The 118,080-nt window shown below is 42.7% G+C and overlaps 3 protein-coding genes and 2 pseudogenes across 6 annotated transcripts; 3 read left to right on the forward strand and 2 right to left on the reverse strand.

The window, feature by feature from the left end:
- The first annotated feature begins 13,363 nt into the window (after positions 1-13,363).
- On the forward strand, positions 13,364-29,099 carry LOC148119266 (E3 ubiquitin-protein ligase TRIM31-like). Of its 2 annotated transcripts, XM_087898665.1 has the most exons (9): positions 13,364-13,451; positions 13,612-14,083; positions 14,507-14,602; positions 19,903-20,133; positions 22,232-22,254; positions 23,134-23,249; positions 24,432-24,506; positions 24,969-25,010; positions 27,746-29,099. In XM_087898665.1, the coding sequence occupies exons 2-9, from the start codon at positions 13,673-13,675 to the stop codon at positions 28,264-28,266; spliced, it is 1,515 nt and encodes a 504-aa protein (XP_087754791.1). In that variant the 5' UTR covers positions 13,364-13,451; positions 13,612-13,672; the 3' UTR covers positions 28,267-29,099. The 2 variants fall into 2 exon arrangements, with proteins under 2 accessions (XP_087754791.1, XP_087754790.1); XM_087898664.1 differs by lacking the exon at positions 13,364-13,451 and having other exon boundaries at positions 13,458-14,083.
- Positions 13,383-100,305, forward strand: LOC125403115 (E3 ubiquitin-protein ligase TRIM31-like). 2 transcript variants are annotated; one of them, XM_087898663.1, is made up of 9 exons: positions 13,383-13,451; positions 84,768-85,242; positions 85,668-85,763; positions 87,482-87,712; positions 90,326-90,348; positions 93,310-93,425; positions 95,017-95,091; positions 95,548-95,589; positions 98,360-100,305. In XM_087898663.1, exons 2-9 carry the CDS (start codon positions 84,829-84,831, stop codon positions 98,878-98,880), a joined length of 1,518 nt encoding a protein of 505 aa, XP_087754789.1. In that variant the 5' UTR covers positions 13,383-13,451; positions 84,768-84,828; the 3' UTR covers positions 98,881-100,305. The 2 variants fall into 2 exon arrangements, with proteins under 2 accessions (XP_087754789.1, XP_087754788.1); XM_087898662.1 differs by lacking the exon at positions 13,383-13,451 and adding an exon at positions 84,553-84,621.
- On the reverse strand, positions 33,459-33,803 carry LOC148119267 (E3 ubiquitin ligase TRIM40 pseudogene; annotated as a pseudogene).
- Positions 49,216-59,680, forward strand: LOC125403122 (E3 ubiquitin-protein ligase TRIM31). Of its 2 annotated transcripts, none has more exons than XM_087898668.1 (9): positions 49,216-49,238; positions 49,340-49,867; positions 50,286-50,381; positions 51,586-51,816; positions 52,608-52,630; positions 53,533-53,645; positions 54,821-54,895; positions 55,363-55,404; positions 58,180-59,680. In XM_087898668.1, the coding sequence occupies exons 2-9, from the start codon at positions 49,457-49,459 to the stop codon at positions 58,698-58,700; spliced, it is 1,512 nt and encodes a 503-aa protein (XP_087754794.1). In that variant the 5' UTR covers positions 49,216-49,238; positions 49,340-49,456; the 3' UTR covers positions 58,701-59,680. The 2 variants fall into 2 exon arrangements, with proteins under 2 accessions (XP_087754794.1, XP_087754793.1); XM_087898667.1 differs by having other exon boundaries at positions 49,217-49,238; positions 53,530-53,645.
- A 9,243-nt stretch (positions 100,306-109,548) lies between the features above and the next one.
- On the reverse strand, positions 109,549-111,016 carry LOC148119268 (E3 ubiquitin ligase TRIM40 pseudogene; annotated as a pseudogene).
- Between the last annotated feature and the right edge of the window lie 7,064 nt (positions 111,017-118,080).

Below are 118,080 nucleotides of genomic sequence, written 5' to 3' on the forward strand. Positions count from 1 at the left end.
CATATTCTCTCTCTCTCTCCCTCTCTCATTTTATATACTTTCAATAAAAATATATTTATGTTCACTTTGTGCTCCCTGCCACAGAGGTCAGAGAGGGTATAAGATTCTCTGTAACTTGGGCCCCAGGAATTTTTGGGGCATGTGTATGCTAGGAACAAAACCTGGGTGATGCCATAAAACAATCCCACAGCAGTTCACAATTACGGTAATAAAAGGGTTATTTATTTAAGGGGAAAACTTACAGATCAGCATCCTAAACAACAGTCCTCTGAGCACAAACATGAGCAGAGTATAGCAGCCAAAATGGGAGCCAGAAGCATGAAAGCAGGCACATGGTTTTGGCTGCATTTCAAAGTATAAAGAGACCACACCCAAGTAGGCTGGTATCTTAAAGGCTATTGGCTGAAGGAGCAGAATGTGCTCCCACAGCACCTCCCCTTTTACTTTAAATAAGAGAGTTCCTAATCCAATACAAATCTATATACACTAGGAACAGATATCAAGTGTAATTAGAATTACATCCAGAATAAACAATATTAAGCAAGGAACATATGCTAAATGTTTTAATAAACAGTCTATCCTATGGAGTCTAAGTCTTGTATAGAAAATGACTTGGCTAGATCGTAAGAGTACAGTAACTATGACTATCTAATCTTCAACCACATCAAAGGCCTGAGAAAGGAGATAATATTACTTTAGCAAGTAGGAAGTACAATCAAGTAGCTTCCAAAGCAAGCAATATATGATGGAGACAATTAGCTACCTGAGCAATCACCCAAAGTATCATTTTGCAACATTGAAACCAACTTTGGCCAAGGCCTAGTATAACTGTCAGATCATTTTCAGATGCAGAAAATTTTTCAGAACCGTTTTTACCCTGTCTTCAAAATTTGACAGTCCTTCTTATCCATTTCTGGATATCACGTAACTTGTCAGTGGTTGAGGCATTGTCAGTTCCTTGCCCCAAGGCCAGTTTTGCCAAGAAGAAAACAAACTCCAAGTGGAATGTCCTTGGTGCTCAACATTCTCTTGGGAATAGATTGGTGCTGTCAGAAGCAGTCGTGTCTCATATCAACAGAACCCTAAATTATTTAAATGCCATGTTCCACAGATCCTTGAAGTGGTTGAAGAATACCTATCTAGACAGAATGCAATCTCTGACTGTATGTACAACAAACATGAACAACTATTGATCTATAATAAGAATATTAAATAATCTGTAAACAAATGTGCAACAAATGAGGACAATGACCTCAAAATGTAAACAATCTATAAGTATCTTGATCAGAGTTAGGAGTAATATATAATGCAATATGAAAATATACCCTAAAATTTGTATTAATATGCAAAATGTCCTAAACCAAGGTAGAATCATGCATATATACAATCTGACAAAATAACTTTGTATATATGTACAAATATATATTTGTACATATGTACAAATTACATTACATTGTACATATATACATATATGTATATATGTACAATGTAAACAAAAGTAGCAAATATAATTTGAACTTGTATCAATATATAAAAACTCTAACACTGTAAATTATCCATAAATAGTAGCTCACAAGTATTCACTCTATTACCCACTATAACTACCTCCCCCCCCCTTGTTTTTGAACAAACATGGTCTTCACCCCAATCCTCTATCTAGTACAAGTTATAATCAACAACTCCTAAACAAGGTTCCCTACCCTATAGACAAACTTTTTTGGAATGGGGGCATCATCTTCAAGAGTTACTACTGTTTGTCCTGGGGGTGATGTTGATGTTCTCTTAAAAAGATCCTGAAAAATTAAGTGGTGGTTAAGTTCCAAAATTATTGTCTAGTATAGTTGCAAGAAATATCCAAGCAGTCAACAGGTTTGTTTTTGTTTCTTTTTCAAAGTTCTCATTTGGAGTTCTGGCCAGAATATGAGAAGGTGCATCATTTCAGCAGCTGGTATGCAAAATGGTTTATAGTAGCACTGTCTACATCACGATGTCATCTCAACTAGGTAGAGGGGTTCTGTGGGGCCCCGTCTTCTTCCTGGAAATTTCAAAGATTACTGCAAGAAAAGGATCTGTATAAAAATCTATTGTTCATCATGGAAAGCTGAAGCATCATTCACACAAACATGCATACAATGAAGAATATGATATAGGCAAAACAGCCATGGAGAAAGTAAAAATTTTTTCCTAAAGTCTTCCTTCTGTCCCATACCAGATAGTTCCCAATATGAGATAGAAACTCTGAATGTTTTTTTTAACAGCAAGGTTGGATTTAGAGAAGTACAGAGCCATTGTCCAACTCCAAAACCAGGTAAATATATTAATACATGTATGAGTGTATATGTGTGTGTGTTCGTATAAATGTAGGTGTAAACATTACCTGGATTCATAAACCATATTCTGTTTTCTAGATGCTCCTAAGTGGACAGATATTTTCTCTTCTGTCAGCATTCAAACATCCAGGGGTTCTTGAATTTTTGATGATGTGTAATTTTCCTGCAAAGATATGAACAGAATCCTGCCCCAACCCTGCATGGCTTTCCTTATCACCTGTATTGTTGTCACCATTGTGGATGAGCTATCATTTCTCTGATTCGATAGGTTTCTCCTTTTCAAAACGAATCTTTATTAATTTTGATGGTATCCATAATTTTTCTTCTCCTGTGCAAACAAAAGCAAAAACCCTTTCCCCAATGTAGCACATCTCCTGGTTTCCATTGTGAAGTCAACACATCTTTGAAATATACTGGTTGTTTCAATTCAGAAGTTCTTTCCATTATCCAATGCCTCTCTGCTGCTGCTGTTCTTTTCTTATTAGCCTTAAGAAAATTCAAGGTTAATAAAGCATTATGCAATCTATTTCTGTTTTTTCTGCATATCCTTTATAGTACAATTTGACCTTTCTATACTGTCTGACCTGTAGGATTATTTGCTATACCTGTAATGTGCTTTATATTATAAGAAGGAAAAACAGTTTCCTTTTCTTAGATACATATGATGAACTCTTGTCTGCCTTTATTTGTGTAGATATGCCCATGATGGCCATAACTTCTAATAAATGTGTTATTACTGAATCAGCCTTTTCTGAGCTTAAGGCCCATTGAAAACCTGAATATGTGTCTATGGTATGTTATACATATTTCAATTTACCAAATTCCATAAAGTGGAATACAACCATCTGCCAGGTTTCTTTCCTTTGAGTATGCTTAGTGTTACTCCCTGCAGGCAACCGTGTTTGGTTATTAGAAGAAAGTAGGACACCTCTTTATAATTTCCTTAGCTTGTTGCCATGTAATATAAAACTCTTTCTTTACACCTTTGCTAATGACATGATTTATTTTAGGAAATTCAGAGGCCTGCAACACACTTCCAATCAATAATTGATCAATTTCTTTGTCACCTGGTTCTAGAGGACCTGGTAGACTCATATGGGATCAGATATGTGTTATGTATGTAGAACAAGGCCTATTCCTGATCAGGCCTTGCACCTGGATGAATAATGAAGTGAATTCTGTATCATCTGGTATAAATTCAGCAGTTTCAATATGTAAAACAACTCTTTCTGCTTCTCTTACCCATGCTTCAGTACCATAGTCTAGTGTCTTGACATTTATTGTATACAAGACCCATTCATCCATGGGTGCTGATCTGATTTTCAAAGGCCCAAGGATCTGTTTGTACCCAATGTTGGCATTCTCATAAGCCAAAGAGGCAAACAGTAAGATGCTGGGGACTTGAAGCCAACTGGAGGTATGTAAAGAGAAAATATAAAGAACTGTAGCTGATTTGTAGCAAGAAAGGCAGCTGTGCAAGATTCTATATTGAACTTCTGGGTCCACACAAAGGCTGCAGTCTGGCTGGTGGTGGGCAGCAGAGATGGGGAATTCTAAAACCAAAAGCTGGGTGCCAATTGATGCCGTAAAACAATCCCACACCAGTTCAGAATTAGGATAATAAAAGGAAAACTTATAGATCACCATCCTAAACAACAGTCAACTGAGCACAAAAAGAAACAGTCTAGCAGCTGGAATGAGAGCCAGAAGCAAGAGCAGGCACACAGTTCCCACTGCTTTTTAAAGTATGAGACTACACCCCAGTGGGCTGGTATCTTAAAGGCTATTGGCTGAAGGAGCAGAATGTGCTCCCACAGCACCAGGGCCCTCTGCAAGAACAGCAAGTGCTCTTATGCTGAGCCATTTCTCCAGGCTCCCAGGTCATTTCTTTTAGGAATTATGGCTGAGACAAGAGAGATGGCTCAACGAATAAAAATGCTTGTCACACAAGTTTGATGACCTCAGTTCCATCCCATTTAAAGTTCTGGCTATGATGAGGCATAATTACAAGGCCAGCAGTCCCAGGCAGAGCAGGAGGCAGGCAGGATAATGTGTCAGAAACCTTCAGGGTAGCTAGCCTGGACTACTCTGTAGCAGAAACACGACAGGCCCTGCCCCAACAAGGAAGAAAGTGGAAAGAGACTCCTGAAGTTTTGTCCTTAGATCCTCTATGCTTTATATGCTATGGCATAGTCAGCACACACACACACACACACACACACACACACACACACACACACACAGAGAGAGAGAGAGAGAGAGAGAGAGAGAGAGAGAGAGAGAGAGATCAGAAGAAACGGAGCTCTGAAATATATAGATGGGGAGAGAAAAAGTGGCTGTAGGATAAAACTATGATGGTTTTTGTTTAAGTGCATTGAACAAGTGCATAAAACAAGTGCAAAGGAGGCAGAGGCAGGGAGACCAAGGAGGAACGTGTGTGCCTGTGAGAAATCCTCCATGCTCTATAGTTGTGTCCTTTGATGATCCCATCCTCTACCCAGGATGCAAATAACATCTAGAGAGAACTGCCAATCAACATGTTGAATAGAACCACATGGCACAGAAGACACTAAAGTACACTACAGAAAATGTTCTAGGCTCTAGGTTTGAGCATAAGAAATCCAGAAAAACAAGACAGCTCTTGGGACTCAGAAGACGTGGGGAGCTCTTGGCAGGTACCCCTGAATTCTATCCAATAGCCTGGAGGAAACAGCCTCAAACTCTCAGCAGTGATCTCAAGTAGAGTGGACTATAAGAAACTGAACTCAAGCTGGGGTGGCTCATGCCTGTGACCTCAGCACTAAAAAAAACAGGTAAAGACAGGAGGAGCAGAAGTTAAAGGTCATTTTTGGTTATATAGTGTGTTGGAGGTCAGTCTGGCTACACAGGACAATCTCCAAAAACAAAACAATAGCAAAAAAAAAAAAAGCCAAAGTGAATCAGGGCAAGGTGCCTCCTACCAGTTGTCTCATCATTTGTGAGACAATCAGGAAGCTAGCTGAGAGCATCACCATGGTGCTCTCAAATGGGCTGAGCATAGATTTTAGGTATTATCAACATAACAAAAACAAGGGAGTTGGAGAGATGATTAGCGGTTAAAAGCACTGACTGCTCTTCCAGAGGTCCTGAGTTCAATTCCCAGCAACCACGTGGTGACTCACAACCATCTGTATTGAGATCTTGTGCCCTCTTCTGGCCTGCAGGCATATATGCAGGCAGAACACTATATACACAATAAATAAATAAATATTTAAAAAGCAAAAATCAAAACCCAATTAGCCCAAAATGTATCAAGGCAATTAGACATTCACCAAGTAAACCATCTTTATTTGCAATTTCAGGGGACTTCTGGAAAGCATACCAGTAGGAGTGTAAACATCTGGGCTGTAGTTCCTGGAGTGTGGATAGGTGTGACACACCTGTGTCAACAAGAGCATAAGGCTATGGTAGTATATACTTCCTTGAAACAGAGCACTATATGAGGTAGAAGAAACAAAAGGAGTTGGCAAGTGCCCTGAAATCTCATGTACAATAACTCTAAACAGGGGCTGGAGAGATAGAGTCCTCAGAGAGGACAGTATGTACTCATGAGCACTGAACCATTTCCCGGCTCAGTTTCTATTTTATGAGACAGGGACATGTGCAGTTCAGGACAACCTCCTCATCTTCCCGCCTCTGCTTCCCAAGGGCTGAGATGACAGGTGTGTCTACCTTGGTGTCTTGGTGAATCTTTCATACTCTAGGTGATTCTGAAACATGGTCAGTTTCCTGGACAACAGGATTTTTGGTTTAGAGGAGAGACTTAAGTGAAACAGGACATGCAGAAGAAATCTGTAAATCAGAACATGCATTCCAGGCCTGGGGAGCCAGAATAAAATAGGCAGTGGTGGGGGATAGTTACCCTCATTAGGGCATTCCAATTCTCTCTCTCTCTCTCTTTCTTTCTTTCTTTCTTTCTTTCTTTCTTTCTTTCTTTCTTTCTTTCTTTCTTTTTCTTCCTTTCTTCCTTTCTTCCTTTCTCCCTTTCTCCCTTTCTCCTTCCTTCCTTTCTTCCTTCCTTCCTTCCTTCCTTCCTTCCTTCCTTCCTTCTTTCTTTCTTTCTTCCTTTCTTCCTTTCTCCCTTTCTCCTTCCTTCCTTTCTTCCTTCCTTCCTTCCTTCCTTCCTTCTTTCTTTCTTTCTTTCTTTCTTTCTTTCTTTCTAATATTCCTTAAAAAATGCTGGCGTGCCCCTGGAAGGCTCACAGAGCAGCCATTAGCCCGACAAGGACAGCTGTGGATCCCTGCAAGATCCCCAGGGGCCATGTGAACAGGCGGCAAGATCAGAGAGCAGCAGGAGCATGTCCCAGGCAGGCTGGTCCTGCCATGCAGCTGGGAGAGCAGGCGGCAGATAAAAGGCTTACAAGATATAGTAAATAGACATAAAGCTAAACATTTATTACTTAAAGGAGAGAGAGACAGAAAGACAGAGACAGAAAAAAAGAGAGAGACAGAAAGACAGAGACATGTGTGCACATGCCAAGAGAAAAAGCAGAAAGAGGCCAAGATGGCAAGGAGAGGTCAGAAGTCGCTGGGGTGGGCGTGGCTTGCCCCTTAAAGGGATCAGAGACCAAAAGGAATAACATTCCCGGATCCTTTTTATAATAAAAAGCAGGAGATTAGACACCACAGTTTGAAGGAATTGGGGCAGTGAATTCTCAAGACTGCTTCTGGCTGACTTGTGGGCGTTGTCTTTGGGGGGGAACCCGAGAGAAGGCTGGGTGCTGGTCACATCCTGGCATAGTTGGTCTCTGCTCCCGACAAGTGTCTGTGGCATGGAAATGTCGGTGTCCCTTGTACCTGGTTAGGGTATTGGCAGAACAGAGGACAAAGTTAAATTAAGGGCAAAAAAATTTTTAGGACCAGGGAATTGTGGGGGATGTATCTGACCTGTTTAAGGTGGGTTCTTTAATTCGGCTCCCTGGAACCCATAAGAACTCCTTGGGTTTGTAAAAACAGAAGTTTTAGACATATGCATTGTATAATGACTGTGACATATTTTTGTACAATGAAAGGTATTTTTTACCTCTCAGCTATCAAACTGTCAGAGATCTTTGAGAAGGACAAGATTTTATTTGAGTTATTGATTAAAAAATAACAGAGAACTTACTTGGTTGGCACCCAGAGCTACTTTTTTGGGTCCTCCATGGTTGCTGAAGGTTACACTTGACCTTTGCTGTTTAGCGCAGGGTGTGTCAGACTCCAGAAGACCCTGTGGGCTAAGAAATCTGTAGGAAGACAGGCCTACCTTGACCTGGGCAGCTAGGCTGTCGATTCCAGTGATTCTGTCCATGTCTGGAGGTCTTCAGTTTAAGGGAAAGGCAGTTTTTCCCAATGGTCAGCGCTTGGCAGTCGAAGTGAACTGCAGATGGACATTTCTCTGCAACTACAGATGAATGTTGTTCTGTGTCCGTTTGTCTTCTGTCTTCTTGGAGGAAACAGAGTGCTGCTGCTAGGAGTCAACCTGTCTCTTTTTGTTATGAAAAGTTTTTTAAATAATTAAATACTTAAATATCATATTCCCCAGATCTCTGAGCAGTTGAGGCTGTTTATTAGGTATAGCTGCAGAATAGAATCTGTCTGGAAGGTTGGGTCTGAGCTTGACTGTACTGGCTCTTAACAGGTAAGATCCACACTCGTGAAAAGACAGAAAGAAAGAAAAAAAATTGTTTGTAATATAAGATTAGTGGCAGAACTGACAATGGCAGAGAACAGCTTAATTTTAAATATAACAGAGTTAAAAGTACATACCAGTTTAAAATATGAGACTTATGATTTTGTAGTCTGAAATGAGATGTAATGAACAATTATTATGTATAGAAAGAATGAACAGAAATTGGGCAATGTGCATGCTTTTGATGGGCCCTATCAAAAGCACGTCACTGTGCAAAACACCTGTAACAGAGTTAAGGAGAGAATTTCAGTGAACACTTGGGAGGGGGGGAGGCAGGGCATACATAAGAATGGGAGAGCTTGGTCACGTGTCCTGGCTTTCAGGATAAAGTCACCTGACCCCAGTGAACATGGCAGAAGCCACATATTGTGGGAAAAAAGTTAGTTTTTGAGCTGTAAATATTTTAAGTTTAATGAGAGGGACCTAAAGGTGTGATCTGCCCTGTTGCTGAGCCTCCATGCCATAACACCAGCTGCGGGGGTGGGGGGTGGTGGCAAAAGGCTGGAACCGAAAAACTGCACCATGCCATGGCTGGAATGGAAAAGCCAGCTGGAATTTTAAAAGCCGGGGGCCGCTTGCCATGGGCAGTTGCTATCCAGAGCCTGAATGGTGAAAACCGGCACAAACAGACAATTTACCCCTAAGTTATATTGAGGACATTTTTTGAAGAAAGACGGATAAGTGTGGAGGATTTTAAGTAAGGCATCAAAGCATGAGGCTGTGTTTAGGCTGGGACGGCTTGCTTCCCATGGTCAAGGTTGTGAAAAACCCACAAAAACTGTGGCACCTCAAACCTACAGCGAGAACGGCTCCCCGTTTAGACGAGATTCAGATGGAGCAAACACCCAGGACAATGTGGCCGGGCGTCCGCGGTCCACACGTGGGGTGCTATGGGCCTAGCTGGTTCTGGGCAGATTGCTCAGAAAGCAGCGGCTGGGCTGCACCATAGCAGCCAACCATGAGAACGAAAAGAAGGAAGGAAAGGAATGAAAAAAGAGAAAGAGTAAGAACTGGGGACTCCGGGCCCCCAGGTGTGGGTATGCTGGGGGCTGGCCACGGCCAAGTCATCCCAGGCACAGGCTTAATAGAGGATGCAAGCCATAACTGAATGCCAGTGAAGGGACCCCAGGCCCTGAAGGACTTCGGTTGGGGGAAGTCCCCCTGACCCTAGAAGCACTGGGAGCTTCCAGGAGCTCACTGGTCAATTCTCGGGTTAAAAGAGTCGGTTAAACTGACCGAAATGGGGACATTCACGAATAGAGGCCGGTGTTGTTTGGCAGATGGAACCCATGGGTTGTTGTCGAGAAGGTCCTAGGTCCTGATCGTGCCCCGGGAGGGAGATTGGAGCCCCGGGCGGCGCCTGAAGCTGGAGCTCCGGCCCCGGGTGGAAATCTGGGGTTGGTGAATATCCAAGACACGGCATCAAAAAATATTCCTTAAAAAATGCTGGCGTGCCCCCAGCAGGCTCACAGAGCAGCCACTAGTCCAGAAGAGACAGCTGTGGGTCCCTGCAAGATCCCCAGGGGCCAAGTGAACAGGTGGTGAGCTCACAGAGCAGCGGGAGCACGTCCTGGGCAGGCTGGTCCTGCCATGCGGCCGGGAGAGCAGGCGGCAGATAAAAGGCTTATAAGACATAGTAAATAAATATAAAGCTAAACATTTATTACTTAAAGGAGAGAGAGAGACAGAAAGACAGAGACAGAAAAAAGAGAGAGAGAGAAAGACAGAGACATGTGTGCACATGTCAAGGGAAAAAATAGAAAGAGGCCAAGATGGCGAAGAGAGGTCAGAAGTCACTGGGAGTGGGCGTGGCTTGCCCCTAAAAGAGACCAGAGACTAAGAGGAATAACATTTTCTTCCTTCCTTCCTTCCTTTTCTTTTTTCTTTTTTCTTTATTTCTTCTTCTGTTTTTTAAACTTTATTAATTTTTCGTGGTTTTCACATCATGCATCTCAATCCCATCCATCTCCCCATCCTTACGTATCCTTATGTATCTACCCTTTGTAACCTCCCCCACTAAAATGAAATGAAATATAATTTAATAAGAAAGTAAAAGAAAGAAAAGGGAAAATCTCATTGTGGGAACTGTAGTGTGGCTCAGAGAGTCCTACAGTTTAACCTTTAGCCCATACATCTTTACTTGCAAGTGTTCATTGCAAAGAGTCCCTGGTCTGGTTCGAGGCCTCTGGTTTCTGCTACACTGTCAATGCTGGGACTCTTCTTGAATATCCTGCTGTTGCCCTGTGTTGTGAAGATCCTGCAGCTTTATACAAGCTAGCAGATTATAGATGGGATAGATGCTAGGGTGGGCCAGTTCAGAGCCCTGATTCTGGGCCTGGTGATTGTAGTGTGGGTCAGCCTGCTAGCTCTCCCTGACCCTTACCATAGGGGTGAACCTTCCAGCATTGCGCTGGGTAGTTCATAATGCAGCAGGGAAACGGGTGGTGCTGGTTCTCCTGCTTTCACACCCTCAGGGCTGACTCAGCCATACCTCAGCCACCAGGGCCAGCTCTATTGTGTTGCCCAGGCAAGGTCACTCTCCTGAGTGCTGCAGCTGGTGAGAGATGGGGCCAGCTCTCCCACCTGCCACTGAGCAGGTACAGGGCCTGCTCTCCTGAGTATTACAGCTGGCGAAGTGGCAGGGCCAGCTTGCCCATGCCCCCGAGAACAGGGTGAGCTCTATTGTTCTGCCCAGGTAAAGAGTAGGATCCACTCTCCTCAGTGCTGCTGCTCATGAGGAATAAGACCAGTTCTCCTTAGTGTTGCGGCCAGAGCGGGATGAGGGTAATAATTTTGTTCATCCCAATCCACTTGGCCTTCAGTGGTAATCGGAGCCATGGACATCAATGCAGACTGCAGCTGCAGCAGACATGGGTCTTGGCAGCAGCCCTGACCCAGAAATCACCAAGGCTCAAGGTGGCAAGTAAGCCACCTACTTAGGCCGCTCCTCATTGCCTTCACCTCGTCAGATCCGCCTCTCTCCACAGGATGTGACCATTCTGTCTCTGCCACTCTCACAGCTCACCATGTATTTGCTCACTATAATTGTGCTGAGCAGGCCCATGGTTTCTCCTTGCCCCAGGCAGGCATGTAGGTCTCCTTCTCCTGCAGTCATTATTTCTTAACAAAATTTGCCTGAAAATTAAATACTGGGAACTAGAGAGACGAATCAGTGGTTTAGAGCATTTCCTGTTCTTCCAGAGGAACCAGGTTAGATTCCCAGTACCCAATGTTCAGTTCACAACCATCTGGACCTCCAATCCCAGCAGATCAGAAGCCCTCTTCTGGCTTTCAGGAGTATTGCATGTGGGTCAAAGACAGAATTGCAAGCAAAAGATCTATCTATACTCTAAAAGAATTATAAATATATAAAGATAAAATAATTATATTAAAGAAATAATTTAATTTAAAATTAAATATTACCTCTAGATCTGACAGCTGAGTATGAATGCAATCTATAAATCCTTACACAGATATTTACTTTAATTCAAACTTAAATTGAAGCAGACAGTCCTGAAAAGGGTGTTATTTCTGAAAGTGTATGGCTTTCAGCAGTTGCTATAATCAAGGTGACCACTGTCTTACGAATGGATAATTTTGAGAATGAACAGAAATGCTGTTGATATTTATATCAGGACAGAAATAAACCTAAGACCGTCCCCAGGAAATCGGAATGGGGCTATAACCACAAGATCAGCCACACCCTTGTGTGACCTGACAACGACCTCACACTCATGAACCCATGAGCTGTGGTTGCCTGTGCAGATCAGGTCAGTCAAGATTCCAGCTGGAGAGGAGAGGGTTCCTAACTCCCCACCTCACTCTGAGGAGACATTGGCAGCTGGTGGCTGCTGGGGAAGGACAGTCCTTGTCTTTGGGGTTGTCTAACTGTAGTTGCCTGTGCTACAGAGGATGGTCCCACATCATTTGCAGATGGTTGGTACTAACTGAACTCAGTGGTTTTTCCCCATCACCTGGACTGTGTGTTATAAAACATAAATAAAGGGCAGAAAAGACGGCTCAAGGGTGAAGAACACTTGTTGCCAAGACCCAGGTTTGGCTCCCAGTACCTACATGGTGATTCACAACCATTTGTAATTGCAGTTCCAGGCTATCCTACCCCGATTCTGACCTCCACAGGAACCAGGCACACATATGATGCACATACATACTTGCGGGCAAAATACTCTTATAAATAAAAATACATAACTATTAAAAATATAAATAGCTGGGTGGTTATGGTGGTATATTATTTGTATTTTAATAAATAAATCTTGCCTGAAGACCAGAGGCAAAGCTAAAGTCACTAAAGGTCAGGTAATGGTGACACAAACCTTTAACCCCAGGATTTGGGAGACAGAGGCAGATGGATTTCTGTGAGTTCAAGGCCACCCTGGGATACACAAGATAATTCAGGAACAAATCCAGGTGTAGGTGCCTCGCACCTTTAATCCCAGTACTAGAGGAAATATAAAGTGAGAAGAGAGAAAGACTTGAGTCTGTTTAGTTTGCAGTCGCCCAGCCTTGTGAGAGGTAAGATTTCTCTAGTGGCTTCGAAGCTTTACTTTTCTACTTTTCAGGTTAAATCCCAGTTTCTGTCTCTGGGCTTTTGTTATTTGTGCTATAGGTGGTAGTGGCTCATGCCTTTAATCCCAGCACTTAGGAGTCAGAGGCAGGTGAGTTTGCGTTCACGGTCAGCCTAAACAGCTAGGATCCCCAGCACATACATAGTCTCTTCACTACTGGCTCTAACTCCAGTTTCCATGGGAGAGACAATATTTTCCTTTACCTCTGCAGGTACTAGGTATGCACACTGTGTATACACATACATGGAAGCAAAACACAATGTACATAAAATTAAGATAAACAAACCTAAGACATTGCAGTTAATTGAAAAATAAGCAGTTTAGTTTTTAATGACAGAAGAGAGGAGAGGTGTGGGGGATGGGGCTGGGAGAAAAGGGAGCCAGGGAAGTGGGGGAGAGAAGGGAAGAAGCAGTGTGATCCTGAGGACAAAAGAAGGGTTAAGAAGTGAAGTATTGAGCTACTGAAGGGTACATAGATGAGACTAGTGGAGACTTTCCTAGTGAAGATAAAGGAAACAGGTCAGGTAAGCTGGGGATCTAAGAAGTACAGAGACAGAGGAAGAAACTGGTAGCCCAAACAAATCAAAGGATGGCTCAGAAGACAGGTGGGGGAAAGTAAGAGATCTAGGGGGTTAGAACACCTCCCTGAAATGACACTTAGCCTCTCCACTCCCTACCTGTAGTAGAGTGAACTCTGACACTTGAATCTTCCGTTTTCAGACAACTGCTTTGTAAAGATAATTAAGTTCAAGGTCCAGGAAACCTTGCTATACATTATAGGAAGCAGGAACTCACAGTCTCTGTTTGCTCATGAGAGACAGTGAGGTAGGACTGACTGTTTTCTTCTCTTTACAATATTCCCCATTTAAAATTTCCACTTTTCTGTTGTTCATTTAATCTACCCCTTCTTCATTTTTTCTTCTCTAGTTTTCCAATTGAGAGGCTCTAAAGCCTCTCTGCTTCCTGTTTCAGTTTCTCTTCCCAGTACTGGCACCTGCCTCGGACTTCTGGGCTTTCACATTTCAGATTAACCTTGCTGCTCCATCATGGCAAGCCTAAAGGGAGCCAGCAAACTACTGGAGGATGTGATCTGCCCCATCTGCATGGATATTCTACAGAATCCTGTCACCATTGACTGTGGGCACAACTTCTGCCTGCAGTGCATCAGTCAGGTTGGGAAAACTACAGAAAACCTCCAATGTCCGCTCTGCAAACTCCCTGTGAATAAGAATGCGTTCAGGCCCAATAAGCTGTTGGCTAGTATTGCAGAGAAAATCCAGGCTATGGATCCTGCTGAAGAACAAACAGAAGAAGAAACAAGATGTCCGAAGCACAAGGAAAAGATACATTACTTCTGTGAGAAGGATAAAGAATTCCTCTGCTTGGTGTGTCGTGACTCCAGGGACCACAAAACACACGAAGTTACTGTGTTAGATGAGGCTGCCCAGAACTACAAGGTAGGAACCTGCTTCCTTCTCTGACCCCAGCTCAGCAGAGTAGAACTCTCTGGGGACCAGGGAGCTCCTGCCTGTTCCATCTGGTTGGCACCGACTGCTGCACTCTCAACACTTGAGTTAGCAGTTTGCAGCTGGGCCCAGTGAGCTCAAAGGGCCAGGTTCTGGGAAATACCAATCTGTCAACAAGGCAAGAAGAATAATCAGAATAGTACTTTGGGGGCAGGGGAGATAATTCAGAGAATGAAGGCACTTGCCACCAAGTCTGAGGACTTGACTTTGACCCTCAGGATCACATAATGCAAAGAGAAAATTGGTTTGATCCCTGAGAAGGAAAGGGGGCTCTTAATAATGACATCTGAACCCTGGGATATCTTCCCTGCCTCCCTAGAATCAGAACCTGACTGAAGCATCCTCTCCCCACAGGTGCAGATTGAGACAGAGGTCCAGGTCTTGGGACAAAAGGACAAGGAAATAATTAAAGAGAAGAAGAAAGGTGAAGGAGCAATCCAGGTGTTCAGGGTAAGAAATATTCACTCCAAATATTTCTGGGGAAGATGAGCATCTCTGTTGAGGAAATGTTGAGCACTCTTTATACACCAGGCTGGGACAAAGTCCTGCTGACAAGTGGCGAGGGGCAGAGCAGAGGGTGTGGTGCCTGAGCCATGCTTCTGAGCTGTACTGACCTGAGCTGTACCTGCCTGGGTGCTGTTCCAGTGAACCAGGAGGGCTTCTGCTCCTCCACCCACAGCAGGCTTTGTAAGGACCACACACACACACACACACACACACACACACACACACACACACACCCTGACTCATACAAGCCCCTTTTGTTACCAGAGATTGATTACACAGTAAGGAAAGACAAGAGAATATGACACCACCAAATGTCTCCACCTGATTTTGTTTTTGTTTACTTTTTTAAAGGTTGTTTGCATTACCTTTATCTATGTGTATGTGTCTGTGTGAGTGAAAGTCATGTGTGTGCAAATCTTAGCAGAAACCAGAAGAACTGGAAATACAGATATTCGTGAGCTGCTCTTCAAAGGTGCTAGGAACTGAATTTAGGTTCTCTGGAAGAGCAGTAAGCATTCTTACCTCCTGCTTCATCTCTCCAGGTCCATCCATGGGAAATTCAGTGTGAAGGCAGTTAAACTGAGAAGAGTTCTCTCTCTCTGTCTCTCTCTCTGTCTCTCTCTCTTTCTCTCTCTTTCATTCATTTATGTTCTTTCCCACTGACTGTTAAGAATCTTTTATTGACTTGTTTTTAGATTTAATTTTATGTGAGTGAATGCCTTGCCTCCGTGTATGTATGTTCGCATACCAGGTCCATGTCTGGTACTCATGGAGATCAGAAGAGGGCATTGGATCCCTGGAACTGGAGTTAGGATGGTTGTGAGTGACCATGTGTGTTCTGGAAATTGAATCTGAGTCTTTTGCAAGAGTAACAAAGTCCCTTGCTGAGTCATATCTCCAGCTCCTAGACACAGTATCTTATGTAGCACAAGCTAGAAATTGTTATACAGTAAAATGGAGAATCACCTGAGATCTGCATCTCCACCCTCCTGGTATGGACCACGGCTCCATACCATCATGAGCTTGGGCAAGGGCCTAGGGGTTAAACACAAGACACACACACAGAGAGTCCGGGTCATTCGCCAAGATGTGAATGCCAATTTATTTAGCTTTATCCAGAGTTAATATACTTTCCCCCCAGTAATGGAAACCCCTCCCAGCCAGAGGGGGTTGGGGGAACTGGCGTCATGTGAAAACTTTTCTGCAGTCAGGTGGGCGAGAGGTGTGGGGCAGTGGCAGACAGGTGAGAGGGACCTTGGCATCGTGGGCTCTCCCAGGCAGGTTGGGAAATTACCATTCCAAAGTAATACAAGACCCTAAGGCTAATTCACCAGGCTAGCAGAGCAGAGCACAGAATTTAGCAGGAAGCTTAGCTGGTTAGACAAAACAGCCCTTGATTTGCATCCCAGGGAGCAAGGGAAAACAGGGGCCTACATGTCCCCCTTTTATATAAATTATATGACTAGGCCTATCTTGGGCGGCAATGAACGTCAGGCGAAAACTCCTTACCCGTCATGGGAAAGTATCCAGGTAAAAACACATTTCCTGTCTTAGGTTGAGGCCACCCCCCAAAACCTTACCCTTCATTGGCTTACTAGTCATTTATCACCAAGTTTAGCCAGATTTATGTTGAAAAATATTTTGGGGCAAATGTTAAAAGGATTTGTCATGTGACAACATTGACCTGAGTTAGCCTTTGGCTCTGGCATCATGCGATCATCAAGATGACGTTTCAGCACATATAAGCATTCCTAGAGGAGACTGTGCCTGTATAATCCTTAAAAAGTCTGCTCAAAAAGGAGCCTTTTAAGTAAGGACTTTAGCATTGGTGAAAAGATCCCCTGGAATAGCTAACTAGAATAATAATTAACAGCCAATTAGTAAATCTCGTATTTCAGGGTTCAAGAAGAACAGCAAAAGTTATCCTGACCAAGCAGAGGTAAAAAACCATAACCAATTGTAAAACTAACTGTAGTATTCAATTGTACATTTAGCTCAATTTGAATGATCATGGCATTTGCAACCTGCCCTGAGAAGGTACCCACAGTGTCTAGCAGAAGCAGCTGACAGGATAAGGGAAAAAACTGGGAGCAAGCCACTTCTGGCGGCTGTAGCAATGACTGACAGATCCTGGGGAGGGAGCCGGAAAAGGGAAGGGTCCGTGGCTATGGGCCACCGCTGTTAGCTTTAGGAATCCAGTAGCTCTTTAGTCTGGCAGGTCGACTATGCCTGAATCTCTTGGTTTTGTCCCGTCTTTAGGCCTCTGGACAGGAGAATACATAGCATCCTGCGGGAAGACATAGACAAAACTTCCCTGCCCCAAAATTAGTACATGGTCTGGGAACCTGGTATCGAGTATCAACAGTCGAAAGGTTTAGAATGTATAAAATAAAAGACAAATGGTCCCTGGGAATGAAAGCATAATCCCCCTTTTTTGTTTTATGTAAATATGTTTTGAGTGTATGATGTATTTGTTTATACCTGATATAAGAGTAATAGAAAACTCAGAGCAAAATTTAGTAAATTCAGCGTTGGTGTAGGCTGGTCTTGAACTCGTAGAGATCTGTAGGTCTCTGTCTTTAAAGAGTAAATCCTACTGGCGTGCGCCATTGTAGCCAGCCTTTTATTTTGGTTGAATAACCATCCCGTAAACGGCAGGACAGTTTTTTTGAAGTGTCCTGACCTTTTGTAATGAAAACAATATTTAGATTTAGCTCTGTTTGGAACTTCCCTAGGGGCAGAAGCAGTTATCTGACTTAGTATGTGAATGTCTTTATATAATCGGATAAAATTATTAAAATTGTCATTTTTATGGGGGCATATAGCCTCCTGACAAAAATCTGTTAGCGTTTTTTATAGGCTAACCGCTCTATGGCTGGTACAGCCGAGCTTATATCTCTAAAAATATAACTTTACCTGTAGCAGGCGGTCAATAAACTCAGAGCAAAGTTTTGAAAATCCCTGGAGGGTCCTCTTGCTCCTTTGTCTGCAAACAACCCTTTTTGAAAAGAAAAAGTACCAGATCTAAAGACAGATGGTTGTGAGCCGCCATGTGGCTGCTGGGAACTGAACTCAGGACTTCTGGAAGAGCAGGCAGTATTTTAAACCTCTGAACCATCTTTCCAGCCTCCCATTATTAGGTAAAAATTTTCTTAAGCTTTGGTAGCCGTGGCGCTGTTGGCCCTGCCCGCTGCCACCGTCGCCTGGCTCATTAGCGTTTGCTATCACGGCCGCACTTTTCACTGTGGGCCCTCGCCGCTTGTCGTAGGCCGATGTGGTCAGCCTCTCTCAGCTGCTTTGTATCTCTCTCTCTCTCTTTGGCTTTAGGCGTATTGGCCGTTGGCACTTTTGTCCAGCCCGATGCGGCTCCCTAGCTATGGCGAAAACTCCTGGCCCTGTCCCAGGGGTATCGTGCACCTTGGCCATGGTGCATGCCCGTGGGCGGTCTCTGTGGCCCGCCACAGCTGTGGCCACCGTCTCCGAGACCCCTCGAGTTGCCAGTCGTGGTCACACAGCCCGCCGGAGTCCCACGTATGGGACGCGCGAGCATGGCCAGACAAAGGTGCAGCCCTGGCCCGGCCGAGTTCGCCCTGTCGGCCTCCATGCGTCTCAGTAACGGACTTCCGCTGGGCGCTAGCCATGCCAGCCTGTTCTCTTTAGTAAAAATTAAAGCCCCCTGCAAGTAAAAGTCATGGACTAAATTCTCTCAAAAAAATCAGGCAATTAACTATCCTACATAAAAGGAAACTGTTTTAAGGAACTCTCATGTTGTCTCAAACTTAATATTGGTGCCCATTCTCTCCCAAAGACCTACCAACACCTGTTTACCAGGACTTTACCCTGGAGCAGAAGTTCCCACACCCAAATGAGCCAATCCTGGCCAATCCACCCTCCGCAATTCACTTACCGCTGGCCAGCCTCCCGAGGGTGACTACCACGGAGATCCTTACCCCTCAAAACTCGCAGATGGGTTTTGTAGACGAGTGTTCTTTGGTTGCAGTCGCTTTCAATTGCCCACCCAGGGACGCCATTTGTAGAATCACCTGAGATCTGCATCACCACCCTCCTGGTATGGACCGTGGCTCCATACCACCATGAGCTTGGGCAAGGGCCTAGGGGTTAAACACAACACACACACACACACACACAGAGTCCGGGTCATTCGCCAAGAGGTGAATGCCAATTTATTTAGCTTTATCCAGAGTTAATATACTTTCCCCCCAGTAATGGAAACCCCTCCCAGCCAGAGGGGGTTGGGGGAACTGGCGTCATGTGAAAACTTTTCTGCAGTCATGTGGGTGAGAGGTGCGGGGCAGTGGCAGACAGATGAGAGGGACCTTGGCGCCGTGGGCTCTCCAGGGCAGGTGGGGAAATTACCATTCCAAAGTAATATAAGGCCCTATGGCTAATTCACCAGGCTAGCAGAGCAGAGCACAGAATTAAGCAGGAAGCTTAGCTGGTTAGCCAAAACAGTCCTTGATTTGCATCCCAGGGAGCAAGGGAAGACAGGGGCCTACATAAAAATGATATTCTTGATCTTCTGACCCTTTTGTCTTTCCCCCAGTACTGGAACTGCAGGGCTATAACAGCATTCCCTGACTATGCAGTGCTGAGAATGGAATCCAGGACTACACACATGCTAAGCAAGCACCCTGTCAACTGAACTACAACCTCATCCCAAGTTTTCTATGGTGGTTTCGTTTGCTTGTTGAGAGTGGGTCGAGTAGTCCAGGCTGGCCTGGAATGGAGGCTGGCCTTGGCTTCCTAAATCTCCTATCTGCACTTTCCAAGTGCTAAGATTTCTTAGTTGTGCATCTAACTGATGTCCTTGAAGGTAAAAAAAAAGTCATTTAGCCTAAATTATTGAACACAGGAAGTGCTTTTATCTCCTTGCCCCAACCTTCCCCCTTCCCACAGGTAAGCTCCAGCAAGCTGTTCTGAACCTGTCTCAGAATAATCCTTACATACTCCTAAAGAGTGAATGGTGTCAGATGGTGCATGCCCTTGATTCCAGCACTTAGGAGGCAGAGACAGATGGATCTCTATGAATACAAGACTAACCTGTTCCTCTAAATGAGTTCCTGGCTATCCAGAACTATATAAGGAGACTTAGCCTGCAATTAGTTAATTGGCTGATTGGTTGATGGTTGATTGATTTAAAAAGTGAATGATACACTTAAAGGAAGCTTAGAGGATCCTCTCTCATTCCTTCTTCATCTCTGCATCCCTTCCCTTATCCCCAGGCCCAGGTACATCTAGAGAAACTAAAGGTCCTTGAGGAATTTAAGAATGTGCGCCAGAGACTGGAAGAGGAAGAGAGATTCCTCCTGTCCAGGCTGAGCTGGCTGGAGCAGGAGGGAGTCAAGCAGATAGAAGAGTATGTCACTGACACAGAGGGACAGCTGACCACCCTCAGAGAGCTCACAGGGTCCCTGAAAAATAGGCTACAAGCGCCATCCATGGAGCTACTGGAGGTCAGTGCATTGGGAATAGACCCCCCCCTCTCTGAAAGATACTTAAGAATCTGTATTATACTGTGTCCTAACAGCTCCTAATATCTGACTCCTCCATGTCCTTTGTCCCCTAAAATGAAATTTTGAGAAACTCCTATCACTCCCTGAAAGGACATTAAAGTCAGTTACTTTCCTTTCTTTGGGGATTTGCCTGAGGATCCTGTCAGGTTTTAAAGCGATGCCTGTTGCTCCCCAAAAGGCTCCATTTGTATTGGCTCTGACATAATGTACCAATCCTCTCTAAAGCTCTTCCACCCCAAAGCCCAGTGCTCACCACGCCCTCTTTCCTAATAACCCTCATATATGAGGTGTGGTTTCTTTATTACTTTTTATTGCCTTCCAGAACTAATCCACCAACTGCTGCCCTGCTTCACCTAACACAGGAGCTCTCAACCTATGAGTGTTGATCCCTCTGGGGTATCTGCCGACCCTTTCACAGGGGCCACCAAAGACCACCGGAAAATATCAGATAATTAATTCCAATTCATAAGAGTAGCAAGTTTACAGTTTTGATGTAACAACGGAAACAATTTTATGGTTGGAGGTCACCACAACATGAGGAGCTGTGTTAAAGCTCAGCAGCATTAGGAAGGTTGAGAACCACTGACCTAACCAAAGCTCCTCTCATAACTCAGGACACTGAGGCAGGAGGATTGTTGCTAGTCCAAGGCTAATAGGAGCAAAGATCAAGACACTATCTCAAATAGCTGGGCGTGGTGTCTCACCTCTGTAATTCTTGTACTCCCGAGATAGGAGGCTTCCCTGGATCACTAGAGCTCAAGGCCAGCCTGGACACACACACACACACACACACACACACACACATACACTCACACACACACACACACACACAGAGAAAGAGAGAGAGAGAGAGAGAAAGAGACAGACAGACAGACAGACAGACAGACAGACAGACATACGAAAGAGAAAAAGGGAGGGAAAAAAAAGAAAGAGAGCCACAAAACATCTAGAGCTTTTTGATCTCGTTCTTTGAGGCAGGATCTCAAGCAGCCCAGGCAGCCTGGCAGTGTTAGGACAAAGGTCATGTGACCAAGGGTATAACGCTGGATTACTGATCTCCCCATTCTCTACACCCAACTCACAGTTTAGAATTGTAATGTAGGACACATATGTTTCTTTAAAGCGTCTCTCAGACTCATTGTGCAAAGGCGCCTGCCACCAATACCAAGACCCATACAGTGGAAGAACGGGGCCAATTCCCACAAGTTTTCCTCTGACCTCCTTCTGTAACTCCAGATCCAGCAGGTCTGATCACTCTGGCCTTGTAGTATACCTGAATTCTCATTTACATGCCCACACACAGACACACATACATGCACAATTTAAAAACAATAAAAATAGGACTGGAGCGATGGCTCATAGGTTAAGAGCACTGTCTTAGATTTAAAATAGTAAACATTAATTTGTGGGGAGGACTGATGTGTTAGTGCATTTTCCTGTCATCTCAGTGCTCAGGAGTCAAGAGTCAGCCACAGAAGATTCGGTCGTTCAGGACTGTTCTTGGCTACACAGAGAATTCGAGCCAGCCTGATATACATTAAAGTGTCTCGAATAAAAACAAACAAACAAAACCAAGTGGGAGGAATAATAGCACACCCAAGTGCCTGGACTAACACACCTGGTTTCTGTTTTGTTTTTGTTTTTGTTTTATTCTTTAAAGAACCATGAACAGCCACTTCACCTTTGTCGTAACACTGCCAAGTTGAGCCCCCTGGTTCTATATCAGAGGCAACACCCACTCCTAAATGTCACTCTTTCTTCTCTCTCCACTCTGTTCCTCCTGAGGTTTAAACACTATTCCAACTGTATCAGGAGTTTTGGGGGTAACCGTTCAGAATGGAATGGGGGGAGAGAAAAGAGCAGGCAGAGACAGACAGACAGACAGACAGACAGACAGAGATAGCAGAGACAGAAAGACAGAGAGAGGAAAGAGAGGGTGGAAACTGGGGTGTTCTCACTCTGCCTCTAGCTGAGTTGAACCCCTTCTTGGTGCCTATGACTAGGCACACTCTGACATTGTTCTCTCTTTCTCTTCCAGGCCATCAATGACGTCTTGGGCAGGTATGATGGGCATCCCAAGTGCACTGTGCTTTCTGGTTCACTCACACATACATCATTCAACGTATATCTCAATATGTTCACATCCTCCAATAACTCGGCTATAAACCCTTTAGGCTGCAGGTGGGGAAGACCAAGCTGTCCACAGTAGCATGTGGTCTGCTGGGCACAGCTCTTTTCACCAACACACAGCTTTAGAGCAGCTGCACTCCCCTCCCATATTCCTCTTAGTCAAGTGGGTGAACTCTGGGTTTCCTACTCTACCTCCCTACTCCCTGTCCCTTCTCTCTTCTCTGGTCCATCTCTCATCTTCATTTCCATATTGTCATGAGTCTGATCTCATTCAGTCCTGCATTCCTGTCCTGGCCCCCATTGCTGTGAGACAATGGTCTTATATTCTGCAAAGATTGATAGTACAAAGATTGTACTATTTTAATAATATGTGAATTGGCCAGTAGCCAGGCAGGAAGTATAGGTGGGGCAACCAGAGCAGGAGAATTCTGGGAAGAGGAATGGTGCACTCTGTAGTCGTCACCCAAACGCAGAGGAAGAAGATGAGAATGCCTCGCTGATAAAAGATACCAAGCCATGTGGCTAACACAGACAAGAATTTTGGGTTAATGTAAGTTTTAAGAGTTAATAAGAAGCCTGAGCTAATAGGCTAACCAGTTTATGATTAATGTAGACCTCTGTGTGTTTCTTTGAGACTGAAAGGCTACGGGATGCAGTGGGACAGAAACCTCTGTCCACACCCCCTGACACTCAGCTCCCTGGCTCTAGACTGTATTTATCACTCTGTCTCCTCAGCAGGAACCATTTCCCAGGTCCTTCCGGCCCATTCTATCCCTGAACTTACCACTCAAGATCATCATATCTTCACAGGAGTAAAGAATTTCAGTTTCACAACCCAATTCCAGTTCCTATGAACCTGGAGAAAAAAATCAGTGAAGCCAAGGCAAGACATGAGTCCATCATAGAAAGCCTGAAGAAATTAACAGGTAAGATGTGCCTGCCACTTCCTGTGCTTACCTGCATCAGGATTCTTTCCCTCACCCCAGATACTCCCTGATGTTTCTGGTACAGTCCCTGAGCCTTTCAGAACCCAGGCTGAATGCTGAGTACCTTCAGAGAACCATTGTGCAGAAATCCCTCATGCTGTGCTGTATCAGGTTTAGTGCTGAGGACTTCGTGCTTGCTTGACAAGCACTCTGCAATCTGAGCTACATCCCCAGAGTCAAAGCACCGCTTAGACAAGAAATTTTCCTTGCTTACTTGGTCGTGAACATGGGACTAGAAGTATGTTCCCAATTTGGTTGTTGCTTATCACATGTACCCCTGGGCACCAAAACACAGCATTCACACAGAGTGTTGGTAAAGAATACACATTGACTGTGAAAGACCTAATATTGAAATAGAGCATAAAATATAGCAATGAAAACAAAAACAAACAGAAATATTGTCCAGGGGAGTCTCTTATGGAAGACCACAGTGATCTTCTGAGTAACTGAGTCTCCAGCAATGAGCTCTGTGCCCAGGTAGTACCCAGCCTTTAATGGGCATGCTGAAATGGCAGTGTGTTTTAACACTCTGAGCTAAACAAAACATATTATTTAAATTTATTGTATTCATTTCTTTTTAAAAAAGTTTTATTTTTTATGTGTATGGGTGTTGTGTGCTTGTATTGTGTATATGCCTGGTGTTCATTGACGTCAGAAGAGGGTGCCAGATACCCAGGGACTGGAGCTTCATTGGATGCTGAGAACAGAACTGGGTCCCTGGTGCTGTTAACCACTGAGGCCTCTTTCCAGCTCCCTTTTCCTTTCCTTCTGAGACACTGGAACTCACTATGTACTGTGGACTAAAAGTTGTCATCCTCCTGTGTCAGCTTCCTGAGTGTCAGCATGCCCTGGTCTTTTAGGGTTCCAAAATAGCATCTAGAAAATTCCAAATTCAGTGGCTTATGCTTGAGACTCCAATACTTCTGTTCTGGACTGAGCTGTACTGGAGAGCAACTTCAGGGAGACCCTAGGGCAGCTCTCCCTGTTTGCTGTTTTTCTGGTCCACTGAGAGAAATCCCAGTACCACATCTTCCTACATCAGCAATCAGTGCCTCGCTGTGTGTTCCTTGTTGCTTGCTTAACCTCTGTGGACTCCCCATCTCCTTCTCTCTCCCCTCACAGACAACCTGCAGACTGAAGGGAAGGAAGATAAAAGCGCATTCCTGAACAGCCTGAATAAAAAGGACAAGGAGAACTGTAAGTGTGTGCATACATGCTGTTTGGGGAAAGTAAAAAATTACAAAATATCTCTTCAATGGGATATTGAGGGTAGAAGGTCCAGTGTGTGTGTGAACACCAATGAAGAACAAGCTTATAGAATTGTTCTATTATTTTATATTTAGATAATCATAGTGACACCCCCACTAAGTAAGAAATGTTCATAATGAATGGAAATTTATAGATTTATTTCTTCATTGCACAAGGCTCAGGTGGAGGCAGCTCAGTCTGTAGCTGGAGCTGGCGTAACAGGCCTGGTTAGCCCAGCAAAGCTGAGGAGTTGAGACCCACAGGGACAATGCCTGTAATGATGTCATCTGATTGGTTCAGCTTTGAGGGTAGTTAGGATAAAAGCCAGGATCAGCTGCTCATCCCCAATATGACTTTCAATTTATAACCACTTGTTATTAACACAAATTTGTTTTTTCTCTCAAATCTTAGGGCACCTGTTACAGAGGAATAACTCAGATTTGCCCACCTCAGGTAGGATTCCTGCTTGGCACACGGGTCTTTCTGTAGGGAAGCAAGGGTCCTCTAGGTGTGCAGGTCAAAGTGTTCTGTTCATTCCCAGCTCTGATACAGCAGAGGAAAGTTAGAGATCAGACCCTGGGAAGAGCTACGTAACATGTAGAACACCCTGATTGCTCCCAACTCCCCTGAGAATACAGGAACAAAAAAGATTGGAAAGACGAGTTAGGCTTCCCACAGGAGGGATGGAGAAGAGCTATGTAATTGTACAGACTTCAGGGGCCAGAGATGGGTAGACTTAGAGTGAGGGTCAGGCATTTCCCTCTTCAGTTTCCTGAGCTATACCTTCCATGGGAAAGGCCTAGACCCCAACAGGGGACCCCTAATGTGCAGGTGTACCCTGCTGCTTGGTCTTTGTCTCTCCTACTGCCTCTGGAGTTCAGCAGGACCTAATGCTCAGCCCTATTCCATCCCCTTTCACTTTGAGGCCTCCTTTATGGGACAGCACCCTCTTCAGCACTGCTTTGGAGCAAAACTGGGCCCCTTTCCCTATGTTCCTGGAGGAAGAGCTGGCTGTGAGCTGGGCTCTGTGCACACCGACAACCTCAGAGTTTTGGGCTGTGCACCCCTGCAAGTTACCCTTTCCTTCTCACTCTCCCACCTCCTTTGGGTTTTCCCTTCAAAAATTTTACTTTCTTGGTTATTATTATGTGTGCATACTTATGCACAACAGGGGTGAGAAGCTATTTTGTGAAGACCATTCTCTTCTTTACGTGAGCTTTTTATGTGAGTTTTGGGCTTAGGCAGTAAGTAAGCATCTGTATCTGTACCTGCCAAGTCTTCTCACCTGGCTTTTATTAGTTCTCTCTTGCCCTCTGGATAGTGTGTGAGTGTGTGTGCACACATGTGTATGATGTGTGTGTCGGGGGGGTACGTGCTTGCATGTGTGTGTGTGGGGTGTTTGCTTCTGTGCGTGTGTGTGGTGTGTGCACTTGTGTGTGTGTGCTTGCATGTGATTTGTGTTTGTGGTGTGCATGCATGCATGTGAGTTTGTGGTGTGTGTGTGTGCGTGCATGTGTGTGTATTCATAGAGGCTAGACTTAGGCATCTTCTTTCACACCCTTTCTTATTTCATGGAGAAGATCTCTCGCTGAACCTCAAGCTCACTAGATAGTGTAGGCTGTCTTACTACTGAGGCCCATGCCCATGCAGCCATCCCTGCTACTCAGCACCAGGGTAACAGATGTGCCAGGGCCACACCCAGTTTTTATCCTTAGATGTTGGGGTTCATGACTCATGTCCTCATGCCTACACAGCCAAAGCACCTCCCCCAGTTCTTTGTTGTTTTTTTTCTGTATTTGTTTTTGTTTTTTGTTTGCTTGCTTTTGAGACAGAATCTCATGTAGCCCGGACTGTCTTTGAACTCATGGTAGTTCTCCTGTCTCAGCTTCCCAAGTGCTGGAATTAGAGGTGTATGCACCACCGTGCCTGGCAATCAGCACCTCCAACAAAACAGAAGACAAGCCCCATGGTGGTTATTCTCACCCAGTCCTGCTCTTCTCCAATTGCTTTGACTCTGATGCCCCCAGTAGACCGTAGAAGTTCCTACCCCTGTCTTCCTCTATGGTCGTTGTCCCCATCGCCCTGTCCCCAGTAATACAACTTAGCCAGCTCTGGGGAGCAGAAATGGGTAAGATCTGCTTGGGTCATGCCCCTAACCTACCCTAGTGACCCTGACCACTTGCTTTAATGCACACTTCCACATCTGCCATCTCCCCAACCCCACACACAGCAGAGGAGAACTGTCATTGCAGCAAAGGCTGAGACGCAATACCAAATGAGGGGCTAAAATGTTCCCACTTTCTAAACCTTAGCAGAGCCGGGACCACTGATGCTCTAGCCTTTGAATAGGACAAAGACTGTGTAGCTTTGATAAACTGCCCTTCAATGTCTGAGCCGTAATACGAGGGTAGGGGTAGATCAAGGGATCCCATTCTATCATGTGTACTCGTGTGTATGTGTGGGAGTCAAAGCATGAGTGGGGAAGTCAGTCTCCCACCATGTGGGTTTTTGAACTGAAATCAGGTGTCAGGCTTGGGGACTCAGGCCTTGTCAACTGAGTCACCTCCTGGCCCCAGGAACTCAGTTTTAGAAATTCAGGCTAGTGGTGACCCCAGCTTTAGAAAATCAGGCTGAAAACCTTGACCTCTCATAGTAGCCCCAATTGTCTGCCATATGTGAACCAGGAAATGTGCAAATGGGAAGGCGTATCTTCATTGTTAGAAGATCCAAATTGTCCAGGGTGTTATGACCTTGGTTCAAGACCTCTTTCTGAAATAATTCTACTACCATGTGGACTGGGGGAGCTTCCCTCTGCACCCACAGAACAGAACCTCATAAAATCAGAGGCTAAGTTTGAGGCCTGAGGATGGAGAGTGGAGAGAGGTACTGGAGAGTGGTATAGGGAACATGAGTATGGTATCTCACATCTATAATTCCAGCACAAGGGAGGTGCAGTTTGAAAGATGAGAAGTTCAAAATCGTTCTTAGCTACACAGAAAATTTCAGCCCTGCTTGAGACTCCCTTCCCAGAAGACCAAAAGAAAGAGGCAGGAGTCTTCTCTGAGGACAGGGACTGGAATTTGAAGGAGAAATTCTCCCTCTAGCAACATCATGAGAAGCTCAAAAGCAGGGTGCTGGAGGACTTGGCCAGAAATTATACCTCTTCACTCTTCTTTATCTTCCCACAGTACCTATGACCCTGGACTCCACTTCAGCTGACCCAAACCTCACCTTTTCTCAGGATCTAAAGAAAGCAAGCTTGTATTTCGTCGACAGCACATTGAATAAGCAGGCAAAACCTCGACAATTCTATCCTTTCCACTGTGTGAGGGGCTCCCCAGGCCTCTCCTCAGGCCATGGGGTGTGGGAGGTGGAAATTCAGGGACCCCCAGGCAGGGTTGGCATAGTGGGCGTTGTTGCCCAGTTGCCGCAGGGGTCCCAGATTCAGAACTCTGAGCCATGCTGTTTGTGGGCATTGCGGATCTCATCCTCTGGATGTCAGCCAATCACCAATTGCAGTATCCAGGAGAATCTCCTAATCAGCCTTAGGAAAGTGGGCGTCTATGTGGATTATGACCGTGGAGATGTCGTCTTCTATGATGCCATCACTAACAAACACATCTACACCTTCCAAACTTCCTTTGACAAACAGGTCTTCCCTCTTTTTGGGCTCCTAAATCCCCGCAGCTCTATCACCCTGAGCCTCTAGGGCTGCACCCATGTGGGTCCCTCAGTCTCTTTTCCACCCATCTGTCATGATCGAATAAAATGCAAGTGGCAGAAATGAAGCTTGACCCTGCTCGGGCACGCTACACACCCCACACCCCCTACACCCCCTACACATACTACACACATTACACCCCCCCACACACTACACACTCCACAACCCTACACAAACTACACACCCTACACATAATACACCCTACACACAAAACACACCCCACACTTGCCACACACCCTACATATACTACACACATTACACACCCCCACACTACACACCCTACAGCCCTACACACATTACACACCCTGCACACAATACACCCTACATACAAAACACACCCCACACATGCCACACACCCTACACACAATACACATACTACATACCCCACACACCCTACACATACTTCTTTCTGTGAGTAAAGAAGGCAGTGGAATCTCCAAATAGTAACCCCAAGGCTTTTCATTGCTGAACTTCATAAAAGGACACAATTAGAAGTGGCCAAACTTCAGCAACAGCCCATTGGGAAATATCTGGCCACTCCCTGCTTGAGATCCAAGTCCAAGATGCTGCCCAGCACCCTGCCTGCCCCTTTCTCTACTTCACTACCTGCAGTTCCTATGACTCTGAACTTCAGCACCAGGCTCTTGCCCTTTCCTGAAGTCTGAGAACCAGAGGCTTCATGAAGAATCAGCCAGGCCTGTGCCAGTTTGTAGACAGGGCAGTCTTCCATCAGGGCTGTAACCTTTTGACAATTCAAAGCGATGTTGTCACCTTCACAACTTTGCTTTCAACTTAAAAATAAAATTGTAAGCCACCCTTCATGTTGATTTAAATTTCTAATTTTGTCTTAGGCCACATCCATAGCTATCTTTAGTCTCCACTGATACTCCAGACTCAGGCAGGTTACTACTTGAATAGAGTGATAGTCTGAGGTAGGGAAGGAACCACGCATAGAGCATACTGTATTTCACAATTAAAATTTTAATCTATTTTACATTTCTGTATTGTGTGTGTGTGTGTGCACCCACGTGTCATGGTCTCCCTGGAAGGTCAAAAGATGACTTTTGAGTATCAACTCCCCTTTCTTCCTTATGGGATCCAGGATAGATCTTAGCTCATAGACTTGGTGCAAGTGTCTAACAGATAAATCATCTCACTGTCTCTATTTCCCATTCCAGAAGGAAGACTGTATATAGACATGTTTGCTAGCTTATTCTCCCTAGAGTTCATGTAGCCTATCCTGTCCTTAAACCCTGTATGTTGTGGGAACTGGGCAGGACAGAAAACTCAGTCAACAAATGGTGTCCACATGGACAACTGCATCCACATAAAGCCTGAGAGAGCTAGGGAAGTAATTCTAGACAAAAAAAAGAAAATAATGGAGTTAAGCACAGCTTATTGTTAGTAGCATTTTCTCAGAAGGCTCTGTTTGCTAGAGGCAAATGCATCTCATTTAAGAGAGGCTTCCTGGGGTTGGTGAGATGGCTCAGCAGTTAAGAGCATTGCCTGCTCTTCCAAAGGTCCTGAGTTCAATTCCCAGCAACCACGTGGTGGCTCACAACCATCTGTAATGAGGTCTGGTGGCCTTTTCTGGCCTTTAGGCATACACACAGAAAGAATATTGTATACATAATAAATAAAATAAATAAATAAATAAATATTTTTTTTAAAAAGAGAGGCTTCCTGACTCAGCTTTAGTTGTAAAACCATGCAGCTCTTTTAAGAGGCCCTGCCACAAAACACTTAAATGGCATTGATGAAAAGCTGACTGCATGCTTTTTGGTTTTCAGCCTTAGCAGGAAAAAAGCTGTGCCATTTTAAAATGCCAGTTTTCTGGGCTGTCCTGTTGCACAAACTCTGACTTTTTCAGGCAGGAGGTCTGGCTATAGATCATTTGACTGTGGCTTGTGAGTAGACTACTGAAGCTTGCTTGCTCTCAGGGACCTTGGAATGCCATAGAGTTGTGGCCATAAACATGGTTACAGCCAGTACCTCTGCCATGAGGTTGGAATCTCAGAAAGCTAAGAAATGGGCTAGATCCAGCTGCCAAAGTCATGGCTTTAACCTTAACCATATCACTTAGCAAATTAAAGACTCATGGGGTCAGAAAAAGAGAGATATACAGTAAAGAGAGAGTCAAAGATGAAGGAAACCTCTAAATGGTTTCTAGTGTGTTAAAAATATATGCAGGCCAAAAGTTAAAGTCCTTAAAATAAAAAAAAAAAGAGATTAGCTGAGTGTGGTGGCACACAGCTTTATTCCCAACACTTGAAAGACAGAGGCAAGGCAAACCTCTGTGAGTTCAAGGTGAGGTGGCACACACCTTTAATCCCAGCACTTCAGAGGCAGAGGCGGGTATATCTCTGTGGGTTCAAGGACAACCTGGTCTACAGAATGAATTTCAGGATAGCCAAACATATACAGAGTAACCCTGTCTCAAAAGGCCAAAAATTAAAAATTAAAGAGGTAGAGGTTAAAATAAAGCCACATAAAGATGAAAAATACACAGAGAGTCTGGATATTGTATGTTATTATGTTCTCTTTGAATTGTTTGAATGCTGAGAAAGGAGCAACAGCTGCTAAAAGATATTGGTTATAAATGTTGCTGAATTAATCCAAGATAGTTATTTTGAAATTACATTGACTTTAAAATTGTAGTCAAAAGATTTGTTACTTTGGAGAAGAGGTTTTGCTTTTGTTTCCACAGAAAATGAGAGGCTTTGGATTTATTCTGAGCTAAGAAAAATCAGGTTTGATCATGAAAGACCACATGAGAAATCTCCAGTAGGAAGAGATGGCCCAGATGTCTGATTTCTACATAAAGAACAGATTCAAGATGCTGCCTGAGATGATCAAGCCTCACAGAATACTTAGTTAGGACTTGATCATAATTCTAAATTTAGTTTAGGTCCCCATAAAATTATCAGTGCCTCCAACCAACATGAAGTCGCCTGGAAAACTATGCCCACATTCCCAAAAAATGGACTATGGATAATTTCGTTTGTTACAAGTTTTTATGGCTAATGGTCACGAGAAAAGCTAAACAAAGGATATTGGATTAAGAGTTCTTATTTTTTTTTAAAGAGGGTGAAGTGGTGTGGGACAATTGCACAGAAAGTTGAGGCAGGTGAATGAGAACAGGAGCATTCTGGAAACAAGGAAGTCTGAGTTTGCAGTCATGACCCATCCACAGAAGAAGCAAGATGTGACTGCCTCGCTAAATAAGGTACTGAGCCACGTGGCTAACATAGACAAGAATACTGGTCTAATATAAGTTATAAGAGTTAATAAGAAGCCTGAGCTAATGGACCATTAGTTACATTATAACCAATGTAGACCTCTTTGTGATTTCTTTGGGACTTAATGATTGTGCGAACCAGGCAGGACAAAACCCTGACAGCAATCTGTCAGTTGTGTTTTACAAATATTTCATCTGTCTGTGGCTTACAATCTCATTTTAATAGTAATCTTCAGCAAAGCAAATTTTAAAATGTTCAACAAATTCCATGGTACAACTTTTAAATACATATTTGCTAATTCTTCTGGAAGAATTTTTAATCATATTGGCCTATGATTTTTTTTTTCATACAGCATCTATTTTGTGGTTTGTGGGAAGACAATGTTGACTGCACAGGACATGCTTGGAACACTTTGATTTTCTGAAAAGGTCTGGGGAGTTCTTAATGCGTTTAGTGACAGTCATAAATGAAATCTATTGTTTTGTGCAGCTAATATACCCACATAGAAAGAATAAGAATCATTTTAAAACAAAATCATTAATGAAACCACCAGTGTATTGTGAATAATGTAATTTTTTAGAGGATTATTATCAGTTCAATCTCTTTAATAGGCATACCAATTTGGATTTTCTGGTCTCCTTGAAGAATCTTTTTTTCTTTTTCTTTCTTTTTTATATTGTATTCTGATGACACTATTTATTTATTTATTTATTTATTTATTTTATTGCTCTCCTCCCTTTCTTCTTCCCTTCAACCCTCTCCTATGTTTGTTATGATCCCAATTTACTCAGGAGATCTTGCCTTTTTCTACTTCTCATGTAGATTAGGTCTATGTACGTCTCTCTTTGAGTACTCATTGTTGTCTAGATTCTCTGGGAGTGTGATTTTTAGACTAGTTTTCCTTTGCTTTATGTCTAAAAGCCATTTATGAGTGAGTACATGTGATATTTGTCTTTCTGGTACTGGGTTACCTCACTCAATATGATGTTTACTAGCTCTATCCATTTGTCTGCAAATTTCAAGATGCCAATATTTTTCCCACTGTGTACTACTCCATTGTGTAAATGTACCACATTTTCCTTATCCATTTTTTGATTGAGGAGCATTTATGTTGTTTTCAGGTTCTGGCTATGACAAATAATGCTCCTATGAACATAGTTGAGCACATGTCCTTGTGGTATGATTGAGCATTCTTATATATATATTCAAGAGTTTTATCACTCGGTCTTGAGGTACGTTGTTTCCTAATTTTCTGAGAACTCATCATACTAACTTCCAAAGCAGCTGTATAATTTTGCACTCCTACAAGTAATGGAGGAGTGTTCCCTTTACCCCACATACTTTCCAGTATAAGCTGTCATCAGTGTGTTTGATTTTGGCCCTTCTGACAGGTGTAAGATTTTTTAGTTTTCCTATTAATCTTTAGGTGTTCCCTAAAATTACTGTCAAAAGTGTGGATCAATTTTGAAAAAAAAATAAAGAAAGCAAGAAACAACAATAATAACCAGCAAAGGAAGGGGAAGGGGACAAGGACATCATGTTTTTAGATTTCAAATCTTAGAAAGGTAGCTGTTAGTACAGATAAGTCTTGATTGTTTGTCCAGACTGCATTCTAGAACCATCCACCCAGGGAACCGTATCATCTTGGTCCAGAAGAGGTTCTTACTATCTAGTACAGAATCTATCTACACAGCTGCAGCAAACACAGTGCCCATGCTTCCAGAACTTTGCCATCACAAGGCAGGATCACCTAGATGGATACACAGAGTCCTGGAAACCCTGATATTAGCGATGAGGCACACAGAAACAAAGACCAGGGCTTCAAGTTGATTGATGAAGAAGACTCAAAGGAAGTTGTCAGTCACAGCATCTGTGAGGAGCCAGGCTTAGAAGCAGTAACACATGGAGCCAGTGGCAGGGTCAGGTGGGGGTGGCACAACCTTACCTTGTAGTGGCTGATGGCATTTTCAATGGAGAGTCAGCTTGGGCCTGGTGTTCGGGGGACTTGAGGCATTCCACACACAGGAGATGTCTGCTTGCCTCACAGAACATGCACACCCTCTTCTGGTGGCTGAAGCAGATATAACCATCCCCAAGGACCCCCTCAGAATAGGGCTTCCTGCACACTGGGCAGCGGAGGACCCCAGAGACTGAGGCCTTATCCATGTGCTGGGTCAGGCACATTCGGCAGAAGAGGTGGCCGCACTCTGTCCTCACAGCCTCCTTCACGGGATCCAGGCAGATGGGACAGATGTCCTCCTTGTTGTCCTTATACAGAGGAACCATGGCCCCCACCTCACCAGCCCCTCCACTGGGTGATTTGCAGGCCAGAGAGTCCCAGGTGAGAGGGCTCAGTGGAGCTGATCTGGAGCAGGCGAGAGTGGACTCAGACCTGGACTTCAGGTCCACCCTGGATCAGAGAGGCCAGAGCCTGGGCTGTAAGAATCACAATGTCATAGGGATTTCAGAAACAGTTCAGTGTTTTCTAAACTGAAAGTTATTCTTTATTTCTCATACACCTCGAGGAAGCAGGCGACCAAAACCCCAATTCTGTTTTGCAAGTTTTCTGTGGAATCTTTTTACAGTTCAAAGCTAAATTTTAGGCCATGGTGTCATGGCCAGAAATAAACTGTCAAGGACAAGCAGACAGTCTTCTCTGCTGTGTGGCTGATGAGAGGAACTCAGCAAGGGATTTACGTGTCCCTCCTGTATGTTACTCTGTAGGACTCACTGCTATTGCTGGTGTCACCAACCACTTAGGGTGGAATCTTGTCAGCAAGTCTTTATGAACCACCAATTTTCCAAGACTGTGGTGCTGCCTAGATGAACGAGAAAGAGAGCAGGAGAGAGACAGACAGACAGACAGAACATATAATAGCATTTTAGGCTACATTGTCCCGTTCTTTCAAACAACGTCCAAGGATAACCCAAAGAAGGAAGTGCCTCCTCTTCCCACTTCTTGTCTGAGCCCTCCCAAAAAATAGCTCTCTTACTATCCTACCTCAAATTTCTTCTTTTCAACTTCAGGTCATTTTCTTGGTCTCTAGACCAAGAGAGAAGGCCAGCAGATGAGTGAGTCTTCTTCTGTTATGCTAAGTATACATATATATACACACACACACACACGTCAGTAGAACTGGGGAGAAGGTGAAAAGACTCATCCTGATTTAGCCCAGAATTATCAGGAAAAGTAAAATACACCCATGAGCAGGGCTCCCCGAGCAGCGACATGGACTTTGCTGCAGGGTGTGGCATATTTGCTTACGGGAGGAGGAAAGTCTGGATGCCTTTAATGCAAATCTCACAGGACTTGAGAAATGCCTTATAAAATGAGTCCCAAGAACCCCACACATGAGGGATCAGGAGTTCTGGTTGTGCCACAGGACCGTGACTCTGGGTGATGCTGGGGACAGTGATACCATTGTTCTTAATGGTCTCAGCTTCAACAGTGCAGGTGCCCAGGGTACCACTAGGTATTTGTTTCTCTTCTTGTTGTTGTGACCTGAGGGAGGAGGGGCTTATTTGGGTTTACAGTTTGACATTACTATCCATGGTGGAGAAAGCAAGGGGGCAGCAGTGGCTAGAAGCTGTGGCGGCAGCAGCCTGAGGCTGCAGCTCACCTGGGTGGGTCATGAAACTGAGATACCAGTGGTGCCCAACCAGCTTTCTCCCCCTTTCCCTTTTAGTCTGAGTTCCCTGCTCAGGTAATAATGACACCCACTTGAATGTAAGTCTTCTCTCCACATTTGAGTCTCTCTGGAAACATCTGTTTCTGCACACAAAGGTGTTGATCACTGATGCTCTAGGCAGTTCTACACCCCCACATTCTGAAGGCTGTTGTCCACTGTGCATCAGGGGGGCAGGGTTATATCTTTTCATCCTTTCATACCCTTTAAAGCTAACCTATTGTTGAGAGCCTTAAGCCTTCCATCAGAAACCTGCAGTCCTGTGAGAGAAACGTGAAAGCTGTCAGGATACAAATGAAATGGATTTATGTCACCCTGACAACAATTAGCATCTCTTTCTCTTTTGGAGAGTGGGGGGAGTCACAGTTGAGGTGGAGTCTTCTCTAGCCCAGGCTAGCCTTCAACTCTCCATGAATCCGAGGATGACTTTTTACTTCTGATCCTCCTGCATTGTCCTCCCATGTTTCGAGATTACAGGCATGAGCCACCTGTGCTGGGGGTGGAACCCAGGGCTTCATGTGTGCCGGACAAGTACTCCACAGCTGACCACATCTCCCGCACCATCATTCAGATTTAAAAAAAAATTGTATTGACAATTACAAACATATTCTTGTGATATTTTATCAGTTTACATGAATAATAAACTGATACTTTGGATCTTTGGTGGTCCCCCTTGGATTCTCTATGTTGACTGATGGTTCTTTCTCACCCTCAACCATCCTGGGACTTTGACACTGGTGGGAGACCAGCTACTTTAAAGAGAGTCAGGGTACGCTTTCCATTGGCTACCTGACTAATAAACCCCCCCAAAATTAAATTTTCTAGGAGCCTACACCGGGGGAGGGAAAGGATGAAGCTTCTTGCCAATCAGAAAAATATTCACGCAACTCTGCCAGCCTCACTTCCTGTTGCATTGACATATGCACATTCCCTGACTGTTTGCCTTGGCTACAGAAATATAAAACTGCTTCTGAAAAAGTGGGAGCTAGGAGTCTGATTTGGCCAAGCTAAACGAAGACACTATCTTTTAAGAATTTTGTTTCCCAATCACCAAAAGTCTCCCAATCCCCCCAAAAAAGCCCAGGACCAGATAGTTTCAGCTCAGAATTCAACAAGATTTTCAAAGAAAAACTAATACCAATACTCCTCAAATTATTCCACACAATGGAAACAGAAGGGACATTGCCAAACTCTTTTTATGAGACTAGAATTACCCTGATACCTAATTCACATAAAGACATTACTAAGAGGGTGCTGGAGAGATTGCTCAGAGGTTAAGAGCACTGCCTACTCTTCCAGAGGTCCTGAGTTCAATTCCTAGCAACCACATGGTGGCTCACAAACATCTATAATGAGATCTGGTACCCTCTTCTGGTCTGGTGGCATACATGCAGACAGAACACTGTATACATAATAAATAAATAAATAAATAAATCTTTTTTTAAAAAAAACATTAATAAGAAAGAGAATTACAGACCAATCTCACTCATGAGCATTGATACAAAAATACTAAATAAAATACTGACAAATAGAATAATCCAAAATCACATCAGAACCACCATCCACAACGATCAAGTCAGCTTCATCCCAGGGATGCAGGAATGGTTCAACATACAAAGATATGTCAACGTAATCCACCATATAAACAAACTGGAAAATAAAAACAACATGATCATTTTACTAAAGCTTTCGACAAAATACATCATCCCTTCATGATAAAGATCTCGGAGAGAGCAGGGATATAAGGAACATACCTAAACATAAGAAAGGCATTATACAGCAAGTCAACAGTCAACTTCAAACTAAATGGAGAGAAACTTCCAGCAGTTCCACTGAAATCAGTAACAAGACAAGGTTGCCCACTCTCTCTGTACGTATTCAATATAGATCTTGATGTCCTAGCTACAGCAATAAGACACCAAAAGGAGATCAAGGGTGGTGTAGGAGTTCCTTCTGTTTGTGTGTTGCTTTTATTGATTAATAAATAAAGAAACTGCCTTGGCCTAGTTGATAGGGCAGAACTTAGGTAGGTGGAGAAAACAGAACTGAATGCTGAGAAGAAGAAGGGCAGAGGCAGAGAAGCCATGGATCCTCCACCTGAGATGAACGCTGGTTAGAATCTCTGGTAAGTCACTGCCACGTGGTGATGCACATATTAATGAAGATTAGCTAAACTAATATATAAGAGTTAGCCAAAAAGAAGTTAGAGCTAATGGCCAAGCAGTGTTTTAATTAATACAGTTTCTCTGTGGTTATTTTAGGTGTAAGTTAGCCAGGTGGCAGGGACAAACAAGTAGCTGCTTCCTGTAACACAAAGGGATACAAATCGAAAAAGAAAAAGTCAAACTTTCACTATTTTCTGATGATATGATAATTTACATAAGCGATCCCCAAAATTCTACCAAAGAACTTCTACAACTCATAAACACTTTCAGTAATGTATCAGGATACAAGATAAACTCAAAAAAATCAGTAGCCCTCCTGTACATAGATGATAAATGGGCTGAGAAAGAAATAGAGAAACATCACCCTTCACAATAGCCACAAATAGCATAAAATATCTCAGAGTAACACTAACCAAACAAGTAGAAGATGTGTATGACAAGAACTGTAAATCTTTGAAGAAAGAAATTGAAGAAGACACCAGAAACTGGAAAAATCTCCCATACTCCTGGGTAGGTAGAATTAACATAGTAAAAATGGCAATCTTACCAAAAGCAATCTACAGATTCAGTGCAATGCCCATCAAAATCCCAACAAAATTATTCACAGACCTTGAAAGCACAGTTCTCAATTTCATGTGTGTAGGGCCCGGTCTACCCTTGCTGCTTGGGGAGCATCTTGAGGACAGTTTCTGGTCAGCCAGCTAAAGCATCCTGTTTGTTCCTGTGCTCTGGAACTATCCTGGTGATTAGCTGTAGGGCATTGTTTTATCTTTTGTATGGTAATTTCCCACCTGCCCGGAGGAAATCCTTATGCAGCAGCCAGGTCCCCCCTGCCTGGGAGGTAATCCTTTTGCAGCAGCCAGGTATAATAGTTTTTCCCCAAAGCTGAATAAATGGCATTCAGCTGATCTCCTTTTGAATGACCCAGGTCTCTTGTGTGTTTCTTTCAATCTCCAGGCCTTTGCCTGGACTTGCAATTGGTACAGAGGCATGCGAACTGTACCAAGGGGGTAACGCAGACTCAGGTGTTACACATATGAAAAAGAGAAAAACTCAGGATAGCCAAAACAATCCTGTACAATAAAAGAACTTCTGGAGGCATCACAATCCCTGACTTCAAACCCTACTACAGAGCTACAGTACTGACAACAGCCTGGTATTGGCATAAAAACAGACAGGAGGATCAATGGAACTGATTCAAAGGCCTGGATATTAATCCACAACCTTCGAACACCTGATTATTGACAAAGAAGCAAGAAGTATCAAATTGAAAAAAAGAAAGCATATTTAACAAATGGTGCAGGCATAATTGGATATCAAATTGTAAAAGAATGAAAGTAGATCTATATCTATCACGATGCACAAAACTCAAGTCCAAATGATCAAAGACCTCAACGTAAAGCCAGCCACACTGAACCTCATAGAAGAGAAAGTGGGAAGTACGCTTGAATGCATGGGCACAGGAGATCACCTCATAAATATAACCCCAGTAGCACAGACACTGAGAGAAACAATTAATAAATGGGACCTCCTGAAACTGAAAATGTTCTGTAAAGCAAAGGACATGGTCAACAGGACAAAATGATAGTCTACAGAATGGGAAAAAATTTTCACTAATTACACGTCAGACAGAGGTCTGATCTCCAAAATATACAAAGAACTCAAGAAATTGGACACCAAAAGAACCCATAATCCAATAAAAAAAATAGAGTACAGACCTAAACAGAGAACTCTCAAAAGAGGAATCTAAAATGGCTGAAAGACACTTAAGGAAATGTTCAACATCCTTAGTCATCAGAGAAACGCAAATCAAAAGAACTCTGAGATTCCATCTTACACCTGTAAGAATGACCAAGATCAAAAACTCTGATGACCAACTTATGCTGGAGAGGTTGTGGGGAAAAAGGAACACTCCTTCATTGCTGGTGGGAATGCAAGCTGGTACAGTCCATTGGGATGTCAGTGTGGTGATTTTTCAAAATGTTAGGAAACAATCTTCTTCAAGACCCATTAATACCACTTTTGAGTATATATCCAAAGGATGATCAATTGTGCCACAAGAACATGTGCTCAACTATGCTTTTAGGATCATTGTTTATGATACCCAGAACCTGGAAACAACCTAAATGTCCCTCAACTGAAAAATGAATAAGGAAAATATGGTATATTTACTCAATGGAGTACTACACAGTTGAAAAAGTAACAACATCTTAAATTTTGCAGGCAACTGGATGAAGCTAGAAAACATCATTTTGAGTAAGGTAATCCAGACACATAAAGACAATTATAACATGTACTCATAAGTGTTTTTTAAACATAAAGCAAAACAGCCCACAAATCACAATTCCAGAGAACTTAGACAACCTCATTGCACATTAGACAATGAGGACCCTAAGCCAGATATACATAGATCTAATCTACATGGGAAGTAGAAAAAGACAAGATCTCCTGAGAAAACTGGGAGCATGGGGACCTTGGGAGAGGGTTGAAGAGAAGGAGAAAGGCAGGAAGAGGAGCAGAGAAAAATGTAGAGCTCAATAAAAATCAATTAAAAAGAATTTCTGTATTTTCTGAGTGGTCGAGATGGGGGAAGGGACAGAGAGGGAGAACAAAGAAAGAAATATCTTCATTGAAGGAGCCATTATGGGGATAGTAAGAAACCTAGCACTAGAGAAATTCCCAGGATCTCCATTAAGCAATAGTGGAGAAGGTGCCTTACCTGGCCTAGCCCTGTAGTCAGCTTGATGACTGTCTTACATGTCACAATAGAACATTCATTCATCAAGAGATGGAAGCAGATGCAGTGAACCACAGTGGAGCACTGGGCTGAGCTCTCAAGTCCAGTCAAGAGAGAGAGAAAAGTGAGAATATGAGCAAAGAGGTCAAGACCATGATGGAGATACCCCCGAAACAGCTTACCTGAGCTAATGGAAGCCTTCCATCTCTGGACTGACAGCAAAGGAGCCAGCATAGAGTCAAACTAGGCCCTCTGAATGTGGGTGACAGTTGTATAACTGGGGCAGACTGTGGGGTCACTGGCAGTGGCACCAGAATTTTTCTGTACTGCTTGTTTTGGCTTTTTGGAACTCATTCTCTCTGAAGGAATTCCTTGCTCAGCCTAAATATTATGGGCAGGGCCATGGTCCTGACACAAAGCAGTGTGCTAGACTTTGTTGACACCCTGGTGGGCAGACTTAACCACTCTGAGAAGTGGAAGGGGGATGTGTGTGGGGAAGGTGGAGGGAGCAGAAAAAGGAGGGAGTGGGAAATGGATTTGGCATGTAAAATGAGAAAAGACTGTTTTTAAAAAATAAGTTAAAATGAAAACAACAACAAAAAGAATTTCTGTTTCCTGATTCCTTTTCTGGTACAGGGAAACTGTGTGGCTAGGGGATTTGCTTCTCCTAAGGACCACATCACACTCCTTCCTGCTGCAGTGAAGTAAAATTCCAAGGCAGAATTCACTTTCGTTCTTGTAGTTGACCCTACATAAAGTCGTGAAGCCCTCTGAGTTCTAGCCCCATTTGATTCCTGTTCTGATCTCTTTAACAACTTCATATATGTGCAGTCTTAATGTCATCTCATCAATTCAGTTCAGTGTACCTTCTAAATTATTCCAGCCTGAATTACTGAAACTGCCTAAGATGAAGCAATGGAGTGGCTCCTTCAGTTGTTTTAGCAGACTGTAGGTTTCTATGTGGACAGTAGGTGGTGCTGCTTCCCAGGATAGGACATGATTAAGTATTGGAAGCTGCTACCACTGTCCTGTTCTCATTCATATTCTCTCTCTCTCTCTCTCTCTCTCTCTCTCTCTCTCTCTCTCTCCTCTCTTACTTTATTTATTTTCTATATGAATATATATATATATATATATATATATATATATATATATATATATATTCACTTTGTGCTTACTGCCCACAGAGGTCAGAGAGGGTATGAGATTCTCTGTAACCAGGCAATTTTGTGTCATGTATATGCTAGGAACAAAACCTGGTTGATGCCTTAAAACAACCCCACAGCAGTTCAGAATTAGAATAATAAAAGGGTTATTTATTTAAGGGGGAAACTAACAGGTCACCATCCTAAACAGCAGTCCTCTGAGCGCAAACAGGAACAGAGTCTAGCATCCAGAATGGGAGCTGGAAGCAAGAGAGCCGGTGCACGGTTCTGGCTCATTTTTAAAGTATTAGATACCATGCCCCAGTGGGATGGTATCTTAAAGCCTATTGACTGAAGGAACAGAATGTGCTCCCACATCACCTCACCTTTTAGTTTAAATAAGAGAGCTCCAAACCCAATACAAATCTATATACACAGGGAACAGATATCAAGTATAATTAGAATTACATCCAGAATAAACAATATTAAGCAAGTAATATATGCTGAATGTTTTAATAAACATTTTGTCCTATGGAGTCTAAGTCTTGTATAGGAAATGGCTTGGCTAGATCATAAGAGTACAGCAACTATGACTATCTAATCTTCAACCACATCGAAGGCCTGAGAAGGGAGCTAATATTCTTGAGCAGTCAGGAAGTACAATCAAGTAGCTTCCAAAGTGAGTAATATATGACAGAGACAATAAGCTACCTGAGCAATCACCCAAAGTCTCGTTTTGCAATGTTGAAACAACCAACCTTGGCTAAGGCCTAGTGTAACTGACAGACCATTTTCAGAGGCAGAAGATTTTTCAAACCTGTTTTACCATCTTCAAGATTTGACAGTCCTGCTTATCCATTTCCAGATACTTTGTAACTTGTCAGTGGTTGAGGCATTGTCAGTTCCTTGCCCATAGACCAGTTTTGCCAAAAAGAAAACAAGCTTCAAGTGGGGTGCCTTCGGTGCTCAACATTCTTTCGGGAATAGATTGGTGCTCTCAGAAGCAATCATGTCTCATGTCAACAGAACCCTAAATTATTTAAACACCATGTTCAACAGATCTTTGAAGTGGTTGAAGAATACCTATCTAGACAGAATACAATCTCTATGTATCTAAAGAACCTAATTGATCTGACTGTATGTATAACAAACATGAACAACTATTGACATACAAGAGAATATTAAATAATCTGTAAATAAATGTGTAACAAATGAGGGCAATGACCTCAAAATATAAACAATCGGTAAGTATCTTGATCAGAGGTAGGAGTAATATATAATGCAATATGAAAATTTACCCTAAAAGTTGTATCAATATACAAAACGTCCTAAACTGAGGTAGAAACAGGCATGCATACAATCTGACAAAATAACTTTGTATTTATGTACAAATAATGTAAACAAAACTAACAAATATAATTTGAATTTGCATCAATATACAAAACTATACCAATGTAAATTATCCATAAATAATAGCTCATAAGTATTCCCTCTATTACCCACTATTACTATCCCCCCAATTTTTTTTGAACAAACATAGTTTTCACCCCAAGCCTTCATCTAGTACAAGTAATAATCAACAAATCCTAAACAGTGTTCCCAACCCTATGGACAAACTTTTTTGGGATAGGGGGCATCAACTTCTAGAATTGCTTCTCGCTGTCTTGAGGGCGATGTTCTCCTAATAGAATCTGGCAAAAATGAAGTTGTGGTTAAGTTCCAAAATTACTGTCTAGTATAGTTGCAAGCAATTTCCGAGCAGTAAACAGTTTGTTTTTTCAAAGTTCTCATTTGGAGTTCTGGCCAGAATATGAGAAAGTGCACCATTTAAGCAGCTGGTACCCAAAATGATCTTATAATAGCATTGTCTACATCATGATGTCATTTCAGCTAGGTAGATTGCTTGCTGTGGGACTCCATCTTCTTCCTGGAAATTTCAAAGATTACTGCAGGAAAAGGATCTGTAGGAAAATCTATTCTTCATCATGGTAAACTTAAACATCATTTATATAAACATATATATAATGAAGAATAAGATATAGACAAAATAAGCATGGAGAAAATAAAATTTTTTTCCTATAGTCTTCCTTCTGTCCCATACCAGATGACTCCCGATATGAGACAGAAACTCTGAATATTCCTTTTAACAACAAACTTGGATTTAGAAAAGTACAGAGCCATATATGAGTGTATGTGCATGTGTGTATGTGTATGTGTGTTGTGTATAAATGTAAGTGTAAACAGTACCTGGATTCATAAACCATATTCTGTTTTCTAGATGCTCCTTAGTGGATAGTTATTTTTTCTTCTGTTCAGCATTCAAACATCCAGGGTCTCTTGAAATTTTGATGATGTGTAATTTTCCTGCAAAGATAAGAGCAGAACCCTGCCCCAACCCTATATGGCTTTCCTTACCTCCTGTATGGTTGTCACCATTGCAGATGAGCTGCCATTACTCTGTTTTAATAGGTTTCTTCTTTTCAAAACAAATGTTTATTAATTTTGATGGTATTCATAATTTTTCTTCTCCTGTGGAAACAAGAGCAAAACCCCTTCCCCATTGTAGCACATCTCCTGGATTCCATTGTGAGGTCAACACATCATTGAAATAAACCGGTTGATTCAATTCAGAAGTTCTTTCCATTATTCACTGCCTCTCTGCTGCTGTTGTTCCTTTCTCATTAGTGTTAAAAAATTCAAGGCTAATAAAGCATTATGCAATTTATTTCTGGGGGTATTTTCTATCCCTTTCTGTTTGTTCATCATATCCTTTAGAGTTTATTTTGACCTTTCTATAACTGCCTGACCTGTAGGATTATTTCTTATACCTGTAATGTGCTTTATATTATAATAAGCAAAAACTGTTTCATCTTCTTAGATACATGTGCTGGACCATTGTCTGTCTTTATTTGTGCAGGAATGCCCATGATGGCCATAACTTCTAATAAATGTGTCATTACAGAGCTCAAAGCAGTTGCCATTGAAAACCTGAGTACATACCTATGGTGTGGTGTACATATTTCAATTTACCAAATTCTATAAAGTGGAACACATTCATCTGCCAGATTTCATTCCTTTGAGTACTCTTAGGATTACTTCCTGTAGGCAACAGTGTTTGATTATAGAAAGAGCAAGTATGGTGTCTCTTTATATTCTCCTTAGCTTGTTGTCATGTAATAGAAAACTCTTTCTTTAAACCTTTGCTATTGATATGATGTTTTTGTGAAATTCAGAGGTCTGCAACATACTTCCAATCAATAATCGATCAATTTCTGCATTACCTTGTGGGAGAGGACCTGGCAGACCCGTATGGGATTAGATGTGTGTTATGTATATAGAACAAAGCTTATTCCTGATTATGTCTTGCATTTGGATGAACAACGAAGTCAATTCTGTATCATCTGGTATAAATTCAGCAATTTCAATATGTAAGACAACTCTTGATGCATATTGTGAATCAGTAACTATATTGAGAGTTTCTTTAAAATCCCTTAGTACCATAAGAATAGCATATAATTCTGCCTTTTGGACAGAATTGTAAGGACTCTGTTCTACCTTAATTAATTCTTCTGATTTGTACCCTGCCTTTCCTGTTTTATTTGCTTCAGTATAAAATGTCTGGGCTTGAGATCCTGAGTTCAATTCCCAGCAACTACATGTGACTCACAACCATTTGTATTGAGATCTGGTGCCCTCTTCTGTCCTGCAGGCATATATGCAGGCAGAACACTGTATACACAATAAATAAATAAATAAATAAATAAATAAATAAATAAATAAATAAAAATAAATTAAAAAAACAAATAAAAACACAATTAGCCCAAAATGTATTGGGGCAATTAGACATTCACCAAGTAAACCATCTTTATTTGCAATCTTAGGGGACTTCTGGAAAGCACACCAGAAGGAGTGTGAACATCTGGGCTGTAGTTCCTGGAGTGTGGGTGGGTGTGACAGTCTCGCTTATTGGACACACCTATGTCAACAAGAGCATAAGGCTATGGTAGTATATACTTCCTTGAAACAGAGCACTATATGAGGTAGAAGAAACAAAAGGAGTTGGCAAGTGCCCTGAAATCTCATGTACAATAACTCTAAACAGGGGCTGGAGAGATAGAGTCCTCAGAGAGGACAGTATGTACTCATGAGCACTGAACCATTTCCTGGCCCACTTTCTATTTTATGAGACAGGGACATGTGCAGTTCAGGACAACCTCCTCATCTTCCCGCCTCTGCTTCCCAAGGGCTGGGATGACAGGCATGTCTACCTAGGTGTCTTGGAGAATCTTTCATACTCTAGGTGATTCTGAAACATGATCAGTTTCCTGGACAACAGGATTTCTGGTTTAGAGGAGAGACTTAAGTGAAACATGACATACAGAAGAAATCTGTAAATCAGAACATGCATTCCAGGCCTAGGGAGCCAGGATAAAACAGGCAGTGGTGGGAGATAGTTACCCTCATTAGAGCATTTCAATTCTCTCTCTCTCTCTCTCTCTCTCTCTCTCTCTCTCTCTTTCATTCTTTCTTTTGTTCTTTCTTCTTCCTTCCTTCCTTCCTTCCTTCCTTCGTTTCGTTCTTTCTTTTTTTCACTATTTCTTCTTCTGTTTTTAAACTTATTTGTTTTTATGGTTTTCACATCATGCATCTCAATCCCATCCATCTCCCCATTCTTACATATCCTTATATATCCACCTTTGAAACCTCCACCACTAAAATAAAATGAAATATAATTTAATAAGAATGTAAAAGAAAAAAAGGGAAAATCTCATTGTGGGAACTGTAGTGTGGCTCAGAGAGTCCCACAGTTTAACCATTAGCCCATACATCTTTACTTGCAAGTGTTCATTGCAAAAAGTCATTGTTCTGGTTCGAGGCCTCTGGTTTCTGCTACACTGTCAATGCTGGGACTCTTCTTGAATATCCTGCTGTTGCCCTGTGTTGTGAAGATCCTGCAGCTTTATACAAGCTAGCAGATTATAGATGGGATAGATGCTAGGTGGGCCAGTTCAGAGCCCTGATTCTGAGCCTGGTGGTTGCAGGGTGGGTCAGCCTGCCAACTCTCCCTGACCCTTACCATAGGGGTGAACCTTCCAGCATTGCTCTGGGTAGTTCATAATGCAGCAGGGAAACGGGTGGTGCTGGTTCTCCTGCTTTCACACCCTCAAGGATGACTCACCTGTACCTCAGCCACCAGGGCCAGCTCTGTTGTGTTGCCCAGGTGAAGAGTAGGATCCACTCTCCTGAGTGCTGCTGCTCGTGAGGAATAAGACCAGTTCTTCCTAGTGTTGTGGCCAGAGCGGGATGAGGGTAATAATTTTGTGCATCCCAATCCACTTGGCCTTCAGTGGTAATCGGAGCCATGGACATCAATGCAGACCACAGCTGCAGCAGGCATGGGTCTTGGCAGCAGCCCTGACCCAGAAATCACCAAGGCTCAAGGTGGCAAGTAAGCCACCTACTTAGGCCGCTCCTCATTGCCTTCACCTCGTCAGATCCGCCTCTCTCCACAGGATGTGACCATTCTGTCTCTGCCACTCTCATAGCCCACCATGTATTTGCTCACTATAATAGTGCTGGGCAGGCCCATGGTTTCTCCTTGCCCCAGGCAGGCATGTAGGTCTCCTTCTCCTGCAGTCATTATTTCTTAACAAAACTTGCCTGAAAATTAAATACTGGGAACTAGAGAGACGGATCAGTGGTTTAGGGCATTTACTGCTCTTCCAGAGGAACCAGGTTAGATTCCCAGTACCCAATGTTCAGTTCACAACCATATGTAACTCCAATCCCAATCCCAGCAGATCAGAAGCCCTCTTCTGGCTTTCAGGAGTATTATATGTGGTTCAAAGACAAACTTGCAAACAAAAGACCTATCTATACTCTAAAAGAATTATAAATATATAAAGATAAAATAATTATATTAAAGAAATAATTTAATTTAAAACTAAATATTACCTCTAGATCTGACAGCTGAGTGTGAATGCAATCTATAAATCCTTACACAGATATTTACTTTAATTCAACCTTAAATTGAAACACACAGACAGTCCTGAAAAGGGTGTTATTTCTGAAAGTGTATGGCTTTCAGCAGTTGCTATAATCAAGGTGACCGCTATCTTACGAGTGGGTAATTTTTAGAATGAACGGAAATGCTGTTGATATTTATATCAGGACAGAAGTAAACCTAGGACCGTCCCCAGGAAATCAGAATGAATGGTTGTTGGGTCTATAACCACAAGATCAGCCACAGCCTTGTGTGACCTGGCAATGACCTCACACACATGAACCCATCAGCTGTGGTTGCCTATACAAGATCAGGTCAGTCAAGATTCCAGCTGGAGGGGAGAGGGTTCCTAACTCCCCACCTCACTCTGAGGAGCCATTGGCAGCTGGTGGATACTGGGGAAGGACAGTCCTTGTCTTTGTAGTTGTCCATGGTACAGACAATGGTCCCACATCATTTGCAGATGGTTGGTACTAACTGAACTCAGTGTTTTTTCCCCATTACCTGGACTGTGTGTTATAAAACATAAATAAAGGGCTGAAAAGACGGCTCAAGGGTGAAGAACACTTGTTGCCAAGACCCAGGTTTGGCTCCCAGTACCTACATGGTGATTCACAACCATTTGTAATTGCAGTTCCAGGCTATCCTACCCCGATTCTGACCTCCACAGGAACCAGGCACACATATGATGCACATACATACTTGCGGGCAAAATACCCTTATAAATAAAAATACATAGCTATTAAAAATATAAATAGCTGGGTGGTTATGGTGGTATATTATTTGTATTTTAATAAATAAATCTTGCCTGAAGACCAGAGGCAAAGCTAAAGTCAGTAAAGGTCAGGTAATGGTGACACATACCTTTAATCCCAGCATTTGGGAGACAGAGGCAGATGGATTTCTGTGAGTTCAAGGCCACCCTGGGCTACACAAGATAATGCAGGAACAAATCCAGGTGTAGGTGCCTCGCACCTTTAATCCCAGTACTAGAGGGAATATAAAGTGAGAAGAGAGAAAGGCTTAGTCTGTTTAGTTTGCAGTCGCCCAGCCTTGTGAGAGGTAAGATTTCTCTAGTGGCTTGGAAGCTTTGCTTTTCTACTTTTCAGGTTAAACCCCAGTTTCTGTCTCTGGGCTTTTGTTATTTGTGCTATAGGTGGTAGTGGCTCATGCCTTTAATCCCAGCACTCAGGAGGTTTGGGCAGTTCAATTTGAGTTCAAGGCCAGCCTGGTTTACAGAGCAAGCTCTAAGATAGCTAGGGTTCCCCCCACACATAGTCTCTTCACTACTGGCTCTAACTCCAATTTCCATGGGAGAGACAATATTCTCTTTTACCTCTGTAGGTACTAGGGATGCACATTGTGTAAATACACACATGCAGGCAAAACACTTATGCACATAAAATTAAGATAAATAAACTTATGACTTTTTAGTTAATTGAAAAATGAACAGTTTGGTTTTTAATGACACAAGATAGGAGAGGTGTGGGGGATGGGGTGAGAGAAAAGGGAGACAGGGAAGTGGGGGACCGGAAGGAAGAAGCAGAGTGCCCTGGGGACCAAAGAGAAAGAGGAAGGGTTAAGAAGTGAAGTATTGAGGACTGAAGGGTACATGGATGACACTAGGTAATACTTTCCTAGTCGAGATAAAGGAAACAGGTCAGGCAAGCTGGGGATCTAAGAAGTACAGAGACAGAGGAAGAAACTGGTAGACCAAACAGAACAAAGGATGGCTCAGAGACAGGGAGAAAAAACCACCAGAAGACAGGTGGGGGAATTAAGAGATCTAGGGGGCTAGCACACCTCCCTGAAATGCCACTTTGCCTCTCCACTCCCTAACTGTAGTAGAGTAAACTTTGACACTTGGGTCTTATGTTATCAGACAACTGCCTATAAAGATAATTAAGTTCAAGGTCCAGGGAAATTGATCTACTTATAGGAAGCATGAACTCACAGTATCAGTTTGCTCTTGAGAGAAAGTGAGGTAGGACTGGCTGTTTTTTCTCTTTACAATATTCCCCATTTAATTTTCCTCTTTTCTGTTGTTCATTTATTTAACCCCCCTCTTCATTTGTTTTTCTCTAGTCTTCCAATTGAGAGGCTCAATAGCCTCTGCTTCCTGTTTCATTTTCTCTTCCCAGTACTGGCACCTGCCTCGGACTTCTGGGCTTTCATATATCAAATTAACCTTGCTGCTCCATCATGGCAAGCCGAAAACGGGCCAGCAAACTACTGGAGGATGTGTTCTGCCCCATTTGCATAGAAATTCTGCGGGATCCTGTCACCATTGACTGTGGGCACAACTTCTGCCTGCACTGCATCAATCAGGTTGGGAAAACTACAGAAAACCTCCAATGTCCGCTCTGCAAACTCCCGGTGAATAAGAATATGTTGAGGCCCAATAAACTGTTGGCTAGTCTTGCAGAGAAAATCCAGGCTATGGATCCTGCTGAAGAACAAACAGAAGAAGAGACAAGATGTCGGAAGCACAAGGAAAAAATACATTACTTCTGTGAGAAGGATAAAGAATTCCTCTGCTTGGTGTGTCGTGACTCCAGGGACCACAAAACACACGAAGTTACTGTGATAGATGAGGCTGCCCAGAAGTACAAGGTAGGCACCTGCCTCCTTCTCTGTCCCCAGCTCAGCAGAGTAGAACTCTCTGGGGATTTGGAAGCTGCTGCCTGTTCCATCTGGTTGGCACCGACTGCTGCACTCTTAACACTTGAGTTAGCAGTTTGCAGCTGGGCCCAGTGAGCTCAAGGATCCAGGTTCTGGGAAATACCAATCTGTAAACAAGGCAAGAATAATCAGAATAGTACTTTGTGGGCAGGGGAGATAATTCAGAGACTGAAGGCACTTGCCACCAAGTCTGAGGATTTGACTTTGACACTCCATCACATAATACAAGGAGAAAATTGATTTGATCCTTGAGAAAGAAAGGGTGCTGCTAATAATGACATCTGAACCCTGGGATATCTTCCCTGCCTCCCTAGAATCAGAACCTGACTGAAGCATCCTCTCCCCACAGGTGCAGATTGAGACAGAGGTCCAGGTCTTGGGACAAAAGGACAAGGAAATAATTAAAGAGAAGAAGGAAGGTGAAGGAGAAATCCAGGTGTTCAGGGTAAGAAATATTTACTCCAAACACTTCTGAAAAGTTGAGCATCTCTGTTGAGGAAATGTCTGAGCACTCCTTATACATCAGGCTGGGACAAAGTCCTGCTGACAAGATGGCGAGGGGCAGAGCAGAGGGTATGGTGTCTGAGCCATGCTCCTGAGCTGTACTGACCTACCTGCCTGGGTGCTGCACCAGTGAACCAGGAGGGCTTCTGCTCCTCCACACACAGCAGGTTTTGTAAGGAGCACACACACACACACACACACACACACACACACTGGCTCACAAAGCCCCTTTTTCCTAGAGACTGATTACACAGTAAGAAAAGACAAGAGACTATGATACCACCAAATTTGATTTTTTTTTACTTTTTTTAAAAAGGTTTTTGCATTACTTTTATCTATGTGTATGTGTCTGTGTGAGTGAAAGTCATGTGTGTGCAAATCTTAGCAGAAACCAGAAGAACTGGAAATATAGATTTTGTGAGCTGCTCTTCATCGGTGCTGGGAACTGAATTCAGGTCCTCTGGAAGAGCAGTAAGCATTCTTACCCCCTGCATCATCTCTCCAGGTCCATCCATGGGAAATTCAATGTGAAGGCAGTTAAGCTGAGAAGAGTGCTCTCTCTCTCTCTCTCTCTCTCTCTCTTTCTCTCTCTCCTTTCTCTCTTGCCTTCTCTCTATCTCTCAAGTGGTCCAGGCTGGCCTGGAATGGAGCCTGGTCTTGGCTTCCTAAATCTCCTGTCTGCACTTCCCAAGTCCTAAGAATTCTTAGTTGTGCATGTGACTGATGTCCTTGAAGGTTAAAAAAAAGTCATTGAGCCTAAATTCTTGAACATAGCAAGTGCTATTATCTCCTTGCCCCAACCTTCCCCCTTCCCACAGGTAAGCTTCAGCAAGCTATTCTAAACCTGTCTCAGAATAATCCTTACATACTCCTAAAGAGTGAATGGTGTCAGATGGTGCATGTCCTTGATTCCAGCACTTAGGAGGCAGAGACAGATGGATCTCTATGAATACAAGATTAACCTTGTTCCTCTAAATGAATTTCTGGCTATCCAGAACTATATAAGGAGACATAGCCTGCAATTAGTTAATTGATTGATTGGTTGATTGTTGATTGATTTAAAAAGTGAATTATGTACTTAAAGGAAGCTTGGAGGATCCTCTCTCATTCCTTCTTCATCTCTGCATCCCTTCCCTAATCCCCAGGCCCAGGTACAGCTCGAGAAACTAAAGGTCCTTGAGGAATTTAAGAATGTGCGCCAGAGACTGGAAGAGGAAGAGAGATTCCTCCTGTCCAGGCTGAGCTGGCTGGAGCAGGAGGGAGTCAAGCAGATAGAAGAGTATGTCACTGACACAGAGGGACAGCTGACCACCCTCAGAAAGCTAACAAGGTCCCTGAAAAATAGGCTACAAGCGCCATCCATGGAGCTACTGGAGGTCAGTGCTTTGGGAACTCTCTCTCTCTCTCTCTCTCTCTCTCTCTCTCTCTCTCTCTCTGTGTCTTTCTCTCTCACTCTCTGAAAGATACTTAAGAATCTGTATTATACTGTGTCCTAACAGCTCCTAATATCTGACTCCTCCATGTTGTCTCCCAAAATGAAATTTTGAGAAACTCCTATCATTCCCGGAAAGGACATAAAAGTCAGTTACTTTCCTTTCTTTGGGGATCTGCCTGAGGATCCTGTCAGGTTTTAAAGTTAAGCCTGTTGCTCCCCACAAGGCTGCACTTGTATTGTCTCCAACTTAAAGCACTGTTCCTCTCTATGCTCTTCCACCCCAAGTCCCAGCGCTAACCACGCACTTTCTCCTAATAACCCTCATATATGAGGTGTGGTTTCTTTATTACTTTTTATTGCCTTCCTGAACTAATCTACCAACTGCTGCCCTGCTTCCCCTAACACAGTAGCTCTCCACCTGTGAGTCTCGATCCCTCTGGGGGATCAGCTGACCCTTTCACAGGGGCGACAGAAGACCACCGGAAAATACCAGATACTTACATTCCAATTCATAAGAGTAGCAAATTTACAGTTATGATGTAGCAACGTAAATAATTTTATGGTTGGAGATAGGGACAGACAGACAGACAGAGACATCAGAGACAGAAAGACAGAGAGAGGAAAGAGAGGGTGAAAACTGGGGTGTTCTCACTCTGCCTCCAGCTGAGTTGAACCCCTTCTTGGTGCCTATGACTAGGCACGCTCTGACATTGTTCTCTCTTTCTCTTCCAGGGCATCAATGACATTTTGGGCAGGTATGATGGGCATCCCAAGTGCACTGTGCTTTCTGGTTTACTCACACATACAACATTCAACATAAATCCCAATATGTTCACATCCTCCAATAACTTTTCTATGATCTCTTAAGGTTGCGGGTGGGGAAGACCAAGCTGTCCACAGTAGCATGTGGTCTGCTGGGCACAGCTCTTTTCACCAACACCCAGCTTTAGAGCAGCGACACTCCCCTCCCATATTCCTCTTTGTCAAGTGGGTGAACCCTGAGTTTCCTATTCTCCCTCCCTACTCCCTGTCCCTTCTCTCTTCTCTGGTCCATCTCTCATCTTCATTTCCATATTTTCTTGGGTCTGATCTCATTCAGCCCTGCATTCCTGTCCTGGCTCCCATTGCTGTGAGACAATGGTCTTATATCCTGCAAAGTTTTATCAGTTGTACTAGTTTAATAAAATGCTGATTGGCCAGTAGCCAGGCAGGATGTATAGGTGGGGCAACCAGGCAGAAAGTAGAGGCAGGGCAACCAGAGCAGGAGAATTCTGGGAAGAAGAAAGGTGCACTTTGTAGTCATAACCCAGAAACAGAGGAAGAAGATGAGAATGCCTCACTGATAAAAGATACCAAGCCATGTGGCTAACACAGACAAGTATTTTGGGTTAATGTATGTTATAAGAGTTGATAAGAAGCCTGAGCTAATAAGCTAACCAGTTTATGATTAATGTAGACCTCTGTGTGTTTCTTTGGGACTGAAAGGCTACGGGACGCAGTGGGACAGAAACCTCTGTCCACACCCCCTGACACTCATCTCCCTGGCTCTAGACTGTATTTATCACTCTGCCTCCTCACCAGGAACCATTTCCCAGGTCCTTCCTGCCCACATTCTATCCCTGAACTTACCACTCAGATCAACATATCTTCACAGCAGTAAAGAATTTCAGTTTCACAACCCAACCCCAGTTCCTATGAACCTGGAGAAAAAAATCATTGAAGCCAAAGCAAGACATGAGTCCATCATAGAAAGCTTGAAGAAATTAACAGGTAAGATGTGCCTGCCACTTCCTGTGCTTACCTGCATCAGGATTCTTTCCCTCACCCCAGATACTGCCTGGCATCTCTGGTACAGCCCCAGAGCCTTTCAGAACCCAGACTGAATGCTGAGTACCTTCAGAGAACCATTATGCAGAAATCCCTCATGCTGTGCTGTATCAGGTTTAGTGCTGAGGATGGAACTTAAGGCTTTCTTGACAAGCACTCTGCAATCTGAGCTACATCCCCAGAGTCAAAGCACCTCTTACCTCAGAAATTTTCCTTGTTTACTTGGTGGTGAACATGGGACTAGAAGTATGTTCCCAATTTGGTTGTTGCTTATCACATGTACCTCTGGGCACCAAAATACAGCATTCACACATAGTGTAAGTAAAGAATACACATTGACTGTGAAAGACCTAATATTGAAATAGAGCATGAAATGTAGCAATGAAAACAAAAGCAAACAGAAATATTGTCCAGGGAAGTCTCTTATGGAAGACCGCAGTGATCTTCTGAGCAGCTGGGTCTCTAGCATGCTGCTCTGTGCCCAGGTAGCACTCAACCTTTATTGGACGTGCTGAAATGATGCTAAACAAAATATATTATTTAATTCATTTTACTCATTTCTTTTTAAAAACTTTATTTATATTATGTGTATGAGTGTTGTGTGCATGTATTATGTATATGCCTAGTGTCCATTGAGGTCAGAAGGCGGTGCCAGATGCCCTGGGACTGGAGTTTCAGTGGATGCTGAGAACTGAACTGGGGTCCCTGGTGCTGTTAACCACTGAGGCCTCTTTCCAGCTCCCTTTTCCTTTCCTTTTGAGACACTGGAACTCACTATGTACTGTAGACTAAAAGTTGTCATCATCCTGTGTCAGCTTCCTGAGTGTCAGCATGCCCTGGTCTTTTAGGGTTTCAAAATAACATCTAGAAAATTCCAAATTCAGAGGCTTATGCTTGTGGCTCCAATACTTCTGTTCTGGACTTGGCTGTACTGGAGAGCAACTTCAGGGAGATGCAAGGGCAGCTTACCCTATTTGCTGCCTTCTTGGTTCACTGAGGCTATGAGAGAAATCCCAGTACCACCTCTTCCCACATCAGCAATCAGTGCCTCACTGTGTGGTCCCCATTGCTTGCTTAACCTCTGTGGATTCCCCATCTCCTTCACTCTCTCCTCACAGACAACCTGAAGACTGAAGGGGAGGAAGATAAAAGTACATTCCTGAACAGCCTGGATAAAAAGGACAAGGAGAACTGTAAGTGTGTGCATACCCTGTTGTTTGGGGAAAATAAAGAATACAAAATCAATGGGAGATTAAGAATAGAAGGTACAGTGTGTGTGAACACCAATGAAGAACAAGCTTATAGAATTTTATTATTTTCCATTTACTATTATTTTACATGTATGTAATCATAGTGACACCCCCACTAATTAAGAAATGTTCATAATGAATGGAAATTTATAGATGTATGTCTTCATTGCACAAGGCTCAGGTGGAGACAGCTCAGTCTGTAGCTGGAGCTGACCTAACAGGCCTGGGTAGCCCAGCAGAGTTGAGGAGTTGAGATCCACAGGGACAATGCCTGTAATGATGGCATCTGATTGGTTCAGCTTTGAGGGTTGTCAGGATAAAAGCCAGGATCAGCTGCTCATCCCCAATATGACTTTTAATTTATAACCACTTGTTATTAACCTAAATTTCTTTTTTCTCTCAAATCTTAGGGCACCTGTTACAGAGGAATAACTCAGATTTGCCCACCTCAGGTAGGATTCCTGCTTGGCACAAGGGTCTTCCTGTAGGGAAGCAAGGGTCCTCTAGGTGTGCAGGTCAAAGTGTTCTGTTCATTCCCAGCTCTGATACAGCAGAGGAAAGTTAGAAACCAGACCCTCGGATAGCTACCTAACATGCAGAACACCCTGATTGCTCCCAGCTCCCCTGAGAATACAGGAACAAAAAAAATTGGAAAGACAACTTAGGCTTCCCACAGGAGGGACGGAGAAGAGCTATGTAATTGTACAGACTTCAGGGGCCAGAGATGGGGAGACTTAGAGTGAGGGTCAGGCATTTCCCTCTTCTGCTTCCCAAGCTATACCTTCCATGGGAAAGACCTAGACCCCAACAGGAGACCCCTAATGTGCAGGTGTACCCTGCTGCTTGGTCTTTGTCTCTCCTACTGCCTCTGGAGTTCAGCAGGACCTAATGCTCAGCCCTATTTCATCCCCTTCCACTTTGAGGCCTCCTTTTTGGGACAGCACCCTCTTCAACACTGCTTTGGAGCAAAACTGGGCCCCTTTCCCTATGTTCCTGGAGGAGGAGCTGGCTGTGAGCTGGGCTCTGTGCACACCGACAACCTCAGAGTTGTGGGCTGCACATCCCTGGATGTTGCCCTTTCCTTCTCGCTCCCCCACCTCCTTTGGGTTTTCCCTTCAAAAATTTTATTTTCTTGGTTGTTATGTTGTGCATACTTTTGCACAACAGGGGTGAGAGGTTATTTTGTGAAGACCATTCTCTCTTTTACATGAGCTTTTTATGTGAGTTTTGGGCTTAGGCAGCAAGTATCTGTATCTGTACCTGCCAAGTCTTCTCACCTGGCTTTTATTAGTTTTTTTTCTTTTTTCTCACTGGCTAGTATGTGAGAGTATGTGCACACATGTGTATGATGTGTGTGTCGGGGGGGTACGTGCTTGCATGTGTGTGGGTGGGGTGTATGCTTGCGTGCGTGTGTGTGGCGTGTGCACTTGTGTGTGTGTGCGTGCATGTGATTTGTGTTTGTAGTGTGCGTGCATGCATGTGAGTTTGTGGTGTGTGTGTGTGTGTGTGTGTGTGTGTGTACACTCATGGAGGCTAGATTTAGGCATCTTCTTTCACACTCTTTCTTATTTCATGGAGAAGATCTCTCATGAACCTCAAGCTCACTAGATAGTGTGGGCTGTCTTACTACTGAGGCCCATGCCCATCCAGTCATCCCTGCTAATCAGGACCAGGGTTACAGGTGTGCCAGGGCCACACCCAGTTTTTATTCTTAGATGTTGGGGTTCATGACTCATGTCCTCATGCCTACACAGCCAAAGCACCTCCCCCAGTTCTTTGTTGTTTTTTTTGTTTGTTTGTTTTGTTTTTGTTTTTTGCTTGCTTGCTTTTGAGACAGAATCTCATATATCCCAGACTGTCTTTGAACTCATGGTAGTTCTCCTGTCTCAGCTTCCCAAGTGCTGGAATTAGTGGTGTATGCACCACTGTACCAGGCAATGAGCACCTCCAACAAAACAGAAGACAAGCCCCCATGGTGGTTATTCTCACCCAGTGCTGCTCTTCTCCAATTGCTTTGACTCTGATGCCCCTGGTAGACCTTAGAAGTTCCTACCACTGTCTCCCTCTATGGTCGTTGTCCCCATCCCCTTACACCCAGTTATACGACTTAGCCAGGTCTGTGGATCAGAAATGGGTAAAATATGCTTGGATCATCTCCCTAGCCTACCCCATTGACCCTGACCACTTGCTTTAATGCACACTTTCACATCCAACAATTCCCCAACCCCACACACAGCAGAGGAGTACTATCATTGCAGCAAAGGCTGAGATGCAACACCAAATGAGGGGCTAAAATGTTTCCACTTTCTAAACCTTAGCAGAGCCGGGACCACTGATGCTCTAGCCTTTGAATAGGACAAAGACTGTGTAGCTTTGATAAACTGCCCTTCAATATCCGAGCCATAATACGAGGGTGGGGGTAGATCAAGGGATGCCATTCTATTCCATTCTATCGTGTGTACTCGTGCATACACATATGTGTCTATGTGTGGGAGTCAAAGCATGAGTGGGGAAGTCACTCTCCCACTATGTGGGTTTTTGGACTGAAATCAGGTGTCAGGCTTGGGGACTCAGGCCTTGTCAACTGAGTCACCTCCTGGCCCCAGGAACTCAGTTTTAGAAATTCAGGCTAGTGGTGACCCCAGCTTTAGAAAATCAGGCTGAAAACCTTGACCTCTCATAGTAGCCCCAATTGTTTGCCATATGTGAACCAGGAAATGTGGAAATGGGAAGATGTATTTTCATAGTTAGAAGATCCAAATTGTCCAAGGTGTTATGACCTTGGGTCAAGACCTCTTTCTGAAATGATTCTACTACCATGTGGACTGGGGGAGCTTCCCTCTGCACCCACAGAACAGAACCTCATAAAATCAGAGGCTAAGTTTGAGGCCTGAGGATGGAGAGTGGAGAGAGGTACTGGAGCGTGGTATAGGGAGCATGGGTATGGTATCCCACATCTATAATTCCAGCACTAGGGAGGTGCAGTTTTAAAGATGAGAAGTTCAAAATCATTCTTAGCTATACAGAAAATTTCAGCCCTGCTTGGGTTATATAAGACCCCCTTCTCAGAAAACCAAAAGAAAGAGGCAGGAGTCTTCTCTGAGGACAGGGACTGAAATTTGAAGGAGAAATTCTCCCTCTTGCTACATCATGAGAAACTCAAAAGCAGGGTGCTTGAGGACTTGGCCAGAAACTATTCCTTTTCAATCTTCTTTATCTTCCCACAGTACCTATGACCCTGGACTCCACTTCAGCTGACCCAAACCTCATCTTTTCTCAGGATCTAAAGAAAGCAAGCTTCTGCCTCGTTGACAGCGCATTGAATACGCAGGCAAAACCTCGACAATTCTATCCTTTCCACTGTGTGAGGGGATCCCCAGGCCTCTTCTTTGGCCGTGTGGTGTGGGAGGTGGAAATCCAGGGACCCCCAGGTATGCTTGGCATAGTGGGCATGGTTGCCGAGTTGCCTCAGGGGTTCCAGATTCAGAACTCTGAGCCATGCTGCTTGTGGGCATTGCGCATTTCGTCCTCTGGATGTCAGCCAATCACCAACTGCAGTATCCAGGAGAATCTCCCAATCTGTCTTAGGAAAGTGGGTGTCTATGTGGATTATGACCGTGGAGATGTTGTCTTCTATGATGCCATCACTAACAAACACATCTACACCTTCCAAACTTCCTTTAACAAACAGGTCTTCCCCCTTTTTGGGCTCCTAAATCCCCACAGCTCTATCTCCCTGAGCCTCTAGGGCTGCACCTATGTGGGTCCCTCAGTCTCTTCCCTACCCATCCCTCATGATTGAATGAAATGCAAGTGGCAGAAATGAAGCTTGACCCTGCTCGGGTATGCTACACACCCCACACACCCTACACACCCTACACATACTACACACACTACATACCCCATACACACTACACACCCCACAACCCTACACATACCTCACACCCTACACACACAATGCACCCCATATAACATATACACCATATACACCCTACACACACTGCACACCCTACAATCCTGCACACCCTACACACAATACACCCTACACATAAAATATACCCCTCACATGCCACATACCCTACACCCAATACACATACTGCACACCCCACACACCCTAACACCCTACACATACTTTTTTCCCTGAGTGAAGAAGACAGTGGAATCTCCAAATACTAACCACAAGGCTTTTCATTGCTGAACTTCATAAAATGACACAATTGGAAGTGGCCAAACTTCAGCAACAGCCCATTGGAAGATATCTGGCCACTCCCTGCTTGAGATGCAAGTCCAAGACACTGCACAGCACCCTGCCTGCCTTTTTCTCTTCTTCACTACCTGCAGCTCCTATGACTCTGAACTTGAGCACTGGGCTTTTGCCCTTTCCTGAAGTCTGAGAACCAGAGGCTACATGCAGAATCAGCTAGGCCTGTGACAGTTTGTAGACAGGGCAGTCTTCAATCAGGGCTGTAACCTTTTGACAATTCAAAGCAATGTTGTCACCCTCAACAACTCTACCTTCAACTTAAAAACAAAATTGTAAACCACCCTTCATTTTGATTTAAATTTCTAATTTTGTCTTGGGCCACATCTATGGCTATCTTTGGTCTCCATTGATGCTCCAGACTCAGGCAGGTTACTACTGGAATAGATTGATAGCCAGGGTGTGTTTGTGTAGAACCACAGATAGAGCATACTACATTTCAAACTAAAATTTTAATTTATTTTACATTTCTGTAGTGTGTGTGTGTGTGTATACTCACATGTCATGGTCTCTCTAGAAGGTCAAAAGATGACTTTTGAGTGTCAATTCTCCTTGCTTCCTTATGGGATCCAGGATAGATCTTAGCACACAGACTTGGTGCAAGTGTCTAATGGATAAATCATCTCACTGTCTCTCTTTTCCATTCCAAAAAGAAGACTGTACATAGACATGTTTGCTAGCTTATTCTCCCTAGAGTTCATGTAGCCTATCCTGTCCTTAAACCCTGTATGTTGCGGGAACTGGGCAGGACTGAAAACTCAGTCAACAAATGGTGTCCACATGGACAACTGCATCCACATAAAGCCTGAGAGAGCTAGGGAAGTAATTCTAGACAAAAAAGAAAAGAATAGAGTTAAGCACAGCTTATTGTTAGTAGCATTTTCTTAGAGGGCTCTGTTTGCTAGAGGCTAATGCATCTCATTTAAGAGAGGCTTCCTGGGGTTGGAGAGATGGCTCAGCAGTTAAGAGCATTGCCTGCTCTTCCAAAGGTCCTGAGTTCAATTCCCAGCAACCACATGGTGGCTCACAACCATCTGTAATGAGGTCTGGTGGCCTCTTCTGGCCTTCAGGCATACACACAGAAAGAATATTGTATACATAATAAATAAAATAAATATTTTTTAAAAAAATGAGGCTTCCCGACTCAGTTTTAGTTATAAAACCTTGCAGCTCTTTTAAGAGGCCCTGCCACAAAACACTTAAATGGCATTGATGAAAAGCTGACTGCATGCTTTTTGGTTTTCAGCCTTAGCAGGAAAAAAGCTGTGCCATTTTAAAATGCTGGTTTTCTGGGCTGTCCTGTTGCACAAACTCTGACTCTTTTAGGCAGGAGGTCTGGCTACAGATCATTTGACTGTGGTTTGTGAGTAGACTGCTGAAGCTTGCTTGCTGGCAGGGACCTTGAAACGCCATAGAGTTGTGGCCATAAACATGGTTATAGCCAGTACCTCTGCCATGTGGCTGGAATCTCAGAAAGCTAAGAAATGGGCTAGATCCAGCTTCCAAAGTCATGGCTTTAATCTTAACCATATCACTTAGCAAATTAAAGACTCATGTGGTCAGAAAAAGAGAGATATACAGTAAAGAGAGAGTCAAAGATGAAGGAAACCTCTAAATGGTTTCTAGTGTGTTAAAAATATATGCAGGCTAAAAGTTAAAGTCCTTAAAATGAAAAAAAGAAGAGATTATCTGGGTGTGGTGGCACACAGCTTTAATCCCAACACTTGGGAGACAGAGGCAGGGCAAACCCCTGTGAGTTCAAGGTGTGGTGACACACACCTTTAATCTAAGCACTTGGAAGGCAGAGGCAGGTAGATCTCTGTGGGTTCAAGGACAACCTGGTCAACAGAGTGAATCTCAGGATAGCCAAACATATACAGAGTAACCCTGTCTCAAAAGGGCAAAAATTAAAAATTAAACAGATAGAGGTTAAAATAAAGCCACATAAAGATGAAAAATACACAGAGAGTCTGGATATTGTATGTTATTATGTTCTCTTTGAATTGTTTGAATGCCGAGAAAGGAGCAACAGCTGCTAAAAGATATTGGTTTATAAATGCTGCTGAATTAATCCAAGATAGTTATTTTGAAATTACATTGACTTTAAAATTGAAGTCAAAAGATTTGTTACTTTGGAGAAGAGTTTTTGCTTTTGTTTCAACAGAAAATGAGAGGCTTTGGATTTATTCTGAGCTAAGAAAAATCAGGTTTGATCATGAAAGACCACATGAGAAATCTCCAGCAGGAAGAGATGGCCCAGATGTCTGATTTCTACATAAAGAACAGATTCAAGATGCTGCCTGAGATGATCAAGCCTCACAGAATACTCTAGTTAGGACTTGATCATAAGTCTAAATTTACTTTAGGTCCCCATAAGATTATCAGCACCACCAACCACCACAAAGTAGCCTGGAAAACTATGCCCACATTCCCAAAATGTGGACTATGGATGAGTTCCTTTGTTTAGAATGTTTGTTACAAGTTGTTATGGCTAATGGTCAAGAAAAAGCTAAACAAAGGATATTTGATTAAGAGTTCTTGTGTTCTTGTTTTTTGGTTTTTTTTTTGGATATGAAAAAGTTTATTAGGCAGTTTTTTAAATTAATTTATTAATTTATTAAAAATTTCCACCTCCTCCCTGCCTCCCTTTTCCCTCCCCCTCCCTACTTCCCCTCTCTCTCTAGTCCTAAGAGCAGTCAGGGTTCCTTGCCCCGTGGGAAGTCCATGGTCCTCCGCCCTCCATCCAGGTCTACAAAGGTGAGCATCCAAACAAACCAGACTCTCACAAAGTCAGTCCATGCAGTAGAATGGAAACCCAGTGCCATTGTCCTACAGTCAGATATTAGGTAATTTTATACTGCAGTTTTTAACAAAATAATAGTAGGTTTTCTTATTTATTTATTTATTAAAAATTTCCACCTCCTCCCCAACTTCCTTTTCCCTCCCCCTCCCTACCTCCTCCTCCCTCTCTAGTCCTAAGAGCAGTCAGGTTTTCATGCCCCATGGGAAGTCCAAGGTCCTCCTCCCTAAATCCAGGTCTATAAAGATAAGCATCTAAACAAACCAGACTCCCACAAAGTCAGTCCATGCAGTAGAATGGAAACCCAGTGCCATTGTCCTTGGCTTCTCAGTCAGCCTTCATTGTCAGCCACATTAAGAGTGTCCAGTTTGATCACATGCTCCATCACTCCCAGTCCTGCTGGCCTGTAGTGAGGGGCTGCGGGCAGGCCTGCTTTTCATCCTGCCCGGCTCCTGCACAGCTAGCTTAGCCCCAGAAATAATAACACACAAGTTATATTCATTTAAACACTGCCTGGCCCATTATCTCTAGAGAGTTAGTTACTGACTAACTCTCATATCTTGATATTAACCCATTTCTAATAATCTCGTGGTAGCATCACAAGGTAGTGGCTTACAGGAAAAGATTCAGCATGTCTGACCTGGTGGCTGGCTCCATGGCGTCTGCCTCATTGCCCTCTTCCCAGCATTCTGTTCTGTTTACTCCGCCTACCTAATTTTCTGTTCTATCAGAGGGCCAAGGCAGTCTCTTTATTGACCAATGAAAATAACACAATAGACAGATAACCCTCCTCCATCACTGGCCTAGGTGAGCTCCCATTAGATTTGTCCCAGTGTCTCAGTGGGTGGACGCACCCCTTGTGGTCCTGACTTCCTTGCTCATGTTTTCCCTCCTTCTGCTCCTCATTTGGACCTTGGGAGCTAAGTCCAGTGCTCCAATGTGGGTCTCTGTCTCTATCTCCATCCATTGCCAGATTCAGGTTCTATGGTGATATGCAAGATATTCATCAGTGTGGGTATGGGACAAGGCCAGTTCAGGCACCCTCTCCTCTGCTGCCCAGGGAACAATCTGGGGACCTCTCCTTGGAGTTGGAAACCCCTCTAGAATCAAGTCTCTTGCAAACCCTGAAATGGCTCCCTTAATTAAGATATTTACTTCCCTGCTCCCATATCCACCCTTCCTCCATTCTACCCATCGTATTCCCCAAGCTTTCCCCAATCCCCACCTTTTCCACTCTCTCTACCCATCTCCCCTTATATCCATCCCCACCCCACCCCCATGCTCCTAAGTTTTGCCTTGCAATCTTGTCTACTTCCAATATCCAGGAGAATAACTATATGTTTTTCTTTAGGTTCACCTTCTCACTTAGCTTCTCTAGGATCACGAATTATAGGCTCAAAGTCCTTTAATTATGGCTAGAAACTGCTTATGAGTGAGTACATACCATATTCCTCTTTGTGGGTCTGGGTTACTTCACTCAGTAAAGCATTTTCTATTTCAGTCCACTTGCATGCAAAATTCAAGATGTCATTGTTTTTTACCGCTGAGTAAAACTCTAATGTGTATATGTTCCACACCTTCTTTAACCATTCTTCTATTGAGGGACACCTAAGATGTTTCCATGTTCTGGCTATTACAAATAGTGCTGCTATGAACATAGGTGAACAAATGCTTTTGTAGTATGATAGGCATCTCTTGGGTATATTCCCAAGAGTGGAATTGCTGGGTCATGAGGGAAGTTTACTCCCAGTTTCTGCTACGGGTCAGAAGCACACTTACCCCTCTGATGGATCTTCTGCTACAGGATCAGTGCCCCTTGCTGGCCAGGAATCTCGCTGATGTTTTTTTTTTTTTTTTAAAAAAAAAGAGGGAGATAATCTTCAGCCTCTTCAAAGAGCTGTAGAAAATGGCATTTAATTTAAATTAGAGCTCTGTGGTAGTGAGACATAATTGCTCCTGGCAACACCGATCTATTCCTGAATGTTGAGCACCAAAGACACTCCACTGGGAATTTATTTTCTTCTTGGAAGAACTGGCCTTTGGGCAAAGAAATGCCCATATCTCAACCACTGACAAAGATACATAGTATCCATAAATGGATAAAACAGGACTGTCAAATCCTTCCAAGACAGGGTAAGATAGTTTTGAAAAGTTACTTGCCTTTAAAAATGGTATGTCAGTTACATTAGGCCTTAGCCAAAGTTGGCTGCTTCAGCATTGCAAATGAAACTTTGGGTGATTGCCCAGGTAGCCAGTTGTCTCTGTCATTTGTTGGACATTTTAAAAGTTCTTGAATGCACTTCCTGTTTGCTTAAGTAATATTGTTTCCCTTTTCAGATCTTCGATGGGGTTAAAGAATAGATAGTTGTGGTTACCTTTCTCATAATTTTGCCAAGCTTAATTTCAATGTTAGATTTAGATTAAAATAGAATGTTTGGTAAAAGTTTGTTATGCATTCCTTGCTTAATATTGTTTATTGTTTGTAATTTTATATTTAGTATCTGTTCCTATTATATATAGTTGTATTGGGTTTGGATATATCTTGTTTAGAAAAAGGGGGAGATGATGGGGAAGCTCTGTTAACCAATCACACACCCAGTTGAGGCATGGCTACCTGGAAGAGAGGAAGAAAAAACTGAGAGGGATCAGGTGCGCACTCTCTGGGCGATTCCCACTGGACACAGAGGAAGTCGGACTCCCCATTCTTGTGGTGTGAGTTTTCCCTTATAACCATTAAAATTATAATTATTATCTTTAAGCTGGACTGGTTATTTCCTGTATCGAGCTAATTCCCAACAGCTTCTAAAAAGATGGGAGCTAGGAGTCTTATTTGGCCAAGCTAAATGAAGACACCATCCTTTAAGAATTTCTGTTTCCCAGTCATCCAAAGTCTCCCAACCAAAAAAAGCCCAGGACCAGATGGTTTCAGCTCAGAATTCTACAAGATTTTCAAAGAAAAATTAATACCAATACTCCTCAAATTGTTCCACACAGTAGAAACAGAAGGGACATTGCCAAACCCTTTTTATGAGGCTATTAATACCCTGATACCCAAACAACATAAAGACATTACTAAGAGACCAATCTCACTCATGAGCATTGATGCAAAAATCTAAGTAAAGTTCTGGCAAATCAAATCCAAGAACATATCAGAACCTCCATCTACCATGATCAAGTTGGCTTCATCCCAGGGATGCAGGGATGGTTCAACATACAAAAATATATCAATGTAATCCACCATATAAACAAACTGGAAAATAACTGTGATCATCTCCTTAGGTGCCAAAAAAAACTATCACATCACCCTTCACAATAGCCACAAACAATATAAAATATCTCAGAGAAACTCTAACCAAACAAGTGGAAGACTTGTATGACAAGAACTTTAAACCTTTGAAGAAAGAATTGAAGAAGACACCAGAAAGTAGAAAGATCTTCCATGCTCTTGGGTAGGTAGAATTAACATAGTAAAAGTGGCAATCTTACTAAAAGCAATCCACATATTTAATGCAATGTTCATCAAAATCCCAGAAAAATTCTTCACAGACCTTGAAAGAACAGTACTCAACTTCATATGGAAAAGCAAAAAACTCAGGATAGTCAAAACAATCCTGTACAATAAAAGAACTTCTGGAGTCATCACAATCCCTAACTCAAACTCTACTGCAGAGCTACAGTACTGAAAATAGCTTGGTATTGGCATAAGAACAAACAGGAGAACAAATGGAACTGAATCAAAAACCCAAATTAATCCACAAACCTACAAACCCCTGATTTTTGATAAAGAAGCAAAAAATATCAAATGGAAAAAAGAAAGCATAATTTAACAAATGGTGCTGGCATAACTGGATATCAACATGTAGAAGAAAGAAACTATATTTATATCTATTACCATGCACAAAACTCAAGTCCATATGGATCAAAGACCTCAACATAAAGCCAACCACACTGAACCTCATAGAGGAGAAAGTGGGAAGTACACTTGAATGTATTGGTACAGCAGACCACTTCCTAAATATAACCCTAGTAGCACAGACACTGAGAGAAACAATTAATAAATGGGACCTCCTGAAACTGACAAGGTTCTGTAAAGCAAAGAACATGGTCAACAAGATAAAACAACAGCCTACAGAATGGGAAAAGATCTTCATAACCCCACATCAGACAGAGGTCTCATCTCCAAAATATACAAAGAACTCAAGAAATTGGACACCAAAAGATCACATAATCCAATAAAAAAATAGAGTACAGACCAAAACAGAGAACTCTCAACAGAGGAATCTAAAATGGCTGAAAGACACTTAAGGAAATGTTCAACATCCTTAGTCATCAGAGAAATGCAAATCAAAAGAACTCTGAGATTCCATCTTACACCTGTAAGAATGACCAAGATCAAAAACACTGATGACAACTTATGCTGGAGAGGTTTTGGGGAAAAGGGAATAATTCTGCATTACTGTTGGGAATGCAAGGTGATATAGCCCCTTGGGATGTCAGTGTGGTCATTTCTCAGAAAATTAGGAAACAATCTTCTTCAAGACCCAGTAATACCACTTTTGAGCATATATCCAAAAGATGCTTAATCTTGTCACAAGGATATGTGCTCAACTATATTTATAGGATCATTGTTTGTCATACCCAGAACCTGGAAACAACCTAAATGCCCTTCAAATGAAGAATGGATAAGAAAAATGTGCTGCATTTACACAATGGAGTACCACACAGCAGAAAAAAATAATGACATCTTGGATTAGGCAGCCAACTGGATGGAGCTCTCATTTTGAGTGAGATAACCCAGACACAGAAAGACAATTATCACATGTACTTACTCATAAGTAGTTTTTAAACATAAAGCAAAGAAAACCAGAACACAAATCACAATCCCAGAGAACCTAGACAACAATGAGGACCCTAAGAGGGACATACACAGATCTAATCTACATGGGAAGTAGAAAAAGACAAGATCTTCTGAGTAAACTGTTATCATAGGGACCTTGGAAGAAGGTTGAAGGGAAGGGGAGAGGCAGGAAGGGGAGCAGAGAAAAATGTAGAGCTCAATAAAAGTCAATAAAAAAATAGATTTCTGTATCCTCAGGTGGTTGAGATGCGGGAAAGGAGAGAGAAGGAGAACAAGGAAAGAAATACCTTGTTTGAGGGAGCCTTTATCAGGCTAGCAAGAAGCCTAGCATTAGAGAAATTACCAGGAATCCCTAAGGATGATGTCCTCTAAGTAATAGTGGAGAGGGTTCCTGACTTGTCCTAGCCCTGTAGTCAGATTGATGACTGTCTTAAATGTCACCATAGAACCTTCATCCAGCAACAATTGGAAGCAGATGCAATGAACCACCATGGAGCATTGGGTTGAGCACTCAAAGAGCAGTCAAATAGAGGGAAGAGTGAGAATATGAGCAAAGAGGTCAAGACCATGATGAGGATACCCACTGAAACAGCTTACCTGAGCTAATGGAAGCCTTCCATCTCTGGACTGACAGTGAAGGAACCAGCACAGAGCTAAACTAGGCCCTCTGAATGTGGGTGACAGTTGTATGACTGGGGCAGACCGTGAGGTCACTGGCAGTGGCACCAGAATTTATCTCTACTGCTTGTTCTGGCTTTTTGGAACTCATTTTCTCTGAAAGGATAACTTGCTCAGCCTAGATATTATGGGCAGAGCCATGGTCCTGCCTCAAAGCAATGTGCAAGATTTTGTTGACTCCCAGTGGGAAGCCTTAAACTCTCTGGAAGTGACAGGAGGATGTGTAGGGGAAGGTGGAGGAAGCAGAAAGAGTTGAAGGAGTGGGAAATGGATTTGACATGTAAAATGAGAAAAGACAGTTTTTTTTTGAAAGTAATTTTATTAAATTATAAAAAGTTTCCATTTACGCCCCTCCTCCCAACGCCCTCCCACTCCCCCCCTCCCTCTCCTCCTCCCTCTTTGTCCCCAAGGGCAGTCAGGGTCTCCTGCCCTGTGGGAAGTCCAAGTTCCTCCCCCCTCCCTCCAGGTCCAGGAAGGTGAGCATCCAAACAGACTGGATCCCAAAAATCCAGTATATGCAGAGGAAACCAGTCCCAGTGTCATTGTCAATGGCTTCTCAGAAAGACTGCAGGCCAGTCACATTCAGAAAATCCGGCCACATTCAGAGAATCTGGTTGGATCACAAGCTCGTTCAGTCACAGCCCAACTGGCCTTGGTAAACTCTCATTAGATCCGACCCCTTGTATCAGTGGGTGATAGCATCCCTCGCAGTCCTTCGTCATTTTCTTCCTCCTTCTGTTCCTCATTTGGATCTTGGGGGGCTCAGTCCGGTGCTCCAACGCGGGCCTCCGTCTGTATCGCCATCCAACGCCAGATGAAGGATCTATGGTGATAAGCAAAATATTCATCAGTATGGTCACGGGCCAAGGCCGGTTCAGGCACCCCCTCCTCTGTCCAGAGAACAATCTGGGGATCTCTCCTTGGACCTGGGATCCCATATATAATCAAGTTTCCTGTAAACTCTAAAATGACTCCCTTAGTTGAAATATATTCTTCACTGATCCCACATTCATCCTTCCTCCCTTCCCCCCATCCCGGTCAACCGAGCTTTCTCCATTCCTCCCCTACTCCCTTCTCTCTAACCGTCTCCCCTTCCAACAACCCTCCCACCCCTCCCCCCCCATGCACCCAAGGTTACCTGGGACTCTCGACTATTTCCTACCTCCTGGCGGATAGCTAAATAATCTTCATCAGGTTCGTCTTCTTATTTAGCTTCTCTAGGATCACGAATAATAGGCTCAAAGACCTTTAATTATGGTTAGAATCCACTTATGAGTGAATACATACCGTGTTCCTCTTTTTGGGTCTGGCTTACCTCACTCAGTAAAGCGTTTTCTATGTCCATCCATTTGTATGCAAAATTCAAGATGTCATTATTTTTTACCACTGAGTAAAACTCTAATGTGTATATGTTCCACACCTTTTTTAACCATTCTTCTATTGAGGGGCACCTAGGCTGTTTCCAGGTTCTGGCTATTACAAATAGTGCTGCTATGAACATAGTTGAACAAACACTTTTGTAGTATGTTTGGGAATCTCTAGGGTATATTCCCAAGAGAGGAATTGCTGGGTCCTGAGGGAGGTTGACTCCCAGTTTCCTGAGAAACCCCCACACTGATTTCCAAAGTGGCTGCACAAGTTTGCATTCCCACCAACAATGGATGAGTGTTCCCCTCACTCCACATCCTCTCCAGCATAGGCTATCATTGGTGTTTTTAACTTTAGCTATTCTGACAGGTGTAAGATGGTATCTCAAAGTGGTTTTGATTTGCATTTCCCTGATCGCTAAGGAGGTTGAGCATGACCTTAAGTGTCTTCTGGCCATTCGAAGTTCATCTGTTGTGAATTCTCTGTTCAGATCAGTACCCCATTTTTTAATTGGGTTAATTAGAGTTTTAGTGTCTAGTTTCTTGAGTTCTTTGTATATTTTGGAGATCAGACCTTTGTCTGATGAGGGGTTGGTGAAGATCTTCTCCCAGTCAGAAGGCAGCCTTTTTGTCTTACTGACAGTGTCCTTTGCTTTACAGAAGCTTCTTAGTTTCAGGAGGTCCCATTTATTCATTGTTTCTCTTATTGTCTGTGCTACTGGGGCCCTACTTAGGAAGAGGCCTCCTGTGCCTATATCTTGTAGACTACTTCCCACTTTCTCTTCTATCAGGTTCAAAGTGGACAGATTGATGTTGATGTCTTTAATCCATTTGGACTTGAGTTTTGTGCATGGTGATAGATATGGATCTATTTTCATTCTTCTACAGGTTGACATCCAGTTATGCCAGCATCATTTGTTAAAGACGCTTTCCTTCTTCCATTGTACACCTTTAGCTCCCTTGTCAAAAATTAGGTGTTCATAGGTTTGAGGGTTAATATCTGGGTCTTCTATTCGATTCCATAGGTCGACTTCTCTGTTCTTATGCCAATACCAAGCTGTTTTCAATACTGTAGCTCTGTAATAGAGTTTGAAGTCAGGGATAGTAATGCCTCCAGAAGTTCCTTTATTGTATAAGATTGTTTTGGCTATCCTGGGTTTTTTGTTTTTCCATATAAACTTGATTATTGTTCTCTCAAGGTCTGTGAAGAAGTTTGATGGGATTTTGATGGGGATTGCATTGAATCTGTAGATTGCTTTTGGTAGAATTGCCATTTTTACTATATTGATTCTCCCAATCCAAGAGCAGGGGAGGTCTTTCCATTTTCTGGTATCCTCCTCAATTTCTCTTTTCAAAGGCTTAAAGTTCTTGTCAAATAGGTCTTTCACATCCTTGGTTAGAGTAACCCCAAGATATTTTATGGTGTTTGTGGCTATCGTGAAAGGTGATGTTTCTCTGATTTCCCTCTCCGTTTCTTTATCCTTTGTGTATAGGAGTGCCACTGATTTTTTGGAGTTGATCTTGTATCCTGCCATGTTACTAAAGGTGTTTATCAGCTGTAGGAGTTCTTTGGTAGAGTTTTTGGGGTCGCTTATGTACACTATCATATCGTCAGCAAATAACGAAAGTTTAACTTCATCCTTTCCAATTTGAATCCCCTTGATCCCCTTATGTTGTCTTATTGCTATTGCTAGAACTTCAAGCACTATATTGAAGAGGTATGAATAGAGTGGACAGCCTTGTCGTGTTCCTGATTTTAGTGGAAAGGCTTTGAGTTTCTCTCCATTCAATTTGATGTTAGCTGTCGGCTTGCTGTATATTGCTTTTATTATATTTAGGTATGATCCTTGTATCCCCAGTCTCTCCAACACCTTTATCATAAATGGGTGTTGAATTTTGTCAAATGCTTTTTCAGCATCCAATGAAATGATCATATGGTTTTTTTCTTTCAGTTTATTTATATGATGGATTACATTGATAGATTTGCGTATGTTGAACCATCCCTGCATCTCTGGGATGAAGCCTACTTGATCATAATGGATGATTTTTCTAATGTGTTCTTGGATTCGGTTTGCCAGTATTTTATTGAGAATTTTCGCATCGATGTTCATGAGTGAGATTGGCCTGTAATTCTCTTTCTTGGTTGTGTCTTTGTGTGGTTTTGGTATTAGGGTGACTGTAGCTTCATAAAAGGAGTTTGGCAGTGACTTTTCTTTTTCTATATTGTGGAATACGTTAAGGAGTATAGGTATTAGCTCTTCCTGGAAGTTCTGGTAGAATTCTGCATTGAAACCATCTGGTCCTGGGCTTTTTTTGGTAGGGAGATTTTTGATAACAGCTTCTAGTTCTTCACGACTAACAGGTCTATTTAGATTGTTCACCTGGTCTTGGTTCAACTTTGGTATATGGTACTTATCTAAAAAAATGTCCATTTCTTTTACATTTTCCAACTTTGTGACATATAAACTTTCGTAGTAAGATCTAATGATTCTCTGAATTTCCTCTGTGTCTGTGGTTATGTCCCCCTTTTCATTTCTGATCCTATTAATTTGCAAGTTCTCTCTCTGCCGTTTGATTAGTTTGGATAGGGGTTTGTCAATCTTGTTCATTTTCTCCAAGAACCAGCTTTTTGCTTCATTGATTCTTTGAATTGTTTTCTGTGTTTCTATTTTGTTGATTTCAGCCCTCAGTTTGATTATTTCCAGTCTTCTACTCCTCCTGGGTAAATCAGCTTCTTTTTTTTCTAGAGCTTTCAAGTGTGTTGTTAAGTCTCCAATGTGTGCTTTCTCTGTTTTCTTTAGGTGGGCACTTAGTGCTATGAACTTTCCTCTTAGCACTGCTTTCATAGTGTCCCATAGGTTTGAATACGTTGTGTCTTTGTTTTCATTATATTCAAGGAAGACTTTAATTTCTTTCTTTATTTCTTCCTTGACCCAGGGGTGATTTAGTAGTTGACTGTTCAACTTCCATGAGTTTGTTGGCTTCCTGGGGGTACCATTGTTGTTGAATTCTAATTTTAATCCATGGTGATCTGACAAGACACAGGTGGTCACTAATATTTTTTTGTATCTGTGGAAGTTTGCTTTGTTACCAAGTATGTGGTCAATTTTCGAGAAGGTTCCATGAGCTGCAGAGAAGGTATACTCTTTCCTATTTGGGTGGAGTGTTCTATAGATGTCTGTTAAGTCCATTTGATTCAGTACCTCCAGTAAATCTCTTATTTCTCTGTTAGGTTTCTGTCTGATTGACCTGTCCATTGGTGAGAGAGGAGTGTTGAAGTCTCCTACTATTAGTGTGTGTGGTTTGATGACTGCCTTGAGTTCTAGAAGAGTTTCTTTTACATATGTGGGTGCCTTTATATTAGGGGCATAGATATTCAAGATTGAGACTTCTTCCTGATGAATTGTTCCTGTTATGAGTATGAAATGTCCATCTCCATCTCTTCTGATTGATTTTAGTTTGAAGTCGATTTTGTTAGAAATTAGAATGGCCACACCCGCTTGTTTCTTAGATCCATTTGCTTGGAAAACCTTTTCCCAACCCTTTACTCTGAGTAGGTGTCTGTCTTTGTGGTTGAGGTGTGTTTCTTGTAGACAGCAGAATGTTGGATCCTGTTTTCGTATCCAATCTCTAAGTCTGTGCCTCTTTATAGGTGAGTTGAGACCATTGATATGAAGTGATATTAATGACCAGTGATCGATGACTCCGGTCATTTTTTTGGGTAGTAGCGTGTATGTGTTTTCCTTCTTTGAGTTGTGCTTGTGAAGGGTCGCTAGATGTCTGAGTTAATGTAGGCAGTGTTGGGAATGTTGGATTCCTTGGGTTGTGATTTTCCTTCTAGTATTCTCTGTAAGGCTGGATTAGTAGCTACGTATTGTTTAAATTCGTTTTTATCCTCGAATATTTTGTTTTCTCCGTTGATAGTGAACAATAGCTTGGCTGGGTAAAGTAGTCTGGGTTTGTATCCATTGTCTCTTAGTTTCTGCAGTACCTCTATCCAGGACCTTCTGGCTTTCATGGTTTCCATCGAGAAGTCTGGTGTAAGTCTGATAGGTTTACCTTTATAAGTTACTTGACCTTTTTCCTTTGCAGCTCTCAATATCCTTTCTTTAGTCTAAATGCTTTGTGTTTTGATTATTATATGACGAGGGGATGTTTTTTTCTGATCCAGTCTATTCGGTGTTCTGTATGCTTTTTGAACCTTCATAGGAATATCGTTCTTTAGGATGGGAAAGTTTTCTTCTATAATTTTGTTGAGTATATTTTCTGGACCTTTGAAATGCAATTCTTCTCCTTCTTCTACTCCTATTATTCTTAGATTTGGTTTTTTTATTGTGTCCCACAGTTCCTGAATGTTTTGTGATGAGAATTTGTTGGATTTGCTGTTTTCTTTGGTCAGAGTGTTTAATTTCTCTATGGTGTCCTCAGAGTCTGAGATTCTTTCTTCTATCTCTTGTATTCTATTGGTTAAGCTTGTTTCTGAAGTCTCTGTTCATTTACCCAGATTTTCCATAGCCAGCCGGCCCTCGGTTTGTGATTTCTTCATTGACTCCATTTCAGTTTTCAAATCTTGAACTGTTTCTATTACCTGTTTGATTGTTTTTTCTTGGTTTCCCAGAATTTCATTTACGGATTTACTCATTTCTTCAAACTTTTTGGTATATTTCTCTTCCATTTCTTTACTCATTTCCTCAATTTTTTTGTTATACTTATCTTCCATTTCTTTACGGCAGATTTTCACCTCCTGTTTAAGTTCCTCTATTATTTTCATAAAGAAGCGCTTAGAGTCGATTTCTTCTATTTCTTCTGGAGTAGGCTGTTCAATTCTTCTAGTTTCGAGCTCCCTGGATTCTGGCGATGTCATGTTGCCTTTCAGGTTGTTGGAGGAATTCTTGCATTGGCGCCTGCCCATCTCCCCCACTCTGGATGAAACTCCTCAGCACTTTCTGGATAGAACTCCTCAGCACTCTCTGGGTAGGACTTCACAGCACTCTCTGGATAGAGCTCCTCAGCCCTCTCTGGGAAGAACTCCTCAGCAGGGCAACAGGGCTAGCTGGTCTTCCCAGGACCCAGGAGACAAAGGGCCCGCAGCAGTGGGGGGAGGGGAGGGGTCCCTTGGAACACCGAAGACCCTGCTGCAGAAGCTGGGGGGGGGGCTGTGCTCTCTTCCTGGGCAGGCAGGCTGCCCAGGTGAGCACCCACTCACCTCTCTGGGAAGAACTCCTCAGCAGGGCAACAGGGCTAGCTGGTCTTCCCAGGACCCAGGGGACAAAGGGCCCGCAGCAGTGGGGGGAGGGGAGGGGTCCCTTGGAACACCGAAGACCCTGCCGCAGAAGCTGAGGGGGGAAGGGCTGTGCTCCCTTCCCGGACAGGCAGGCAGCGAAAAGACAGTTTTTAAAAAATTAATTAAGATAAAAACAACACCAAAAAAAGAATTTCCATTTCCCAATTCCTTCTCTGATACAGGGAAGGCTAGGGGATTTGCTTCTCCTAAGGACCTCATCACAGTACTTCTTGCTGTATTGAAGTGAACTTCCAAGACAGACCCAGGTTCAGAATTCACTCTCATTCTTGTAGTTGACCACACACAGGGCCATAAAGCCCACTGTGTCCTAGCTCCATTTGATTCCTGTTTTTAACAGCTTCATATATGTGCAATCTTATTGTCATCTCATAAATTCGAGTTCAATGTACCTTCTAAATTATTCCAGCCTGAATTTCTGAAACGGCCTAAAATGAAGCAATGAAGTGCCCCCTTCAGTTAAATGTTTTAGCAGAGAGTAAGTTTCTATGTGGACAGTAGGTGGTGCTATCTCTCAGGATTAGACATGATTAAGAATAAGAAGCTGCTGCCACTGCCCTGTTCTCATTTATATTCTCTCTCTTTCTCTCTCTCTCTCTCTCTCTCTCTCTCTCTCTCTCTCTCACTTTATTTATTTCTATATGAATATACGTATGTTCACTTTGTGCTTACTGCCCACAGAGGTCAGAGAGGGTACCAGATTCTCTGTAACTTGGGTTCCAGGAAATTTTGGGTCATGTATATGCTAGGAACAAAACCTGGGTGATGCCATAAAAACAATCCCACAGCATTTCAGAATTAGGATAATAAAAGGGTTATTTATTTAAGGGGAAAACCTACAGATCAGCATCCTAAACAACAGTCCTCTGAGCACAAACAGGAAGAGTCTAGCAGTCGGAATGGGAGCTGGAAGCAAGACAGTAGGTGCATGGCTATGGTTGCTTTTTAAAGTATAAGAGACCATGTCCTATTGGGCTCGTATTCTAAAGGCTATTGTCTGAAGGAGCAAAATGTGCTCCCACAGGACCTCCCCTTTTTGTTTAAATAAGAAAGTTCCAAACCCAATACAAATCTATATATGTTAGGAACAAATATCAAGTATAATTAGAATTACATCTAGCATAAACAATATTAAGCAAGGAACATATGCTAAATGTTTTAATAAACAGCCTATCCTATGTAGTCTAAGTATTGTATAGGAAATGGCTTGGCTAGATAATACGAGTACAGTGACTACGACTATCTAATCTTCAACCCCATCGAAGGCCTGAGAAGCGAGATAGTATTACTTGAGCCCTCAAGAAGGACAATGAAGTAGCTTCCAAAGCAAGCAACATATTACAGAGACAATGAGCTACCTGAGCAAAGTCTCGTTTTGCAACGTTGAAGCAACCAACTTCAGTTAGGCCTCATGTAACTGACAGACCATTTTCAGGTGCAGAAGATTTTTCAAAACAGTTTTACCCTCTCTTGGCAAGATTAGACAGTCCTGCTTATCCATTTCCAGATACTATGTAAATTGTCAGTGGTTGAGGCATTGTCAGTTCCTTGCCCAAAGACCAGCTATGCCAAGAAGAAAACAAGTTCAATGGGTGGGTCTTCGGTGCTCAACATTCTCTCAGAAATCAATTGGTGCTATCAGAAGCAGTCATGTCTTATGTCAACAAAACCCTAAATTATTTAAATGTCATGTTCTACAGATCCTTGAAATGGTTGAAGAATACCTATCTAGACAGAATACAATCTCTATGTATCTAAAGAATCTAATTATTCTGACTGTATGTATAATAAACATGACAACTATTGACCTATTCTAATTAATACCTTTTTAATTTCAAGAGTAAAATTCATGTAAGCATATTAAATAATCCGTAAACAAATGTGCAACAAATGAAGACATTGACCTCCAAATGTAAACAATTTATAAGTATCTTGATTAGAGGTAGGAGTAATATATAATGCAATATGAAAATTTACCCTAGAAGTTGTATCAATATACAAAATGTCCTAAACCGAGGTAGAAACAGGCATGTATGCAATCTGACAAAATAACTGCATTTATGTACAAATAATGTAAACAAAAGTAGCAAATATAATTTGGACTTCTGTCAATGTACAAAAACTATACCAATGTAAATTATTCATAAATAATAGATCACAATTATTCACTCTATTACCCAATATTACTATCCCCTCCTTTTTTGAACCAACATAGTTTTCTCCCCAACCCTCTACCTAATACAAGTAATAATCAACAATCCCTAAACAGCATTCCTATGAACAAACTTTTTTGGGATGGGGGCGTCCTCTTCTATTTTGATTTCTGCTGTCATGGAGGTGATATTCTCTTAATGGGATCCTGTAAAACGTAAGTGGTTGTTAAGTTCCAAAATTACTGTCTAGTATATTTGGAAACAATTTCTGAACACTCAATAGATTTCTTTTTAAAATTCTAGTTTGGAATTGTGGGCAGACTATGAGAAGCTGCACCATCTCAGCAGCTGGTACACAAATCGGTGTTCTATTAGTGCTGTCTACATCATGATGTCATCTCAGCAGCTGGTACACAAGACAGTGTTCTATTAGTGCTGTCTACATCATGATGTCATCTCAATTAGTTGGAGTGGTTGCTGTGGGGTCCCATCTTCTTGCTGGAAACTTCAAAGATTACTGCAGAAAAGGATCTGTAGGAAGATCTATTGTTCATCATGGAAAACGTAAACATTATTCATATAAATATAAATACAACAAAGAATATGATATAGACAAAATAGGCATGGAGAAAGTAAAACTTTTCCTAAAGTCTTTCTTCTGTTTCATACCAGATGGCTCCCGATACGAGACAGAAACTCTGAATGTTCCTTTTAACAAACTTGGATTTAGAGAAGTGCAGAGAAATTGTCCAATTTGAAAAAGAGCTAAATATATTAATATATATATATGAATATGTGTGTGTATGTGTGTGTGTATGGGTGTGTATATAAATGTAAGTGTAAACAGGACCTGGATTCATAAACCATATTCTGTTTTCTAGATGCTCCTTAGTGGATAGTTATTTTTTCTTCTGTCAGCATTCAAACAGCCAGGGTCTCTTGAATTTTTGATGATGTATAATTTTCCTGCAAAGATATGAGCAGAACCCTACCCCAACCCTATATGGCTTTCTTTACCTCCTGTATGGTTGTCACCATTGTGGATGAGCTGTCATTTCTCTCTTTCAATAGGTTTCTCCTTTTCAAAATGAATCTTTATTAATTTTGATGGTATCCATAATTTTTTTCTCCTGTGAAAACAAAAGCAAAACCCTTTTCCCAAGATAGCACATCTTTTGATTTTCATTGTGAGGTCAACACATCGTTGAAATATACTTGTTGATTCAATTCAGAAGTTCTTTCCATTATCCAATGCCTCTAAGCTGCTGTTGTTCCTTTCTCATTAGTGTTAAGAAAATTCAAGGTTAATAAAGCATTATGCAATCTATTTCTGGGGGTATTTTCCATCCCTTTCTGTTTGTTTATCATATCCTTTGGAGTTTAATTTGACCTTTCTATAACTGCCTAACCTGTAGGATTATTTCTTATACCTGTAATGTGCTTTATATTATAATAAGCAAAAACCATTTCATTTTGTTAGATACATGTGCTGGACCACTGTCTATCTTTATTTGTACAGGAATGCCCATGATGGCCATAACTTCTAATAAATGTGTTATTACTGAATCAGCCTTTTCTGAGCTCAAGGTAGTTGCCCATTGAAAACCTGAGTATGTCTATGGTGTGGTGTATATATTTTAATTACCCAGTTCCAAAAAGTGGAACACATCCATCTGCCAGATTTTATTCCTTTGAATACCCTTGGTTACTCCCTGCAGGCAACGGTGTTTGATTATAGAAAGAGCAAGTAGGACACCTCTTTAGAATCTCCTTAGCTTGATGCCACGTGATAGAAAACTCTTTCTTTAAACCTTTGCTATTGACATGATGCCTTTTATGAAATTCAGAGGTCTGCAACACACTTCCCATCAATAATTGATCAGTTTTTGTATTACCTTGTCCTAGAGGACCTGGCAGACCCATATGGGATCAGGTGTGTATTATGTATATATGACAAAGCCTATTCCTGATTATGTCTTGCACCTGGATGAATAATGAAGTCAAGTGTGTATCATCTGGTATAAATTCAGCAGTTTCAATATGTAAGACAACTCTGTGCATATTGTGAATCAGTAACTATATTGAGAGTTTCTTTAAAATCCCGTAGTACCATAAAAATAGCATATAATTCTACCTTTTGGACAGAATTATATGGGCTTTGTTTCACCTTACTTATTTCTTCTGAATTTTATCTCACCTTCCCTGTTTTATTTGCATCAGTAAAGAATATACGGGCTCCAATTACTGGTGCATCACATAAAATTTGGGGAAGAATCCAGGAAGTTCTTTTTATGATGTTAAGTCTATCGCTTTTGGGATAATTGCTATTAGTTCCCCCCAAAAAATTAACACAAGTCCTTTCCCAGAGTTCATTGTTTTTCCATAACTTCTTATTTCATTGACAGTAAAACATACTATAATCTCTGCTAGGTCTATGCCTACTAATTAACAAAGTCTCAATTTACCTTTTATAATTAATTCAGAGAGTTTTTTCCACACAAGTTTTTAATTTTTTACTTGATTCATGTGGCAAAAAGACCCATTCTAAGATAATATCATCCCTCTGCATTAAAATTCCTGTAGGAGAAATTCTGGAAGGCAATATGACTAGAATACAATATGACTAGAATTAAGATTTGGATTCACCCTATCCACATGTGCCTCCTGTAATTTCCCCCCAACAATCATCAATTTCTTTTATGCTTCAGCAGTTAATTCTAATGCTATAATCAAGGTGACCAAGACAGAGGCAGATGGATCTTTGTGAGTTCATGGCTACACTGGGCTACACAAGATAATGCAGAAACAAATACAGGTGTTGGTGCCTCATACATTTAATCCTAGTTCTAGAGGGAAGATAAAGTGAAAGGAGAGAAAGGCTTAGTCTATTTAGTTTGCGGTTGCCCCCCCTTGGTAGAGATAATACTTCTCTAGGGGCTTGGCTGCTTTGGTTTTCTGGTTTTGGGGTTAAACCCCAATTTCTGTCTCTGAGATTGTGTTATTTGTGCTATAGGTGTCAGTGGCTCATGCCTTTAATCCCAGCAGTCAGGAGGCAGAGGCAGGTAAATTTGCATTCAGGGCCAGCCTGTATGGCTAGGGTCCCCAGCACTTACATAGCCTCTTCACTACTGGCTCTAACTCCAGTTTTCATGGAAGAGACAATATTCTCCTTTACTTCTGTAGGTACTAGGCATGCACACTGTGTATATACATACATGCAGGCAAAACACTTATGCACATAAAATTAAGATAAATAAACTTAAGACTTTTTAGTTAGTTGAACAGTTTGGTTTTTAATGATAGAAGACAGGAGAGGTGTGGGGGATGGGGGCTGGGGGAAAGCGAGCCAGGGAGAGTGTTAGAAAATTTTCTAATCTGAGCTCTCTGCCGATGTAAAAATTCCAATCACGCCAAATCACAACAAGCTGAATTAAAAAAAAAATCTAGGTTTAATGGGACTTCTGTGCTCTTGAGTGTCCCGAGGGGAACCAGGAAGCTGCAAATGTAACCATAAGTGGGGGAGGAGGGTGAGGAGAGGAAAGAGACCACAAGAGAATGGTCCAGGAAAGCAGTTTAAATAGACTGGGGGGTGGTCAAGCTTTTGGTGGGCTGTCTTGACCCTCCTCTGGGGAGGGGTCAAGGCTTGGTGGACACAGGGATGGAGCCTCCAAAGATGAAGACCAGAGACTGGCACTTACATTCCAGACTGTTTGTATAAGGGGTAACAGGAAGTTGAGGTAATATTTTTACCAACATTTAGGCTCTCTGAGGAAAAGGGGGCATGGACTCAAGTCTGACTACTTCCTGCGGTCATGGGATGTCATGGGGAAGGGGAGAGCTGGGTGTTGGTGGTCCACGCTCAGTGAGAGGTGTGGCTGGAAAGGCATCCCATGTACTGTCATCCCGGAGATGCCAGGCATCTGTTCCTTGGGGAAAGTGAGAAGTCAGGTGTCTAGGAATAAAAATACTGTTATCACCAAAGATTCATGTGCCAAGAAGATGAGGTAAATCCTTCATTGTGGCATCCTGGAAAACCAAAGGGTGGAAGGCCCTTTCTGTTGGACAGACCAAGTGTCCTGAGTGGGTGCCCACTTGAGCCTGGAGTGATGGTACCAGCATGGGTGTCCCAAGAGCTTGGTAACTGAGGGGGTGGTGAGGATTACCATGTGAGGCCTGTCCATTGACATTCAAGAGACCTAGGAGTTAGTTGTTTGAGGAGTACTCTGTCCCCTGGGGAGAGTGGGGCAGGTTTAGGGGCATTAGGTCCCCTGGTGTATGGGTGGGTAGACAACTGTCAAGAGTGTGAACGGAGAAGGGACCTTAAAAGGGAGAGGTAGGGTAGGTACACTGCCAGTGGAGGAGTGATGCTGTAAAACAATCCCACCGCAGTTCAGAATTATTGATAATAAGGGGGCTATTTATTTAAGGAAACAACCTAAAGATCACTGCCCTAAACAACAGTCTCTGAGCGATAAGAAACAGTGTCTAGCACCTGGAACAAGAAGTGGAAGCAAGAGAGTAGACACACAGTTCCCACTACTTTTTAAACTATCAGAGACCACGCCCAAGTGGGCTGATATCTTAAAGGCTATTGGCTGAAGGAGCAGAATGTGCTCCCACAGCAGAGGAGTTTGGACTAGGATGTGATGGTTAAGGAGAAAGGACCGTCCATAAAGCAGTTCAATAGGGCTAAGGTCTGTAGGGGAACACGGTGTGGCCTGAGGTGAGTAAGGGCAATGGGGAGAAGGGAGGGCCAAGCTAACCTGAGTTCAATGGAGAGCTTGGTTAGCTGTTGTTTGATGAGTCCATTGGCCCTTTCCACATTTCCCGAGGATTGTGGTTGGTAGGGTATGTGGAATTTCCAGGAGATGTTGAGAGCTTCAGACATGAGCTCCGTGACCATGGAAGTAAAGACTGGTTCACTGTCCATCTGGATGGTTCATGGGACATGGAAACAAGGAATGATGTCCAGGAGTACCTGAGCCACCACACCTGCCATTTCCCTGGAGGCTGAAAATGCTTCCATCCATCCTATAAACATGTCTACAAGTGTTAAGAGGTAATGGAGTTTTTTATGAGTAGGCATATGAGTGAAATCAACCTGCCAATCTTTGCCTGGTTGGTGTCCACGAAGCTGGTGTAGAGACTGACGTATGTGGAGAGCCCCTTGTGGGTTGGCCTGGGCACATGTCTCGCAGGAGGAGTGAATCTCTAAAATAGAACCTCGGAGATGGGTGTGGTCAAAAAGGGGTTCCAAGAAGCAGAACAAAGCTTTGGGGCCCATGTGTAAGGTCTGGTGGATGTCTGAAATGATTGACAGTTCCTGATCTTGGGGAAGGATAAGGCGGTCATTTAAATGGAACCATCCATACTTTGCTTATTTGGCCCTGAAGTGGCTAAGGATATCTCAGCCCATTAAAGGTGCCGGACAAACAGGTGTCACTAAGAAAGAATGAGAGAAAAATTGTCCTACAAGAATGCGGGGCAGTGGCAAAGTTTAAGTGGGGAGGAATGGGTTCCATCTACCCCCATAACTGAAATTGGTGAGAGGAACGTAAGGTTCGAGTGAGGTGTTAGAGGAGAATAGGTATCTCCCATGCTCAAAATAAAAGCAATGGACTTACCTGCTACCTGCAGCTTTATCCTAGGCTCGGATCAGGTTACAGGATATACCAAGTCTGGGCAGCGTCAATCCTCTGCAAGGCTGAGAAGTTTGAAGGCTGGCACAGTTTCACTTGTCGATGTTGGTGAGGCCGAACATCCGTGGTGTGGCATAGAGGACAAGCCCACACGTGGGCATTGTGATTTCCAGTGTCCAGGTTGCTGGCAGATAGGGCATAACCTTGGAGGAGGTGTAGTGCAAGATCATGCCACATGACCATTTAGGCCACACTTGTAACAGCTTGCCTGTGGGGTTGACTTAGGCTTGGCTCCACCAGGGTAGAGCCTTGTGGTTGGCTTCTCTTGTCCCCCTTCCTGTGACCTTAAGGCAGCAGCTAAGGCAGGTTAGCTGCCTGTTGTAACCTTGTCTGTGGAGAAGACTCAGCTGTTTCTTCTCGGGCATTAAAAACTTTAAAGGCATTTTCACCAATTCCTGTATAAGGGTTGGGGGACCCTCTTCAACTTTTCCTCACTTTTTCCTAATATCTGGTGCTGACTGAGAAATAAAATGGGTGACTAAGACCGTGGCTCCCACTGGGGAGGCTGGATCTAGCCTGGTATATTGGAACATGGTCTCTTGTAACCAATTTACAAAAACAGCTGGGTTTTCATAAGCAGAAGGATTAGTAGAAAAGGACCTAGCCTATATTGTATCTGAGAGAAATCCTGGAAGAAAAAAGGGAACATGAACTTACATAATGCCATCAATTCCCACCACCTCCCAGAGAGGACAGAGAAGGGCAGAGCTATGGTAGAATCTAGTATGGGAGGAGACTGGGGAGGATTTGGAGGGGCTAGGCCAGGGCACAGAGGGAGTCCAAGGGTGGAAAGATGAGGCCAAAGGGGGAGGGGGAAAGGGAGGTGGGTAAGGTGGAAGTTGACCTTGAACCTCCAGATTGGCAAGGGAGGAGGTTGACAGGAAAGGAGAGAAATGTGAAGAATGTTGCTCCACAGGAGGGGGTTGAGTAGTATGGGTTCGAGGGAGTAGATGAGGGGCCAGTGCCTCTGGTGCATGATCCAGTTGGAATTGTCGGGGCCCCAATTCCCAGATGACCTGGAATTTTGAGGCATTGCGGCCTTAGCTACCAAGACTGGTGCTGCGAGACACTGGCTATTAAGGGAAGGGAGAGAGCACAGAACCCCCAAACCATGGACAGGTGTAAGCTCTGCCCATTTGTCCTAATGGCGACAAAAATTTTTTAGTTCCTGGAGGACAGTAAGCTCAAGACTTCCTTCTGGTGGCCAATGCATCCCATTGTCAAGATAGTATTGAGGCCAAATCTTAGTACATAGGGAAATTAGCAGTTCAGGACAAACTGTATCGGACAGTCCAAATTTATAAAGATTTTGTAAGAGGCATCCCAGGAGTGACAGTGGATCTGGCTTTGAACTGCAAGTGCCTATTTCAAAGTCCATGCCCAATCATGTGGCCTAAGCCTATTACAGTATGACTGCTAAAGTAGCTCTTAGGCCTAACCAGGCCATGGAAATTGAATGCTAGGCATCCCTAAAGCAAACAATGTCCATCTCAGCTGCACCTGGTCTTAACGGTCTAGCTGCTGAGGTTGGAATTCTTGGTGCAGGTCTGCGGCTTCCATAAGAGTCCGATAATCGACAAAAGTAAGTATGAATAGGTTCCCCCCAAACCATATAGCATAGACAAGCAAAAGGGACTCACCAAGATGCAGCCGCTGTAGCCCAGGAGCCGGTTTTAGCGTGGTGTGAAAAGCTCAGATGTGGACTAGGGAGCTTTTTATGTGTGGCCTATGGCCACAGGGAAAGGTCACCCTACTCGGTGGGACCTCCAAGAAGTTAGAACGTTTTCTAACGTAAGCTCTCTGCCAACACAAAAATCCCAATCAAGCCAAATCACAATGAGCCAAATTAAAAAAATATTAAGTAGTAGGATTCTTGTGTTCTTGGGAGGCCCAAAGGGGGAACCAGGAATCCATGAACGTGACCACCTGGAGAAGAGGAAATAGACCACAAGGGAATGTTCCGTGGAAACAGTTTAAATAGACTGGTCAAGATGTTAGTGGGCTGTCTTGACCCTCCTCTGGGAAGGGGTCAAGACTTGGTGGGCACAGGGATTGGGCCTCCAAAGATGGAGGCCAGAGACCGGGGCTTTCAGAGAAGAAGGAAGGAGCAGTTTTCTCCTGGGGACAAAAAAGTAAGAGAAATGGTTAAGAAGTGAAGTATTGAGCTACTGAAGGGTCCATGGATGACACTAGTGGATACTTTCCTAGTCAAGATAAATAAAACAGGTCAGGCAAGCAGGGAATCTAAGAAGTACAGAGACAGAGGAAGAAACTGGAGACCAAACAGAACAAAGGATGGCTCAGAGACAGGGAGAAAAAACCACCAGAAGACAGGTGGGGGGAGTAAGAGATCTAGGGGGTTAGCACACCTCCCTGAAATGACACTTAGTCTCTCCACTCCCTATCTGTAGTAGAGTAAACTTTGACACTTGAATCTTCTGTTTTCAGACAACTGCCTATAAAGATAATTAGTTTAAGGTCCAGGGAACCTTGCTCTATGTTACAGGAAGCATGAATTCACAGTATCTGTTTGCTCTTGAGAGAGAGTGAGGTAGGACTGTTTTCTTCTCTTTACAATATTCCCCATTTAATTTTTGTCTTTTCAGTTGTTCATTTACTTAACCCCCTCTTCATTTGTCTTTCTTTAGTCTTCCAATTGAATAAACCTCTGCTTCCTGATTGATTTTCTCTTCCCAGTACTGGCACCTGCCTCAGACTTCTGGGCTTTCACATATCAAATTAGCCTTGCTGCTCCATCATGGCAAGCATAGAGCGGGTAAACAAACTACTGGAGAATGTGACCTGCCCCATCTGCAAGGACATTCTACAGGATCCTGTCACCACTGACTGTGGGCACAACTTCTGTTTGCAATGCATCAATCAGGTTGGGAAAACTGCAGAAAACCCCCAATGTCCCCTCTGCCAACTCCCTGTGAATAAGAATGCGTTCAGGCCCAATAAGCTGTTGGCTAGTCTTGCAGAGAATATCCAGGCTATGAACCCTGCTGAGTTCCAACCAGAAGAAGAAGAACCAAGATGTCGGAAGCACAAGGAAAATTACCATTACTTCTGTGAGAAGGATGGAGAGTTTCTCTGCGTGGTGTGTCGTGACTCCAAGGACCACAACACTCACCGAGTTACCTTAATAGATGAGTTTGCCCAGAACTACAAGGTAGGAACCTGCCTCCTTCTCTGTCCCCAGCTCAGCAGAGTAGAATTCCCTGGGGATGTGGGAGCTGCTGTCTTTTCCATCTGGGTTGGCACCAACTGCTGCACTCTGAACACTTGATTTTACAGTTTGCAGCTGGGCCCAGTGAGCTCAAAGGGCCAGGTTCTGGGAAATACCAATCTGTAATCAAGGCAAGAAGTATAATCAGAATAGTACTTTGGGGGCAGGAGAAATAATTCAGAGACTAAAAGCACTTGCCACCAAGTCTGAGGACTTGACTTTGATCGTCAGGATCACATATTACAAGAAGAAAATCGGTTTGATCCCTGAGAAAGAAAGGGGGGCTGCTAATAATGACATCAGAACCCTGAGATATCTTCCCTGTCTCCCTAGAAGCAGAACCTGACTGAAGCATCCTCTCCTCACAGGTGAAGATTGAGACAGAGGTCCAGGACTTGGAGCAAAAGCACAAGGAAATAATTAAAGAGATAAAGAAAGGTGAAGGAGCAATCCAGGTGTTCAGGGTAAGAAATATTCACTCCAAATATTTCTTAGGAAGTTGGGCATCTCTGTTGAGGAAATGTCTGAGCACTCCTTATACACCAGGCTGGAACAAAGTCCTGCTGACAAGATGGCGAGGGGCAGAGCAGAGGGTGTGGTGCCTGAGCCATGCTCCTGAGCTGTACTGACATGAGTTGTACCTGCCTGGGTGCTGCTCCAGTGAATCAGGAGGGCTTCTGCTCTTCAATACACAGAAGGCTTTGTAAGGACCACACACACACACACACACACACTCACACAGTGGCTCACACAAACCCTTTTTCACTAGGGACTGATCACACAGTAAGAAAAGACAAGAGAGTATGACACCACCAAATGTCTCCACCTGATTTTGGTTTTGTTTATTTTTTAAAAGGTTGTTTACATTACTTTTATTTATGTGTATATGTCTGTGTGAGTGAAAGTCATGTGTGTACAAATCTTAGTAGAAATTGGAGGAACTGGAAATACAGATATTCGTGAGCTGCTCTTCATAGGTGCTGAGAACTGAATTCAGGTCCTCTGGAAGAGCAGTAAGCATTCTTAGCCCTGCTTCATCTCTCCGGGTCCATCCATGGGAAATTCAGTATGAATGTAGTTAAACTGAGGAGAGTTCTCTCTCTCTCTCTCTCTCACTCTCTCTCTCTCTCTCTCTCACTCTTCCTCTCCCTCTCCATTTGTTTATGTTCTTCCCCATTGACTTTTAAGAATCTTTTATTTACTTATTTTTTAGATTTAATTTTATGTGAATGAATGCCTTGCCTCCATGTATGTATGTATACCAGGTGCATGTCTGGTACCCATGGAGATCAGAAGAGGGCACTGGATCCCTGGAACTGGAGTTAGGATGGTTGTGAGTGACCATGTGTGTTCTGGGATTTGAATCTGAGTCCTTTGCAAGAGCAACAAATCCCTTACTGAGCCATATCTCCAGCTCCTAAACACAGTATCTTATGTAGCACAAACTAGAAATTGTTATAAAGAAAAAGGATAGTTTTGATCTTCTGACCCTTTTGTCTTTCCCCCAGTACTGGAATTGCAGGGCTATAACAGCATTCCCTGACTATGCAGTGCTGAGAATGGAATCCAGGACTACACACATGCTAAGCACGCACTCTCTCAACTGAACTACAACCTCATCCTGGGTTTTCTATGGTTTTTTGTTTGTTTGTAGAGAGAGTGGCCCAAGTAGTCCAGGCTGGCCTTGGCTTCCTAAATCTCCTGTCTGTACTCCCAGTTCTAAGAGTTCTTAGTTGTGTGTCTGTCTGATGTCTTTGAAGGTTAAAAAAAAAAGTCATTGAGCCTAAATTCGTGAACATAGGAAGTGCTTTTATCTCCTTGTCCCAACCTTTCCCCTTCCCACAGGTAAGCTCCAGCAAGCTATTCTAAACCTGTCTCAGAATAATCCTTACATACTCCTAAAGAATGAATGGTTCCAGATGGTGCATGTCCTTGATTCCAGCACTTAGGAAGCAGAGACAGGTCGATCTTTATGAAATAAGGCCAACCTGTTTTTCTTAGTGAGTTCCTGGCTACCCAGGACCATATAGTGAGACTTTGCCTGTAATTAGTTAATTAATTGATTGATTGGTTGATTGGTTGATGGTTGATTTATTTAAAAAGTGAATGATGGGCTTAAAGGAAGCTTGGAGGATCCTCTCTCATTCCTTCTTCATCTCTGCATCCCTTCCCTTATCCCCAGGCCCAGGTACATCTAGAGAAACTAAAGGTCCTTGAGGAATTTAAGAATGTGCGCCAGAGACTGGAAGAGGAAGAGAGATTCCTCCTGTCCAGGCTGAGCTGGCTGGAGCAAGAGGGAGTCAAGCAGATAGAAGAGTATGTCACTGACACAGAGGGACAGCTGACCACCCTCAGAGAGCTCACAAGGGCCCTGAAAAATAGGCTACAAGCACCATCCATGAAATTACTGGAGGTCAGTCCATTGGGAACAGACTCTCTCTCTCTCTCTCTCTCTCTCTCTCTCTCTCTCTCTCTCTCTCTCTCTTTCTCTCTCTCTGAAAGATACTTAAGGATCTGTATTATACTGTGGCCTACCAGCTCCTAATATCTGACTCCTCCATGTCCTTTGTCCCCTGAAATGAAATTTTTGAGAAACTCCTAACATTCGCTGAAAGGATATAAAAGTCACTTTCCTTTCTTTGGGGATTTGCCTGAGGCTCCTGTCAGGTTTAGAAGTTAAGCCTGTTGCTCTCCACAAGGTTCCATTTGTATTGTCTCCGACTTAATGTACTGTTATCTCTAATGCTCTTCCACCCCAAGGCCCAGAGCTCACCATGCCCTTCCTCCTAATAAGCCTCATGTATGAGGTGTGGTTTCTTTATTACTCTTTATTGCCTCCCTGAACTAATCCACCAACTGCTGCCCTGCCTCACCTAACCCAGCAGTTCTCAATCTGTGGGTCTTGATCCCTCTGTGGGATCTGTCGACCCCTTCACAGGGGCCACCGAAGACCATCAGAAAATATCAGATACTTACATTCCAATTCATAAGAGTAGCAAATTTACAATTATTATTTAAAGCATCAGGAAGGTTGAGAACCACTGACCTAACCAAAGCTCCTCTCATAACTCAGAACACTGAAGCAAGAGGATTGTTGCTAGTCCAAGGCTAACATGAACAAAGATCAAGACACTATCTCAAACAGCTGGGTGTGGTGTCTCACCTCTGTAATTCTAGCACTCCTGAGGACCACTAGAGTTCAAGGACAGCCTGGATACACACTCTCTCTCTCTCTCTCTCTCTCTCTCTCTCTCTCTCTCTCTCTCTCTCTCTCACACACACACACACACACACACACACACACACACACACATGAAAAGAAAGAAGGGAGGAAAAGAAAAAGAAAGCCACAAAAACAGTCTAGGACTTTTTGATCTTGTTCTTTGAGACAGGCAGTGTTAGAACAAAGGTCATGTGACCAAGGTAACACTGAATTACTGATCTCCCCATCCCCTACATCCAGCTCTCAGTTTAGAATTGTAATGTGGACACATATGTTTCTTTAAAGCATCTCTCAGACTCATTGAGCAAAGGCACCTGCCACCAATCCCAAGACCCCCACGGTGGAAGAACGGGGCCAATTCCCACAGGGTTTCCTCTGACCTCCTTCTGTAACTCCAGATCCAGCAGATCTGATCACTCTGGCCTTGTAGAGTACCTGCATTCTCATTTACATGCCCACATACAGACACATATATATACACAAATTAAAAATTATAAAAATTGGACTGGAGAGAGGGCTCATTGGTTAAGAGCACTGTCTGCTCTTTCAGAGGTCCTGAGTTCAATTCCCAGCAACTACATGACAGCTAACAACCATCTATAATGGGATCTGATGCCCTCCTCTGGCATGTGGGCTTATGACCAGACATAGCACTCATACATAAAAAAATAAGCTTAAATAAAAGCTTAAAATAATAAATCTTTTTCACATTATTCTTGAAAATTAATAAATCTTAAAAATAAAACCCAATGAAGAGAACTATATTTCAAGATATATTTCTAATAACTATATCAAAAAGAAAAAAAGAATCAGGCATAGTGGTACACCTTTAATCCCAGCACTTGGCTAGGAGAGGTGAGTTCAAGTCTACCTGGCTCACAAATGGAATTCCAGGCCAAGCAAGAAAAAAAATTAGATAAAAATAATTTTAGTAAAACACTTTAACAATTTATTTAATCCAATATTCCAAACGTAATTTTTTCAGCCTCTTTAGACATATTTGTGAGCTATTCCATATTTGTAAGAGTTTTTTTTCTTTTTTAGTTCTGAGTCTTTGAACTCTTGTTATTTTTCACATCTCAGTTTAGATGCTAAATCATCAATTGGTTAGGTAAAATGTAGTTAATCATACTAAATCAATAAAGTTGAACTTACAATGCTTCAATTTTTAAATTTAGATTTAAAATAGTAAAAATTAATTTGTGGGGAGGACTGAGGTGTTTGTGCATTCCTGTCCTCTCAGTGCTCAGGAGTCAGACACAGGAGATTCGGTAGTTCAGGACTGTTCTTGGCTACACAGAGAATTTGAGACCAGGCTGAGATACATTGAACTGTCTCAGATAAAAACAAACAAACAAAACTAAGAGTGAGGAAAATAGGACACCCAAGTGCCAGGACTAACACACCTGATTTCTGTTTCTGTTTCTGTTTTTATTTTGCTTTGTCTTTAAAGAACCATGAACAGCCACTCCACTTTTGTCCTCACACTGCCAAGTTGAGCTCCCTGGTTCTATATCAGAGGCAACACCCATCTCCTAAATGTCACTCTTTCTTCTCTCTCCACTCTGTTTCTCCTGAGGTTTAAACACTATCCCAACTGTATCAGGAGTTTTTGGGGTAGTAATTCAGAATGGATTGGGGGGGGAAGAGAAAAGAACAGAGACAGCAGAGACAGAAAGACAAAGAGAGGAAAGAGAGGGTGGAAAACTGGGGAGTTCTCACTTTGCCTCTAGCTGAGTCTGAACCCTTTTTGGTGCCTGTGACTCAGGCAAGCTCTGACATTGTTCTCTCTTTCTCTTCCAGGGCATCAATGACGTCTTGGGCAGGTATGATGGGCATCCCAAGTGCACTGTACTCTCTGGTTCACTCACACATACAACATTCAACATATATCCGAACATGTTCACATCCTTCAATAACTTTTCTATAAACTCTTAAGGCTGCGGGTGGGGAAGACCAAGCTGTCCACAGTAGCATGTGGTCTGCTGGGCACAGCTCTTTTCACCAACATCCAGCTTTAGAGCAGCTGCTCTCCCCTCCCATATTCCTCTTGGTCAAGTGGGTGAACCCTTGGTTTTCTCATTCAACCTCCCTACTCCCTGTCCCTTCTCTCTTTTCTGATCCATCTCCCATCTTCATTTCTATACTTTCATGGGTTTAATCTGTAGTAGGAAGTCGCTTGTTTGTTTTCCCACCTGCCTAGACTTCAGAAATAATCACACAGAACCTATATTATTTAAATCACGGCTTGGCCAATCACTCTATTGCTATCTAGCTCTTACATCTAGTATTAACCCATTTCCAGTATTTTATATTTTGCCATGATACTTGTGGCCTACCGCCAAGTTTCCAGCATATCTGTCTCTGGCATCGGCTCCATGGTTTCTTTTTGACTCTGTCCCCTTACTCCCAGCTTTCAGTTTAGTTTTCCCTGCCTAGCCTGCCCTGCTTTATCAAAGGACAAGGCAATTTAATTCTTCACCAATGTTATTCACAGCATACAGAAGGGGATCCCACATCACCTCCCTTTTCTGTTTAAATAAAAAGGAAGGTTTTAACTTTACCATGGTTAAATTACATATAACAAAACAGGCATCAAGCAAGAATTATAGTTACAATATTTATAGTTACTTTATCTCTTATCATAACTAAAGAAAACTATATCTATAACTATCTATTCTTCAACTCCATCAAAGACTCCAGGATATAATATTACCTAAGTAAGCAGGAAGTGCATTGTAAACAACTCCCAAAACTCTAGAATTGACAGATACATCTCGCTGTCTGGACTGTCATCCAGAGTTCATCTGTACCCATGGGGCATCCATCTTCTGCCTTCATATCTATAGTAACCAGCAGACATTTTCATGAAGCAGGAAATATCAAAGGAAGTTTCTCCCATATTGGCAATCTAAAAGTCACTTTCTTCTGTGTTCTGCAGAATGTCTAGCAGACTCTTTCATGAAGCAGGAACCCCAAAGGATAGTCTCACTTTTATGCAAGTTCAGTAGTAATTTCTCTGTGGACCCTGTGTGTTTAGTTCATATAGCATAGCATCAAGCAATCCAGGAAAGAACAGTTTTTGCCCAAATGGTTAACCAATGCCATAAGGAGCCTTTTCAGTGCCCATCTTCCTCTTGACATAATTGGTGTTTCTAGGAGCAGGCGTGTCTCATTGTCATGAAAAATCTAGATTTTAAAACATTTTAAATGCCATATTCTGAAGGTCTCTGATAGATGTGAAGAATAACTATCTAACTGAATTATCTCTGATGGAGGAGGGTTATCTGTCTATTGTTACTTTTATTGGTTAGTAAAGAGACTGTCTTGGCCTTTTTATAGGCCAGCCCTTAAGTGGGTGGAGTAGACAGAACAGAATTGTGGGAGAAAGAAAGCAGAGGCAAGCAGACGCCATAGCTCTCCTCCCCGAGATGGACCCTGGTTAGACTCGTCCCGGTAAGCCACAGTCAAGTGGCAACACGCATTAATAAAAATGGGTTGAATCAATATGTAAGAGCTAGTCAATAAGAGGTTATAACTAACTGGCCAGGCAGTGTTTAAATGAATACAGTTTTCGTGTAATTATTTCGGGTAAAGGTAGCCGGGTGGCGGGCGGGGATGCAGCCAGCCATTCCTTCTACATATCTCTCTACATATTTAACTAACATGACTACAAGCTTGAATATTATAGATGATTATATATTAACCTATATTTCTTTATTATACGTTACATTTTAAAATGAGCCACACAAACACAATGCCTTAATCAAGAGCCAGAGTTCATCCTGGCAACATGGCCCAAAAAGTCGTCACTTCAAAACTGCATGGCTTTTTCTTTTATGGTACCGCTAAATCTGCAAGACCTCTCTTGAAGGAGCTGCAGCATGCCATTAGCAAAATGTTGACTACCAAGAAGCCATGCTTAACTCTGTTCTTTTGTATCTAAAATTACGTTATAAGCTTTCTTGGATTTTATATGGATTAAACTGGCACTCGCCGGAGTGCTATTTGTTGTATTGAAGCAGCTTGTTTGTTCCCGGCTGCTTAGACTCCCGAAATAATCACACAGAAGAACAGTCTTTTCTTTCCCAGCTGCACTCCCCTCCCACATTTTTCTTAGACAATGAAGTGAACCCTGGGTTTCCTATTCTACCTCCCTACTCCCTGTCCCTTCTCTCTTCTCTGGTCCATCTCCCATCTTCATTTCCATATTTTCTTGGGTCTTATCTCATTCAGCCCTGCATTCCTGTCCTGGCCTCTTTGTTGTGGGACTATGGTCTTATATCCTGCAAAGTTTTGTCAGTTGTACTAGTTTAATAAAATGCTAATTGGCCAGTAGCCAGGCAGGATGTATAGGCAGGGTGATCAGGCAGGAAGTAGAGGCAGGGCAACCAGTACAGGAGGATTCTAGGAAGAAGGGCACACTCTGGAGTCATCACCCAGACACAGAGGAAGAAGATGAGAATACCTTGCTGATAAAAGGCACCAAGCAACATGGCTAATACAGACAAGAATTATTGATTAATGTAATTTATAAGAGTTAATAAGAAACCTGAGCTAATAGGCCAACCCGTTTATAATTAATGCAGACCTTTGTGTGTTTCTTTGGGACTGGAATGCTACGGAACCAGGAGGGACAGAAACCTCTGTCAACACACCCTGACAAATAGCTCCCTGGCTCTAGACTGTATTTATCACTCTGCATCCATCCCAGGAATCATCTCATAGGTCCTTCTTGCCCACATTCTATCCCTGAACTTACCACTCAGATCAACATATCTTCACAGGAGTAAAGAATTTACGTTTTCCAACCCAATCCCAGTTCCTACAAAACTGGAGAAAATAATCAGCGAAGCAAAAGCAAGACACAAGTTCATCATAGAAAGCCTGAAGAAATTAACAGGTAAGATGTGACTGCCACTTCCTGTGCTTACCTGCATCGGGATTCTTTCCATTGCCCCAGATACTGCCTGATGTCTCTGATGCCAGTCCCTGAACTTTTCAGAACTCAGGTGAATACTGAGTGCCTTCAGAGAACCATTATGCAGAAATGTCTCATGCTGTATTGTATCAGGGTTAGTTCTGAAGATGGAACGTGGGACTTCATGCTTGCTTGACAAACACTCTGCAATCTGAGCTACATCCCCAGAGTCAAAGCACCTCTGAGCTCAAAAATTTTCTTTGTTTACTAGGTGGTGAACATGGGACTAGAAGTATGTTCCCAATTTGGTTGTTGCTTATTAAATGTACCCCTGAGCACCAAAACCCAACATTCACACATAGTGTTGGCAAAGAATTCACATTGACTCTGAAAGACTTAATATTGAAATAGAGCATAAAATATAGCAATGAGAACAAAATCAAATAGAAATATTATCCAGGGTAGTCTCTTGTGGAAGACCGCAGTGATCTTCTGATCAGCTGGGTCTCCAACACCCAGCTCTGTGCCCAGGTATTGATGTAGGTGGATTTTCTATCTATCTGTTGATTTCATTGGTTAATTAATAAAGAAAACTGCTTGGCATGATAGGTCAGAACATAGGTAGGCAGGGAAGACAGAACAGAATTGTGGGAGAAAGAAAGCAGAGTCAGGCAGATGCCATAGCTCTCCTCTCCGAGATGGATGCAGGCTAGAATCTTCCTGGTAAGCCACCACCTCATGGTGCTACACACATTAATAGAAATGGGTTAATCAAGATGTAAGAGTTAGCCAATAAGAGACTGAAACTAATGGGCCAGGCAGTGTTTAAATAAATACAGTTTGTGTGTTGTTATTTCTGGGTGTAAAGCTATCCATGTGGGAGCCTGAAGGGGAAGCAGCCCGCCGATCCTTCTACAAGGTAGCACTCAACCTTTATTGGACATGCTGAAATGGCAGTATGTTTTAACATTCTGAGATAAAGAAAACATATTATTTAATTCATTTTACTCATTTCTTTTTAAAAAATTTTATTTGTTTTATTTGTATGGGTGTTGTGTGCATGTACTGTGTATATGCCTGGTGTCCATGGAGGTCAGAAGATGGTGCCAGCTGCCCTGGGACTGGAGCTTCAGTGGATGCTGAGAACTGAACTGGGTCCCTGGTGCTGTTAACCACTGAGACCTCTTGCCAGCTCCCTTTTCCTTCCCTTTTGAGACACTGGAACTCACTATGTACTGTGGACTAAAAGTTGTCATCCTCCTGGGTCAGCTTCCTGAGTGTCAGCATGTCATAGTCTTTTAGGGTTTTAAAAATAGCATCTAGAAAATTCCAAATTCAGTGGCTTATGCTTGTGACTCCAATACTTCTATTCTGGACTTGACTGTACTGGAGAGCCACTTCAGGGAGACCCTAGAGCAGCTCTCCCTGTTGGCTGCCTTCTTGGTCCACTGAGACTATGACAGAAATCCCAGTACCACATCTTCCCACATCAGCAATCAGTGCCTCACTGTGTGGTCCTTGTTGCTTGCTTAACCTCTGTGGACTCCCCATCTCCTTCACTCTCTCCTCACAGACAACCTGAAGACTGAAGGGGAGGAAGATAAAAGTACATTCCTGAACAGCCTGGATAAAAAGGACATGGAGAACTGTAAGTGTGTGCATACACTGCTGTTTGGGGAAAGTGAAGAATACAAAATCTCTCTTCAATGGGAGATTAAGAATAGAAGGTACAGTGTGTGTGAACACCAATGAAGAACAAGCTTATAGAATTTTATTATTTTACATTTATGGAATCATAGTGACACCTCCACTAATTAAGAAATGTTCATAATGAATGGAAATTTATAGATTTATTTCTGCATTGCACAAGGCTCAGGTGGAGACAGCTCAGTCTGTAGCTGGAGCTGGCCTAACAGGCCTGGGTAGCCCAGCAAAGCTGAGGAGTTGAGACACACAGGGACAATACCTGTAGTGATGTCTTCTGATTGGCTCAGCTTTGAGGGTAGTCAGGATAAAAGTCAGGATCAGCTGCTCATCCCAAACTGACTTTTAATTTATAACCACTTGTTATTAACACAAATTTGTTTTTTCTCTCAAATCTTAGGGCACCTGTTACAGAGGAATAACTCAGATTTGCCCACCTCAGGTAGGATTCCTGCTTGGCACACAGGTCTTCCTGTAGGGAAGCAAGGGGCCTCTAGGTGTGCAGGTCAAACTGTTCTGTTCATTCCCAGCTCTGATACAGCAGAGGAAAGTTAGAGATCAGACCCTCGGAGAGCTACCTAACATGCAGAACACCCTGACTGCTCCCAGCTCCCCTGAGAATACAGGAACAAAAAAAAAAGATTGGAAAGATGAGTAAGGCTTCCCCGAGGACGGAGAAGAGCTATGTAATTGTACAGACTTCAGGGGCCAGAGATGGGTAGACTTAGAGTGAGGGTCACGCATTTCCCTCTTCTGCTTCCCAAGCTATACCTTCCATGGGAAAGACCTAGACCCCAACAGGGGACCCCTAATGTGCAGGTGTACCCTGCTGCTTGGTCTTTGTCTCTTCTACTGCCTCTGGAGTTCAACAGGACCTAATGCTCAGCCCTATTTCATCCCCTTTCACTTTGAGGCCTCCTTTTTGGGACAGCACCCTCTTCAACACTGCTTTGGAGTAAAACTGGGCCCCTTTCCCTATGTTCCTGGAGGAGGAGCTGGCTGTGACCTGGGCTCTGTGCACACTGACAACCTCAGAGTTGTGGGCTGTGCACCCCTGCATGTTACCCTTTCCTTCTCGCTCCCTCACCTCCTTTGGGTTTTCCCTTCAAAAATTTTATTTTCTTGGTTGTTATGTTGTGCATACTTTTGCACAACAGGGGTGAGAGGTTATTTTGTGAAGACCATTCTCTCCTTTACATGAGCTTTTTATGTGAGTTTTGGGCTTAGGCAGCAAGTGTCTGTACCTGTACCTGCCAAGTCTTCTCACCTGGCTTTTATTAATTTTTTCTTTCTTTCCCTCTGGCTAGTGTGTGAGCGTATGTGCACACATGTGTATGATGTGTGTGTCAGGGCATACGTGCTTGCATGTGTGTGTGGGGGTGTATGCTTGCATGCGTGTGTGTGGTGTGTACACTTGTGTGTGTGTGCATGCATGTGATTTGTAGTGTGCGTGCATGCATGTGAGTTTGTGGTGTGTGTGTGTGTGTGTGTTTGTCTGTGTGCATGTCTGTACTCATGGAGGCTAGATTTAGGCATCTTCTTTCACACTCTTATTTCATGGAGAAGATCTCTCATGAACCTCAAGCTCACTAGATAGTGTGGGCTGTCTTACTACTGAGGCCCATGCCCATCCGGTCATCCCTGCTACTCAGCACCAGGATTATAGATGTGCCAGGGCCACACCCAGTTTTTATCCTTAGATGTTGGGGTTCATGAACTCATTTCCACAGGCCTTCACAGCCAAAGCACCTCCCCCAGTCCTTTGCTGTTTTTTGGTTTATTTGTTTTTGTTTTTGTTTTTTGCTTGCTTGCTTTTGAGACAGAATCTCATGTAGCCCAGACTGTCTTTGAACTCATGGTAGTTCTCCTGTCTCAGCTTCCCAAGTGCTGGAATTAGAGGTGTATGCAATACCATGCCTGTCAATGAGCACCTCCAACAAAACAGAAGACAAGCCCCCATGGTGGTTAGTCTCACCCAGTCCTGCTCTTCTCCAATTGCTTTGACTCTGATGCCCCTGGTAGACCTTAGAAGCTCCTACCACTGTCTTCCTCTATGGTCGCTGTCCCCATCCCCTTCCACCCAGTTATACAACTTAGCCAGATCTGGGGGTCAGAAATGGGTAGGATCTGCTTGGATCATCTCCCTAGCCTACCCCATTGACCCTGACCACTTGCTTTAATGCACACTTCCACATCCGCCATCTCCCCAACCCCACACACAGCAGAGGAGAACTGTCATTGCAGCAAAGGCTGAGATACAGCACCAAATGAGGGGCTAAAATGTCCCCACTTTCTAAACTTTAGCAGAGCTGGGAACACTGATTCTCTAGCCGTTGAATAGGACAAAGACTGTGTAGCTTTGATAAACTGCCCTTCAATGTCTGAGCCATAATATGAGGGTGGGGGTAGATCAAGGGATCCCATTCTATTCCATTCTATCGTGTGTACTCGTGCGTACACATATGTGTCTATGTGTAGGAGTCAAAGCATGAGTGGGGAAGTCACTCTCCCACCATGTGGGTTTTTGTACTGAAATCAGGTGTCAGACTTGGGGACTCAGGCCTCGTCAACTGAGTCACCTCCTGGCCCCAAGGAACTCAGTTTTAGAAATTCAGGCTAGTGGTGACCCCAGCTTTAGAAAATCAAGCTGAACCTTGACCTCTTATAGTAGCCCCAATTGTCTGCCATATGTGAACCAGGAAATGTGGAAATGGGAAGATGTATTTTCATAGTTAGAAGATCCAAATTGTCCAAGGTGTTATGACCTTGGGTCAAGACCTCTTTCTGAAATGATTCTACTACCATGTGGACTGGGGGAGCTTCCCTCTGAACCCACAAAACAGAACCTCATAAAATCAAAGGCTAAGTTTGAGGCCTGAGGATGGAGAGTGGGGAGAGGTACTGGAGCGTGGTATAGGGAGCATGGGTATGGTGTCCCACATCTATAATTCCAGCTCTAGGGAGGTGCAGTTTGAAAGATGAGAAGTTCAAGATCATCCTTAGCTACACAGAAAATTTCAGCCCTGCTTGGGTTATATAAGACACCCTTCTCAGAAAACTAAAAGAAACAGGCAAGAGGCTTCTCTGAGGACAGGAATTGGAATTTGAAGGAGAAATTCTCCCTCTAGCTACATCATGAGAAGCTCAAAAGTAGGGTGCTTGAGGACTTGGCCTGAAACTATTTTTTTTCAATTTTCTTTATCTTCCCACAGTACCTATGACCCTGGACTCCACTTCAGCTGACCCAAACCTCACCTTTTCTCAGGATCTAAAGAAAGCAAGCTTGTACCTCGTTGACACCACATTGAATACGCAGGCAAAACCTCGACAATTCTATCCTTTCCACTGTGTGAGGGGATCCCCAGGCCTCTTCTCTGGCCGTGTGGTGTGGGAGGTGGAAATCCAGGGACCCCCTGGTATGCTTGGCATAGTGGGCGTGGTTGTCGAGTTGCCTCATGGGTTCAAGATTCACAACTCTGAGCCATGCTGCTTGTGGGCATTGCGGATCTCATCCTCTGGATGTCAGCCAATCACCAACTGCAGTATCCAGGAGAATCTCCCAATCCGTCTTAGGAAAGTGGGTGTCTATGTGGATTATGACCGTGGAGATGTTGTCTTCTATGATGCCATCACTAACAAACACATCTACACCTTCCAAACTTCCTTTAACAAACAGGTCTTCCCCCTTTTTGGGCTCCTAGCTGCCCGCAGCTCTATCACCCTGAGCCTCTAGGGCTGCACCCATGTGGGTCCCTCAGTCTCTTCCCCACCCATCCCTCATGATCGAATGAAATGCAAGTGGCAGAAATGAAGCTTGACCCTGCTCAGGCACACTACACACCCCACACACCCTACACACACTGCACACCCCACACACCCTAACACCCTACACATACTTTTTTCCCTGAGTGAAGAAGACAGTGGAATCTCCAAATACTAACTACAAGGCTTTTCATTGCTGAACTTCATAAAAGGACACAATTGGAAGTGGCCAAACTTTAGCAACAGCACTTTGGAAAATATCTGGCCACTCCCTGCTTGAGATGCAAGTCCAAGACACTGCACAGCACCCTGCCTGCCTTTTTCTCTCCTTCACTATGTGCACTTCTGATGACTCTGAACTTGAGCACTGGGCTCTTGCCCTTTCCTGAAATCTGGGAACCAGAGGCTACATGCAGAATCAGTCAGGCCTGTGACACTTTGTAGACAGGACGGTCTTCAATCAGGGCTGTAACCTTTTGACAATTCAAAGCAATGTTGTCACCCTCAACAACTTTGCTTTCAACTTAAAAACAAAATTGTAAACCACCCTTCATGTTGATTTAAATTTCTAATTTTGTCTTAGGCCACATCTATAGCTATCGTTGGTCTCCCTTGATGCTCCAGACTCAGGCAGGTTACTACTGGAAAAGATTGATAGTCGGGGTGTGTGTGTGTGTAGAACCACAGATAGAGCACACTACATTTCACAACTAAAATTTTAATTTATTTTACATTTCTGTAGTGTGTGTGTGTACCCACATGTCATGGTCTCTCTGGAAGGTCAAAAGATGACTTTTGAGTTTCAATTCCCCTTTCTTCCTTTTGGGACCCAGGGTAGATCTTACCACACAGACTTGGTGCAAGTGTCTAACAGATAAATCATCTCACTGTCTCTATTTTCCATTCCAAAAAGAAGACTGTACATAGACATGTTTGCTAGCTTATTCTCCCTAAAGTTCATGTAACCTATCCTATCCTTAAACCCTGTATGTTGTGGGAACTGGGCAGGACAGAAAACTCAGTCAACTAATGGTATCCACATGGACAACTGCATCCACATAAAGCCTGAGAGAGCTAGGGAAGTAATTCTAGACAAAAAAAAAAAAAGAATAGAGTTAAGCACAGCTTATTGTTAGTAGCATTTTCTTAGAGGGCTCTGTTTGCTAGAGGCAAATGCATCTCATTTAAGAGAGGGTTCCTGGAGTTGGAGAGATGGCTCAGCAGTTAAGAGCATTGCCTGCTCTTCCAAAGGTCCTGAGTTCAATTCCCAGCAACCACATGGTGGCTCACAACCATCTGTAATGAGGTCTGGTGCCCTCTTCTGGCCTTCAGGCATACACACAGAAAGAATATTGTATACATAATAAATAAAATAAATAAATATTTTTTAAAAAGAGAGGCTTCCTGACTCAGCTTTAGTTGTAAAACCTTCCAGCTCTTTTAAGAAGCCCTGCCACAAAACACTTAAATGGCATTGATGAAAAGCTGACCACATACTTTTTGATTTTCAGCCTTAGCAGGAAAAATAGCCATGCCATTTTAAAATGCCGGTTTTCTGGGCTGTCCTGTTGCAAACTCTGACTCTTTCAGGCAGGAGGTCTGGCTACAGATCATTTGACTGTGGTTTGTGAGTAGACTATTGAAGCTTGCTTGCTGGCAGGGACGTTGAAACACCATATGGTTGTGGCCATAAACATGGTTACAGCCAGTACCTCTGCCATGAGGTTGGAATCTTAGAAAGCTAAGAAATGGGCTAGATCCAGCTGCCAAAGTCATGGCTTTAACCTTAACCATATCACTTAGCAAATTAAAGACTCATATGGTCAGAAAAAGAGAGATATACAGTAAAGAGAGAGTCAAAGATGAAGGAAACCTCTAAATGGTTTCCATTGTGTTAAAAATATATGCAGGCTAAAAGTTAAAGTCCTTAAAATAAAAAAAAAGAAATTGATTAGCTGGGTGTGTTAGCACACAGCTTTAATCCCAACACTTGAAAGACAGAGGCAGGGCAAACCTCTGTGAGTTCAAGGTGTGGTGACACACACCTTTAATATAAGCACTTGGGAGGCAAAGGCAGGTAGATCTCTGTGGGTTCAAGGACAACCTGGTCTACAGAGTGAATTTCAGGATAGCCAAACATATACAGAGTAACCCTGTCTCAAAAGGGCAAAAATTAAAAATTAAAGAGATAGAGGTTAAAATAAAGCCACATAAAGATGAAAAATACACAGGGAGTATGGATATTGTATGTTATTATGTTCTCTTTGAATTGTTTGAATGTCGAGAAAGGAGCAACAGCTGCTAAAAGATATTGGTTTATAAATGCTGCTGAACTAATCCAAGATAGCTATTTTGAAATTATATTGACTTTAAAATTGAAGTCAAAAGATTTGTTACTTTGGAGAAGAGGTTTTGCGTTTGTTTCCACAGAAAATGAGAGGCTTTGGATTTATTCTGAGTTAAGAAAAATCAGGTTTGATCATGAAAGACCACATGAGAAATCTCCAGCAGGAAGAGATGGCCCAGATGTCTGATTTCTACATAAGGAACAGATTCAAGATGCTGCCTGAGATGATCAAGCCTCACAGAATACTCTAGTTAGGACTTGATCATAAGTCTAAATTTACTTTAGGTCCCCATAAGATTATCAGCACCACCAACCACCACAAAGTAGCCTGGAAAACTATGCCCACATTCCCAAAATGTGGACTATGGATGAGTTCCTTTGTTTAGAATGTTTGTTACAAGTTGTTATGGCTAATGGTGAAGAGAAAAGCTAAACAAAGGATATTCGATTAAGAGTTCTTGTGTTCTTGTTTTTTGTTTTTTGGTTTTTTTGATATGAAAAAGTTTATTAGGCAGTTTTTTAAATTAATTAATTTATTTATTTATTAAAATTTCCACCTCCTCCCTGCCTCCCTTTTCCCTCCCCCTCAGCACCTCCCCTTCCCTCTCTAATCCTAAGAGCAGTCAGGGTTCCCTGCCTTGTGGGAAGTCCAAGGTCCTCTGCCCTACATCCAGGTCTGTAAAGGTGAACATCCAAACAAAGTCAGTCCATGTAGTAGAATCAAAAGCCAGTGACATTGTCCTAGGCTTTTCAGTCAGATATTAGGCAGTTTTATACTGCAGCTCTTTAACAAAATAGTAGTAGATTTTCTTATTTATTTATTTATTTATTAAAAATTTCCACCTCCTCCCCAACTTCCTTTTCCCTCCCCCTCCCCATCTTACCCTCCCTCTCGAGTCATAAGAGCAGTCAGGTTTTCATGCCCCATGGGAAGTCCAAGGTCCTCCCCCCCTCCATCCAGGTCTATAAAGATAAGCATCTAAACAAACCAGGCCCCCACAAAGTCAGTCCATGCAGTAGAATTGAAACCCAGTGCCATTGTCCTTGACTTCTCAGTCAGCCTTCATTGCCAGCCACATTCAGAGTGTCCAGTTTGATCACATGCTCCATCACTCCCAGTTCTGCTGGCCTAGGTGAGCTCCCATTAGATTTGTCCCAGTGTCTCAGTGGGTGGACACACCCCTTGTGGTCCTGACTTCCTTGCTTATGTTTTACCTCCTTCTGCTCCTCATTTGGACCTTGGGAGCTAAGTCTAGTGCTCCAATGTGGGTCTCTATCTCCATCCAAGGCCAGATGAAGGTTCTACGGTGATATGCAAGATATTCATCAGTGTGGGTATGGGACTAAGCCATTTCAGGCACCCTCTCTTCTGCTGCCCAAGGAACAATCTGGGGACCTCTCCTTGGACCTGGGAACCCCTCTAGAATCAAGTCTCTTGCAAACCCTGAAATGGCTCCCTTAATTAAGATATTTACTTCCCTGCTCCCATATCCACCCTTCCTCCATTCCACCCATCCATTCCCCCAAGCTTTCCCCAATCCTCCCCTTCTCCCCTCTCTCTACCCATCTCCCCTTACATCCAACCCCCCCCCGTGAACCCAAGTTTTGTCTTGCAATCTTGTCTACTTCCAATATCCAGGAGGATAACTATATGTTTTTCTTTAGGTTCAGCTTCTTATTTAGCTTCTCTAGGATCACTAATTATAGGCTCAAAGTCCTTTAATTATGGCTAAAAACCACTTTTGAGTGAGTACATACCATATTCCTCTTTTTGGGTCTGGGTTACCTCACTCAGTAAAGCATTTTCTATTTCCATCCATTTGCATGCAAAATTCAAGATGTCATTGTTTTTTAACCGCTGAGTAAAACTCTAATGTGTATATGTTCCACACCTTCTTTAACTATTCTTCTATTGAGGGGCACCTAGGCTGTTTCCAGGTTCTGGCTATTACAAATAGTGCTGCTATGAACATAGGTGAACAAATGCTTTTGTAGTATGACAGGGTATCGCTTGGGTATATTCCCAAGAGTGGAATTGCTGGGTCCTGAGGGAGGTTGACTCCCAGTTTCCTGAGAAACCGCCACACTGATTTCCAAAGTGGCTGCACAAGTTTGCATTCCCACCAACAATGGATGAGTGTTCCCCTTACTCCACATCCTCTCTAGCATAGGCTATCATTAGTGTTTTTGATTTTAGCTATTCTGACAGGTGTAAGATGGTATCTCAAAGTTGTTTTGATTTGCATTTCCCTGATCGCTAAGGAGGTTGAGCATGACCTTAAGTGTCTTTTGGCCATTCAAAGTTCTTCTGTTGAGAATTCTCTGTTCAGTTCAGTACCCCATTTTTTAATTGAGTTAATTAGAGTTTTAGTGTCTAGTTTCTTGAGTTGTTTGTATAATTGGGAGATCAGACCTTTATCTGATGAGGGGTTGGTGAAGATCTTCTCCCAGTCAGAAGGTAGCCTTTTTGTCTTAATGACAGTGTCCTTTGCTTTACAGAAGCTTCTTAGTTTCAGGAGGTCCCATTTATTCATTGTTTCTCTTATTGTCTGTGCTACTAGGGTTCTACCTAGGAAGTGGTCTCCTGTGCCCAAGTCTTGTAGACTACTTCCCACTTTCTCTTCTATCAGGTTCAGTGTGGTCAGATTAATATTGAGGTCTTTAATCCATTTGGACTTGAGTTTTGTGCATGGTGATAGATATGGATCTACTTTCATTCTTCTACAGGTTTACATCCAGTTGTGCCAGCACCATTTGTTAAAGATGCTTTCTTTCTTCCATTGTATACTTTTAGCTCCCTTGTCGCAAATCAGGTGTTCATAAGTTTGTGGGCTAATATCCGGGTCTTCTATTCGATTCCATAGGTCGACTTCTCTGTTTTTATGCCAATATCAACCTGTTTTCAATACTGTAGCTCTGTAATAGAGTTTGAAGAGCTTGGATAGTAATGCCTCCAGAAGTTCCTTTATTGTATAAGATTGTTTTGGCTATCCTGGGTTTTTTGTTTTGCCATATAAAGTTGATTATTGTTCTCTCAAAGTCCATGAAGAATTTTGATGGGATTTTTGGTAGGGATTGAATTGACTCTCTTATTTGCTTTTGGTTGAATTGCCATTTTTACTATGTTGATCCTCCCAATCCAGGAGCCATTTTCTGGTATCTGCTTCAATTTCTTTCTTCAAAGACTTAAAGTTCTTGTCAAACAGGTCGTTTACTTCCTTGGTTAGAGTTACCCCAAGATATTTTATGCTATTTGTGACTATCGTGAAAGGTGATGCTTCTCTGATTTCCCTCTCTGCTTCTTTATCCTTTGTGTATAGGAGGGCAACTGATTTTTTGAAGTTGATCTTGTTTCCTGTCACATTACTAAAGGTGTTTATCAGCTGTAGGAATTCTTTGGTACAGTTTTTGGGGTCGCTTATGTACACTATCATATCATCTGCAAATAATGAAAGTTTAACTTCTTCCTTTCCAATTTGAATCCTCTTGATCCCCTTATGTTTTCTTATTGCTATTGCTAGAACTTCAAGCACTGTATTTTCATTATTATTATTTATTTATTCATTTATTTATAAAAATTTCCACTTCCTCGCCTCCTCCAAAAAACCTCCCATTCCCCCCACTCCCTCTCCTCCTCCCTCTCCAGTCCTAAGAGCAGTCAGGGTTTCCTGCCCTGTGGGAAGTTCAAGTTCCTCCTCCCTCCCTCCAGGTCTAGGAAGGTGAGCATCCAAACAGACTAGGATCCCCAAAAGCCAGTACATGCAGATGAAACAAAACCCAGTTCCATTGTCAATGGCTTCTCAGTAAGCCCCCATGTCAGCCACATTCAGAGATCCCAGTTTGATCTCATGCTCGTTCAGTCTCAGTCCAGCTGGCCTTGGTGAGCTCTCATTAGATCAGTCCCCTTGTATCAGTGGGTGAACGCACCCTTCGCGGTCCTGACTTTCTTGTTCATGTTCTCCCTCCTTCTGCTCCTCAATTGGACCTTTGGGGCCCAGTCCAGTGCTCCAATGTGGGTCTCTGTCTCTATCTCCATCCATCGTCGGATGAAGGCTCCCTCTGATCCTGCCTTCCTTGCTCACGTTCTCCCTCTATCTGCTTCTCATTTGGACCTAGGAAGTTAAGTCCAGTGTTCCAATGTGTGTCTCTGTCTCTATCTCCATCCATCGCCAGATGAAGGATCTATGGTGATATGCAAAATATTCATCAGTGTGGTTATGGGCCAAGGCCAGTTCAGGCACCCTCTCCTCTGCTGCCCAGGGAACAATCTGGGGACCTCTCCTTGGGCCTGGGAACCCCTCCAGAATCAAGTCTCTTGCAAACCCTAAAATGGCTCCCTTAGTTGAGATATAAACTTCCCTGCTCCCATAACCATCCTTCCTCCTTCCCCCTCCCATTCCCCCAAGCCATCTCCAATCCTCCCCCCTCTCCCTTCTCCCTAACCATCTCCCCTTACTTCCACTCCCCCACCGCCCCTGCACCCAAGTTTGCCTGGCAATCTTGTCTACTTCCAATATCCAGGAGGATAACTATATGATTTTCTTAAGGTTCACCTTCTTATTTAGCTTCTCGAGGATCACGAATTATAGGCTCAAAGACCTTTACCTATGGCTAGAATCCACTTATGAGTGAGTACATACCATATTCCTCTTTTTGGGTCTGGGTTACCTCACTCAGTAAAGCATTTTCTTTTTCCATCAATTTGCATGCAAAATTCAAGATATCGTTGTTTTTTACAGCTGAGTAAAACTCTAATGTGTATATGTTTCACACCTTTTTTAACCATTCTTCTATTGAGGGGCACCTAGGTTGTTTCCAGGTTCTGGCTATTACAAATAGTGCTGCTATGAACATAGTTGAACAAATACTTTTGTTGTATGATAGGGCATCTCTTGGGTATATTCCCAAGAGTGGAATTGCTGGGTCCTGAGGGAGGTTTACTCCCAGTTTCTGCTACGGGTCAGAAGCACACTTACCCCTCTGATAGATCTTCTGCTACAGGATCAGTGCCCCTTGCTGGCCAGGAATCTCGCTGACGTTTTTTTTTTTTTTAAAAAAAAAAAAAAAGAAGAGGGAGAAGTGGTGTGGAACAACCATACAGGAAGTTGAGGCAGGTGAATGAGAATAGGAGCATTCTGGAAACAAGGAAGTCTGAGTTCGCAGTCATGACCCACCCACAAAAGAAGCAAGATGTGACTGCCTCGCTGAATAAGATACCCAGCCACGTGGCTAACATAGACAAAAATAATGGTCTAATATAAGGTGTAAGAGTTAATAAGAATCCTGAGCTAAGGTACCATTAGTTACATTATAACCAATGTAGACCTCTTTGTGATTTCTTTGGGACTTAACGGTTGTGCAAACCAGGCAGGACAAAACCCCGACAACAATCTGTCAGTTGTGTTTTACAAATATTTCGTCTGTCCGTGGCTTATAATCTCATTTTAATAGTATCTTCAGCAAAGCAAATTTTAAAATGTTCAACAAATTCCAGGGTACAACTTTTAAATGTATATTTGCTAATTCTTATGAAAGAATTTTTAATCATATTGGCCTATGGTTTTTTTCCTACAGCATCTTTTTTGTGGTTTGTGGGAAGACAATGTTGACTGCACAGCACACCCTGGGAACACTTTGATTTTCTGAAAAGGTCTGGGGAATTCTTAATGTGTTCAGTGATAGTTATAAATGAAATCTATTGTTTTGTGCAGCTAATATACCCACATAGAAAGAATAAGAATCAATTTGAATAAAATCATTAATGAAACCACCAGTGTATTGTGAATCATGTAATTTTTAGAAGATTATTATCAGTTCAATCTCTTTAATAGGAATGCCAATTTGGATTCTCTGGTCTCCTTGAAGAATCTTTTCTTCTTTTTCTTTTCTTTTTTATATTGTATTCTGGTGCCACTATTTATTTATTTATTTTTATTACTTTCCTCCCTTTCTTCTTCCCTTCAACCCTCTCCCATGTTTGTTATGATCCCAGTTTACTCAGGAGATCTTGCCTTTTTCTACTTCTCATGTAGATTAGATCTATGTATGTCTCTCTTAGGGTCCTCATTGTTGTCTAGATTCTCTGGGAGTGTGATTTTTAGACTGGTTTTCTTTAGACAAATGGCTTTGTCTAAAAGCCATTTATGAGTGAGTACATGTGATATTTGTCTTTCTGGTACTGGGTTACCTCACTCAATATGATGTTTACTAGCTCCATCCATTTGTTTGCAAATTACAAGATGCCAATATTTTTTCCCACTGTGTACTACTCCATTGTGTAAATGTATCACATTTTCCTAATCCAGTTTTTGGTTGAGGGGCATTTATGTTATTTTCAGGTTCTGGCTATGACAAATAATGCTCCTATGAACATAGTTGAGCACATGTCCTTGTGGTATGATTGAGCATTCTTGGGCATATATATTCAAGAGTGGTATTACTGGGTCTTGAGGTAGGTTGTTTCGTAGTTTTCTGAGAAATCATCATACTAATTTCCAAAGCAGCTGTATAAATTTGCACTCATACAAGTAATGGAGGAGTGTTCCCTTTACCCCACATACTTTCCAGTATAAGCTGTCATCAGTGTGTTCGATTTTGACCATTCTGACAGGGATAAGATGGATTCTCAGAGTTGTTTTGATTTGCATTTCTCTGACGGCTAAGCATGTTGAGCATTTCCTTAAGTGTCTTTCAGAAGACTAGTTCTTAAATTAATGGAGAAATGGGACCATCATAGAAAACACAAATAAGGGCAATTAATTGTAACTAAGCCAACACTGAAAAAAAATATTAAAGGAAATGGAGGAGGAAGAAAGACAGTCTTGTCATGTGGGATTCCCCTCTGCATGCTGTGAATACTATTGGTTAAAAAAGAAATTGCTTTTGGTCAATGGCTTAACAGAATATAACCAAGCTGGAAAAGATATCGAGAGATTAGGTGGAGTCCATGTAGTCACCAGAATAGAAAGATGCTCATGCTCCAGTACCAGTAAACCACGAGCCTCATAACAAATTGTAAGATAATAGAAATGGGTTAATTTAAGGTATAAGAGCTATCCAGAAATACACTTAAGCTATTGGACAAACAGTATTGCAGTTAATATAGTTTCTGTGTGATTAGTTTGGGCCTGGGCAGCTGGGAAATGAACGAGTAGCCTCCATCTACAGTCTTGTCCATGAGAGCTCAAGAAAGAACACATTACATGAGAAGAACACATTACATGAGAAGAATGCATTACATTAGATGAACACATGGATCACGAAAGAGAAAAGAAGCTGCGAGAGTGGAGTATGATGGAAAGCTGGAGCAGTGAGGCAGATGGAGGAGAATCAACAAAAAATGAATTACATCCAGAAATCCTTAATAAGCACTAATACTTTGGGCACTGTTTTTATGAAATATACATGTGTATATTTAAAAATACAATGTTACATATGTTTATAAAATATCCTAATGAAATCCATTGCTCTGTGTAATTAATATATGCTAGAAAAATAAAGCTGTGCCAACATAGGTGGTTTTTAAACCTAAAGCAAAGAAAACCAGCCTACAAACCACAATCCCAGAGAACTTAGACAATAATGAGGACACTAAGAGAGACTTACATAGATCTAATATGCATGGGAAGGAGAGAAAGACAAGATCTCCTTAGTAAATTGAGAGCATGGGGGCCTTGGGGAGGGTTGAGGTGGGGAGAGGCAGGGAGAGGAGAAGAGAAAAATGTAGAGTTCAATAAAAATCAATAAAAAATGTACAATTCTTAAAGTGTCTTAACATATTGATTCTAGTGGCATATTTCTGCAACCTTATTTACTCTGGAGGCTTGCAGCATGGGAATCAAAAGTAAGATTCAGTCTTAAAATAAAAACTAAAAAAGAACACTGTATACTAGCATAGCATGCTTGCCTTGCATATGCAAGACCCTAGGTTCAATCTTTATCCTTAGAACTATGGGAGGAAGAAGTGGGAGGGAGAGAGGAAAAGCAAAGGGAGGAGGAAGATGAGAAGGAAGAGGAGGAACGTTGGCACATTGGCAAGAACATCCAGAGTAATAGGACAGGGCAGGTTCTACATGGTAACTTCAATAAATGGTAGTGAGGCAATTTACTGTAACTTAGAGAAGGTAAAGTTAGTTTTCTATCCTACATTTTCACCAAAATATCTTGAGTATTTTAACTTCTCCAGAATACATACTAAAAGATGTAACCTAGAAACAATACCTGAGTACAACCCAGTTTTCTAACTTGTGATTTATTCATAGTATTGGACAGAATGCAGTTGTTAAAAAATATTCAGGAGATCTCGATGGACTGATGGGAAAAGTGGGGAAATGTCTAAAACATATTTTTAGATGATAAAAACAAGATATATTTTTTTTAAAAGGAGGGAGCAAGAAAGATGACTCAGTGGGTAAAGGCACTTGCCACCAGGACTGACAAGCCACATGGTACAGGGAGAGAACTGACTTCACAAAGTTCTGGCCACCACGTGCATGCTATGGCACACTGCCACCACATGCTGTGAATACTACTGGTTAATAAAGAACTTGCTTTCGGTCAATGGCTTAACAGAATATAGCCAGGCTAGAAAAGATATCGAGAGATTAGGTGGAGTCAGAGAAACTCCATGTAGTCACCAGAAGAGAAAGATGCTCTGTCCATTTGTCTGCAAATTTCAAGATGTCATTATTTTTTTCACTGTGTAGTACTCCATTGTGGTGTACCACTTTTTCCTTGTCAATTTCTTGGTTGAGGGGCATTTAGGTTGTTGCCAGGTTCTGGCTATGACATACAATGCTGGTATGAACATAGTTGAGTACATGTCCTTGTTGTATGATTGAGCATTATTTGGGTATATATTTAAAAGTGGTATTACTGGGTCTTGAGGAAGGTTGTTTTCTTAATTTCCTTAGAAGTCGCCATACTAATTTACAAAGCAGCTGTGACAGGAGCAGGTGGGTGTGGCATAGTCTTACCTTGTAGTGGCTGATGGCATTTTCAATGGAGAGCTCAGCATGGCCCTGGTGTTCGGGGGACTTGAGGCATTCCACACACAGGAGATGTTTGCTTGCCTCACAGAACATGCACACCCTCTTCTGGTGGCTGAAGCAGATATAACCGTCCCCAAGGACCCCCTCAGAGTAGGGCTTCCTGCAGACTCGGCAGCTGAGGAACCCAGAGACGGAGGCTTTATCCATGTGCTGGGTCAGGCACATTCGGCAGAAGAGGTGGCCGCAGTCTGTCCTCACAGCCTCCTTCACGGGATCCAGGCAGATGGGACAGATGTCCTCCTTGTTGTCCTTGTACAGAGGAACCATGGCCCCTACCTCACCAGCCCCTCCACTGGGTCATTTGCAGGCCAGAGAGTCCCAGGTGAGAGGGCTCAGTGGAGCTGATCTGGAGCAGGCGAGAGTGGACTCAGACCTGGACTTCAGGTCCACCCTGGATCAGAGAGGCCAGAGCCTGGGCTGTAAGAATCACAATGTCATAGGGATTTCAGAAACAGTTCAGTGTTTTCTAAACTTAAAGTTATTCTTTATTTCTCATACACCTCGAGGAAGCAGGTGACCAAAACCCCAATTCTGTTTTGTGAGTTTTCTGTGGAATCATTTTACAGCTCAAAGCTAAATTTTAGGCCATGGTGTCATGGCCAGAAGTAAACTATCAAGGACAAGCAGACAGTCTTCTCTGCTATGTGGCTGATGAGAAGAGCTCAGCAAGAGATTTACGTGTCCCTCCTATATGTTACTCTATAGGGCACACTGCTATTGCTGGTGTCACCAACTGTTGGACCCCGCCTTCCAGTGGATACCCACACCCGATCCAGGCGCGCGCCTTCCCGAACTCGGGCCCACGAGAATGGACGATTGTCCTGAGGGTTTAAAGAGACACACACACAAAAGAGACCTTGCTCACTTACCAATGTAAATGGCCACTTTATTAAACACAAGTCGGGTATTTATACCAGTGGGCAACCAGGATCAAAAGGGCAAGGCCTCCTCCCATCAGAAGCAGGAAGGGGATTAAAGGCCCCGTGCCTCAGGCAGAATCAGCTGGGAGGGGCCAGGCGTGTGGAGCCCACTGCTAGAACCTTGAATACAGGTGGAATCACCATAACAAAGAGAGCCAGGGCCTTGTTAAGCTATCCCCTCAAGCCAGTGCTAGTGCAGAATCTCCAGGGAGCCGGAGGTCACATGGCCCTGCGAATTGCCAGGAGAAGGGAAAAAGACCTTGGTACCTACAACCAACCACTTAGGGTGGAATCTTGTCAGCAAGTCTTTATGAACCACCAATTTTCCAAGACTGTGGTGCTGCCTAGATGAACAAGAAAGAGAGCAGGAGAGAGACAAAAATAGACAGACAGTCAGAGAGAACATATAATAGTATTTGAGACTACATTGTCCCTTTCTTTCAAACACCTTCCATGGATGACCCAAAGAAGGAAGTGCCTCCTCTTCCCACTTCTTGTCTGAGCCCTCCCCAAAAATAGCTCTCTTACTATCCTACCTCAAATTTCTTCTTTTCAACTTCATGTCATTTTCTTGGTCTCTAGACCAAGAGAGAAGGCCAGCAGATGAGTGAGTCTTCTTCTGTTGTGCTAAGTATATATATATACACACACACACACACGTCAGTAGAACTGGGGAGAAGGTGAAAAGACTCATCCCGATTTAGTCCAGAATTATCAGGAAAAGGAAAATACACCTATGAACAGGGCTCCCCAAGCAGCAACATGGACTTTGCTGCAGGGTTTGGCATATTTGCTTACAGGAAGAGGAAAGTCTGAATGCCTTTAACGCAAATCTCACAAGACTTGAGAAATTATAGAATGAGTGTCAAGAACCCCACACATGAGGGACCAGGAGTTCTGGTTGTGCCACAGGACCGTGACACCTGGGTGATGCTGGGGACAGTGATACCATTGTCCTTAATGGTCTCAGCTTCAACAGTGCCGGTGCCCAGGATACCACGAGGTATTTATTTGTCTTCTTATTGTTGTGACCTGAGGGAGGAGGGGCTTATTTGGGTTTACAGTTTGACATTACTGTCCATGATGGAGAAAGTAAGGGGGCAACAGTGGCTGGAAGCTGTGGCGGCAGCAGCCTGAGGCTGCAGCTCACCTGGGTGGGTCATGAAACTGAGATACCAGTGGTGTCCAGCTGGCTTTCTCCAGAGCCCTTTCCCCTTTAGTCTGAGTTTCCAGCTCAGGGAACAATGACATCCACTTGAGTGTAAGTCTTCTCTCCTCATTTGAGTCTCTCTGGAAGCATTTGTATCTGCACACAGAGGTGTTGGTCACTGATGCTCTAGGCAGTTCTACACCCCCCCACATTCTGAAGGCTGTTGTCCACTGTGCATCAGGGTTGCAGGGTTATACTTTTCCATCCTTTCATACCCTTTAAACCTAGCCTAGTGTTGAGAACCTTAAGCCTTCCATCGGAAACCTGCAGTCCTGTGAGAGAAACGTGAAAGCTGTCAGGATACAAATGAAATGGATTTATGTCACCCTGACAAGCAGCATCTCTTTCTCTTTTGGAGAGTGAGGGGAGTCACAGTTGAGGTGGGGTCTCCTCTTGCCCAGGCTAGCCTTCAACTCTCCATGAATCCGAGGATGACTTTTTACCTCTGATCGTCCTGCATCCTCCTCCCAAGTTTCAAGATTACAGGCATGAGCCACCTGTGCTGGGGGTGGAACCCAGGGCATCATGTGTGCCGGACAAGTACTCCACAGCTGACTACATCTCCCGCACCATCATTCAGACTTTTAAAAATTTGTATTGCCAATTGTAAACATACTCCTGTGACATTTTTATCAGTTTCCACGTACAGTGATGACTGATACTTTGGATCATTAATGGTCCCCCTTGGATTCTCTGTTAGTTGTTGGTTCTTCCTCACCTCCAACAATCCTGGGACGTTGATGCTGGTGGGGTACCAACTACTTTAAAGAGAGTCAGGGTATCCTTTCCATTGGCTACCAGACCAATAGACCCCCCAAAGAATTAAAAATTTCCTAGGAGCCTACACCAGGGAGGGAAAGGATGAAGCTTCTTGCCAGTCAGAAAAATATTCATGCAACTCTGCCAGCCTCACTTCCTGTTGCATTGACATATGCACATTCCCTGACTGTTTGCCTTGGCTACAGAAATATAAAACTGCTTCTTGATGGGGGAAGCTCTGTTAACCAATCACACACCCAGTTGAGGCATGGCTACCTGGAACCTAGGAAGAAAAACTGAGAGGGACCAGGTGCGCGCTCTCTGGGCGATTCCCGCCAGACACAGAGGAAGTCGGACTCCCCATTCTTGTGGTGTGAGTTTCCCCTTATAGCCATTAAAAATATAATTATTATCTTTAAGCTGGCCTGGTTATTTCCTGTATCGAGCTAATTCCCAACACTTGGCGTCCAATGTGGGGCCACTAGAGTCTTTGGCAACTCTGGCCTGCGAGGCCACAGCACATTCATTTGGGCATAGACTGCACTTGCAGAAGCTCAGGCAGTGCGCACAGAGAGATGCGGGAAGCCGAGGCAGAAAAGGCTGTTGAACTTGTGCCCAGCACCGCCACTGCCTCTGTGGGCAATGGCTGAGCTCGGCACCCAGCTCCAAGCCCCATCGCTGTCCCTGTGCACTTTCCCAGCGCACTTCTATGGTCACAGACCCCTCTGTACCCAGCGTGCCTGCCCAATCCCAGCCACTACTGCCGCCACAGTGCTGCAGGGCTTGGATCCAGCCGCCGCTGGAGCGGGAAATCTGTCTAGTGTGGCTATTGAACCGCCAAAGACCTTCACAGAGCACACGGTCTGTGATTTATACTAAAAAACTTCTTGCTTTGAGTATATTTTTCAGCATTTAAACTAAAATCAGATCTAAAACCAAGCACGTGGATTCAGGTGCACCGAGACACCTACTGGCAGGCAACAGTAATTGCACCTACTCCAGCTGATTAAACCACAGGTGGAATTTATTATTATAATGATAACCCCATTAGTTGCTGATTTAAAACGGGCACTATGTCAGACAAGCTAACCATCCAAGGTTTCAATTGCCTTTTCACTTACACCATGTGTGAGGTCTTACAGGATGCATATGATGTCCCTCCTACATTACCATTCCTATTTCTAGAGTTTAGGTTTGTATTCAATATTTTTTTCTTAAAATTATGGTTTGACAATAGAAAAATGATGCAGTCTTTACAGACTGTATCCAGGCTTCTTAGAAAAGAAGTTGGAAATCTAAAGAAGGACACAACCATATTAACTAACAATTTTCAGTCAGTTGAAGTACTTTTAAACATAGTACAGACTGGTACCAAGCTTCTTAAAGAGGGGGTTATACATCTACAGGAGAATAGAAACACATTAAATACCAAAACTCAGTCAAATGAGGTGCTTTTAAAAGTGGTCCAGACTGATACTAAACTTTTCAAAAAAGAGATTGCACATCTTTAGGAAAATACAAAAACTTTGAATACCAAAACTCAGTCGAATGAGGTGCTTTTAGACGTGATAAAGACTAATAACAAACTTTTCAAAAAAAGATTTTTTCAAAAAAAAGAGATTGCACATCTGAAGGAGGGTACTAGGACTTTGCTTAACAAGACTGCATCAACTGAGATATTTTTGGAAAATGTACAGTCTTATAGTAATTTATTTAAAAAGAGATTCAGCACTCTGAAGAAGGAAAAAGCTGATTTGGCACATAATAGTAATTTATTTAGAGAGAGATTCAGCACTCTGGAGGAGGAAACAGCTTATTTGACACATAAAACACAGTCCATGACAGTGGGGGCTTAAACATTATTTGAGAGAATGTGCACTGTTAAATGTATTAATCAGACCCTGTTGAAGGGGTATGACAGATTGACTGATAGATTGTCTCTCCAAGATCGTTATATGCATGCTATGAAGATTATGTCCAATGATGAGACATCATCTCTACTGGATAGACGTCGTACCTTAGAATCCTCAATAAGGGCATTAGAGCAGAATACTGGACAGGAGGTCCAGACTTTACAAAAGGCAGTGGCAAATATATTTAAAAAGACTGAAAAAAATTATTGACTTTGATGACCAGGAGCAAAAGGTAAAAATATAAAGTTTAACTTCGTCAGCACATAAAACTCTCTGGGATAGCTTCCTCAAAGTTCTTGCTCAGGGATCTTTGTTTTTAAAAAAATGGGGGAAAATTGGACGATGGGGTAATAGATTGGTTTTTGTAGGTTATTGTTTTTGGACAATTACATTGGTATAGATTCTTGTATGTTGATACAAAATTAAAGTATAATGAATATTGTATTCATGTATGCTTCTACCTCTATTTAAACATTGTTTATGTGATGATTTATATTATCATATATATCATATATATACCATATTGCAGTGTACATTTCTACCTCTGATTAAGATACTTATATATTGTTTACATTTGGAGGTCATTGTCCTCATGTATTACACATTTGTTTATTGTCTTAGCCTTTAAGTTAGATAGGTATTAAGAATTATAGATCAGTAGTCATCTAAGTTGTCATATTTATAGTTAGATTAATCAGGTTCTTTAGATACATAGAGATTATATTCTATATAGATAATCTTCAACCTTTTCAAAGAGCTGTTGAAAATGGCATTTAATTTAAGTTAGAGTTTTGTGGTAGTGAGACATAATCACTCCTGGCAACACCGATCTATTCCTGAATGTTGAACCCCAAAGACACTCCACTGGGAATTTATTTTCTTCTTGGCAGAACTGGCCTTTGGGCAAAGAAATGCCCATATCTCAACCACTGACAAAGATACATAGTATCCATAAATGGATAAAACAAGACTGTCAAATCCTGCCAAGACAGGGTAAGATAGTTTTGAAAAGTTTCTTGCCTTTAAAAATGATATATCAGTTACATTAGGCCTTAGCCAAAGTTGGCTGCTTCAGCATTGTAAATGAGACTTTGGGGGATTGCCCAGGTAGCCAGTGGTCTCCTGTCATTTGTTGGACATTTTAAAAGTTCTTGAATGCACCTCCTATTTACTTAAGTAATATTGTTTCCCTTCTCAGATCTTTGATGGGGTTAAAGATTAGATAGTTGTAGTTACCTTCCTCATAATTTTGCCAACCTTAATTTCAATGTTAGATTTAGATTCTTTAAAATAGAATGTTTGGTAAAAGTTTGTTATGCATTCCTTGCTTAATATTGTTTATTGTTTGTAATTTTATATTTAGTATCTCTTCCTATTATATATAGTTGTATTGGGTTTGGATCTATCTTGTTTAGAAAAAGGGGGAGATGATGGGGGAAGCTCTGTTAACCAATCACACACCCAGTTAAGGCATGGCTACCTGGAACAGAGGAAGAAAAAACTGAAAGGGACCAGGTGCGCACTCTCTGGGCAATTCCTGCCGGACACAGAGGAAGTCGGACTCCCCATTCTTGTGGTGTGAGTTTTCCCCTTATAACCATTAAAAATATAATTGTTATCTTTAAGCTGGCCTGGTTATTTCCTGTATCGAGCTAATTCCCAACAGCTTCTAAAAAGATGGTTGCTAGGAGTCTTATTTGGCCAAGCTAAATGAAGACACCATCCTTTAAGAATTTCTGTTTCCCAGTCATCCAAAGTCTCCCAACCAAAAAAAGCCCAGGACCAGATGGTTTCAGCTCAGAATTCTACAAGATTTTCAAAGAAAAATTAATACCAATACTCCTCAAATTGTTCCACACAGTAGAAACAGAAGGGACATTGCCAAACCCTTTTTATGAGGCTATTAATACCCTGATACCCAAACAACATAAAGACATTACTAAGAGACTAATCTCATGTCCCGCACTTTTCTGTGAAACCTCATTCTCCTGGTACAGGGCACACTTCCTGTACCAGACCACGAGTCTGGATCAATATCCTAGGAGTTTAACAGACACACACACACACAGAGATCGGGTCATTTGCCCAAAGGGTAAATGTCAATCTTTAATCAGCACACGTAGGCTTATATACTTGGAGGCAAGAGGATGAGAGCCCCCCTCCCACCTGGGAGTGAGACCATAGTGTTGACCACCTGGCCCCAGGTGGCAGAACAGCCAAGCAGGGGGTATTGAGCTGGGAACCCTGACAGATGGGAGAAGATTTAGGGCTCCTGTGAGGACCTTCTTAGCAGGTGAAATTATCATAGCAATGACAGAAACAAGGCTTTGAACTAATTCCCTCTGGCTGGCAGAATGAGCAGGGGAAGTTAAGCTGGTTAGCATAAACAATTCTTGCAGGGAAGACAGGGCCCTACAGTCTCACTCATGAGCATTGATGCAAAAATACTAAGTAAAGTTCTGGCAAATCAAATCCAAGAACACATTAGAACCTCCATCTACCATGATCAAGTTGGCTTCATCCCAGGGATGCAGGGATGGTTCAACATACAAAAATATATCAATGTAATCCACCATATAAACAAACTGGAAAATAAAAACTCTGTGATCATCTCCTTAGGTGCCGAAAAAACTTTCGACAAAATACAGCATCCCTTCACGATGAAGGTCTTGAAGAGAGCAGGGATGTAAGGAACATGCCTAAACATAATAAAGGCAATATACGGCAAGCCAACAACCAACATCAAACTAAATGGAGAGAAACTTCCAGCAATTCCACTGAAATCAGGACCAAGACAAGGTTGTCCTCTCTCTCCATATCTGTTAGTATAGTTAGTTGTTGAGGTCCTAGCTAGAGCAATAAGACACCAAAGGAGATCAAGGGTGGTGTAGGAGTTCCTTCTGTTTGTGTGTTGCTTTTATTGGTTAATGAATAAAGAAACTGCCTTGGCCTAGTATAGAATGGAAATTAGA

Source organism: Myodes glareolus, chromosome 18 (assembly GCF_982192425.1).
Source record: "Myodes glareolus chromosome 18, mMyoGla1.1, whole genome shotgun sequence".
NCBI classification, from domain to species: domain Eukaryota; kingdom Metazoa; phylum Chordata; class Mammalia; order Rodentia; family Cricetidae; genus Myodes; species Myodes glareolus.

What these genes read in the sequence shown, in the direction of transcription:
- LOC125403122 (XM_087898667.1), top strand. Translation starts at nt 49,457, where the DNA reads ATGGCAAGCCGAAAACGGGCCAGCAAACTACTGGAGGATGTGTTCTGC. An exon ending in GAGAAATCCAGGTGTTCAGG is followed by an intron (nt 50,382 to 51,585) that starts GTAAGAAATATT and finishes CCTAATCCCCAG; the next exon opens with GCCCAGGTACAGCTCGAGAA. An exon ending in CTCAGATTTGCCCACCTCAG is followed by an intron (nt 55,405 to 58,179) that starts GTAGGATTCCTG and finishes ATCTTCCCACAG; the next exon opens with TACCTATGACCCTGGACTCC.
- LOC125403115 (XM_087898663.1), top strand. Translation starts at nt 84,829, where the DNA reads ATGGCAAGCATAGAGCGGGTAAACAAACTACTGGAGAATGTGACCTGC. An exon ending in ATCAATGACGTCTTGGGCAG is followed by an intron (nt 90,349 to 93,309) that starts GTATGATGGGCA and finishes ATATCTTCACAG; the next exon opens with GAGTAAAGAATTTACGTTTT. An exon ending in CTCAGATTTGCCCACCTCAG is followed by an intron (nt 95,590 to 98,359) that starts GTAGGATTCCTG and finishes ATCTTCCCACAG; the next exon opens with TACCTATGACCCTGGACTCC.
- LOC148119266 (XM_087898665.1), top strand. Translation starts at nt 13,673, where the DNA reads ATGGCAAGCCTAAAGGGAGCCAGCAAACTACTGGAGGATGTGATCTGC. An exon ending in AGGCTGCCCAGAACTACAAG is followed by an intron (nt 14,084 to 14,506) that starts GTAGGAACCTGC and finishes CTCTCCCCACAG; the next exon opens with GTGCAGATTGAGACAGAGGT. An exon ending in AAGCCTGAAGAAATTAACAG is followed by an intron (nt 23,250 to 24,431) that starts GTAAGATGTGCC and finishes CTCCCCTCACAG; the next exon opens with ACAACCTGCAGACTGAAGGG.